This window comes from Sciurus vulgaris (genome assembly GCF_902686455.1).
Source record: "Sciurus vulgaris genome assembly, chromosome: 8".
Taxonomy (NCBI): domain Eukaryota; kingdom Metazoa; phylum Chordata; class Mammalia; order Rodentia; family Sciuridae; genus Sciurus; species Sciurus vulgaris.
The window spans coordinates 13,071,463-13,215,641 of record NC_136468.1 but is presented as its reverse complement, the minus strand read 5'-3'; the positions used below and the strand labels follow the sequence as shown (position 1 = coordinate 13,215,641).

Here is a 144,179-nt window from a genome sequence, read left to right as displayed (position 1 = left end):
CATTTCTTTTATTACTAGAGGTATTGAACATTTTTTCATATACCTGTTGATTGCTTGTAGATCTTCTTCTGTGAAGTGTCTGCTCATTTCCTTAGTCCATTTATTGATTGGGTTATTTGTATTTCTGGTGTAAGGTTTTTTGAGTACTTTATAGATTCTAGGGATTGGTGCTCTATCTGAAGTGTGTGTGGCAAAGGTTTTCTCCCACTCCGTAGGCTCTCTATTCACATTGTTGATTGTTTCCTTTGCTGAGAAAATGCTTTTTGGATTGAATCTATCCCAATCATTGATTCCTGCTTTCATTTCTTGTGTTTTTGGAGTCATGTTAAGGAAGTCTCCTCCTAAGCAGACATGATGAAGATTTGAACCTACATTTTCTTCCATTAAGGGCAGAGTCTCTGGTCTACTTTCTAAGTCCTTGATCCAATTTGAGTTGAGTTTTGTGCAGGAGGAGGGATAGGGGTTTAGCTTCATTTTGCTGCATATGAATTTCCAGTTTTCCCAGCTCCATTTGTTGGAAGAGGCTTTCTTTTCTTCATTGTATGCTTTTGGCATCTTTATCTAGTATGATATAACTGCATTTATGTGAGTTTTTCTATGTGTCCTCTATTCTATACCATTGGTCTACCTGTCTATTTTAGTGCCAGTACCATGCCATTTTTGTTACTATTGCTGTTAGGTATAGTTGAACACCTAGTATTGTGATATCACCTGCTTCACTCTTCCTACTAAAGATTGCTTTAGCTATTCTGGGACTCTAATTCTTCTAAATGAATTTCATGATTGCTTTCTCTATTTCTATGAGTTACATCATTGGGATTTTAACTGTACTTTCATTGAATTTGTATAGCACTTTTGGTAGTATGACCATTTTGACGATATTAATTAAGCCTATCCAAGAGATTTTTCCATCTTCTAAGGTTTTCTTAATTTCTCTCTTTACTTTTCTATAGTTCTCATTGTAGATGTCTTTCATCTCTTTTGTTAGATTGATTCCCAAGAATTTATTTTTGAGACTATTGTGCGTGGGGTAGTTTTCCTGATTTTTCTTTCAGAGGATTCATCACTTATGAATAAAACACATTAGATATGTGAGTGTTGATTTTATACCTGCTACTTTATTGAATTCATCTCTGAATTCTAGAAATTTTCTGGTGGAATTATTCAGATCCTCTGAATGTAGAATCATGTCATCAGCAAATAGTGATAGTTTGAGTTCCTCTTTTCCTATTCACATCCCTTTAATTTCTTTTATTTTTAATTCTTTTTTATTGTAAACAAATGGGATACATCTTGTTTCTCTGTTTGTACATGAAGTAGAGGCATACCATTTGTGTAATCATACATTTACCTAGGGTAATATTTTTGATTCATTCTGCTATTTTTTCTCCCCCCATCCTTCCCACCCCTCTTATCCCTCTATAGAGTCCCTCTTTCCTCCATTCTTGCCCCCTTCCCACCCCCTATATGTGTATCATCAGCTTATCAGTGAGATCATTCGTCCTTTGGTTTTTTGAGGTCCATAATTTTATTATTCTTTATGGCTGAATAATATTCCATTGTATATATATACCACAGTTTCTTTATCCATTCATCAATAGAGGGGCATCTAGGTTTGTTCCACAATCTGGCTATTGTGAATTGAGCACCTATGAACATTGTTGTGGCCATGTCTCTGTAGTATGCTGATTTTAAGTCCTTTAGGTATAGGCCGAGGAATGGAATAGCTGAGTCATATGGTAGGTCCATTCCAAGTTTTCTAAGGAATCTCCACACTGCTTTCCAGAGTGGCTGCACTAATTTCTAGCCCCACCAGCAATGTATGAGTGTACCTTTTTCCCCACATCCTCGCCAACACCTATTGTTGCTTGTATTCTTGATAATCGCCATTCTAATTGGGGTGAGATGGAATCTTGAGGTAGTTTTGATTTGCATTTCTCTTATTACTAAAGATGTTGAACATTTTTTCATATGTTTGTTGATTGCTTGTAGATCTTCTTCTGTAAAGTGTCTGTTCATATCCTTAGCCCATTTGTTGGTTGGGTTATTTGTATTCTTGGTGTAGAGTTTTTTGAGTTCTTTATATATTCTGGAAGTTAGTGCTCTATCTGAAGTATGAGTGGCAAAGATTTTCTCCCACTCTGTAGGCTCTCTCTTCGCATTGCTGATAGTTTCCTTTGCTGAGAGAAATCTTTTTAGTTTGAATCTATCCCAGTTATTGATTCTTGCTTTTATTTCTTGAGCTATGGGAGCCTATTAAGGAAGTCTGATCCTAAGCCAACAAGTTGAAGATTTGGACCTACTTTTTACTCTATAAGATGCAGGGTCTCTGGTCTGATTTCAAGGTCCTTGATCCATTGTGAGTTGATTTTTGTGCAGGGTGAGAGATAGAGGATTAGGTTCATTCTGTTGCATATGGATTTCCAGTTTTCCCTGCACCATTTGTTGAAAAGGCTATCTTTTCACCTTTGCATATTTTTGGCACCTTTGTCTAGTATGAGAAAATTGTATTTATTTGAGTTTGTGTCCGTGTCCTCTATTCTGTACCATTGAACTACCTGTCTCTTTTGGTGCCAATACCATGCCGTTTTTGTTACTATTGCTTTGTAGTACAGTTGAAGGTCTGTTATTGTGATACCCGCTGCTTCACTCTTCCTGCTAAGGATTGCTTTAGCTATTCTGGGTTTCTTGTTTTTCCAGATGAATTTCATGATTGTTTGCTCTATTTCTATAAGGTACATCATTGGGATTTCAATTGGAATTGCATTGAATCTGTATAGAACTTTTGGTAGTATGACCATTTTGACAATATTAATTCTGCCTCTCCAAGAACATGGGAGATCTTTCCATCTTCTAAGATTTTCTTTAACTTCTTTCTTTAGTGTTCTGTAGTTCTCATTGTAGAGTTCTTTCACCGCTTTTATTAGATTGATTCCCATGTATTTTATTTTTTTTGAAGCTGTTGTGAATGGGGTTGTTTTCCTAAATTTTCTTTCTGAAGATTCATCACTTATGTATAAAAATGCATTGGATTTATGAGCATTGTTCTTATGTCCTGCTACTTTACTGAGTTCACTAATGAGTTCTAAAAGTTTTCTGATGGAATTTTCTGGTTCCTCTAAATATATAATCATGTCATCAGCAAATAGTGATAGTTTGAGTTCTTCTTTTCCTAATCGTATCCCTTTAATTTCTTTGGTCTGTCTAATTGCTCTGACTAGAGTTTCAAGGACGATGTTGAATAGAAGTGGTGAAAGAGGACATCCCTGTCTTGTTCCAGTTTTTAGGGGAAATGCTTTTAGTTTTTTTCTCCATTTGGAGTGATGTTGGCCATGGGCTTAGCAAAGATAGTCTTTACAATGTTCAGGTATGTTCCTACCATCCCTATTTTTTCTCTAGTGTTTGAGCATGAAGGGGTGCCATATTTTATCAGATGCATTCTCTAAATCTATTGGGATAATCATATGATTCTTAACTTTAAGTCTGTTGATGTGGTGAATTACTTTTATTGATTTCCAGATGTTGAACCAACCTTGTATCCCTGGGATAAAACCCACTTGATCATGGTGCACTATCTTTATAATATGTGTTTGTATGTGATTTGCTAAAATTGTGTTAAGAATTTTTGCATCTGTATTCATCAGGGATATTGGTCTGAAGTTTTCTTTCTTCAATGTGTCTTTGTCTGGTTTTGGTATCAGGGTAATATTAGCTTCTTATAATGAGTTTGGAAGGGTTTCCTCTTCTTGTATTCAGTGGAAAACTTTGAGGAGTATTAGAATGAGTTCTTATTTGAAGGTCTTGTAGAACTCAGCTGTGAATCCATCTGGTTGCAGACTTCTCTTCATTGATAGGCTTTTGATAACTTCTTCTACTTCATTGCTTGAAATTGATCTATTTAAATTGTGTATGTCCTACTGATTTAATTTGGGTGGATCATAGACCTTTAGAAACCTGTCAATGTTCAAGATTTTCTGTTTTGTTGGAGTACAGATTTTCAAAATAGCTTCTAAGTATGTTCTGTATTTCAATAGTGTCTGTCATGATATTTTTTCCTCATCACAAATTTTAGCAATTTGAGTTCTCTCTCTCCACTTTGTTAGTGTGGTTAAGGGTTTGTCAATTTTGTTTATTTTTTCACAGAACCAGCTTTTTGTTTTGTCAGTTTTTTGAATTGTTTCTTTTCTTTCAATTTCATTGATTTCAGCTCTGATTTTAATAATTTCCTGTCTTCTATTACTTTTGGTATTGATCTGTTCTTCTTTTTCTAAGACTTTGAGCTGCTGTAATGTCATGTCATTTATTTGTTGACTTTTTCTTCCATTACTGAATGTGTTCCATGCAATGAATTTCCCTTTTAGTGCTGCTTTTCTGCATCCCAGAGATTCTGATATGTTGTATCATTGTTCTCATTTACCTCTAAGTATTTTTAATCTCCCATCTGATGCCTTCTGTTATCCATGCATCATTCAACAATGTATTATTTAGTCTCCAGATGTTGGAGTAATTTCTGGTTTATATTTTATCATTGATTTCTAATTTCATTCCATTATGATATAATAGAATGAAAGGTAGTATCTCTATTTTTTTTTGTATTTACTAAGGGTTGCTTTGTGGCATAACATATGCTCTATTTTAGAGAAGGATTCAAGTGCTGCTGAGAAGAAGGTGTATTTATTCATGATGGATGGAATGTTCTCTGTATGTTTGTTAAGTCTAAGTTATTGATTGTTACTGAGTTTTATGGTTTCTTTGTTCAATTTTTGTTGGAATATATGTCCATTGTGAGAGAGATGTGCTAAAGTCACCTATTATTATTGTGTTGTGGTCTATTTGGTTCCAGGAATTGATAAGGATTTGTTTAACATACATGGATGCACTCTTGTTTGGGGCATAAATATTTACAATTGTTATGTCTTCCTAATTTATACTTCACTTAAGCAGTATGAAATGTCCTTCTTTATCCCTTCTGACTAACTTTGGCTTGAAGTTCACTTTTTCAGATATGAGGATTGAAACCCCCACTTTTTTACCGAGTCCCTGTGTTTGGTATGTTTTTTCCCATCCTTTCACCTTTCCTCTGTGGGTTCCTTTTTCCATGAGATGAGTCTCTTGATGGCAGCATATTGTTGGGTCTTTCTTTTTAATCCAATCTTCCTTTTGCATCTTTTGATTAATGAGTTTAGGCCATTAACATTCAGGGTTGTTGTTGAGATATGATTGTATTCTTGGTCATTTTTGCTTATTTTTGGCATTTAACTTGATTTGGTTTCTCCTTTACTTGGCTGTTCCTTTATGGTAATTCCTCCCTTTGCTGACCTACATTGTTGTTTTTATTTCTTCCTAATGGAATATTTTGCTAAGAATTTTCCATAGGGCAGATTTTCTACTTGTACATTATTTTAGCTTTTGTTTATCATGGAAGGACTTCATATCATCATCAAATCTGTGAGTTTTCCTGGGTATAAGATTCTTGGTTGGTATTCATTTTCTTTCAGAGCTTAAAATATGTTCTTCCAGACCCTTCTTGCTTTTAGGGTCCGGGCTGAGAAATCTGCTCATATCAGTATTGGTTTCCCACTATATGTAATCTGATACTTGTCCCTCCCACCCTTTAAAATTCTATCTTTATTTTGTATGTAAGAAATTTTCATTATAATGTGCCTTGTAGTGGATCTGTGGTAATTTTGTACCTTTTTGTGTCCTGTAAGTCTCTCGTATTTGGTTTTCCCTTTCATTTTCAGATTTGTAAAATTTCCTTATATTATTTCATTGAATAAATTATTCATTCCCTTGGTTTGTATCTCTGTACCTTCCTCAATCCCAATCCTTTTAAATTTGATGTTTTCATGACATCCCATAATTCTTGGAGGTTCCATTTTTTATTTCTCACCATCCTCTCTGTTTGGTCAACTTTATTTTCAAGATTAAATAATTTGTCTTCATTGCCTGAGGTTCTCTCTTCCAAGTGATCTAGCCTATTGGTGATGTTTTCTATTGAGTTTTTAATTTGGTTTATTCTTTCCTTCATTTCAAGGATTTCTGTTTGAGTTTTTTCAGAATCTCTATTTCTTTATTGAAATAATCTTTTGCTTGCTGCATTTTCTCTTTTAACTGTTTATTGGTGCAATCATTCACTGGTGGCATTTGCTTTCTTATCTCAATGTTTCCTTCTTGGATCATTTAAATTATGTACGTTCTGAACTCCCTTTCTTACATTTCTTCTGCCATGCTGACATTGTATTCTACATCTGGCATCTAGGTTTGTTTGGAAAACATTCTTTCCTTGTTTTCTCATTTTTTTTTTTTTTTTATCTTTACCTCTAGCAATGAGACTCTGTGGTATTGATGTTTCCCCCTATAGACTTATAAAGTCCCTATAGGTTTCCAATACCTCACATTGAAGTGAGATATCAATATTACCAGCAAACCATACAAACAGTATGCTTCCTTAGCCCAAATGTTCCCTATTAGGATATTAACCCTACGGTCTTAATGAACAGAGATGAGGAGTTCAATTATTATCTACAGTATAACCAATGGGTTTGCAAGAAGGACCAAAATTTCTAATGGTGAACGAAGAGGATGGGGAAGGGTGTAGGATATAATGTTAATGAGATAAGAAGCGTGTATATAGAGGTACTATGTCATAGGAATAGTGAAAGCAAGATTAAAAGAAATACGTTGTTCATGTAGGAAAAGAGAGCAAGAGTCTCCCAAGGCAACCGATAGATAAAAGGAAAATTGACAGAGTGAGAAAACTATTAATAAAAGAAAACTGTAAAAAAAATTAGTAGATATAATAGGAATAATGGTAATAATACTACTAATTTAAAAATTCTAAAATAAACTGTACTATTCTCTTCGAACCTCCTAGTCTTCAGTACCTGATGCCTGAGAAGAACTTGATAACGTGGTGTTCCATTAAGGGAGCTTCCTGACTAGGGATGGTGGCATGCAGGTTGGGAATAAGCCATCCTGGTGGGTAGAGGTGCCCCAAGTGTTCATAGAGGGTCAGCTGCAGAATAGGTGCTGGACTGCCCATGGCAAGCGTGCACTGGAGACAGAAGGCCAAGGCTGGTGACAGATGGCTGGGGCTAGTCAATATTTCTTTAGAATCAGGTCCACTAACAATGTGAAGAGAATTGTCATGAGATGGTCATGAGAGGAAGAGCAATTAGAAGGGAAGAAGTGACTTCAACTGGGTTATGAAGAAGTAGCAAGCCACCAGCCCTAGTATTGCCCTGGGCACTTTAGATTCACAAGGCAGTGTCAGCCTGCAGTCCAGTGATTAACAGCCCTGAGGTGTCCAGGGACAATGACTTTGAACATGGGACAAAGAAGCTAAGGACCGAGTAAAATGCATTTACTACCCGAATGTATGTCCTTAGCCACATAAGAAACTCATTATTCACCACAGTGTTCAGGTCTCAGAGCACCTTCTATACATGTGATGGGAGGCATCCTGGATCACTGGCAAGGACCACCAGCAGGGGGCAGATGAGAGAACCCCAGGATCCTGTGTTCAGGCACCCATCCTCCAGGGCTGGGAAAGGAAGGAGGGGACACATGGTCAGACCTTTCCAGAGAAGGTGGTGTGAGGCCAATGCTGAAGATGCTGCTGCTTCTGCTGCTTCTGGGGCCCAGTAAGAGCCTTCTCCTCCCTGGGAGTGTGGGCCTGTGTGTGTGTGTGTGCTGGTGTGAGTGAAGTGGTGGCCAGACATCGTGGAATGTTTGTGCTGATAAAAGTGAGAGGGTGTGTCCAGGCTGTCTGAAGTGCACAGGGTGAGGCAGCAGGTAGGGGAGGCAGGGGAGGATGGTCCCAGGGAGTCTGAGAGGATGCCTAGGAGAGGAAAGGATTTCCCTGGGGCTGGGAGAAAGGTGGTGGGAGAGTTGAGTATTCTGGGTCCTGCCTGACTCTGGTCCTGCTGGCCTCCTCTGTCCCTGTGTTTCAGCAGGCTCTGGGCTTGGTGCTCATGTCTCTCAACATCCAAGCAGGGCCATCTGTAAGAGTGGGACCTCTGTGAAGATCGAGTGTTACTCTGTGGGCATCCAGACCACAACTGTGTTTTGGTACCGCAAGTTCGGGAAAGAGAGCTTCGTGCTCATGGCAACTTCTAACACAGGCTCTGATGTCACCTGGGAGAAAGGTTTTGCCCAGGACAAGTTTCCCATCACTCACCCAAACCTCACCTTTGCATCTCTGATGGTGACCAATACAGATTCTGCAGATAGCGGCTTCTACTTCTGTGGTGCAGAGACACAGTGCTGGGTGGAAGTCAGAGACCTAGGCAAGAAGGCTTGAGCAGCCTGCCCCTCCCACCCTCAGACCCAGGAGCCCATGGGAGGAGCCTGGGGAGAGAAAACCACAGCTTCTCTCAATGAGACATCGGAAATATTCATGTGTGTGTGTAGACAGAGAGTTTGGGTGTGGAAGTTCGTGGGATGAGGGATGGTAATTTTTTTGAGACCCAGAAAAATGGGAATGAATTTCCCCAAATATTTGAAGACCTGAATTATTGCCTACCTCTGCCATGTTTCCATATGTTCTTGATAAATCTACATATAATTCCACAGCTACATCTGTAGACCATCTAACATTGCTGTACATTTCTGTGTTTCCTTTGGTAGCTGGCTCTCTATATCTGTTCAAAACTGTCTTTTCGCCTTGCTGAACCTTCAAGATGAAGAGTAATAATGAGTTAAGAAGGCAGGGAGAGTTATCAAAGGATCCACTGCTGAAGTATCCACTTTATTGATGATGATGCAGCAGAAGAGACAGAGAACACAGGAAGGAACCCTCTCTGCTTGGTGTAACTGAAACACACCTAGAGATGGTTTTGCTGATCTGTTTATGACATAGGTGTCAAGAGTGAGAGAAGGCAGAGGAAGCCTGTAGGGAAGTCTTCAGATGACATGGTTGACAGATCTAGAAAGTTCTCTCAGAAGGTAGAAGATAAGTGGAACACTGAAGGCAGCACCTTGGAAATATCATTTCCTAAGGGATGATTTCTCCATTGACAACAAATCTGCATGATGCAGTAGAAAAAAGAGCAAAATACACTAGCTTCCTCATATTAGAGAAGAAAGTGTGTCTGGTAACCTGTGAAGAGATGGGGCAAGGGAACCACATAACATCTTTCTTGCATTTCATTATTTGTGGAGGGGGAGTTATTTCAAAAGCCCCTAGTTTGGTTTTAGATAAATAACAAGCATTGATAAGCAATGTCTGCATGTTATGATTCACAGGTTGAGATTGATTAAGTTCTATGCATTAAGAGGAGAACGATAACCCATTACATGAAAGGGTTATAGGGTATCTGAGGTCTTGAAAATGGAGGATGAAGAGCACTTCCTAGTGAGAACCAGGACAGAAACACAGTGGCTCAGCCTCCACCGTCCCACAGGGGATGCTTACCATCATGGTCATGTCTCCCATGTTTGCCACCATTGGCTCTGGCCATTTTCCTCAAGCAATCTTTAGCATGCACCAGCTTAGAGCAGAAAGACAGTATATGACCCTTCACCTCTGCCCTGTGGAACACTGTTCCTGGCTGCATGCCCTTTGGTTCCTGGCAGCAGATATGTCCTGTGCAAAGATGCGGAAGCTGTTGGGTGCTATGAGACCCCAGAACCAGGGCTTCTCTTGTGCCACAGCCCTGTGATCCCAAGCTCTGACTCTAACTTCTGGCTGCTTGCCCAGTGGTTCTCAAGAACACTGAGGACCCCGGAGATCAAGAAATATTATCACAAGTTTAAAAGAGGAAAGCATTATGAAACACAGTGACATTGAAATAATCTAAGATTATGGACTAGTAATATAGTGTCTGTTGAGAACATGTTTGGCTTGGGCTGTGGTTAATCCATACTATGCATGGCAGTGTCAGTCATACAATAAAAATTAACCAGTATGGGTATGAAGGCATAAAAGATTTATGATAGGAATTAGTCCTGACACAACTTGGGGAGAAACTAGAGTAGAAAAGATCCAAAATAATTACAGTAAAAATCTCTACTAGCTCTGGCGATGGCACAAACTGGAGCTTGGGGTAAGTGATTTTCACAGAAGCCCTGGATGGACCCTGAAAGAGGCCTGTGCTGGAGCCCATGAAGTGGCTGCTCTTTGTTTTCACTGCTCCATGAGTTCTCAGGGAAGCCTGGTGTGGCTGGGTATCCACTGATCAGCAGGACAGGTAGCCAACATGGACAGCAGGATGAGAAGTAGTAGAGAAAGGTCAGCACACACATGAACCACTGGCATGCTCTATTCTCTCTCTCTCTCTGCACCCACCTCTAGGACTTCCAGATGACCATGTCCACACCCTGAGCTGCAGCTCCCCATTTGCCAACACATTTGGAAGCCAGAGAGGCCATCTTGGATAATCCTGGGAGCCGGAGCTCCGATCTTTAGGTGGCACAAATCCCATCCTGAGATGCCTGCTGGAGACTTGAAGCTCATTGTCATGTACTCTCATGCATCAGGCTCTTGAACACTGGGAGGTTTGAATACTATATGACTGTTATACTGCAGATTTTCTATTTTCTCCTTGTTGAAAAATTTTAAGTTTTTATTTCTTTACTTTTCTTGCTCTGTTTTCCTTTTGTTTACCTGTTCCCTCAGAGCCTCTTTCTCCCTTTTTTGCATGCTAACATCCGATTTCTTTTGATTACATTCTCACCCTTTCTATTATCTAGAACTTCTATATATTCTTTTCTTATCCCATTAACAGCTACATTCTTCATCACTCTGCATCCTCTTTGTCCTCCATTAGAAACTACAGACCTTACTGCAAATCTGTTTGTTATACTGAAGATAATATTTGAAGTCATTCTGTTTATTATGACAATATTGTTAACATCCTCATAGGGGCTATTTGGTCTAGGATTGCATAGTGTCTGAATTGGGCACTGCTAATATTGATCTCTCCTTAAAGGGGGAAATCTGCAATACCCCAGATCTGCACTTCTAGTGGGGAAGATACATGAACAACATGAAAAAACAAGGGAAGAAAATGATCCAAACAAATCTAGATTCTATATTAATAGAATCCAATGACAGTATGTCAGAAGAAATGTCAGAAAAGGACATCAGATTATACATGATTAAAATGATTCATGAAGCAAAGGATGATATAAGAGAGCAAATTCAGGCAATGAATGATAATACCAATAAGCTGAAAGAGCAACTGCAGGAAGCAAAAGATAATTTCAACAAAGAAATACAGATTCTCAAAAAAAAAAAAAAAAAATACCAAATGGAAATCCTTGAAATGAGGGAAAAAATAAACAAAATAAAAAACTCAATGGAAAGCATTACCAAAAGACTCAACCACTTGGAAGACAGAACCTCAGACAATGAAGACAAAATATTTAATCTTGAAAATAAAGTTGCCCAAACAGAGAAGATGGTAAGAAATCATGAACAGAATCTCCAAGAACTACAGGACATCATGAAAAGACCAAATTTAAGAATTATTGGGATTGAGGAAGGCACAGAGACACAAATAAAGGAATAAACAATCTATTCAATGAAATAATATCAGAAAATTTCCCAAACCTGAAGAATGAAATAGAAAATCAAGTACAAGAGGCTTATAGGACCCCAAATGTACAAAATCACAACAGATCCACACCAAGGCACACTATAATGAAAATGCCTAACATTCAAAATAAAGATAGGATTTTGAAAGCTGCAGAGAAAAACATCAGATTATATATAGGGGAAACCAATACAGATAGCAGCCAACTTTTCAACCCAAACTCTAAAAGCTAGAAGGGTCTGGAACAACATATTTCAAGCTCTGAAAGAGCATGATTGCCCACCAAGAATCCTATACCCAGCAAAACTAACCCTCAGATTTGAAGATGAAATAAAATCCTTCCATGATAAACAAAAGTTAAAAGAATTTACAAATAGAAAGCCTGCACTACAGAATGTTCTCAAAAAAAATATTCCATGAGGAGGAAATGAAAAACAACAATGGAGGTCAGCAAAGGGAGGTAGTACCTTAGAGAAAACCACTCAAAGGAGAAACTAAGCCAAATAAAAAACCGAAAATAAGACCCAATGACTGGGAATACAAATCATACCTCAATAATAACCCTGAATGTTAATGGCCAAAACTCATCAATCAAAACACATAGATTGGTAGAATGGATTAAAAAGAAAGACCCAACAATATGCTGCCTGCAAGAGACTCATCTCATAGAAAAAGACATCCACAGACTAAAGGGGAAAGGATGGGAAAAAACCTACCATGCAAATGGACTCAGTAAAAAAGTGGGGGTTTCCATCCTTATGTCAGATAAAGTGGACTTCAAGCCAAAGTTAGTCAGAAGGGATAAAGAAGGACATTTCATACTGCTTAAGGGAACCATAAATCAGGAAGACATAACAATAGTAAATATTTATGCCCCAAACAATAGTGCATCACTGTACATCAAACAATCCTTCTCAATTTCAGGAATCAAATAGACCACAACACAATAATTCTGGGTGACTTTAATACACTGCTGTCACCACTAGATAGATCTTCCAAACAAAAACCAACCAAAGAAACCATAGAACTCAATAACACAATCAATAACCTAGACTTAATAGACATATATAGAATATTCCATCCATATATGAGCAGATTCACTTTCTTCTCAGCAGCACATGGAACCTTCTCGAAAATAGACCATATGTTGTGCCACAAAGCAGCCCTTAGGAAATGCAAAAAAATAGAGATACTGCCTTGTGTTCTATCAGATCATAATGGTCTGAGAGTAGAAATCAATGACAAAATAAAAAAGAGAAATTACTCCAACACCTGGAGACTAAATAATATGCTATTAAATGAAGCATGGATAAAAGAAAACATCAGGGAGGAGATAACAAAATTCTCAGAGGTCAATGAGAACGATGATAACAACATATCAAAATCTCTGGGACACTATGAAAGCAGTACTAAGAGGAAAATTCATTGCATGGAGCGCATTCAAGAAAAGAATGAAAAGTCAACAACTAAATGGGACCTAGCATTACAGCTCAAAGACCTAGAAAAAGAACAGAATAACAGCAAAAGTAGTAGAAGACAATAAATAATTAAAATCAGAGCTGAAATCAATGAAATTGAAACAAAAGAAACAATTCAAAAAATTGACAAAACAAAAAGTTGGGTTCTTTGAAAAAGTAAACAAAATAGATAAACCCTTAGCCACACTAACAAAGGGAAGGTGAGAGAAATATCAAATTACTAAAATTCATGATGAAAAAGGAAGTATCACAACAGACACCACTGAGATACAGAACATAAAGAGAAACTACTTTGAAAATCGGTATTCCAACAAAATAGAAACTACTGAAGACATTGACAAATTTCTAGAGACATATGCTCCTCCCAAACTGAACCAAGAGGACATACACAATTTAAACAGATCAATACCAAGCAATGAAATAGAAGAAGCCATTAAAAACCTACCATCCAAGAAAAGCCCAGGACCAGATGGATTCTCAGCCACGTTCTACAAGACCTTCAAAGAAGAACTCATTCCAATACTTCTCGAAGTATTCCAGAAAATAGAAAAGGAGGGTACCCTACCAAACTCATTCCATGAAGCTAATATCACCCTCATACCCAAACCAGGCAAAGACACATAAAGGAAAGAAAATTTTAGACCAATATCCTTGATGAATATAGATGCAAAGATCCTTAACAAAATATTACCAAACCATATCCAAAAACATATTAAGAAAATAGTGCACCATGATCAAGTGGGGTTCATCCCTGGAATGCAAGGATGGTTTAACATCTGTAAATCAATAAACGTAATCCATCATGCCACTAGACTTAAGGATAAGAATCATTTGGTTATTTCAATTGACGCAGAAAAAGTGTTCAACAAAATACAACACCCCTTCATGCTCAAAACACTAGAAAAAATAGGTATAGTAGGAACATACCTGAACATTGTAAAGGCTATTTATGCTAAGCCCAAGGCCAACATCATTCTTAATGGAGAAAAACTGAAACCATTTCCTTTAAATTGGGAACAAGACAGGGATGTCCTCTTTTACCACTTCTATTCAACATGTCCTTGAAACTCTAGCCAGAGTAATTAGACTAAAGAAATTAAAGGGATACAAATAGGAAAAGAGGAAATTAAGCTGTCACTATTTGCTGATGACATTATTATATATTTAGAGAATCCAAAAAACTCCTCCAGAAAACTTCTAGACCTCATCAATGAATTCAGCAAAATAGCAGGCTATAAAATCAACATGCATATCTAAAGCATTTTTATATGCAAGCGATGAAACATCTGAAAGGGAAATGAGGAAAACAACTCCATTTGCAATAGCCTCAAAAAAAAAAAAACAAAACTTGGGAATCAATCTAACCAAAGAGGTAAAAGATCTCAACATTGAAAACTACAAAACATTGAAGAAAGAAATTGAGGAAGACCTTAGAAGATGGAAAGATCTCCCATGTTCTTGGATAGGCAGAATTAATATTGACAAAATGGCCATACTACCAAAAGTTCTATAAAGATTCAATGCAATTCCAATTAAAATCCCAATGACGTACCTCACAGAAATAGAGCAAGCAATAAGGAAACTCATCTGGAAGAATAAGAAACCCAGAAAATTAATGCAATCCTTAGCAAGAAGAATGAAACAGGGGGTATCGCAATACCAGACCTTCAACTATAATAGAGGACACACACACAAACCCAAATAAATACAATTTTCTCATACTAGACAAAGGTGCCAAAAATATGCAATGGAGAAAATGTAGCCTCTTCAATAAATGGTGCTGGGAAAACTGGAAATCCATATGCAACAGAATGAAATTAAACCCCTATCTCTCACCCTGCACAAAAATCAACTCACAATGGATCAAGGACCTTGAAATCAGACCAGAGACCCTGCATCTTATAGAGTAAAAAGTAGGTCCAAATCTTCACCTTGTTGGCTTAGGATCAGACTTCCTTAACAGGACTCCCATAGCACAAGAAATAAAAGCAAGAATCAACAACCGGGATAGATTCAAACTAAATAGCTTTCTCTCAGCAAAGGAAACTATCAGCAATGTGAAGAGAGATTCTACAGAGTGGGAGAATATCTTTGCCACTCATACCTCAGATAGAGCACTAATTTCCAGAATATATAAAGAACTCAAAAAACTCTACACCAAGAATACAAATAACCCAATCAACAAATGGGCTAAGGATATGAACAGACACTTCACAGAAGAAGATCTACAAGCAATCAACAAACATATGAAAAAATGTTCAACATCTCTAGTAATAAGAGAAATGCAAATCAAAACTACACTAAGATTCCATCTCACCCCAATTAGAATGGCGATTATCAAGAATACAAGCAACAGCAGGTGTTGTCGAGGATGTGGGGAAAAAGGTACACTCTCATACATTGCTGATGAGGCTGCAAATTAGTGCAGCCACTCTGGAAAGCAGTGTGGAGATTCCTTAGAAAACTTGGAATGGACCTACCATTTGACCCAGCTATCCCACTCATCGGCCTATACCCAAAGGACTTAAAATCAGCATACTACAGAGATACAGCCACATCAATGTTCATAGCTGCTCAATTCACAATAGCCAGACTGTGGAACCAACCTAGATGCCGTTCAATTGATGAATGCATAAAGAAACTATGGTGTATATATATATATATATATATATATATATATATATATATATACACACAATGGAATATTACTCAGCTATAAAGAATAATAAAATTATGGCATTTGCAGGCAAATGGATGAAATTGGAGAATATCATGCTAAGTGAGATAAGCCAATCTCAAAAGACCAAAGGAGGAATGATCTCACTGATAAGCGGATGATGACACATAATGGGGGGTGGGAGGGGGGCGAGAATGGAGGAAGGAGGGACTGTGTAGAGGGAAAAGAGGGGTGGGAGGGGTGGGGGGAGGAAAAAATAACAGAATGAATCAAACATCATTACCCTATGTAAATGTATGATTACACAAACGGTATGCTGTTACTCAATGTACAAACAGAAACAACATGTATCCCATTTGTTTACAATAAAAATAAATTAAAATAAAAAAAGAAAATTTGCATCTATATTCATCATGGATATTGGTCTGAAGTTATCTTTCCTCAATGTGTCTTTGTCTGGTTTTGGTATCAGGGTAATATTAGCTTCTTATAATGAGTTTGGAAGGGTTTCCTCCTCTTGTATTTTCTGGAAAATTTGAGGAGTATTAGAATGAGTTCTTCAATGAAGGTCTTGTAGAACTCAGCTGTGAATCCATTTGGTCCCAGACTTTTCTTCGTTGGTAGACTTTTGATAACTTCTTCGATTTCATTGCTTGAAATTGATCTATTTAAATTGTGTATGTCCAACTAACTCAGTTTGGGTAGATCATAGACCTCTAGAAACCTGTTGATGTCTTTGAGATTTTTCCACTTTGTTACACTATAGATTTTCAAAATAGCATCTAATTATGTTTTGTATTTCAATAGTGTCTGTTGTGATATTTCTTTTTCAAAATGAACTTGAGTAACTTGAGTTATAACTTTCCTTCTCCTTGATAGTATGGATAAGGGTTTATCAATTTTGTTTATATTTTCAAAGAACCATTTTTTTGTCAATTTTTTTAATTGTTTCTTTTCTTTCAAATTTCATTGATTTCAGCTCTGATTTTAATTATTTCCTCTCTTCTATTATTTTTGGTGTTGATCTGTTCTTCTTTTTCTAGGACTTTGAGCTGTAATGTTAGGTCATTTATTTGTTGACTTTTGTTCTTTTATTGAATGTGCTCCATGCAATGAATTTTCCTCATTCGTAGCGTCCCAGAGATTTTAATATGTTGTATCATTGTTCTCCTTTACCTCTTGAATTTTTTTATATCCCCTCCCATGTCTTCTGTTATCTGTGCATCATTCAGTAGTGTATTATTTAGGCTCCAGATGTTGGAGTAATTTGTTTTTATTTTATCATTGATTTCTAATTTTATTCCATTATGATCTGATAGAATGAAAGGTAGTATCTCTATTTTTTGTATTTACTAAGGGCTGCTTTGTAGCATAACATATGGTCTATTTTAGAGAAGGTTCCATGTGCTGCTGAGAAGAAGGTATATTAGCTCATTGATGGATGGGATATTCTATATATGTCTGTTAAGTCTAAGTTACTGATTGTTATTGAGTTTTATGGTTCTTTGTTCAATTTTTGTTTGGAAGATCTTTCCACTTGTGAGAGAGGTGAGTTACAAGTCACGAATTATTATTGTGTTGTGGTCCATTTGGTTCCTGGAGTTGAGAGTGTTTGTTTAAGATACGTGGATGCACTCTTGTTTGGGGAATATATATTTATGATTGTTATATCTTCCTGATTCATGCTTCACTTAAGCAGTATGAAATGTCCTTCTTTATCCCTTCTGACTAACTTTGGCTTGAAGTTCGCTTTATCAGATATGAGGATGGAAACCCCTACTTTTTTAACTGAGTCTGTGTGTGGTAGGTTTTTTCCCATCCTTTCACCTTTAGTCTGTGAATGCCTTTTTCTATGAGATGAGTCTCTTGAAGTCAGCATATTGGTGGGTCTGTCTTTTTAACCCAATCAACCATTTTTTATCATTTGATTAATGACTTTAGGCCATTAAAATTCAGGGTAATTTTTGAAATATGACTTGTATTCTTGGTCATTTTCATTATTTTTAGCATTTAAGTTGACTCGGTTTCTCCTTTAATTAGCTATTCCTTTAGAGTAGTTCTTCCCTTTGCTGACTTACATTGTTGTTTTTCATTTCTTCCTAATGGAATATTCTGCTGAGAATGTTCTGCAGTGCAGACTTTCTATTTGTAAATTCTTTTGGCTTTTGTTCATCATGGAAGGATTTTATTTTGTCATCAGTCTGAAGGTACTTTTTGCTGGGTATAAGATTCTTGGTTGGCATCCATTTTCTTTCAGAGCTTGAGATATGTTTTTCCAGGTCCTTCTTGCTTTTAGGGTCTGGGCTGAGAAATCTGCTCATATCCATATTTGTTTTCCCCTACAAGTAATCTGATGTTTTCCTCTCACAGCCTTTAAAATTATATCTTTATTTTTTATGTTAGGTATTTTCATTATAATGTGCCTTGGTGTGAGTCTGTTGTAATTTTGTACATTTGGTGCCCTGTAAGCCTCTTGTATTAGATTTTCCATTTCATTCTTCAGATTTGGGAAACTTTCTGATATTATTTCATTGAATAGATTATTCATTCCTTTGGTTTGTTCTGTGCCTTCCTCAATCCCAATAATTCTTAAATCGGTCTTTTCATGATATCCCATAATTCTTGGCAGTTCCATTTTTGATTTCTTACCATCTTCTCTGTTTGGCCAACTTTGTTTCAAGATTAAATATTTTGTCTTCATTGTCAGAGGTTCTCTCTTCCATGTGATCTAGCCTATTGGTTATGCTTTCTATTGAGTTGTTAATTTGACTTGTTCTTCCCTTCATTTCAAGTATTTCTGTTTGTTTGTTTTTCAGAAAACCTATCTCATTATTGAAATGATCTTTTGCTTCCTGCAGTTGCTCTTTAAACTGTTTATCTGTGCAAGCATTCATTGCCGGCATTTGCTTTCTTATCTCATTGTTTTCTTCTCGGATCATTTTAGTTAATACATTGTGAACTACCTTTCTGACATTTCATCTGTCATGCTCTCATTGTATTCTACTGATATAGCATCTAGGTTTATTTGGGACACTTTCTTCCCTTGTTTTCTCATATTGTTTTTGTATCTTGCCCTCTATCAGCGGAAATTTGAAGTACTGCAGATTCCGCCTATAAACTTATAATGTCCCTTCAGGTTTCCAATACCTCACATGAAGTGAGAGATCAATATTAGCAGCACACCATACAAACAGTTTGCATCCTTACCCCAATGATCCCTATTAAGATATTAACTGTACCATCTTAAAAACAGAAATGATGAGTTCAGTTATTATCTACAACATAACCAATGGGTTTGCAATAAGGACCAAAATTTCTAATGGTGGATAAAGAGCATGGGGAGGGGTGTAGGATATAACTTTAATGAGATAAGAAATGAGTCTGTGGAGGTACTATGTCATAGGAATAGTGAATGCAGAACTAAAAGAAATAGGTTGTTAGCATGAGGAAAGGGAGAAAGAGTCTCTAAAGCAACAGATAGAAATGAAGAACATAGAGAGAGTGAAAAGATATTAATAAAAGAAAAAAGAATGATTAATAGCAGGTTTAATAGAATAATGGTAACAATACTATGAATTTTTTAAAAATTCTACAAACTGTGGTATACACACACACACACACACACACACAATGGAATATTACTCAGCCATAAAGAATGATAAAATTATGACATTTTCATGCAAATGGTTGAAATTGAAGAATATCAACCAAGTGAGATAAGCCAATCTATAAAACCAAAGGAAAAATTATCTCCATGATAAGTGGATGATGATACATAATGGGGTGTGGGAGAGAGGCAAGAATGGAGGAAGGAGGGACTGTATAGAGGGAAAAGAGGGGTGGCAGGGACAGGAGGAAAGGAAAAAATAACAGAATGAATCAAACAACATTACCCTATGTAAACGTATGATTACACAAATGGTATGCCTCTACTTCATGTAAGAGAAAAAAGATGTATCCCATTTGTTTACAGTAGAATAATTCTACAATAAAACTATGTAGTACTGTTCAAACCTCCTAGCCCTCAGTAGCCCGACGATTGTGAAGAACTTGATAATGTGGGGTCCCAGGAAGGGTGCTGTCCCACCACGGATGATGGTCTCCAGGATGTAAATAATCAATGTAAGTGGGTAGAAGTGCCCCCATGTGTTAATAGATGGTCAGCAGCAGCGTGGACACTGGACCATGTAGGATGAGCATACTCTGGAGACAACTGGCCAAGGCTGGTGCCTTGAGCAGCCAATAATTTTTTTACAATAAAGTAAAGTGACATGTGAGGGGAATTGCCAAGAGACGGTCATGAGGGGAGAAGCTCTTGGAGGGTACTAACTGCATTCAACTTTGTTGTGAAGAAGCAGCCAGCCTCCAGACCAGGTGCTGCACTGGGCACTGTGGATTCACAAGGCAGTGTCAGCCTGCAGTGCATTGATTAACAGCCCTGAGGTGTCCAGGGACAATGATCTTGAAGATATGACAAAGAAGCTCAGGATTGGGTAAAAATCATTTACTTCCTGAATGTATGTCCTTTGCCACATAAGAAACCCATTAATCACCCCAGTGTTCAGGCCTCAGAGCACCTTCTATACATGTGATGGGGAGGCATCCTGGATCACTGGCAAGGACCACCAGCAGGGGGCAGATGAGAGCATCCCAGGATCCTGTGTTCAGGCACCCATCCTCCAGGGCTGGGGAAAGGAAGGAGGGGACACATGGTCAGACCTCTCCAGAGAAGGTGGTGTGAGGCCAATGCTGAAGATGCTGCTGCTTCTGCTGCTTCTGGGGCCCAGTAAGAGCCTTCTCCTCCCTGGGAGTGTGAGCTTGTGTGTGTGTGTGCTGGTGTGAGTGAAGTGGTGGCCAGGCATTGTGGAATGTTTGTGCTGATAAAAGTGAGAGGGTGTGTCCAGGTGAGGCAGCAGGTAGGGGAGGCAGGGGAGGACGGTCCCAGGGAGTCTGAGAGGATGCCTGGGAGAGGAAAGGATTTCCCTGGGGCTGGGAGAAAGGTGGTGGGAGAGCTGAGTGTTCTGGGTCCTGCCTGACTCTGGTCCTGCTGGCCTCCTCTGTCCCTGTGTTTCAGCAGGCTCTGGGCTTGGTGCTCATGTCTCTCAACATCCAAGCAGGGCCATCTGTAAGAGTGGAACCTCTGTGGAGATCGAGTGTCGCTCTGTGGGCATCCAGGCCTCAACTGTGTTTTGGTACCGCCAGTTTCCAAAAGAGAGCTTCGTGCTCATGGCAACTTCTGACACAGGCTCTGATGTCACCTGGGAGAAAGGTTTTGCCCAGGACAAGTTTCCCATCACTCACCCAAACCTCACCTTTGCATCTCTGATGGTGACCAGTACAGATTCTGCAGATAGCGGCTTCTACTTCTGTGGTGCAAAGACACAGTGCTGGGTGGAAGTCAGAGACTTAGGCAAGAAGGCTTGAGCAGCCTGCCCCGCCCACCCTCAGACCTTGGAGCCCTGTGGGAGGAGCCTGGGGAGAGAAAACCACAGCTTCTCTCAATGAGACCTCTGCAAACATTGTTGTGGGGGGCAGATTGATTTAGAAAGGGAATCTGGGTGTAGAGGATTGTGGTGGTGGATATTTTACCCAGATCTTGAAATATGGGAATAAAGTCAAGCCAATAATGTGACCAACTGACATGGAAAGTTCCCCAAGTATTTGAAGACCTTGGTCATTGCCTGACCACCACGTTGTCCCTGTGTTCTTGATATATCTACATGATATCCCACAGCTACATCAGTAGACATCTACACATCACTTTATATTTCTATGATTTTTTGTTTGGCAGCTGACTCTCTATGAAGTTCAGCAATGTCCTGTCACCTTGCTGGACCCTCAAGATCACGAGAAGTCATGAGGCAACCAGGAAGAGAGAGTTACTCATAGAAGGATCCACAGCTTTGGTAAAACCCCTGCTGCAAGTTCCAAGCATATCCAAAACTTACCTTGAGAGGGTTTTGCTGAGCTGTTCTGGAGATTTGGGTCAATAATAAGATAAGTCAGAGAAGCCCTGTAAGGAGGACTTCAGATCACACAGATCACATGCCTGAGAGGTCTAGAAAGTTCTGTCAGAAGGTAGAAGATCACAAGTGGAGCACTGAAGGTAGAACCTAGGAGAAATCATTTTCTAAGAGAAAACAAAAAATGACCTTGACCAACAAATCTACACGATCCCATAGAAACTGAGCAAAATACGTTAGTGGTATTTGTTACAAGAAGGAATTGTGTACATAAACACATGAAGATATGGTACAAGGAAACCACATAGCATCTGTCTGACACATTGTTGTTTTGGTGGGAGATGTTTTAAAAGCCCATGGTTTAGTTTTAAATAAATGACCATGCACCGTCAGGCAATGTATGCATATTTTAATAAGAACTGAAGATGGATTAAGTTCTATATAGAAAAAGAGCAAAAAACAAATCAGGGGATTTGAGGTCTTGAAAATGGAGAATGAAGAGCATGTCCGAGTGAGAACTAGGGAGTAGAATTGAGTTGGCTCGGCCACCACTAAGTGGACTGTCCATAGGGGACACTTACTCTCATCCACCATTACTATTTCCCTCAAACAGATCTGTGGCATGTACCAGATCAGAGCAGAAAGATGATGCATCACCCTTTACCTCTGCCCTGTGGAACACGATTCTTGGCTGCATGGCCTTAGGTTCCTGGCAGCAGATATGTCCTGTGCAAAGTCGTAGAACCTGTTAGGGGCGATCAGACCCCAGTATCAGGATCCACCCTCAGTGATCCCAGAGCTCTGACTCTTACCCAATAGTTCCTGTGGACACTAAGGATGCCCTGACTTCAAGAAATCTCTTCACAAGGATAGAAAGAACAAAAAAGTGCAAAACAAAGTGACATTGAAATCCTCTAAAAATAAGTACTGATGACAAACTGGCTATTGACAAGATGTTTGGTTTGGACTGTGGCTAATCTGTACTGTGCATGGCAGTGTCAGCAATGACAAAAATGAACCAGTATGAGCATGAAGGAATCAAAATTTATGATAGGAGTCAGACCAGACAGAACCTGGGGAGAAACTACGTAACTAAAGTTCAAAAAAATTAATTAAAAAAAAAAAAAAAACCTCTACTAGCTCTGTTGATGGGGGAAGAGCTGAAGCTTGGGATCAGTTATCTTCACTCATGCCATAGATGGGCTTTGAAGGCTGTGGGTACTGGAATCCATGGAAGGTGGTTGGATCTCTGTGTCCACTGCCCTGTGAATTCTCCAGGAGGCTGGTGGGGCTGTGGGTCCAGTTGTTCAACCCAGCTGGTGATCAGAATGTGAAGTAGGGAAAGGGCAGCACACACAGGAACCACAGGTCTTCTCTCTCTCTCTCTCTCTCTCTCTCTCTCTCTCTCTCTCTCTCTCTCTCTCTCTCTCTCTCTCTTTCTTTCTCTCCTTTTCTTGGGTATAAGAATCAAACTCAGGATGTCATGTGTACTAGGCAAGGACCATAACACCAAGTCTAGCACCTCTGATCTTCTTTTGCACAGCTTCGTATCAATGATGATTTCAGAAAAATGGCAGACATTTTATTTTCCCTTGACACTTTTATGCATTTCTTCTCCCTGTGATCAACTCTAAGCCAACCCAGAACCATACATATCAAAAAGGAAATTCTCAGAAAAGTATTTCCTGCTTAGTTAGGTTGACATGGTAACAGAACCCCACAAAGAGTGCTCCTCAAAATGAACAGGAGGATTTTGCTCTGATCCAGGGGGTTTCCAGCATCTTCCCAGACAAAGCACAAAGCTGGGCCCCCGGCCATCCATAGCAAGGAGTCCTTAGCTACACATTGCAGGAGTTACATTGTGAGGTGGTCACATTCCAAGAGACCCAACCAACCAGGAGAAGAAAATGCAGTTACAAAATCATGCAGATGCCCTTTCACATACAGGAACACTGATGCTATACTATAGTTGTATTTTTATGAAGAAATCTTTTTCACTGTGTCCACGATGTCACAAATATAGCTTGAAGTTTCAAATCTTAATTCACCCTTTTACGCTCCCTGCTCCAGGAAACTATGACTAAATGTTAAGTGGAAGTATAACAAGTAGCCTGCTATCAAAATGAAAAAGGGGTACTTGAGAAAAATCTTTAAACTGTTTTTTTAACATGTTTTCTTTTGATTATTTGTAATTGCTAGACTTCTTTAAAACTGGTCCATTAAAACAACTAGCCCAGCATGTTCACAAATAGTTTCTTAAAACTCTTGAATCCATTTCCATTCACCAGCACCTAGTGTAACCACCATTTCAACAAAATGATGATGAATAAATAACCATCATAACGGTCCATATGTGAAGACATACAATGTAAACCAGTATTAGTTTAGAATCAAGTGCAATACAGGTGAGGGGATAAGTCGTGAGATGGTCGGGAAAGGACGAGCTGTTGGAAGGTAAGAAGAGCCTCAGCCTGATTATGAAGAAGCAGCGAGTCTCCAGTCCAGGTGATGCCCTGGGCACTATGGATTCACAAGGCAGTGTCAGCCTGCAGGCCAGTGAAAACAGCGTTGAGGTGTCAGGGACAATGACTTTGAACATACGACAAAGAAGCTCAGGATTGGGTAAAACGCATTTACTTCCTGAATGTATGTCCTTTGCCACATAAGAAACTCATTAATCACCTCAGTGTTCAGGCCTCAGAGCACCTTCTATACATGTGATGGGAGGCATCCTGGATCACTGGCAAGGACCACCAGCAGGGGGCAGATGACAGCACCCCAGGATCCTGTGTTCAGGCACCCATCCTCCAGGGCTGGGGAAAGGAAGGAGGGGACACATGGTCAGACCTCTCCAGAGAAGGTGGTCTGAGGCCAATACTGAAGATGCTGCTGCTTCTGCTGCTTTTGGGGCCCAGTAAGAGCCTTCTCCTCCCTGGGAGTGTGGGCTTGTGTGTGTGTGTGTGTGTGTGCTGGTGTGAGTGAAGTGGTGGCCAGGCATTGTGGAATGTTTGTGCTGATAAAAGCGAGAGGGTGTGTCCAGGCTGTCTGAAGTGCACAGGGTGAGGCAGCAGGTAAGGGAGGCAGGGGAGTATGGTCCCAGGGAGTCTGAGAGGATGCCTGGGAGAGGAAAGGATTTCCCTGGGGCTGGGAGAAAGGTGGTGGGAGAGCTGAGTGTTCTGGATCCTGCCTGACTCTGGTCCTGCTGGCCTCCTCTGTCCCTGTGTTTCAGCAGGCTCTGGGCTTGGTGCTCATGTCTCTCAACATCCAAGCAGGGCCATCTGTAAGAGTGGGACCTCTGTGAAGATTGAATGTCACTCAGTGGATTTCCAGTATACAACTGTGTATTGGTACCGCCAGTTACGAAAGACAGCTTCATGCTCATGGCAACTTCTAATACAGGCTCTGATGTCACCTGGGAACAAGGTTTTACCCAGGACAAGTTTCCCATCAGTCACCCAAACCTCACCTTTGCATCTCTGATGGTGACGGGTGCACTTTCTGAAGACAGTGGCTTCTACTTCTGTGGTGCAGAGACACAGTGCTGGATGGAAGCCAGAGACCTAGGCAAGAAGGCTTGAGCAGCCTGCCCCGCCCACCCTCATAAGCAGGAGCCCAGTGGGAGGAGCCTGGGGAGAGAAAACCACAGCTTCTCTCAATGAGACCTTTGGGAGTATGCCTGTGGGGGACAGAGTGTTGTATATGGAGAATCTTGGTGTAGAGAATGTGGGGTGCTCTCTGACATGTCCCGCATGGAGCAGAGAAGAGTTGACTGCAGGAGGAGGATGCTTTACACAACATACTTATCTACTCAATACACACCCGAGAACCAATACTCTTTTTCTGAGAGAGTGGGTAGGATGTGTCTGGCCATATGAGCTCTGACCTCTATAAAAACAGAGTCGCCAAACTCTCCTTTTTATATATATGCAGGTAAAAGGGGGCAAGACCCATGAGGAGCTTCTGTGATGGGCAGGATAGGGTATAGTTACGGGAGCCATCATCCTAGGGGAAGATTCCAGAAGGAGACAGGAAAACACTCCCACACACACCACATACTTCCTGACAGTACCTAGAAGCCAGGCCTCTGTGTCACATGTCTCAACCTAGTCTGATTCTGCTATATAAGGATGGCTTCCCACAGAGGATTGTGTGTGGGAGGGTAATTTTTTCGAGACCTTGAAAAATGGGAATAAAGTTCAGCCTATAAATGAACCACCTGACAAAGAAAGTTCTCCAAATATTTGAAGACCTGGATCATTGCCTGACTCTGCCATGTTGCCCATATGTCTTGATAAATCTACATGTAATCCCACAGCTACATCTAGAGACATCTACACATCACTGTACATTTCTATGTTTCCTTTGGTAGCTGGGTATCTATGACTGTTCAGCTCTGTCTTGTCACCATGCTGGACCCTCAAGATTGCGAGAAGTCATGAGGCAACCAGGCAAAGAGAGTTACTTATAGAAGGATCCACTGCTGAGGTACCCAGTTTATTGTTGATGATGGAGCAGAAGAGACAGAGAACACAGAAGGAAACCCTCTCCGCAGGTACAGAGTGTAACTGAAACACACCTAGAGAAGGTTTTGCTGAACTGTTTATGACATAAGTGTCAAGAGTGAGAGAAGACAGTAGAAGCCTGTAGGGAATTCTTCAGATGACATGGTTGACAGATCTAGAAAGTTCTGTCAGAATGTAGAAAATAAGTGGAACACTGAAGGCAGGACCTTGGAAAAATCATTTCCTAAGAGATGATTTCTCCATTGACAACAAATCTGCATGATGCAGTAGAAAAAAGAGCAAAATACACTAGCTTCCTCATATTAGAGAAGAAAGTGTGTCTGGTAACCTGTGAAGAGATGGGGCAAGGGAACCACATAACATCTTTCTTGCATTTCATTATTTGTGGAGGGGGAGTTATTCCAAAAGCCCATAGTTTAGTTTTAGATAAATAACATGCATTGATAAGCAATGCCTGCATGTTATGATTCACAGGTTGAGATTTATTCAGTTCTATGCATAAAGAGAACGATAACCCATTATATGAAAGGTATGCAGGGTATTCGAGGTCTTGAAAATGGAGGATGAGGAGCACTTCCTAGTGAGAACCAGGAGCAGAACCTCAGTGTCTCAACCACCACAAAGAGGTTCTCCACAGGGGACGCTTACCATCATGTTCACGTCTATCATGTTTACCACCATTGGCACTGGCCATTTTCCTCAAGCATATCTTTAGCATGTACCAGCTTAGAGCAGAAAGACAATATATGACCCTTTACCTCTGCCCTGTGGAACACGGTTCTTGGCTGCATGCCCTTTTGCTCCTGGCAGCAGATATGTCCTGGCAAAGATGTAGAACCTGTTGGGTGCCATCAGACCCCAGAACCAGGGCTCCTCTCGTGCCACAGCCCTGTGATCCAAGCTCTGACTCTAACTTCTGGCTGCTTACCCAGTGGTTCTTAAGGACACTGAAGACCCTGGACATCAAGAAAACTTATCATGTAGATAAAAAGTGGAAAGAACTACGAAATGAAGAGACATTCAAATAACCTTAAAATAAGGACTAGTGATATACTGTCTGTTGAGGATATGTTTGGCTTGGGCTGTGGTGAATCCATACTCTGTCTGGCAATGTCAATCATGACACAAAATTAACCAGTATGAGCATGAAGAAATAAAACATTTATGAGAGGAATCAGTCCTGACACAACGTGGGGAGAAACTTCATTAGGAAAAGTCCAAAAGAGTTACAATAAAAATCTCTACTAGCTCTGGTGAAGGGACAAACTGGAGCTTAGGATAAATGATGTTCACCCAAGCCCTGGATGGACTGTGAAAGAGTCCTGTGCTGGATCCCATGAAGTGGCTGCTCTTTGTTTTCACTGCTCCATGAGTTCTCAGGAAGGCTGGTGTGGCTGGGCACCCACTGGTCAGCAGGGCAGGTAGCCAACATGGATAGCAGGATGTGAAGTACTAGAGAAAGGTCAGCACACACATGAACCACTGGCACACTTTAGTCTCTCTCTCTCTCTTTTTTTTTTTTTTCTTTTCAGTGCTGGTAATCAAACCCAGGGCTTCATGTGTACTAGGCAAGGACTTAACACTGAGTCCAGCACCTCTGAGCTTCTTTTTCTCAGCTTCATAGAATGATGATTTCAGAACAATGGCAGACGTTTTTTTCCCTTGATACTTTTATGCATTTCTTCTCCCTGTGATCAACTCTAAGCCAACTCAGGACCACACATGTCACAAAGGAAATTCTTAGAAATATATTCTGCTTAGCTAATTTGACACGGTAACAAAACATACAGGAAGTGCTTCTCAGAATGAACAGGAGGATTTTGCTCTGATCCAGGGGGCTTCCAGCCTCTTCTGTCCAAAAAAAGAACAAAGCTGGGCCCCAGGCCATCCATAGCAAGTATCACTTGCTGCACATTGTAGAAGAAGTTACACTGTGAGGTGGCCCCATTCAGAGGCCCAGCCAACCAGGGAAGGAAAATGGAGTTACAGAAACAGGCAGATGCCCTTCCACATACATGAGCACTGATGAATGCACTAGTTGCATTTTATGACAAAAATCTTTCTCATTGTGTCACAAATACAATTAGATGGTTCAAGTCCTAATTCCACCTTTTGAAGCTCCCTGCTCCAGGGAACTGTGACTAAACATCAAGTGGAACTCTAACGAGTAGGCTGCTATCAAAATGAAAGTGTGGTGCTTGGAAAAAACCTTTCAGCTGTTACTGTGTTTAGTTTTCTTTTCTTTTTTACTACTTCATTTTGATTTTTTAGTAATGGCTAGATTTTTTCATTACTGCTCAACTGATACACCTGGCCTAGCTTGTTATACCAGAATGCGTGCCTTAAATCACCTAGAATTCATTTGCAATCACCAGTACCTAGTGTGACTGCCATTACAGTAAAATGATGATAAAAAATTACTGTCATAACTGTCTTTACATGAATGCATACAAGGCAAACCAGTATTTTTAAAATTTAGATTCATTGTACACAAATTGGGTACAACTATCATTTCTCTGGTTGTACATGAAGTATTCATTCCATTTGTGTAATCATAACATGTACATAGGGTAATGATGTGAGTCTCATTCTATTATCATTCTTCCCCCCAAGCCCTCCCCACCCCTCATTTCCCTCTACACAATCCATCCTTCCTCCATTCTTCCCTTACTTTCTCCCCCCACCCAATTATGTATCATCATCCACTTATTAGTGAAATCATTTGGCCTTTGGTTTTTTGAGATTGGCTTATTTAAGGTAGCATGATATTCTCCAACTCTGTCCATTTACCTGCAAAAGCCATAAATTTATTCTTCTTTATACCTGAATAATATTCCATTGTGTACATATACCACAATTTCTTTGTCATTTCACCTATTGAAGGGCATCTAAATTGGTTCCACCATCTAGCTATTGTGAATTGAGCTGCTATAAACATTGATGTAGCTGCATCACTGTAGTATGCTGATTTTAAGTCCTTTGGGTATAGGCCAAGGAGTGGGATAGCTGGGTCAAATGGTAGTTTCATCCTACTTTTCTATGTAATATCCATACTGCTTTCCGGAGTGACTGCAACTATTTGCAACCCCACTAGCAGTATATGAGTGTATATTTTCCCCCACATCCTCACCAACACTTATTCTTGCTCGTGTTCTTTTTTTTTTTTTTTTTTTTTTTTTTTTTTTTTTTTTTTTTTTTTTCAGTGCTGGAGATTGAACCCAGGGTCTTGTGCTTGCAAAAACTGGGCTATATCCTTGGGTCTGGAGCTTGTATTCTTGATACTAGACATTCTAATTGGGGTAACATGAAATTTTAGAGTAGTTTTGATTTTCATTTATCTTATAACTACCTATGTTGAACATTTTTTCATATATCTATTGATTGATTGTTGATCTTCTTCTGTGAAGTGTCTGCTCATTCCCTTAGCCCATTTATTGATTGGGTTATTTGTATTCCTGGTGTAAAGTTTCTTGAGTACTTTATAGATTCTGGAGATTGGTGCTCTATCTGAAGTGTGTGTGGCAAAGTTTTTCTCCCACTCTATAGGCTCTCTCTTCACATTGTTGATTGTTTCCTTTGCTGAGTAAAAGTGTTTTAGGTTGAATTTATCCCTATTATTGATTCCTGCTTTTATATCTTGTGCTTTTACAGTCATGTTAAAGAAGTTTTGTCCTAAGTCGACATGATGAAGGTCTGGACCTATGTTTTCTTTGATTTGATGCAGGCTGTCTGGTCTAATTTCTAGGTCCTTGATCCATTTTAAGTTTGGATTTTCCAGGGTGAGAGATAGGATTTAGTTTCATGTTGCTGCATATGGATTTCCAGTTTTCCCAGCACCATTTGTTGAAGAGGCTGTCTTTTCTCCACTGTATGTTTCTCACACTGTATGTTTCCTCCACTGTAGGTTTTGTCTAATTTGAGATAATTGTATTTATGTGGGTTTTTCTCTGTGTCCTCTATTCTGTACCATTGGTCTACCTATCTATTTTGGTGTCAATACCATGCTGTTTTTGTTACTACTGCTCTTGGGTATGGTTGAAGGTCTGGTATTCTGATACCACCTACTTCACTCTTCTTGCTAAGGATTGCTTTATCTATTCTGGGTCTCTTATTCTTCTAAATGAATTTCTGATTGCTTTCTCTATTTCTATGAGTTACATCATTGGGATTTTAACTGGAATTGCATTGACTTTGTATAGCACTTTTGGTAGTATGACCATTTTGACAATGCTAATTCAGCCTATCCAAGAATATGGGAGATTTTTCCAACTTCTAAGGTTTTCCTTAATTTCTCTCTTTAGTGTTCTGTAGTTCTCATTGTAGATGTCTTTCATCTCTTTTGTTAGATTGATTCCCAAGAATTTATTTTTGAGACTATTGTGCATGGGGTAGTTTTCCTGATTTTTCTTTCAGAGGATTCATCACTTATGAATAAAAATGCACTAGATATATGAGTGTTGATTTTATATCCTGCTACATAATTGAATTCATCTCTGAATTCTAAAAGTTTCCTGGTGGAATTATTCAGATCCTCTAAATGTAGAATCATGTCATCAGCAAATAGAGATAGTTTGAGTTCATATTTTCCTATTCATATCCCTTTACTTCCTTTGATCTCTGTAATTGATTTGGCTAGAGGTTCAAGGATGTTGTTGAATAGAAATGGTGAAAGAGAACATCCCTGTATTGTTTGGGTTTTTAGGGAGAATGCTTTCAGTTTTTCTCTGTTTAGAATGATACTGGCCATGGGGTTAGCATAGATAGCCTTTCAATGTTGATATATGTTCTTACTATTCCTATTTTCTCTAGTGTTTTGAGCATGAAGCGGTGCCATACTTTATCAAATGCATTCTCTACATCTATTGGAATAATCATATGATTCTTAACTTTAAGTCTGTTGATGTGGCGAATTACTTTTATTGATTTCCAGATGTTGATCCAGCCTTGCATCCCTAGGATAAAACCCACTTGATCATGGTGCACTATCTTTATAATATGTGTTTGCATGTGATTTGCTAAAATTGTGTTAAGAAAATTTACATCTATATTCATTAGGGATATTGGTCTGAAGTTCTCTTTCCTCAATGTGTCTTTGTCTGGTTTTAGTATCAGGGTAATATTAGCTTCTTATAATGAGTTTGGAAGGGTTTCCTCTTCTTGTACTCAGTGGAAAACTTTGAGGAGTATTAGAATGAGTTCTTCTTTGAAGGTCTTGTAGAACTCAGCTGTGAATCCATCTGTCCCAGACTTCTCTTCATTGGTAGGCTTTTGATAACTTCTTCTACTTCATTGCTTGAAATTGATCTATTTAAATTGTGTATGTCCTACTGACTTAGTTTGGGTGGATCATAGATCTCTAGAAATATGATGATGTCTGTGGTATTTTTCCATTTTGTTACATTATAGATTTTCAAAATAGCTTCTAATTATGTTTTGTATTTCAATAGTGTCTGTTGTGATATTTCTTTTTCATGATAAATTTTAGTAACTTGAATTTTCTCTTTCCTTCTCCTTCTGTGGATAAGGGTTTATCAATTTTGTTTATTTTTTCAAAGAACCAACTTTTACTTTTGTCAATTTTTGAATTGTTTCTTTTCTTTCAATTTCATTGATTTCCAGCTCTGATTTTAAATATTTCCTATCTTCTATTACTTTTGGTGTCGATCTGTTCTTCATTTTCTAGGACTTTGAGCTCTAATGTTAGGTCATTTATTTGTCAACATTTTCTTCTTTTATTGAATGTGCTCCATGCAATGAATTATCCTCTTAGTCCTGCTTTCATAGCATCCCAGAGATTTTGATATATTGTATCATTATTCTCCTTTACCACAAAGAAATTTTTAACTCTCCCCACGTCTTCTGTTATCTGTGCATCATTCAGTAGTGTATTACTTAGGCTCCAGATGTTGGAGTAATTTCTGTTTTTATTTTATCATTGATTTCCAATTTCATTCCATTATGATCTGATAGAAGGCAAGGTAGAATCTCTATTTTTTGTATTTACTAAGGGCTGCTTGTGGCACAACATATGGTCTGTTTTAGAGAAGGATCCATGTACTGCTGAGAAGAAGGTATATTAGCTCATTGATGAATGAAATATTCTACATATGTCTGTTAAGTCCAAGTTACTGATTGTTATTGAGTTTTATGGTTTCTTTGTTCAATTTTTGTTTGGAAAATCTGTCCAATTGTGAGAGAGGTGTGTTAAAGTCACTGATTATTATTGTGTTGTAGTCTATTTGATACCTGGAATTGAGAAGGGTTTGTTTAACATACATGGATGCACTCTTGTTTGGGGAATATATTTATGATTGTTATATCTTCCTGATTTATGCCTCACTTAAGCAGTATGAAATGTCCTTCTTTATCCATTCTGACTAACTTTGGCTTGAAGTTTGCTTTATCAGATATGAGGATGGAAAACCCTGCTTTTTGAACTGACTCTGTGTGTGGTATATTTTTCCCCCTCCTTTCACCTTTAGTTTGTGAATGTCTTTTTCTATGAGTTGAGTGTCTTGAAGTCAGCATATTGTTGGGTCTTTCTTTTTAATCTAATCAGCCAGTTGATATCATTTGATTAATGACCTTAGGCCATTAACATTCAGGGTTATTTTTGTAATATGACTTGTGTTCCTGATCATTTTCATTATTTTTAGCATTTAATTGACTTGGTTTCTCCTTTAATTAGCTATTCCTTTAGGGTAGTTCTTCCTTTTGCTGACTTACATTGTTGTTTATCATTTATTCCTAATGGAATATTCTGCTGAGAATGTTCTGCATGCAGACTTTCTATTTGTAAATTCTTTTAGCTTTTGTCCATCATAGAAGGATTTTATTTTGTCATCAAATCTGAAGGTACTTTTTGCTGGGTATAAGATTCTTTGTTGGCATTCATTTTCTTTCAGAGCCTGAAATATGTTGTTCCAGGCCCTTCTTGCTTTTAGGGTCTGGGCTGAGAAATCTGCTCATATCCGTATTTGTTTCCCTTACATGTAATCTGATGTTTTACTCTCACAGCCTTTAAAATTGTATCTTTATTTTTCATGTTAGGTATTTTCATTATAATGTGCCTTGGTGTGGGTCTGTTGTAATTTTGTACATTTGGTGCCCTGTAAGCACTTGTATTTGATTTTCCATTTCGTTCTTCAGATTTGGGAAATTTCCTGATATTATTTCATTGAATAGATTATTCATTCCTTTGGTTTGTATCTCTGTGCCTTCCTCAATCCCAATAATTCTTAAATTTGGCCTTTTCATGATATTCCATAATTCTTGGAGTTTCCGTTTTTTGATTTCTTACCTTCTCTGTTTGGTCAACTTTGTTTCAAGATTAAATATTTTGTCTTCATTGTCAGAGGTTCTGTCTTCCAAGTGATCTAGCCTGTTGGTTATACTTTCTATTGAGTTTTTAATTTGATTTATTCTTCCCTTCATTTCAAGGATTTCTGTTTGTTCTTTTTTTTTTTCCTTCAGAAATTCTATCTTATTATTGAAATGATTTTTTGTTTCCTGCATTGCTCTTTTAAATGTTTATTGCTGTGATCATTCATTGTCTGCATTTGCTTTCTTATCTCACCATTTTCTTCTCCGATCATTTTAATTATTTGTGTTCTGAACTACATTTTTGACAATTTCTCTGCCTGATGTCATTGTATTCTACTTATATGGCATGTAGGTTTGTTTGGGACACTTTCTTCCCTTGTTTTCTCATATTGTTTTTGTATCTTCCCCTCTAGCAGTGGAAATTTAGGTACTGCAGAGTTCACCTATAGACTTATAATTTCCCTGCAGGTTTCCAATCACTCACATTGAATGAGAGATCAATATTAGCAGCACACCATACAAAGAGTATGCATTCTTAACCCAAATGATCCCTATTAAGATTTAACCATACTGTCTTAATAAACAGAGATGATGAGTTCAATTATTATCTACAGCATAAACAATGGGTTTGCAATAAGGACCAAAATTTCCAATGGTGAACAAAGAGCTTGGGGAAGGGTGTAGGATAGAACTTTAATGAGATACGAAATGAGTCTATACAGGTAATATGTCATAGGAAGAGTGAATGCATAACTAAAAGAAATAGGTTGTAAGCATGAGAAAAGGGAGAGTCTCCAAAACAACAGATAGAAATGAAGAACATAGAGTGAGAAAGATATTAATAAAAGAAAAAAGAATGATTAATAGGAATAACTTTAATAATACTACTAATTTTAAAAAATTCTGCAATAAAACTATGCTGTACTGTTCAAACCTCCTTGTCTTCAGTAGCCCAAAGTCTGTGAAGATCTTGATAACATGGGATCCCAGAAATGGTGCTGTCCCACTTGGATGGTGGTCTCCAGGTCAAGAATAATCAATGTTGGTGGGTAGAGGTGCCCCCTGTGTTGATAGATGGTCAGCTGCAGCGTGGACACTAGACCATTCTGGTGAGGGTATGCTGGCGACAGCTGACCTGGGCTGGTGGCTCAGAGAGCCAATATCTTTTTAGAATGAAGTCAAGTGACAGGTGAGGGGAATTGTCATGAGATGGTCATGAGGGGAAGAGTTCTTGGAAGGTAGGAAGTGCATTCGACTCAGTTATGAAGGTGCTGCACTGGGCACTGGATTTGCGAGGCAGTGTCAGACCCCAGTCCACTAAGTAAAGCCCTGAGGATTCCAGGGACAATGACTTTGAAGATAGGACAGAGAAGCTCAGAATTGGGTAAAAAGTCTTTAATTCACAAATGTATGTCCTTTGCCACATAAGAATCTCATTAATCACCCAGTGTTCAGGTCTCAGAGCACCTTCTATACATGTGATGGGAGGCATCCTGGATCACTGGCAAGGACCACCAGCAGGGGGCAGATGAGCGCACCCCAGGATCCTGTGTTCAGGCACCCATCCTCCAGGGCTGGGAAAAGGAAGGAGGGGACATATGGTCAGACCTCTCCAGAGAAGGTGGTGTGAGGCCAATGCTGAAGATGCTGCTGCTTCTGCTGCTTCTGGGGCCCAGTAAGGACGTACTCCTCCCTGGGAGTGTGGGCTTGTGTGTGTGTGTGTGTGTGCTGGTGTGAGTGAAGTGGTGGCCAGGCATTGTGGAATGTTTGTGCCTATAAAAGTGAGAGGGTATGTCCAGGCTGTCCGAAGTGCACAGGGTGAGGCAGCAGGTAGGGGAGGCAGGGGAGTATGGTCCCAGGGAATCTGAGAGGATGCCTGGGGAGAGGAAAGGATTTCCCTGGGGCTGGGAGAAAGGTGGTGGGAGAGCTGAGTGTTCTGGGTCCTGCCTGACTCTGGTCCTGCTGGCCTCCTCTGTCCCTGTGTTTCAGCAGGCTCTGGGCTTGGTGCTCATGTCTCTCAACATCCAAGCAGGGCCATCTGTAAGAGTGGGACCTCTGTGAAGATCAAGTGTCATGCTGTGGGCATCCAGTTCCAAACTGTGTATTGGTACCGCCAGTTCCCGAAAGACAGCTTCGTGCTCATGGCAGTTTCTAATGTGGGCTCTGATGTCACCTGGGAAAAAGATTTTTCCGAGGACAAGTTTCCCATCACTCACCCAAACTTCACCTTTGCATCTCTGATGGTGATGGGTGTACTTTCTGAAGACAGCGGCTTCTACTTCTGTGGTGCCAGTGACACAGTGCTAGGTGGAAGTCAGAGACCTAGGCAAGAAGGCTTGAGCAGCCTGCCCCGCCCACCCTCAGACCCAGGAGCCCATGGGAGGAGCCTGGGCAGAGAAAACCGCAGCTTCTCTCAAGGAGACCTCTGCAAACATTGTTGTTGGGGGCAGAGTGATGTAGAAAGATAATCTGGATGTAGAGGGTTGTCGTGGTGGATAATTTTGCCCAGATTTTGAAAAGGGGGAATAAAGTGGAGCCAATAATATGACCAACTGACATGGAAAGTTCCCCATGTATTTGACGACCTGGGTCATTGCCTGACTCTGCCATGTTGTCCCTGTTTTCTTGATAAGTCTACATGTTATCCCACAGCTACATTTGTAGACATCTACAAATTGCTGTAAATTTCTGTAATTTTTTGTTTGGTAGCTGCCTTTCTAAGAAGTTCAGCACTGTCTTGTCACCTAGCTGGATCCTCAAGATCAACAGAAGTCATGAGGCAACCAGGCAGATAGAGTTACTCATAGAAGGATCACTGCTGTGGTAAAACCCCCTCTGCAGGTTCCGAGTATATCTGAAACTTTCCTTGAGAGGGTTATGGTGAGCTGTTCGGCAGATTTGGATTAATAGTGAGAGAAGTCAGAGGAACCCTATAGAAAGACTTTAGATCACATGGCTGAGAGGTCTAGAAAGTTCTGTCAGAAGGTAGAAGATCACAAGTGGAGTACAGAAGGTAGAACCTTGGAGAAATCATTTTCTAAGAGAAAACAAAAAATGACCTTGACCAACAAATCTACATGATCCCATAGAAAATGAGCAGAACACATTAGTGCCATTTATTACAAAAAGGAAATATGTACATAAACATGTGAAGCTATGTTACAAGATCCGTATTGCTTCTGTCTCACATATCATTGTTTTTGGAGGGGGAGATGTTTTAAAAGCCCATGATTTAGTTTTAAACAAATGACCATACACTGACAGGCAATGCCTGCATGTTTTAATTACAGGTTAAGACTGGTTAAGTTCTATACAGAAAAAGAGAGCAAAAAACAAATATATGAAAGTGTTACAGGGGATTTGAGGTCTTGAAAATGGAGAATGAAGAGCATGTCCGAGTGAGAACTAGGGAGTAGAATGAGTTGGCTCGGCCACCACTAAGTGGACTGTCCATAGGGGACACTTACTCTCATCCACCATTACTATTTCCTTCAAACAGATCTGTGGCATGTACCAGATCAGAGCAGAAAGATGATGCATCACCCTTTACCTCTGCCCTGTGGAACACGATTCTTGGCTGTATGGCCTTAGGTTCCTGGCAGCAGATATGTCCTGTGCAACGATGTAGAACCTGTTAGGGGCGATCAGACCCCAGTATCAGGATCCACCCTCAGTGTTCCCAGAGCTCTGACTCTTACCCAATAGTTCCTGTGGACACTAAGGATGCCCTGACTTCAGGAAATCTCTTCACAAGGATAGAAAGAACAAAAAAGTGCAAAACAAAGTGACACTGAAATCCTCTAAAAATAAGTACTGATGACAAACTGGCTATTGACAAGATGTTTGGTTTGGACTGTGGCTAATCTGTACTGTGCATGGCAGTGTCAGCAATGACAAAAATGAACCAGTATGAGCACGAAGGAATCAAAATTTATGATAGGAGTCAGACCAGACAGAACCTGGGGAGAAACTACATAACTAAAGTTCAAAAAAATTAATTAAAATTAAAATCTCTAACTAGCTCTAGTGATGGAGAAAAACTGAAGCTTGAGATAAATTAGCTTCACTCAAGTTATAGATTTGAAGGACGTGAAGGCTAGAATCCATGGAAGGTGGTTGGATATCTATCTCCACTGCCATGTGAGTTCTCCAGGAGGCTGGTGGGGCTGGGGGGTCCAGTTGATCAACCCAGTTGGTGATCACAAAGTGGAGCAGGGAAAGATCAGCACAGCACACACAGGATCTACAGGTATTCTGTTTCTCTCTCTCTCTCTCTCTCTCTCTCTCTCTCTCTCTCTCTCTCTCTCTCTCTCTCTTTCTCAGTGCTGGGAATCAATCCCAGGGCTTCATGTGTACTAGGCAAGGGCTATAACACCTAGTGCAGCACCTCTCACTTTCTTTTGCACAGATTCATATCAATGATAATTTTAGAAAAATGGCAGACATTTTATTTTCCCTTGACACTTTTATGCATTTCTTCTCCCTGTGATCAACTCTAAGCCAACCCAGAACCACACCAACCACAAAGAAAATTCTCAGAAATGTATTTCCTGCTTAGTTAGGTTGACATGGTAACAAAACCCCACAGAGTGCTTCTCAAAATGAACCGGAGGTTTTTGCTCTGATCCAGGGGCCTTCTAGTCTTTTCTATCCAGACAAAGCACAAAGCTGAGCCCCCAGCCATCCACAGCAAGGACTCCTTAGCTACACATTGCAGAAGCAGATACATTGTGCAGTGGCCACATTCCAAGAGGCTCAGGCAACCAGGAAGGGAAAAAGAAGTTACAGGATCATGCAGATGCCCTTTCACATACAGGAACACTGATGCAATGTTATAGTTGTGTTCTTATGACAAAAATCTTTTTCACTATGTCCACGATGTCACAAATATAGCTTGAAGTTTCAAAGCTTGATTCCACCTTTTTAAGCTCCCTGCTCCAGGGAACTATGACTAAATGTTAAATGAAGTATAACGAGTAGCCTCCTATCAAAATGAAAGTGTGGTGCTTGAGAAAAACCTTTAAATTGTTTTTTTCTACTTGTTCTCTTTTGATTTTTTAGTAGTTGCTAGACTTTTTCAAAACTAGTAAAATATGTAGCCCAGCATGTTCACACAGAAAGAGTTCCGTAAGTCCTAGAATCCATGTCCGCTCACCAGTACCTAGTGTGACCACAATTCCAGTAAAATGATGATCAATAAATCAATGTTAAAACTGTCCATACAGGAAGACATACAAGGTAAATCAGTAATATTTTAGATTCAATTCCATGGAAATGTGAGAGGAATTGTCATGAGATGGTCATGGGGGAGGAGGTCTTGGGGGTAAGAAGTGCCTTCAGCTTGGTTATGAAAAAGCAGCGAGTCTCCAGCCCAGGTGATGCCCTGGGCACTGTGGATCCTCAAGGCAGCGTAAGCCTGCAGTCCAGTGATTAACAGCTCTGAGGTGTCCAGGGACAATGACTTTGAAAATAGGAGAAAGAAGTTAAGAACTGAGTAAAATGAATTTACTACCCGAATGCATGTCCTTAGCCACATAAGAAACTCATTAATCACCCAGTGTTCAGGCCTCAGAGCACCTTCTATACATGTGATGGGAGGCATCCTGGATCACTGGCAAGGACCACCAGCAGGGGGCAGATGAGAGCACCCCAGGATCCTGTGTTCAGGCACCCATCCTCCAGGGCTGGGGAAAGGAGACACAAAGTCAGACCTCTCCAGAGAAGGTGGTGTGAGGCCAATGCTGAAGATGCTGCTGCTTCTGCTGCTTCTGGGGCCCAGTAAGAGTCTACTCCTCCCTGGGAGTGTGGGCTTGTGTGTGTGTGTGTGTGTGTGCTGGTGTGAGTGAAGTGGTAGCCAGGCATTGTGGAATGTTTGTGCTCATAAAAGTGAGAGGGTGTGTCCAGGCTGTCTGAAGTGCACAGGGTGAGGCAGCAGGTAGGGGAGGCAGGGGAGTATGGTCCCAGGGAGTCTGAGAGGATGCCTAGGAGAGGAAAGGATTTCCCTGGGGCTGGGAGAAAGGTGGTGGGAGAGCTGAGTGTTCTGGGTCCTGCCTGACTCTGGTCCTGCTGGCCTCCTCTGTCCCTGTGTTTCAGCAGGCTCTGGGCTTGGTGCTCATGTCTCTCAACATCCAAGCAGGGCCATCTGTAAGAGTGGGACCTCTGTGGAGATCGAGTGTCGCTCTGTGGGCATCCAGGCCATAACTGTGTTTTGGTACCGCCAGTTCCCGCAAGAGAGCTTTGTGCTCATGGCAACTTCTAATCAAGGCTCCGATGTCACCTGGGAACAAGATATTGCCCAGGACAAGTTTTCTGTCGGTCACCCAAACAGCACCTTTGCATCTCTGAGGGTGACCAGTGCACATTCTGAAGACAGTGGCTTCTACTTCTGTGGTGCCAGTGACACAGTGCTGTGTGTAAGCCAGAGACCTAGGCAAGAAGGCTTGAGCAGCCTGCCCCACCCACCCTCAGACCCAGGAGCCCTGTGGTAAGTGCCTGGGGCGAGAAAACCACAGCTTCTCTCAATGAGACCTCTGGGAGTACTCATGTGTGTGTGAGTACACAGAGAATTTGGGTGTGGACGATTGTGGGATGTGGGTGGAGGGGTGACTTTTTGCAGACCTAGAAAAATGGGAATAAAGTAGAGCCAATAAAGTTCCAACTGATGTGGAATGTTTCCCACATATTTGAAGACCTTGGTCACTGCCTGACTATGCTGTTTTGTCCATATGTTCTTGACAAATCTGCATCCCACAACTGCATCTGTAGTCATCTACACATGTGTATGATGCTTCCTTTGGTAGCTGGCTCTCAATGACTATTCAACACTGTCTTGTCATCATGCTGGACCCTCAAGATCAAGAGGAATCATGAGGCAACCAGACAGAGGAGTTACTCATAGAAGGAACCACTGCTGAGGTGTCTAGTGTATTGTTAATGATGGAGCAGAAGAGACAGAGCACACAGGAGGGAAACCCCCTCTGCAGGTACAGAGTGTAACTGAAACACACCTAGAGCGTTGGGGGCTGTGCCATGTTGGCGGCGCCGGGATGGCGCCTGATCACATCAGCAGTGAGGAGGTTGATTGACATAAGCACACTCAGGTGATTTTCTCGTCCACGCACACAATGTATGCACATGTGTTCTCGAGCACTAATTGCCTGCTCGGAGTGTCTGGCCTAATCTTTGCGTGGGAGGCGTGGCCCTGCTCTCCGCTTCCTGGAGGTGATATAAGCTTAGGTGGAGTGAGACAGAGACACAGCAGCCATTAGAAGCAGTCAGAGGGAAAAACACGCGGCAGTAGCTAGTAGGGACATACGCAACAGCAGCCATTAGCAGAAAAGCATGAGAGGAAAGACACACCGCGGCAGTAGCCAGAAGAAAGGAAAAACACGCGTGGCAGCAGCGAGTAGGGGCAACGGCAGAAGGCAGATCACGGAACAGAGAACTGAGACGCATCACTAGGGCACCTTAGGTAGACGTACCCTTAGTTCACAGGATGCAGGACTTTAAGGTGTAGCAAGCCTCTTCTTCTAAGCTCTAAGAAAAGCCTGTCCTTCTTTCAAAATCTCTCTTAAGCAAAGTCTCTTTCTCTCTGATAAGCAAAGTCTCTCTCTCTCTCCTCTCAAAGCAAGTAAACCTCATTTCCTCTATCCTCTATAAACAAGCAAGAAAGCAGTGCACTAAAGAGAAAGATAGAAGTGCCTCAGTTTCCACTCCACCACCCATAAGACCCATGCAAGTTGTTGCTGCAGGCGGTGACAAATATCCATGGATTTTGGAACTGCAAAGAGCCAGTGACACTAGAGAAGGTTTTGCTGAGCTGTTCTTGAGAATGAGTTCAATAGTGTAAGAAGGCAGAAGGAAACCTGTAATCAAGACTTCAGATTACATGGCTGACAGATCTAGAATGTTCTGTCAGAAGGTAGAAAAATGATAAGTAGATCATTGAAGGTAGAAATCATTTCCTAAGAGAAAACAAACAAAAAAAAAAAGACACTGACCAACAAATGTGTATGATCCAATAAAAAATGAGCAAAAATACATCAGTACCATTTATTAGAAGAAAATGTTTCCAGTAAATCTGTGAAGAGATGGGACAAGGAACACACATGACTACTGTCTTGTATATCATTGTTTGGTGAGGGGGAGATGTTTCAAAAGCCCATGGTTTAGTTTTAAATAAATAACCATGTGTTGAGAAGCAATGGCTGCATATTTTCATCACAGGTTAAAAATCAAGTTCTATGCATAAAATAGAAAAAAGCAAATATGTGAAAGTGTGACAAGGGATTTGATGCCTTGAAAATGGCGGGCGAAGATCATGACCTAGTGAGAAGCAGGGAGCAGAACCATGGCGACTCAGCCACCACGGAGTGGATGGTCCTTAGGGGATGCTCCGCCAACCTGCAGACTCAGGCCTTCAAGTACCGTTAGAGCAGAGAGCTGGAGCCCAGTGTGAAAATGAAGGCATGCAGAGAAGACCGTGCCCTTGACCAAAGCGGGACTTAACAGAATAGGATGTGGACTGCATCAGAATAAGAGCACAGAGAGATTCTGAAGAGTCGTTTCACCAGACAACAGTTCACAAATTGGGCAGTGCTAGATCACAGGTAGCTTGGGACTCATGAAGAGCCAGCAGGGAGCTTCCATAATTTGTTCTTAGAATCAAAAGAAAATCCATGATTGGTCAAAGTGGAAAGACCCTCATTAGAGTCTAACTGGCAATTTCTGGTCGGTTGGGCTGAAGATTTGTTTTCGTAGGTGACAACCTTTCACACTGACTTGGGTTTTGGTTTGCTAACCTCAGAACTCAGGAATTCAGAGCTGCTAACCACTAATGGCCTCCCAGTTAATTATTTTTACAAAGCCAGTTCAGCAATGGATCACATATCTACATGATGACAATGTCCATTTTGCTATTGCCAATTAAATACCCCACCTGGGTTCAGTCCCCTCACACTGTGTTCATTGTCATGGAAACCAAGAACCCATAATTGCAGCCTCCGACTCTGCCAGTGTTTTCAGCTTTAAGAAGAGAGCTAGTAAAATAGCTCTAAATATTCTGCTGCCTCCTTCACTACGGGCACAGGAAAGACATGAGCTTAAGGCTCTGGCCTGAAATACAGTGAGAAAGTGGTGACATGCCTGCCACACGTAGTTACTCCCCACTCTACGCTAAGCTTAAGGGTATTGCCATGTCTGTTAGCACAGATGAGTGCCCCACCCAGCCTGCCTCCTGTACCAGCCGACTGCTAGAGACCCAGCTGGCTGTCCACATGCATCAGTGTAGGGGGATGGGACAATAGCCTCAAATATAATCCAATCAAACTGGGTTCTGTCCTCCTTGGACGACAGCCATCAAAATAAAATCCTACAACATTTCTTCCAAATATTTGATGACATAAGTAAGCGATTCTTTTTACGTGTGGCCCTTTCTTTCCATTCTCTAATTCTATTTTCTGTCTCTGGGCTGTGTTATATTTAAATCCAAGTTCATCTATAAGATAGATGCTTATCTCCACCTTCCCAACACACACACACACACACACACACACACACACACACACACACACTCAAGGAAGGCACCCAGATTTCCAGTAATGGACATGTCATGGGGAGAATTTCAGAGTCTTAGAGGGAGACAGGGTTCCTTAGGTCCTCCATATCCTTGAAATCATACCTCTGTTCTGAGCATACACTTCTTTCTCAATACCTTATCTTACACATGATATGTGTGGGAAAACTGGCATTGCAATTTAATAGCTGAAAAAGAATAATTTCTGGGACAGACTGACAGAAGTCTTAACACAATTGCAATAGTGCATAAAGCTCAGGTGTCTAGAGGGGATAGATTGATTAATTACTTGATGATTTCAAACCACTGCTGCCATTTTTTCCACCGGAATATGAAAAGCAATCAGACTGCTTTTGATTGCCTATAGTCAATTTCAAATACCATGAATATGTGTCTTTTATCTGAAACCTACTCTCAAATACCATTTTAAAAACCATCAAATTCACTTTTTGCCTAAGATAAATGGACTGTGGTTAATTTACTGTGGGTGACTCTTGATCAAACATTCCCTAATACTGTATATTTAGTGGTTATCCTCTTTTTAAGGAAAAAAAAAATAGGGAAAAACATTCAGTATTATTCACAAACACTTTACATCAAGATGACCTAGAGTTAATTACGTGAGACTGTGGATAATGGAAGGAAGGGAATTTAAGGAAGATGGAGGAGCCAGTGCAAACTGTTCCAGGCAGGAAGGAAAGTAGAGATTTGAACGGATGGAAAGGAGTTACCAATGTTGTGGGAGTAGAGTAAGGAAAGGTGAGGATGATGTGGGAAGACTTCAGACCACTCCCGGCCTTACGAGTCAAGGTAATTGGCAAGGAATTTAACATTAAGTGTAAGGAGTCACTCGGGCATTACCCTGGACCTCTGTTGTAATCAGATCTCTGGGCGTGTTCAGCCTGAAGAAGCATACTGTATAGAGAAGGCAGAATTTTGCCTCTACTCTCTTAAGGTTTTTCTACCCGGCCTGAGAATTGAACTGGCATAAGACAGATCAACAGGAGAAAAGCAAACAAACGAACTGAATAGAAATTTTATACGACATGGGATCCTTCAAAGGAAACAAGACCCAGGTATGCAATTGGAGTTGGACAGTTATGTACGGAATCAGACCAACACATCATAGAACTATGATAGGAGGTAGCCTAGGGCCAGGCAGTTAATCCCACGAAGAAATGGCAAGGAAACTGGGAAGAGTCTAACAAGGGTTGTTTGGGCAGATTTCCCTGCACTTTGACTTCCTGTCCTTGAGGATAAGAAAGGTACTTTCCTTCTGGGACAGAGAGGGCATTTTCCATATGGGGGTTTTACTTTCTGCCTTCAAGAAGAAAAAGATGCAGGCCAGAGTGCCCATCTTGAACCTGCTCTTTCTATTTAAGTGATTTTAGCTCAAATAATCTATGGCAAAGTGGCATATTTTGGAATGACATATTCTGACCCCCAGCAGTGTGGAGAGAGTTGATGACAGAGAAAAGAGTTAACCTTTGCAACAGCCCAAGCAAAGGAGAGGTGGCTCAGATGGTGACAGTCATGATGGAAATATGGGGAAACGAGGGGTTTGAAAGGTCTTTAGGACCTAAGACCTGGTAAGTGCTGAGATATGAGCAGCAACAGATGGGGACGGGCTCGAAGATGACTCCTGCAGCAGACGGATTGGGAGGACCAAGCAAAGGGGATCATGGTCACTCTCAATTGGGGGAAACTCTGAGGCGGAAATTCACCTGGAAAAGTGCAGAAAGCCATTGGACATCCTGAACTCAGAAAACGGATGTGCAGGAGAAGAAAACATTCATTCAAGACATTTGGCACAATGTGGGTCTTTCTGAAGAAAAAACCCTTGGCACCTAAAGCCCAGACACAGGCGCTCACCTGGAGAGAGGAGAGAGTCGGTAACTGCCAAGGACACTTCAGATGAGGTGCCTGGGACCTGTTGGAAGTGTGAGGGTGCCTAAGATCCCTTGTTGATGGAGCATGCAAAGCAAAGAGCAGAAAATTTAGGGCAGAGACTCAAGTAGCCCAGTCACCTTAAATGGTGGCTACAGAAGGTTGAGAAGAGAAAGTGTTCCTATAAACCTCAGCCAGTGTTAAACAAATCACTGTGCGACCGGGTAACTCATCACTAGGACCAGTTCTGTGGAGTATAGGCACGTCCCGGTACACAGGCTGCTGGCTTCCTTACGCTTTTGAGATGTTGCTACATCCAGGTGTGGAGCTGGTACCAACTCATCTCAGGTGGGGCAGAGGCCTCAGGAGCAAGCATCAGATGAGTTTGAGTTTGTCCCTTTCGCCACTAGGTGGCAATGTAGGTTTTTCTGTGTTAAAAAAAAAAAAAGACCTTTGTAGCTTAACGCCCAGACACAGGCGCTCACCACCTGGAAAGAGTTGTTAAATGCCAAGAACACTTCAGGTGAGATGCTTAGGACCAGTTGGAAGAATGATTTGTGGATACCCAGAGAGGCCAGTTGGTCCCGTAAGAAGCAGGATTTAATCTTACATTTTGTAATCCCATCACCTAGAATTGTTCCATTCATAAATGAGTGAAACCATCGTTTCTACTGTACATTTGCAGCCAGTAGGATAGGGAAAAAAAGTGTGCTTGAGAATTAAAAGGAAGTAATTATTATTAGAAGTAATTATTATTAGTAATTATTATTAGTAATTATTATCTTATCAGTTTGTTTCCAAAGACCCAGAGACTACAAAGAAACAGTGCATTATTATTAGTTAAATTTAGAAAGTTTACTGAATTCAAAATAAATTTAAAAGGTCAGTTTTCTTTCTACATCCTAACAAGGAACTGCTAAAAGACATATTATTTAAACATATGAGAGAGACCATTTACAAGTAGTAACTTCAAGAATAAAACGCCAGGAAAAAAAAATCTATCAAAAGGTAAGCAAGACCTTAGTGCAGACAATTATTTAAATTTTAAAGGAATGCATTTTATGGAATATTACTTAGCCATAATAAAGAATGACTTTATGACCTTTGCTGGTAAATGGATGGATCTGGAGACTATCATGCCAATTGAAATAAGCCAATCCCAGAAAACCAAAGGCTGATGTTCTCTCTAATATGTGGATGGTAATGCACAATAAGGGATGAAGGACAGAAGTTCAGTGATTTGAGTGGAGTAGACAAGGGGGGATGAAGGGAAGGGAAGAGGATGGGAAAAGGAAAAAGTAGAAGAATTTGTCATAATTCTCCTATATTCGTATATGAATACACCACCACATCATGTACAACCACGAGAATGGGATCCTAATAAGAATAAGTTATACTCCATGTATTAAGATGTCAAAATATACTCTACTACCATGTATATCTAAACACAAAGAAAATTTTAAAAAAATAAAATAAAATAAATGCACTCAGTGGCCATTGTTGTTATAGTTGTTCATAATTTGAATTGGTTATTTATAAGTCTCGAATTTGACCTTAATCTCTTCATCAAGTTACTTTGAATTCTAAAATTATTTTCAGATTCATAACCAGTTAAAATTATTTCAGACCTAAATATTACATTGCATCTTTGGATTCTGAAAGACTATTCTGAAAAGAATTCCTTATATCTTAAAGACCTTGTATGCGTTGGACTTGGTAACATCTAGTCTTTCTCCAGCTGATATTTTGTTTCTGGGGACATTTCATTTATCCTTAAACATGAAAATTCACTCTCTCCACTTTTCTCTACCTGGAAATAGTACCTTTCAAGCAACTCCTATTCATTGTTAGTGGATTCCAAAATGACTGATACTTTTTACACCTTTATCAATTCCTTATAACTCAAATATTTTTGTCCACTATTCAAAAAGTATTATTTTCTTCTTTTAGGACTCAGTCTATTTTAAGACATCTTCCCTGATGATGGCTATCATTCCTGAGTTTTATTGGTGTTTTTTCCTTGGGGTTTCCTTTGGGCTTAAGCAATTTTTCTACTAGATCTTTGTGAATTAAATTAATAATTATTAATTTAATAAATTAATGAATTATTCCTTCAGTCTAAAAAAAGGAATGCATTTTAAAACCTTGAAATAGGGGATATATTCAATGTGATCATGAGCAAATGAACCCAACAGAGAAGTGTTTCAATTTCTGCAATATCATTTATGTATTCAAAACAACACAAATCAAAACCATAAGACACTTTTCATAAAATCTGACAAAAATAATCTAAAATATAAGTGAGCAAGAGCCAAGAATAGTAAAATTATACTGATAAAGTACAAATCGAAGTGATTTGCTCTATCAATTATCAAATTAGTTTATAATTTAAGATAATAAAATTGCATAAGTAAATAGACAAGCGGAAAATAATAGTAAGATGAAAAATAGTCCCATGCATATTTAGGAATTTGACGTATGACAGTTGTCATTGCAGACATACGAGGGAATGATTAATATACAACAAGTTATCCTGTGACAAATGGTTATTTGCACAAGAGAAATGTACTAAAGGCTTCCTCACAGCATGAGATAAGATAAGTTACAAATGGATTAAATGCTCAAGTGCAAAATTTAAACTGTTAAGAGTTTTGGTAAATAATACAGGAGTATCTTCATGAACTTGGGTTATGGGTGAAATCCTTATAAAGAATAAGAAAAAATGCACCCAAAGGGAAAGAATAATACATTCAGCTAAATTCAGAAATTGAACAAAAATCATCATGAAGGGAGTGAAAATAAGCCACAAATTGAAAAGCAATACATGGAGCTGACAAAGATTTGGTACCAGAACATATAAAGAACAGTTACAAATAAATAATAGCTAATCGGCCAAAATGAATAGCCAATCAGGCAAAAGACAGTTTACAGAAAATACTGGCAATGCTCCTTAGCGACCAGAAGAGTGAAAACTGAAACTATATTGTACAGTAAGATACAACTTTAACCCAAATGACAAGCAAAAATAAAAGACTAAATCGTCTTTGTGGCCCTATATAGAGAGCATTTGAAAACACTGAGGAACTGTTGGTGGGATTTTTTACTTGACTTAATCAGTTGGGAAGCTTTTTGTCAGGTCATGTAAAGTTGACATGTTAAATAAGACACAGTCTTTATATTCCCAGGGATAGAGAAAATCTAGGATCTCGGCATGCAGAGACATGTACAATGACACAATACCATTGCAGTAGCACAAAAAAAATAGGGCGGTGGGGAAGTGGGCATTTCAAGAATGGATAAGGAATTCCAGAAAGTTGATATCATGGAATACTAAATAGTGGTGAAAACGAATTGTCTAGAATTGTATGTCAACATGAGTTAGAATGACAAACTAATGTCACGTGAAACTACGAACAGAATGATTCCCCTGAGATTTAAAAGAATACATAATTTGCACATAAATGCTAAGAACTATAATGAAAACCAAGTAAGTTACAGCTACCAGGACACGGCTGGAAAATTCTCCGCCGAAATCTGTCTCTTAAGCTGCCTGGTTCCAGCAAGGGTATTGGTTTTATTATCTCTCAATGTGTATTGCATATTTGTCATAGGCAGTTAACTCCTTAAAGTAGCTGCTTCAAGATAAATGTGGCAGAAACTGCTTGCTGTAAGAGAGTAGTGACTCTACCCAGGATGGAAGAGAACAGGGCAGAGGGAAATTGACAAGTTTAAAAAGCAAACAAATAAATGGTATGAAACATTTTATTGAAAGAATAGAATAGTAGTCAGTCACAGAAGAAGAAAATACCAACTGCCTGAAACTCACACTGACGAGGGACAACCAAGCCCGCCCTCCCACATCCTATGAAATGTCTCATCCCAAGTGCTGAGTGACTTGAAGCTGTGGAAATGGTCACATTACAAAGAGGTTGCTGAAGGGAGGTGAAGTAGCCTTGCAGAAAAGGTCACCTGCCACTTCTGTCTCTCTGATCCAACCATGTGGCTTAGACTTCTCTGCTGTGTGGCTTTGTTTTTCTGGGGAGCAGGTAAGTCCCTGTTCCCAACTGGTTGGATTCCACTTTCAGAACTTTCTCTTGTGGCTGAAATATCAGGCTCCCTTCTGAGCTTTTTTCTCCAGCTTCTGCTCTTTCCTCCACAGGGACCATGGACACTGAGGTCATCCAAAGGCCGAGACATCTGGTCAAAGGAAAGGAACAGAAAGCAAAGATGGATTGCGTCCCTAAAAAAGGGCACAGTTATGTTTATTGGTATCATAAGAAGCTGGGAGAAGAGCTCAAGTTTTTGGTTTACTTTCAGAATGAAGAAATCATGGAGAAAACAGAAATGATCAATGAGCGATTTTCAGCCAAATGCCCCAAAAACTTGCCCTGTAGCATAGACATCCAGTCCACGGAGCTCACCGACTCTGCACTGTACTTGTGTGCCAGCAGCCAGTCCACAGTGCTGAACGGTGGCTTTTCTTAGAACACAAACCCCTTAGGGACCTGCTCAAGAAACAAGTGGTGCATTAGGCTGTTGAGAACCAACAGAAACTAGGCTGTAAAAAGCATGAGGCAGAAGGAACTCATCGTAAGTGTGACTCGAGATGAGCCAAAGTGGCGCTTCACAGAGCTGTGGGAACAGAAACCCAGGAAAGGGCCAGGGAAGCATGAAGGACCCGGGTTCTCCAGTGTGGGTTATGTGACTGCTCCCCACAGCTGCCCTGCCAGAGGAACCTCCCAGAAACTCTCGGCAACTCATGTCCTCTGAAAAACTAAATGTGCAATTTTAAAAAACAACTTTATAGAGGTGTAAGTACATGCAATATTTCAATAAATTCTGATAAATTTTTGCACCCATGTAAACACTGACAATCAAGATGCAGAGCCTCTTCACCTGCCCCCAAATACCCAAAGTCTCTTTGTTAATGCCTTTGTTAGTCTCTTTCAGCTTTGTTTTACAGTTTTTATTACATAGGTCTTCTACCCCAAACTTTGTTAATTTTTTTCTGAACTTATTCTAATAAAATAGCTATGAATGTATTTCAACACTCATAAGGAATTTATTAAAATATTTTCCACCAAGAGTTCACATCAGCATACTTCATGTTAATTTTTACATTTCTACTTCAGTAACTATTCCTCAGCATATTATGTAAAACTATCTTTTCCAGAAATTGCTAACTAACAGCAACCATATGTGAGCCCATGTGAACCTGGACTGCAAACAGAATTTGAGATATAATGCCATGTACTGGTACCCATAGGATTCAGGGCAAGGTCTGAGACTGGTTTATTTATATTTTTTAATAGTTGAAAAACATGTATAATCAGAAAAATGAGATTACACTCCATTTATGTATTATCTATCAAAATGTATAAATGCATTCTACTGTCATGTGTGACGGGCCCCGCCCATCGGCCATTAAGTCTGAGAGCTAAGATGGCGCTGAGCGGAAGTTCCTCGGAGCACTTAGGTGGTAAACAACTTTCAGGAGGTCTGACAGCGAGAGCATGAGATGCACGGGAACACCGCATGCCACGGGGCAACTGCCAATGGACTGGCTGAGTCCATGTGATGTGCACGTGGACAGGCTGCTGATTGGCTGATGGGCTCTATAAGGGAATGGTTTCTGGGGTAGGGGGAGGAAGAAGATCTACGGGAACTCTGTAAGAACCTGGGGTAATAAAACTGCTTGAGGAAGATCGTGTAAGAGTCGTCATTGCGAGCGCCAAGTGGTGGCCCGCACGGGGAAGCTCTAATCAGAACCTCGGCAGTCCAGGGCAGCCGGCTGGTAAGTACTCCTTTGACTCCAAAAAGGGAGGAGGAGGCTCCGTTTACGGAGGATAACTTTCCCCAATCTCCTTGGAGAAGAACGGGGGGCTCCATTAAGGAGGATACCTTTTCAGTATATATAAGCTAGAGAAATCGGGCTGGTCCTGATTTGTCAAGATGGGGAATAGTCCATCCCACCCATTGCATAAAGCATTAAAAGCTTTATTAAAAAGTAGAGGTCTAAAGCTCAGGGATAAGACAATACAAGATTTTCTTGAACAGATAGATAGGGTGGCACCATGGTTTGCAGTATCGGGGAATCTCTCCTTAGCAAGTTGGGATAAACTGGGAAAGGACGCAGAACGCATCGAAGAACAAGGTACTGTCTCAGGAGGGATTTGACCGCTCTGTCGGCTGATTCGTGCCTGTTTGGAAGAAAGGCGCTTTAGAAAAATTGTGCAGGAGGGTCAGGAAGCTTTAGACAGTGTAAAAGAGGAACGTTCAACTTCCTCTAAAGCGGCCAGTGAAGAGGATTCATAGTCAGAGGGAGAAAATGATTCTGAAGAGGAACTAGAGGCCATCTGCAAGCAAATGAAAGACCTAGAGTTAAACAAAGAGGAAGTTTCACCTCCTCCGTATAACCCTTCCGCGCCCAGCGCAGGAGAAGTTGCCTCCTTTAGTTGTCAAATGTGGAGGGAAGCGGGGACTTTCTTAGCAAGTCAGGCTTTTCCAGTTTTCCAACCGCAAGGAGGGGGGAATCGATACCATGAACCTTTGATGGATTTTAAAACGGTTAAACATCTTGCGGAATCAGTCCGCACATATGGGTCATCAGCTGCTTTCACTGTAGCGATAATAGAAAGTTTACATCGTTTTGCCATGACCCCAGGAGATTGGCAAAATTTAGTTAGGGCCACTTTAAATCCTGGTCAATACTTGGATTGGAAAGCTTACTATATAGAATATGCCACTGAACAAGCTGCACGTAATCGAGCAGCAGGGAATCCAGCCTGGGATATTGACATGTTAATGGGCCAGGGAAGATTTGCCAACCAACAGCTTGGATATCCTCAACAGGTGTATGAACAAATTAACAGACTCGCTACCCAGGCCTGGAAGGCCCTCCCTAACAAAGGAGAGATATCTGGTAATCTTACTAAAATTACTCAGGGATTGACTGAACCCTTTTCAGACTTCGTGGCCCGTCTAGTGGAGGCTGCGGGTAGAATTTTTGGGGATCCTGACGCGGCCATGCCGCTTATTAAGCAACTGGTCTATGAACAATGCACTAAAGAATGCAGACAGGCCATTACCCCTTACAAGCACGCCCTGGGCCATACTAGTATAGTGTGGAATATTTCTGAAGTGTTTGAAAGTCATGCTTTTTTCAATCGCTCAGGACAAAATGTTACATTTGGTCCCACTCCAGTGTGTCTTGTTTCACCTTTTTTGTTTCTTGTGTCTAATAGTACGTTACAAAATGATACCCTGTCTTGTTCCAATACTACTTGTTTCTATTCTCTGTGCTGGAATGCTACCAGTTTCCATATTGCTGTTGTACTTAGAATTCCTGAACATCTTCCTCTCCCTGTGGATGGACCGACTCCCCTGACTCTTTTCCGCCCTAAACGAGATTTTGGGATTACAGCAGCCATTGTCGCCGCGATTGCTGCTGCTGCCACTGCGGCGGCGACTGCCGCAGTCGCCTTGGCCACCTCTATCAGTACTGCTGAGACATTAAATCCATTGTCTACTAAGACGGCTGAAGCATTGACTACACAGAGTAGTACCAATGCACACCTGCGTGGCGGTATCATGATATTAAACCAAAGAGTGGATTTGTTACAAGATCAAATTGATGTGCTGTGGCGGCTGGCACAGCTTGGCTGTGAGTGGCATTCCACAGCTTTGTGTTTGACTGGAATCCCCTATAACAATATGTCTACTGCTGCTAATCTTTCCCGTGAGCTTTCTCTATGTCTTACAGGAAACTGGTCATCAAAATTTGACGATTTGACAGAAAAGTTGCAATTGGAGATCATCAAAATCAATACTACCCGAGTTGACCCTGTGGTAGCCCGCACCTTGATGTCCTGGATCCAACAAGCAGCTCGTCATCTGAAAGAGTGGGCTGGACTGGGAGCCCTTGGTCTTTGTCTGGTCTTGCTGTGTATCTTGTGTCTCTGCTGTCTTAGAAAAATATTCCGTCAGCGAGCTACAGATCAAGTGCTCATAGCTCAGGCATTTGCAGCCATAGAGTTGGGACAATCCCCTCAAATATGGCTTGCGGCGATGGGAAAATCCTAATGACAGGATGCCAGCTAGGACTGCACTCGGGACCCCGGGAGGGTGCATCCCGAGGAGGGCATGCTCAACTGCATACGGGTTGCCACTGGCTCTTGTCCCGTCCCTGGCAAAAGGTGGTGGGCAATGAAGGCCCTTTTCAAGCTTACGGGGGTTGAGTCCTCTGTCCTCTCCTGTCTGAATAAAACAAAAAGGGGGAACTGTGACGGGCCCCGCCCATCGGCCATTAAGTCTGAGAGCTAAGATGGCGCTGAGCGGAAGTTCCTCGGAGCACTTAGGTGGTAAACAACTTTCAGGAGGTCTGACAGTGGGAGCATGAGATGCACGGGAACACCGCATGCCACGGGGCAACTGCCAATGGACTGGCTGAGTCCATGTGATGTGCACGTGGACAGGCTGCTGATTGGCTGATGGGCTCTATAAGGGAATGGTTTCTGGGGTAGGGGGCGGAAGAAGATCTACGGGAACTCTGTAAGAACTTGGGGTAATAAAACTGCTTGAGGAAGATCGTGTAAGAGTCGTCATTGCGAGCGACAGTCATGTACAACAAACTAGAACAAATAAAAAGTTAATTAAAAAGGTATTCAAAGAGGAGACATAATTGAAGGCTCTGGTGTCTCTTGAAAGGAGAGGGGCTGTTATCTTATATGGTGAGATTGGCCCACACCAACCAACAGATCTATATCTGATCTGGTAGTGCCCCACAGTACTGTGCCCCCTTGGGCCTCTGAGCACAAACCTGTGCTTCTACCCCTAACGTATTTTTTAAATTTTGTTCTCACAAGTATTATTCCCTGCACCCTTGAATTCTTTTGTTATTATTAATTTTATTGGTGCATTATAATTATAAAACATAATAAATATATAATGGTGGTATCAATTGGGACATATTCATATATGCATGCAAAATAATTTGGTCACTTTCTTTCCCCAGTACTTCCCCTTACCCTCTTGTCCTTCCCCCTGACTTCCTTCCTCTACTCTCTTGGTCTCCCTTCTATAGGAGATCTCCCACCCCTTTTTCTCTTTTTTTTCCCTTCAGCTTCCATACAGGAGGGGAAAAAAATATGACCCTTGATTTTTTTTTTTTTAGTCTGGTTTATTTTGCTTAACATATGCTCTCAAGTTATACCCATTTTTCTGCAAATGACATAACTTCATTCTTCTTTATGGCTGAATAAATCTCCATTGTGTATATATACACCATTATTTTCATCCATTCATCTGTTGTTGGACACCTGGGCTGGTTCTACAACTTAGCTATTGTGAATTGTGCTACTGTAAACATGAATATCCACATACCTCTACATGCTACTAATCTAGCGCTCATGAGATCAGTCCTGGAGAATATACTTCGCACCTTGTGCCTTAAGTTTTTCAACTTTTCCTTTGGATTTATCTATGCTTTCTCTTAATATTTTACTATGTTCTGCTACTTTCCCAACATCAAAGATACAAAATTGAATAGAAAACCAATCCTTTCTCCAAGGGATTAGCAATCTACTAAAAAAAAGTAAATAGTTATAATGGAATGGAATAGAATATGTGGGGGCGCCTGCCTGTCCTTGCAGTGCTTGACAGAGTTCCACTGAAGGATGATTACAAAGGCTCATCCTAAAAGGATTGCATGCCAGATGTATGCCTCCCTAGCTTGGATGTTATTCTGTGGAGTTTTCCTAATAATATATTACTCACTTCAGTCTGGGGATCTTGCTAGAGGTGATGGGAATAATTCTACAAATTTCCAGAAAAACATCATGGAGACAAAACACATGTTGAAACCCTGTGATGATTAACCTCACAACAACAGAATGTTTTTATTATGTTAAAAACCAAACATTGCATTTACTGGCACAGCCAGAACCTGTTGGGGCACAGAAACTTATAGATAACAATGTTTCCCCAAGTTCTAAGCACAAAGCACCTCCCACAGTAGCTACTAGATATGGACTAGCTTATTTTATCAATGGCAAGCCCTGGTGATTAAGTAAGGATAATCTGTAAGGTTACTGTTTTCACATAATCTTTCGGTAAAAACAGTTTCTGCCTATGCTTTGGAAACTTCTTTGATTTTATTAGTCACAAGCCTGTCATCAAAGCCTGAAGAAAAATGTATATAAACCCAGCCTTCCCCAGAATAAAGTGGGAATGATTGCACCAGAACTAGAGTTTGTGTCTTCCATTCTCCATCCATCGCCGACGCTGTCTCCCTGCGCCCCCTTACCAGTGTGGAACCCATGGATCCCTGCTGGGGCTGGACCCTGGCAAGAATAGAATGTAATATAATATGAAATAGCACTGTAATCAGAAATTCTTTGGGAACCCAGTGGAGGACACGCTCAGTTCTGTCTCAATGGATCAGAGGAAGCTGAGAGGAGGGAGGCCACATATGAGCTTCACCAGATGTATCTGGTTGTGAGCAGGACATGCTGGGCAGAGAACAATTTCTGCAAAAGCATATTAAAGAAAGCAACACTTGGAAGAACAATCAGGAAAGAGGAGGAAAGTGATCAATGATATGAGTTAAATGGAACAAATTTGAGAAGATAGAATGGAGTTTTTGAACAAGTTGAGTTTCTGGTTTCATTGCTACAAGTGTGGAAGTGTCTTGTGGGCTATTGCTTTAAAAGAGAAGAAGCTTGAGAGAAATATTGGATTGTCATCAGCAGACAGGGAATCCATGCAATTTTTGAATTGTCTTCATATAACATTGGTCCTTTACAAAAGCCACAAGTTCAGATAATACTGGATCCTGTGGACATTGGCAATTCCCATCTGAGACAAAAAGGTTTCAGTGGTCTTTGGGACAATCAGATGAAAATTGGGAGCAGGATGTTGTTTATACAAATGTGAAATTGAGATGGGATGGAGCTAGAGGAGAAGTTTGGAGTCCACAGAATTCAGCATATATGGAATTCCAATATGGTGCCCCAAAATTCCACCTAGAACATAGACTTAGATAGCAGAGAGAAAGTGGTTGAAACTACAGACTGTAGTATTCTGGTTCTTTGGGAGATTAAAGAAGGCTGAGAGTGGGGAGAAGTCAAGGTTGGAGAGGTAAAGACAGTAAGGAGAAGAGGGAGACTTCAGGTTGGTCTACTACTTAATACTTGTAAGTAAATGAAAAACAAGGTAAAGGCAACTCCAGAAGAAATCACAGACACATCTTGTGCAGTGGGTAGGTGTGGGTGAAATGCTTCTTAGTTCACACTAATGAATGCACTTGTTCAGCTGCAGTTGCTTTACGAGGTCTTTAGAAAGACGTGAGACCTGGATATGATTCCAAAAAATCCACCAAGGCCGGCAATGCACAGCTTCCATAAGTGAAGGTGTGTGAGTCTGCCCTCTGCCCTCCAATGGCTGGTGGCAGAGGAAGAACACAGGAGTAGGGGGCGGGGCGTGCATTGAAAGGTGTGGGGAAGGGAGTGAGCCGACCACTAAGTCCTGCCAACTAGGCGAGCTTCATGGGATGGGGTTGCGCAGCTCTTATATTCAAGACTGAAACACCTACACCCCAGCAGCAGACATAGAACATCAAGGTAAACAAAGATACAAATGAGCTCGACCTGGGAATACAGTGAGTAAAATAAGAAAATGAACTCAAAGTTTCCTATGGGAAAAACAAGTATGAAGCCATGTGGATCGCTATTAAAAATGATTTAAATCGATGAAAAGATCCCCTTTCTTCAAAGGTGAATACAGCCAATGTTTTTAAAATGCCGGCTTTAGAAATTGATTTATACGTTAAATATAATCCAATCAAAATTCCCATAGGTTTTGGGTACAACTCGATAAACTGAATTTAAGATTTACATGAAGCTGCCAGGGATGGAGAATGGCTAAGGCACTCTTGAAGTGAAAGAAGCAGGTGGGCAGAACCTATTTACCCAAAGTCAAGAATTAGTATAAGATCACAATAATGCAGGGACAGTGACCCACAAACAGACCTGTGGGGAAGACGTGTGAGTGTGCACGTGCAGAGGTGGAACTGCAGAGGTGGAACCACAGAGTCTTCAGCAAATGATCGTGGGGAAATCGAGAGTCTGGGTAAAGAAAAATGCAACTGGACACTTGTCACAATATATCACAAATCAGTGTCAGCATAAAGAATAAATAAATTAATGTAATAAAGTTACAAAGCTTCTAAAATATACTATAGGAAAATATCTTCAAGTTCTCGAATCAGGCAAGGATTTCTTAAAGCTCTTGACCATCAAGGAACAGATTGATTAAAATGACTATATCAGAATTAACACACAATTTATTAAAGTTGATCATAAAATAGTGAAAAGACCTGTTATCTAGCAAGACATGAATATATATAGCAATACCAAATCACTATCCCTATCTATATTTATATATCCAAAAAAGGCAACAGAATTTATAAAAAGTACGTACAAATTAGTTTCTATGCCAATCAACCAGAAAAAGATAATTCAATAGAAAAATGGGTGAAAAAAATGAATAAACACTTCACAAAAGAGAAAATCTATTTTGCCATTAAATGTGAAAATATTGCTAAACTTCATAATTAGAGGAAATTCAAATTAAGAATCTAGTGAAATACATATCCACATGAGTAGGTAACATGGAAAAGTACGAAAAGTTTTGTCAAGGCAAGGCATCAACAAGAACCTCTTCAATCTCTATGGGACGGGATTGGTAGATCATTTCTGAAAAACAATTTGCTATTTTTTTAGTGAAGTTCAAGATGTGTGCACCCAGTGCCCATCCATTCCACACTTGAGAAATTCTCTCCTAGAGAAAATTCTTATACATGAAAACCAGGACAAAAAATTCAGTGTAATATTCCCAGTAACAGAAAAACACTATAAAGTATCCAAGTGGACCCTAACAGAAGAATGGATAAACCATGGTCTATTACTACAAGAATTTTACAGCAGTGAAAATGAATGAACTGAAATGAAACAAGTGTATATGATGGATTTCACAAATGTGAATGAAAATCTCATTTCAGAAATGTGCAGGATTGTCCCATCTTGTAAAGTTCAGAAGCATAAAAAAAAGTTTGTTTAGTTACACACCTATGTACATGGATGATTACATGAATGGTATGAATATCTACATTGTGTACAACCATAGAAATGAAATAATGTACCCCGCTTGTGTACAATGAATGAAAATGCAGTCTGTAAATAAAAAATCATCAAAAAAAAGAAATTGACTATTAAAAAATAAATAAAATGTCAAAGAGACTCAAAGAAAGATTAAACTGGAACGCTTCAAAAGAGCTGGAAAACGGCATGGATCTGAAGAACAAAGAAATATGAGACTTCAAAGACTCCGGTGACGTTTCTTTTCCTCAAGCAAGCTGTTTGTCACAGGGCTCATTCTGCTGGGGTGACATCAACTTCTTGTCTGTACATTCAATATCCTTTTTAATGTGGAGAAATTGAATAGTTCAACTATTCAGAGTAGGGAGAAATCCATGGAAATACTTGTGAACTTTTAACATTACTTACCTGGAATGGGGATAGGATGGAGGAAGAAGAAAATAAGAAAAAAATCACACACAAAAAGAAATGCACTATTTTCAAGAGACAGTGACAGAAGAAACATCAGGGGAGAGAAAATAAAATCATCTAAAATAAATGTTGTAAATGAACTAGCTAAAATGTATCAGAAACAGCTAGAAGGAAAAGTATTTCCAAAGCGGTGCCTAGTCTCAGAATCAAAACTACAATAACCGCGGGAATCTGTTATATTAAAAGATAAATAGATACTAAAAAATAATAGCCAGAAATGATGCCGACCTTGAGTTAGAAACTGAGTAAATTAGCTTTAAATGACATTCATAGACCACTGTGTAACTTTGAATAAAAACTGAGTTAGCGGAGAAGATAAAAATGCATGGACAGGGAAGGATGATCATTTAATGGAATAAAAGTCCATAAAATAACATTTAAATTTTTTAACCAAAAATGTATCCAAATATCACACACACAGAGGGAAAAATAAATATTTTGAAAAATTTTCACTAAGGCATTCACAGCGTAATCATTATTCAGCAGTAGTATGGTGTTTTTATTTTCTTATTTTACTTATTTTAAAACTTTCTGGAATATGTATGTCTTTGTTTATATTAGTGAAAATTGATACTCCTACATGAATAAAATATAAACCAGTTGTATTTGCTGCATCAGGATGAAAGTGTTCCTTCCAGTATCATGGAGGGGTTTTGCCAGTAACACCTCGATTATGAGCCACAAAGGGATCACGTGACAAGAGAGTTTTTGATGGGGAATAACAAAGCCTTATTCTTTTGCTACTTCAACGTGACCATGGGCACACGTGTCCTCTGCTGTCTGGTGCTTTGTCTCCTGGGATCCGGTGAGTCCTGAGCACAGAAGACAACTCCTTGTCCTGGGCTTGAATATCCCTGGGTCCAAACCTTTTTCCTTGCCAGGGTCCCTCCTCTGCTAATCATAACTTCTGCCTTCTTCTCTTGCAGGCTCTTTTGCTGACAGAATCATCCAGACTCCAGGACATCTGGTCAAAAAGAAAGGACAGAAAGCAAAGATGAACTGTATCCCCCCAACAAGACATACTGCTGTTTACTGGTATCAGCAGAACCAGAACAAAGAGTTTCAGTTCTTGATTTACTTTCAGAACCAACAAGCTGTTGATCAAATAGAGATGGTCAAGCAGCGATTCTCAGTTGAATACCCTCCAAACTCACCCTGCAGCCTGGAAATCCGGTCCTCTGAACCAGGGGACTCAGCACTCTACTTCTGTGCCAGCAGTCCGTCCACAGCGCTGAAGTGATGCTTCCTCTTGGTGCACAAACCCATCACCGCCCCAACTCAGGAAGCAGGTGACGCATTATGTTGGAGGGAAGTAACAGAAGTCAACTGGAGCTCCTGTAAAGCCACAGCAGGATTTAGCACCAGGCCAAAGAGTTGTAAGAAGCCAAGGATGATGGGCTGAGCATGCAGAAGAACACCACCTGGGTGAGGGTCTGGGACGCTGCCTGTCAGCTCTTCTTTTTCTTCTTTTCTTTGCTTCATGCTTTTCTCTCCCTGCACACTGTCTTTCACCTTTTGCCCAGTCCTCACAGTGAGAATAAGATGGTCAACAAAGATCATAAATCCAGTTGCACCGTTCCACCACCCTGATAAAGCCAGTCCCCCTTTTACTAAGCCTGTTCTTAAACATCTCAAGAGAGAGAAAGGATTAGTAGGACCCAGCCATGGCCTTCTCATGGAGCAACCGACTCAGTCATGGATGTGTGTATTTAAAATCATGCAAATGTTATTTTATTATGGATGCTATTTTTCCTCTTAGATTTTTTTTCACTCAACTCTCAGTGAAACAGTGCATTTTAGTCTGTCCCTAAATAATGCACAGTACCTCATTCTCACTCCTGCGAGAAAAGATACCTGATCGTCCTCCAATTTACTGCCAGCATTGTAAATACCCGAATATATTCCTTCATGACCCTGTAGAGTCACTTTAAAGGATTATATACCTAGAATCATGATTGTTGAAACATGGACTAGTGCATGTATATTTTATTCTATGTGGTCAAATTTCTCCAGACAGTTTTTCAAAATTACTGTATTTGTCTACAACCCCACAAACAGGGGCATAATGTTTCCTACACCCTCCAATCTCCCTAAGACATTATGCAGCAAACTAGATGACTGCTGGTCTAGCAGTGTGAGTAGGTTCAGGGGATCCCAATTTCTCTTGCTTTCTCCCAAAATAGCATCAGTATTTATCATTGAGCTTCAGATGATTATTTAGGGAAAAATAAATAAAAGTAAGAATTTAACAAGAGAGAGAGAGATTATACCACTATTCTTAATAATCGGCAGCAACCTGAAAAACTGAATGATGCTCTCAACCTAGAATGCTAGATGATTCTCTCACTTTCTTCCTTTCTTAATTACATTTTTTCTGGTTGCTTTTGAGTTTGGGCACTTTTCCATGTGATATTGATCTTGCATTTCTGTTCTCAGAATGGCTTGTTCATCTTTAGACCATTTTTATTGGGAGTCCTAAATCTATGTGATTTCGAGGAGTTCCTGAAATACACTAGTTATTAAATAGTCCCTTTTTTATTTTAGACATTCGAAATGCCACCTCCCAATATGGCGCCACCCTGACTCAGACTTCAAAGAGCCAGTGGGTGTGGGGGAAGCACATGATCTCTTCTTGAGTGGGTGCATATTAATTACCCTGAATCAGACCTCTCTCTCTCCCATATCCCTGGGCATCCAGAGCAGTCTCCTCCATTACAACTCACATCTTTGAGCACCACAGAAATTTCCAGTCAGTGCTTCCCCCCAAACTACTTTCACCCGTAAAACAACAGAACTTCTCATTTGGAAATGCTGGGAGAAGAAATTACTCCCTTTAGTTGTGCTTTTGGTCAACTTGATTCAAATTAAACTTTTTCCTTTGCTTTTTTCTAATTGGATTCTGCTGCCTGGTACAGCAACGGGACAGTGACACTTCACATATTTTTCTTGAAGACTTAATATTTGCCCAAACATTATCATTTTTATGGCTAGAGTCCATCCACTGAAATCACCAATCTCATTAATCTCTTGGTATAATCCATTTTCATTCCACAGATACTTGAAATTTGTGCTCATTCACTGAAACACAAGGTGACTGAGAAACTTCCAGTTATGTTACATAGAATTTCAACGCTCTCTAGAGTCACCATTTTTCAAAGTTTGTTACTTCAAACAGGTAGAAAAGGTTATTGTGACAGAATGCAGCAACCAAAATCAACCTGCAGTGCAGGTGCTGGAGTAATGTGAAAAAAACACACCCTTAAGAAAAATTTGAGTACCGAAAACACTTGAAATGATACACATAACCATTCTTTGTGAAATTCTCATTCGGGACATCCTCTAAATCCTGGAGACCTGGTATTGGAGATTTAATTTGCCCCACTGTCACTCAAATGATTAGCATGTCAACAAAATAAACTTACATAGCATTCCAAATGTGGTATTAATTAACAAGAGCTTAGCCATACCAAATATCACCATCACAGAAACCAGGAACTGAAAGTGCTTACAACAGAAAGAAACAACTGGATACTGATGACGAAAGGCAATACCAAGATTTCCTTGAAGAACTTGAAGATGATGAGGCTGTTGGAAAAAAAAAAAAATGTCAACATGTTCAGAAATAAAACCATCCCTGTGTAAACTAACACAGACAATGAGAGAGCATCTCAAATGGGTCTGACTGAGATGCTTCAAGACCTTCACATTCCCAAGATGCACTGGTGAAGAAGAGGCATCAGTGGTGACAGCGTGAGACATGGCTATAGATGGTTTCCACCTCCGTGGGCTCAGGCAGTCAGAAAAAATACCATTTACTGTCCACTCCACCTGTGCCTCAAAGTTTCAAGAACAGAATAAATAGGACTGAATAAGAATGAATATTACTACTTCGATTTTTTATAAAAAGTATTAGGTGTGGGAAGAAACAGGAAAATATAACACATACATGGAAAAAATGGACAGTAGAAATTAACCATGAAATAACAGATGCTGGAAATTTCTGATGGGAACTTTTAAGCAGTTATTGCAAAAATATGTTTGAGGACATAGAGGAGAATATGGTCATAATCTCTTCCGTTGATAAAGTTGATTAGCCGTTAGCAATAAAAGGGGTGGAATTGAATTACCATATGATGAGGAATGAAGAACATAGCTGCAAAAGACATTAATATGTTGAAAAAGTATCATAAACTGGTATATGCCAATAAATTCTATGTGAATGAAATGGAAATGGAATTATTTGAAAAACGCAGTTTACCAAACTCATTCAGGAAAGGTGAAGAACCTTATATAGTAACAAATTAAAACTCATCCTCACAGCAGAGGAGATGTGAAGAGAGTCTACAGAATTGGAGAAAGCTTTGCCAGTTGCTCCTCCAACAGGGGATTAATATCCAGAATATATAAAGAACCCCAAAACTTAACACCATAAAAACAAATAACACAATCAAAAATGGGCAAAAAAATGAAATACAATTAGCCAACAGATATATGAAAAAAGTGTTCAACTTTTTTAGCAGTTGGGCAAATGAAAATCAAACTACATTGATTTCATCTCACTTCACGTAGAATGGCCATCATCAAGAATACAAAAAATAATATTTAGGAAATATGTTTATATTTAGGTTTTTCATTTCCTTTTACATGCCACTGTTTTTAAGTTGATGTATTAAGTTTTTAAGTGTCTTTTTTTAATTCTATATTTCCAATGAATTATCTTAGATTGTAAGCAGAACAGTATCTGAACGATTTGAGAAAGAAAAATGTGGAGGAGGTAATGAGGACATTTCAAAGTAAATAAAATCCTTTCTGATGAAAAGTTCCATTGACTTTATTACATTTCTTTTGCTTTACTATATATATATATATTTATATATATTTATTTATATAGTTATATATATGTATATATATATAACTGCATTTTGTGATAGACAATTAACTTCCTTCCTCCTTGAAGTTTATGTATCAATACAAAAGGCCAGAGATATAAAACACTCTAATTCTCTAATTGCTTTTCTTGGCTTTGCTGAGGATTGAGTGTGATTTTAATAAACAAATTGGTTCTTGTTTTTTCCTTAGTATATTTTTCTTTTCTTTTCTTGCAATGGTGACAGTGCGTGTTCTCAAAAATATAGGAAGGTACAGATATAAATAGTAAATTCAAATTCCTACTGTACTTTCAAAACAAATCTTGTAGCCCTTTCAATATTTGAACTGCTAGGCAAGGTATCTGTGGTATTCATCCTTATTTTAATATCATAGAAATAAATGAGACTTTAATATGTAAATATAATACATTAGGAAATGCTTTATATCTGTCTTAGTACAATTTAAGTTGTAACTAGGTCAGTATAAATACTTTAAAGCACTCTATATTCACATTGCTTGTTTGAATGTTCTTGAAGTTTATATATATTTGATGTACATATTCTGTTTGGCATAAGCTACTATTGTAATTTTTCTTGGCTTTTTGTTCATAAAGAACTTTCTGAAGGAATGGTATCTTCTCAAGGATTGCAGATAATCACATTTTTACATTTAAAAAATGCAAATAAGAATAAATACAGGCAAAGATGTAGGGAAAAAGGTACCCTCATACTTTGTTGATGGAACTGCAAATTAGTATAACCGTTTTGGAAAGCAATATAAAGATTCCTTACAAGATTAGGAATGGAACCACCATATGACCAGCTTTCCTACTCCTTGATATTTATCCTAAAGTACTAAAATCAGCATCCTATAGTAAGTGATACATACCTACCAACATTTATAGCAGTACAATTCACAATAGCCAAGTTATGGAACCAAGTGGATACATAAAATATGATATATGTGCACAGTGGTATATAGCTCAGACATAAAGAAGAATGAGATTATGACATTTGCTGGTAAATGGATGGAACTGGAGATCATAATGCTGAATGAAATAAGCCAGATTCAGAAAAATCAAGGGTCTCATGTTTTCTCTCATATGTGGAAGCCAGAGCAAAATTAGAGAAAAAGGGGAATGAAAATCCCATGAAAACAGAAGGGAGAAACATGAAGCAGAGAAAGCAGATAGAGGGAGAGGGAGGAAGGACAGGAGAAGGGAGGAAAGGTGGACTGAAATTCACCAAACCATGCTTCATATGTGCATGAACGTACTACAGTGAATTCACCTGTATGTCTGTCTACAAAGCACCAATTTAAACACTAAATAAATAGAAGGAAGATCGGTAGAGTAGAAAACAGGGAATGAGAAAGGCAGGAGGGGAGGGAAATAGGAAGCATGTGGAACTAAAGTAGAACAAATTATATTCCATTTTTAAGTGATTATGTCAAAATGAACCCTAATATTATATATAACTTTAATGCACAGATGAAAACATTAAAAATAGATTTTCTCAAAGGGAACTACAAACCCAGATTCTTTTTTTGATGAATTCTATAAAATCTTAAGGAAAAAAAAAAACAGCAATTGCACATAAACTTTCTCAGAATGTAGGAGATACACTTCACAATATATTATATGGAGCCAGCAAAACCCTAATGCAAAAATCTGACCAAAGTACTCCAGAACAACTTTATGATCAATGATGAAAAATCCTTCACAACACATTAACAGATCAATCTCAAATATGTATGTGTATATGTGTGGGTTTGCATGTGTGTATATTCATACATAAATGTGTGTATAATAATAAAGAAAAATGAGCAGAAGTACAGAAGAATCAATAACCATGCAGAAATCAATGTAGAACAAAGAAGAACCACCATCTGACCATTTCAATAGACTCAGAAAAGACATTTTACAAAATCTAGTACTTACTCAAAAACACTCTTGGCAAAATGGTAGTACAGCTTTTCCAACCTGATGGAAGTTACTGACAACAGTTTTATAGCTAATGTCCTGTTTAATAATGAACATGGAGCACTTTCCTCCAATAATAGGAAATGAGCCGTGATATTTTCTCATTGCTGTTATTCAACATTGTATTGCAGGTCTCAACCAGCATGCTAAGGTGCAGGAATGGGAGAAAAAAAATTAAATATTGGAAAGGAAGAAGCATACTATTTGTAGGTTATATGAGTGTTATACAGAAAAATAAGAAATGAATGAACAGCAATTGTAAAGAGTGAATTCAGCAAGATCACAGGACACAGGGTCAACATTTTTTAAAAACATGCTTTGTTTACTAGTTACAAAGAATTTTAAAATAAACTTCATAAAATAATAATATTTACACTAGTATCAATAACAAATTAAGAACAAAGTCAGCAAAAGATGTTTAATGAAAAACTGCAAAACTTTGCTAGGGAAAATAAAGAAAACATTTAAAAATGAAGAAACATTTTGTTCATGGATGGAATGTTTCAGTTCATTGAAGTGGTACCTCTCAACAAATGATGTTGGAACAACTGAGTTTAAAAAAAAAAAAAAAAAAAAGAACCTAGACTGTTAACATTCTAAATAAAAATAGATTGTCATAGAACTAATTGTAAAAACTAAAACTAGCTACAACTGAAACTATACATATTTTGGAAGAAAACAAAAACTTCTTTGTGAGCTGAGAGTAGGAAAAATTTTCTTAGGACACAAGAAATCAGCCACCAGGGGTAAAATGAGCATTTCTCCTTTGGCATCCGGCATGCCAGCAAGTGTGTTACAAAGAATAGTCACTCATGAGTGGGAAGGGGGTGTCCAGCGTCCTTAGGACCTCAGCCACACACAGCACACGGCGGTGGAGAACGTGGTGTTAGATAAGCCAGAGTAGTGTGCCCTCTGCCTGTGGTGGAGGACAGGTCAGGGGAACAAGGACCATAAGTGTGTCTTGAGGGCTGTAGGAACCCAGAGTAGGAGAAATACTGGCCCTAGCTGTTTAAAACTCTCAGTTGTCCAGAAACTGAGGTCTTTTTCAATTCCATGCCTACCTGTTCCTACCCAATGACTCCTCCACCCATCTCTCTCTCCTCCTTGGCCATTGATCCTGCTCCCAGAAATGATTTCTGCTTCTCCCTGCCGTGCATCCATAAACTTCTGTCCAGAGTGGCTGAACAGTGGCCTCTCACCCAGGAGACCTGACTCTTCTGTGACCTCCCAGAAGAGTTCATACTCAGTCCCCCAATCTCACTTCCACCCACACCACTCCCTACAGCAGGGGGCAGCAACCCCGCACCTCTAGTTTACGAACTGCACGGTAGGGACAAAGTTATTTTTCATACCCAGGGCAAACCGAATATGATAGTCCTCATTATCATTATCCTGTGTTAATCAAACCCCTGGAAAAGCAATTCACTGGAATAAACCCATGTTTCTCTTGGTGTTATTAATAGAAGACACTAGGAGGATAGAAGGGAGATGTCATATGCAATGCGTGCAGAGGCTGTGAAGTGTGCTTGGCACTCCTAAATAAAGCAGCAACATAACACATAACACAGGAGAGGGAGAAATAGGTGGAGTAGATCGACAAGTGGGGTCAGGAGGGACTGATTATGGAGTCCGGGTAACGTAGGCATGTGGTGGCCCATTAGCTTCTTGTGTCCGCTCTGTATATGTTTGAAATTTTTAGAATAGCACATAAAAATATTTAAAAAGAAGAGCAAGAGAAATGAGGAGAGGTTGGTCAATGGGGACAAAGTTGCAGTTAGAAAGGAAGAATAAATTCCTCTTGTTCTATGGCACAGTCAGGTGAATATAGTTAACATTGTTAACACATTGTGTATTTCAAAGCAGAGAGGATCTGGAATGTGTGCACAATGAAGAAATGAGGAACACTTAAGGTGCTGTATGTGCTAACTACCCTGAGTTGAGAACAGGTAAAATTTTCTTAGGACTCAGGTAGCTTAGGTTGACCACCACCCAATATCTACGTAGGTGTCCTGTATAAATATTGTCTGTCAATCGAAAATAAAATTAATTAATTAAAAACATAAAAATGGATAAATAAAAAGAAGACTGTTCTATAATCCTAGTGACTCAGGAGGCTGAGGCAAGAAGATCACCAACTCAAGGCCAACCTCAGCAGAGACTCTGTCTCAAAAATAAAACATTAAAAGGGGGGTGCTGGGGATGTGGCTCAGTGGATAGGAGACCCTGGGTTCAATCTCCCCCCCACAATAAAAAAGACTGTTAAGTTGATGTGCAGGAGGACTGACTAGTGTAGTCTGCCACCCCAAGAATCAAGACACACCAACCTGAAGCAGCAAGGAGCCACCCGTTTCTTAAGTGGGACAAGATTTCATACTATCTCTGCAGCTGTGATGTACTAGCAATTTATTTTATTGAAATGTGGAACATTTTCCTCCTAAAAATAAGAACATTTTATGTTGTCATAAAATTATCTTTTTATTAGCCTATTTTCAGTTACTTCAAATCATGAATGAAGGTGAATTTCTTTGAAACCCACATTAAACAAACACCTGCTTACAATAGGCCAACATTTCCCGTAAAGATCTGCACCTAGGAAACATTGACCAGAGAAGCAGGAATCATTAAAAAACAAGAGGAATTTGGGGTGTAATCTTAAATTATTTATTGGGTTTTCTTCTATTCTTTTAATGTATGAGCTCAATGCTATGAACCTTCCTCTTAGAATCACCTTTATTTGAAAAAGAGTTAGTAACTCTGCCCTTCTTAAACAAATAAAAAAAAGGCTTGAATGTTAGAGAACATATTTAAATTTCATAGTTTACCTACAACTGAGAGTAAATAAATAATGGAGAGAGAGGTAATGTCATAACATTCCAGCAAGACCAGAGTCCCTTCATCTTCATCTCAAAGGGTTCTGAGTTGTCCCCACAGCCCATGAGATCAGGAAGAGTCTGCTTCCTTGAATAACTGAAATATCTACACCATGGAGACAGGGAGAAAGAACTCTGGAATCCTCAGTGAAGAGCCAGAAAAAGAGGAAGGAGTAGAAGAGTTTCAGCACCCACCGAGATCGACAGTACTTAAGCCAAAGCACCCTCTGCCTGAGCCAGAAAGGAGGGAAGAAGTTGTACTGCTCGGTAGAGGTGTGGCTGCACCTTGCTCTGAGGTTAGTCACCAACACTCAGAACTGGACACACCTCCTTCCCGCCTCCCCCTGCCATGGGCTCCACTTTGCTCTCCTGTGTGTTTTTATGTTTCCTGGGAACAGGTAAGTTTGGGAAATAGATGGGGAAATTCCTTCACTGAATTGTTCAGGTCCTGGTTGAAGCTTACTGCAGCAAGATGGGCTTCCTCAGCTGTCTCCAGTTTCTGCCTTTCTTCCCTCACAGGGTCCATGGATTCTGGTGTAACTCAGATCCCAAGGAACAAGATCATTAAGACGGGAAAGAGCACTGTGCTGGAATGTTCTCAGACTAAGGGTCATGACCAAATGTACTGGTATCGACAAGATCCAGGACAGGGACTACGGCTGATCTACTTCTCCATTGATGTCAATGACATTAGCCAAGGAGAGGTCTCCAAAGGGTACAGAGCCTCTCGGAAGGAGAAGGCTAAATTCTCCCTGTCTGTAGAGACTGCCACCCACAACCAGACAGCTCTTTACTTCTGTGCCAGCTCTCTTTTGCACAGTGCCTCTGGGCCACCTGTTCTCTGCACATAAAGTCAGGCACATGGGTGAGTTATTTGCTTAGAAGAGCACAGAAGCCTTCCTGAATGTGGGATGTAGGATATCTGAGCTTGAATGGTCCTACTGAATGTGAACCTCCATCTGAGCTCAGAGCCACTTTGGGTCAATGTCACCAGGTGGGATCATGACCCTGAAGCCACAGGCTGCATGGATCTGTCTTCAGGCCTACTCTGTCTACTCTAGAGGGGTTATTCACTAGTGACCTTCTAGGAGAAGGAACCCAGGCATCTGATGGTGGCTTACGACTTCCAACAAGAGCGTTTCTTCCGAGCACATACACAATGTGGTTTCTCGGCTCCTTTTTGTTTCCATCCACCCTGCAATGCCCTCCAATCCATTTTGTTCCTACTGACAGACAGCCCTTTATCCCATGTGCCCTTTCTCAGTCCCAGGTCCCCTGAGCTCACCTCCACCATCCAGACTTATACTGAGAACTATTTGCTTTCTAAACTTCACTCCACGTTTAATTTTCGTTAAATCTGATTCAGAAGTTTAAGTGGCAGAGATCATGATCAATTAAAGTAATTCTTCATCTACTGCCCCACAGCATAATCTCTGTGAGGTTAATTTCAGTCTGCAAGATCAGATAGACTTTTATTGTTACCTGTATGATTTTCTGGATATATTGAATTTCAAAACAATTCCCTTTGCCTACATGGGGCCAAAGTCCTCTCTGTCGCAACACTGGAATGAACCTCTGCCTCTCCCACAGTGGGGTTCCTCCTGGAGGCTAGTGAGCCCAGGCACTGAAGCATGTGATCAAGGCCTGCCAGAGCATGCTGTGAATGTCCGCTGAGAGTCACATTAAACTTTTCTCGTGCATTTTCTCTTCTTGCCCTTGAACCTGAACTATTTCAGCAAAAGAACCTCAGGACTTGGTAACTGCAAAAAATAGAAAACAACTTTCTACCTATTCTCATCTAAAATAATGTCACTCTTTTTATTTTTATCAGTCTCTAATGGGATCTTTCTCATCTAATTTCTCCCTTAAAATAAGTTTTCTGCTGAATTTCCTTCCTGCTCTCCATACACTCTCCTTCAATATTCTCACCTATGGTAGAGATTCTTCTCTCATAAACTATTAACTGTTCCTTTTCATTATCTCCTGAATGTTTCTAGATTTCCTAGGATTCCATCTGTCCTCTTTTTATTTGCAGTATAAATATTTCCCCCAAACTTTCCCATCCATCATCATGACATTCTCTTTTGTAAGTCCTTAACTGACGGAATCAGCTGTCCACTGGGTTCTTAGGGCTGATGCTCCACAGGTGACTAAACTCAAAGAATTCCTGACTGAATTTGCTGTCTCTCCAACCCTGTCTGCTCCCATTCTGGTCACATGGTTTTTCTGTCTCAGTGAATGGAACAATCATTCTGGGCTCTTCTTTTCTGTTAGCTCTTACATTAAGTCAGTTTCCAAAACTATCATTTTTATAGCATACCTTGTCATAGGTTGGGTTCTCACAAAACTGACTTTACAGAGTGTATCATCCCTGAAGCAAAGGACACAGTAAAGGCCATGCCCTTGAATGCCCCTTTCTGTGCCCAAAATCCCAGTCAAACGAGGGGAACAATGAGAGCAAGCCTGAGCTGGAAAGACCAGATACGTGTCATCTTGAAGGACACTGGATTTGTCTTATGCACACTGGGAACTACGGCAAGGTAGTGTCATCTCTAGAAGCCACTCCCTTGCATGCACACCAGCATTGTTGCTCCTTGGGATTGTGGTCAAACAACCAAGTGGGCACTGATGACATCACTGCTTTTATAGCCTGATGTATAAAACCCCTCTCTGAGTGGGGACGGCGGGGAATGGAGAGCACTGTGTGGAAAGGATATAAGTCACTCATCCAGCACCTGCCACTGGACAAAACACTATGAGGAAGAAGAAGCACTGCTGCGTGAAACCCGTGAGGGACAGAGGGATGTCAGCCTGTTGCCACTGAACTCTTGGGGAAGTCTCTGACCTCCTGTACGCTTTCTTTCCTAAACCATATGTCTTTCATGTGGTCTCTGGATACTTTCTGTGGCCTGCTGTAACCTACTCCACTGCCCTGATACAACTGGTCTGTGGGGGAGAGAGTGGGAGATCAGCATGGAAAATGCCCTTGCAGTCAACGCACTTGGCTGTGAAGGAGCAGAAGTAGAACTGGGCACAGGGAGAAGTTGAGCCTCCACAGAAGCCTTTGCTGGCCCCACGGGGAGCTCCAAAGCCTGCCAGCCCCAGAATCGTCCAAAGTTGTGGCAAGGGGACAAGTCTTGTGCCCACTTTCTTTGCAGCTATGTCATTGGACAACTGTGTCTTTCCACTGAGAAGAGGTCATGCGCTTGACAAGGAGAAGCAGTCCCTTTAACCAAAGCAATTCACCAAGGGGGCTGTCAGCATCTGGTTCCCAATGCTCATGCTGCTTCTCTCCTCACTGTGCTTTGGTGCAGGTCCTCATCATCTGTTACCTAGGAAACGAGGTGAGGCCTTGTCATCGGAGTGCTGGCGTCTTGCCTTGCTGCTTCCACGTGGCCCCCAGGGTGACTGTGGCCATGATGCTTCACCTAGTACAGGAAGCCCTTTGTGAACCTTTTTGTCCACATTCGCTCCAACTCTTCAGGTTCCCGTGCAGCTGAGCTTCTTCTATTTCCCTGAACAGGCCACACTAAATTGCTCACTGGCACCCTTGCAAACACTCTTTCTGTGTCTGAACGGGGCTCCTTCTTGATGCCTGGGTAGCTTGCACACATCCTTCAGTTTTCAGCTCAGAGAGAAGTGGATCCATAAAGTTTTTCTGATTCCTACAGACAGAAAAGATTCAGCTCTTCACTTTTGCAGAATAATTTATGTACTCCTGAGCTACTGTGGTTATGTTTTTTATAATTCTTTTTAATACTGGCTCTTTAAAAGACTGTGCATTCTTTATATTAAGAGAGATCTCCTTCTAATTTTACATTCCTAGAACGGTACAATATCTACTCAGCGAAGGAATAATAGAATAAAGTGTAGAGCGGGGGAGCAGTCCCCGAAGAGTTCTTCAGGACGTCATTCCAAGTGACATATTTTCTAACTTCTGGTACATGGTATTTAAATCCCTCACACCTCCCACTTACAAGATCTTTAAAACAAAACATGTTTGGTTAGGAGAAGAGTGGGAAGTGAGAGAGGGTATTTTACTAAACCAAAAATACCTAGAGATACATGTAACAATTATTATCTGATAGTACCTCATGGTAATTTATAATTGACTGAGAACAAAGGGAAAATGAACCATAATCCCAAACATACATGGGAGCAATGCTGCAGGAGAAATAAATCCTGTCCTCCTTAGCAGAGTCTGGATTTTAAGGCAGAGGACATGTAAAAATGTGCATGTGTGTACCTATTTGTTGTTTTTATTTTTCAATTTTGAACATAAACTTCTATGTTCATATATTGGGATGGATTTTAAAATACATTTAGTTGAAATGTTTCATAATTTGAGTTCACGCCCAGAGTTCTGGTTTGTTACAATGGACAAAAAGTAGAGTGTGGAGCAGGGATAATGATTGTGCTCTAAGAATCTTGGAACTTGCCATAGTTGGAAACAAGGTATTGGAGCTCATAAAAGTCACTTAGTGGGGATCCAGACATGCAAGTCCTTGCATAAAAGCTGAACTCCCAAGCTCTATAGGCAACGTCTGAGAATCCCTGGAGTCCAATGTCACCCTGCAAAAAAAAGGAAGTGTAAGGTCGCAGACTGTTAGTGGTGTTGTAATGGGTAACTAACCCAGGCCTGGACACCAAATAAGCTAAGGACACTCACTGTCTGTGAAAATTAGTACCTGGGAACCCAGAGTTCCTCCCCTCCCCTTACCAGCCAGTTCCTTTTCAGGGAACCTAATTAGCACCATTCATTCCTACCTTTTGAATTGTAAAGCACTTTCCCTAGGATCTAAATACTTTCCTTTGAAGCGTAAACACCCCTGTGAAGGCTCTGGCCCAAGGGTCGATATTTATAGGAAGGCCCTGTGAAAGAAGCCCCTTAGGGGGAAGATCTTATAAAAGGAGTCAGATTCCCCTTATCTCACTCTGCTTCTGTAAACACACTTCATACTTGAAAACTCTTAACACACAATTGTGTATCGCTTTTTTTGAAACCCTGTGCACAACCATGTATCATTTTGGACTAGAAAATTTATAACCCTAGATAGCCTCTAAATGTTGTGGAAAACTGGTAAGTGGCGCTCAGAATTCGGAGTGCTGATCTCCTCTGGGCCTGCCTACGTGAAACCAAGTTTGATTTCATTTGTTTCTCCCAGTCCCCGAGTGCTGGTTGCTGCTTCTTGCCTGAGATATAATAGTCAAAATCCAAACCCAATGTTAGTATGATGCAAACAAAAATTTTACTGAATGTCAGCTGTGGATCTTAAGTGAAACAGGGCAAAGGGGGGCCAACAAAGGTGGAAGAAATGATTATGATTCATAATAAAGACTAATAATGTTCCTATGGGGTGAAAATCTGGAGAAGGATGAGAGAGAGTAGCATTTGGTTTGGACATTGTTTACTGCAGCAACACTCAAAATTTTTTAGGTAATATTACAAAAGTATGTATTTTTAAAAAATCGTGGGTCAGAATTCTCTGTTCTGTCACCATTGATGGTGCAGTTAAAGGAAGACCAACCTAACATCATCTTAGGCGAAGCCCAAGTTGATAAAGTCCAAACTAGTCAATATAAAAATGGGATTGAAGACCCACACAGTTATCACACAATAACACACTGTTTTCTGCAAAGCCAATGGATGCCAGGTGCTGCTCCAAGCTCTTCACATGTGATGTCTAAGTGGTTGCCTCTCAATGCTCACAAACTCTCCTGCTCCTTATCTCATGGAGCCACTCTGTCCACTGGCCCTTTATTTCCACTGTTCTTCCCTCTCAGCTTTGCAGAGTGCATTCCTGTTTGTCCTTCAAAACTCAGTTCAAGCATCACTTCCTTTCAAACCTTAGAAATGAGTCACATCCTGCTCTGATCTGCTTTCGGTGCTCTGTGGTCCTCATCTCCATAACTTGTGAAACAGTTGCGATTTAATGTTTTGTAAGAACAATAAAGCTTTAAGGTACATAGGCAGAGCATAAAACCTACTTTGGATCAGAGAAGTGAAAAAAAAAAAAAAAAAAACGAGTCCTTTGATGGGTAAAAGGTATAGAAGAAACTGTGCTTGAACAGATTGGCCACAGGACCCAAAGTGGTGGAAAGGACTGTGTCCTCACACGGTGACTTTACCAAGAGCCCATCTGCTGCCCCAGAACTGGGAGACACCTGCTTTAGCCCTGTTCCTTTGCAATCTGGCCTTTCACCTTCCTGGGGCAGGTAGGTCATAGACATTGATTTTTCCAAAATCAGGAAGGACAATTCCTCTGTGTTGGGTTTGCTCCTTCCTCAACATTAAGGCCCATCCTGGACTCTGTTTTGTCTTCTGCTGCAGGCTTGTGGATGCTGATGTCTCAGCATCTTACAGGGATGAGAAAGATTACTCTGGAATCTTCTCAAACCATGGGCCATAACAAAGCACACTGGTATCAACAAGATCAAAGACTGGGATGGCAAATGATCCATGATTCATATGGTGTTAATACCACAGAGGAAAACTCTGAAGTGATCATCTCCTGAATAAACAAGGAGCATCTTCACCTGACCTTGTAGTTGGCCTGCCCCTCACACACATCTCAGGTTATGTGGGCACCAATGCACTGCACAGAGAGGATCCTCACTAAGGTGAGGATGTCCCACCTTCAGAATCCTCACCTCAAACGGTAGATGTCACTGTTCCTCTTCCTGAAGGACCTAAATGGCCTGAGGAGCAGTCCAGACTAAAGACTATCCCTGGCTCAGTCTCTACCCAGGTGGTAAATGACCTGCTGCACAGTCACGGTCAGGGCTGACTTCCCTGCTGTCACTTCAGCTCTTCACCTGAGGCTTACTCACATTCTGTCCTTCAAATAAGAGATGATATTTGAAAGTTGCCTTGTAGCTGCCTGTAGGAAAGTCTCTGTCAACTAACAAACAGGACAAGGTTCCACTGTCTGTCTCTTGCTGGGATCCTTATTCATGTTAAACTAACACCTCATATACACCCTTTCAACGTCCCTACCCTTCCTCAGCCCCAATCCTTCTCCTCACAACCTCGGATTCTCATCCTGTGACTCTGAACTTGGAATAATAGAAGGACTGTACTGCTCATTTTCAGTACTCAACTCACCCTTTAAGTTAATATAATTTTAACGAAGTCTGCTTGAGGCTTAAGGAACAGACTGTGGATATACAGAAAATCCTTCACACACTTTTCTGGATTAAACCCTGAATCCTTGGAGACTACCCTGACCATTGGAAGGCTAGTTCAAAGATGGCTGCTGCTTCTGACTTGGATGTATGAAATTTCAGAGATGTGTTCCCAATTTGCACGTGTAAGCACACACACACACACACACACACACACACACACAATCCTAAGACCTTGAGTAGAACCATTTTGCACTGATAATGGACAAAACTGTGGGCTGTATGCCAGGGGGGCCCTAGTGCTAGGTTTAGGTGTGAAGTTTATTTGAGGCTACCAAATAAAAAAGTAAAGTCACAGAGGCTTTCTCCTGATTTTGCCTCTTTAACAAAGTGGCCTAATAATGTTAGTATAAGAACCACAAAACATGGTACATATTTGATAGTAAAAGTCATTGCTTGTCTGGTTTTCTTTTTTACTTATATTCTATAATATCATCTATTCCTCAGTCTCTGTCATGGACTCTACTGTCATTTTCTATATATATTTTTATGATTTATGGACTTTTTATTCTGTTCTCCTTACTGAACACATACATCTTGGACAATATCATCCAATCTGCTACTTGAATTACATCTCCCAAACTGCCTACTGGGTATTTCCACCTCCATATTTCCTAGACTGCTCTGTTCAACTGTCGCCAGAAGGAACCATCATCCTTCCCATATCAGGTCCTTCTTTGGAGGTTCAACCCCCTGTGAAGATTTGTTTCCCATGTCCCTGTGTCATTACCAGATATAAGGAAGATTAAAAATCCTCTTTATCTGACTCTGCCTCCAGCATTACCCTTCCGATCTTTTCTTCCAAAACTGATCTGTATAATTCACAAAAGTCATCTGGACCCCTCAGGCTTTCTCTATGCTTCTCTTTCATATCCATGATATTTCAATTTCATAACCTGGCACAGAGGTATTTTATGATCTGTACTCCAGAAATCTAGTTCATCTTCAAACCTATCATTCAAATCACTGTTCATCACAGCTGTGGTGAAATCTGGACCATTTTTTGAAGAGTCCATACCTTCCTACCCATCTGTGCCTTTGCATCACTGTCCCTACTCAGCAGTCTAACTTGCTGTCTGCAGGATTAACTTCTATTTTAAAATCTCATTAACCCCTGTCTTAACATAAGAAGTCTTAATCTGTTCCTTCTTGTTCTACAAATAGTGGTATAAGAAGCACCCCACATTACCATCCCTCTTATTTTCAAGCGGCTCCTGGTTTTCCTGGGGCATTTTGATTAAGGATGGTCTCGTTGTATAAATCAGAGAGAGACAGAATGAATCCAAGCCCTGGGCATGGATGGATGTCACCCTGCTGGCTGTCAGTGAATGTTATGCTGGATGCTAGGCAGTGAAATTTCTCCATCTTTTGATGGGGGAAAGATCAGTTTGGGGGTAATACAGACACTGATGAAAGTTTTCTGGACAGATGCTGGGTGAATTGAAGGGTTCAGGACAAAGACAGAAGTTACATGTCAAATTTAACTGCTACCACTTATAAATGACCAAATACAAATATGCTTTATTATAAACACAGCAGTTATTTATTATGTTTTGTAATTGGAATGGAATGTTACTTACCTGCTCTGAAATTCACCTTTTTTAAGGGTACTGTTCAATGATTTACACTAAATTTATTAAGTGGTACAACTATAACCATAACCCATTTTAAAAATAACTCCATTGCCCCCAAGAGAATCCTCCCATCCTTTAGTGATCATTCCTTGGGCTGGTCAAGCTCCCAATACAGGAAAACATTTACTTACTCTTTGTAGATTTTACTTTTTCTGGAAAATTCATATAAAGAGAATATTATAAGATTCAATTTTCTGGGGCCTGGCTTCTCATTGTGCTGATTTTGGGGGTTATTTGTGTTCTAGATGATTTCAGAGATCCATTAAATTTTTATTGCACAGATGATAGATAAGGTGTGGATATATCATATTTTGTTTATCCATCTAACAGTTGTTAGGTATTTAGATTGTTCCAGTTTCGAAGCTATTATGAATAACCCAACTACTAACATTTACATTTAAGTTTTTTGGAGGTTATAGGTTTTCCAGGGGTGAAATTGCTGAGTCATGTGATCAGTATATGATAAATTTTAAAGCCAAACAGAAACTTCGCAATATGTTTTACAGGGTGGCTATCTCATTTTACTTTCCTGCTATCAGTGTACAAAGGTTCCAGCATTTTCACATCCTCTCCACCCGTTGGTATTTTTTTGGTAATTGTATAGTGTTACCTCACTGTGATTTTTAATTTACATTTCCCCAATGAGGGAGGATGTTGAGTGTCTTGCTTATTAGCCATTCCTGTGAAATCCTTGGTGGAATTTCTATTCAAAACTTTTACCAATTTTAATGGGTTCTTTTTATTTGTTGAGTTTTAATCCAAGATATGACTTTCAAGTATTTTCTCATTTTATAGCTTATCTTTCCATTTTCTTATTTTTTAAAAAAAATTCTTAATTTCTTAAACTTCTTTAATTTTTTATGAAGAGCAAACATTTTAAATTTTGCTATATCCAGTTTTATAATTTTTTCTTTTATGAATCTTTTCAAATTATATCTAATATTGCCTAAGCCAGAGTCCATAAATTTTATTACTATGTTTTCTTCTAGAAGTTCTATAAGTCTTAGCTCTTATACTTAGGTATATGACACTTGTTTAAGTTAATTTTTGTGTATGGTGTGAACAAACAAACCACATTCATTATTAGTAGCAATATTTTTGCATAGGATTATCCTTGTACCATTTATTGAAAAAAGTATTCTTTCCTCACTTAATTGAATTTTTATATTTCTCAAAAATGAATTAACCATAAGTGGGCTGGAGTATTTTTGGATTTTGCGTACCATCCCCTCAATCCATTTGCCTATCCTATGTTAACCTTATACTTTCTTTAATTCTGTAGTTTTACACTATGTTTTGAAATTAACTAGCATAAATCTTTCAAATGTGCCTTCTTTTTTCCAGAATATCTCTATTACAGTCCTTTACATTCAATATAAGTTCAGTATTAACTTGCCAATCTCTACAAAAGGTCCTGATAAGATTTTGAGAGGAATTGCCTTGTATGCCTTGGGAAAGCTGGGGATAATTTATTTCTTAACAATGCTAAGCCTTTTGTGATCAGAGACTGCACCCCTCTAATTTTTCTTTTCTTTTTTCTTTTTAGGTCTTATTTAGCACAATATTTTACATTTTTTTTATGTATGGCTCTTACATTTCTTTTGTTTAATAAACTAAAAAGTGTCTCTATAATGCAATTGTAAAATTTTTTACCATTTCATTTTTGAATTATTTATTACTAGCATATAAAAACATTTGAATTTTGTATATAGATATGGTATCCTGCAACTTTGCTAAAATTGTTTATTAGTTATAAAAATTTCCTTACATATTGTATAGGATTTTTTACATATAGAATGATATAGTCTAATATTAAAGACAGTTTTACTTCTTTTTTTCCAAACTGGATTAGTTCAATTTCTTACCTGATTGCACAGGCTAGTATCTCCACTGCAATATTGAAAGTAGGCATTTTATTTGAACTATCATTATGAAACAGCTCCTTTATCTAATAGTAACTTTGCTGTAAAGTTTATTTCTTCTGATATGCATATAGCTATCCTGGCTCTCATTGTTCCTACTTGCATGATGTATTTTTCCCATACTTTACTTTCAATATATTTGTCTTTAATTCTAAAGTAAGTGTTTTTCATCACACAGTTGGATCTCATGTTTTCTATTTTTTTAATGTGAATCAAAATGGATTACAAATTTAAACATAAGACCTGAAACTATAAAACTACTCACAGAAAATACAGGAGAAAGGCTATTGACATTAGTCTCCCCAAAGATTTTTTTATATGACCCCAAAAACATAACCAACAAAAGCAAAAATCAACCAATGAAAGTGCATCAAACTAAAACACTGCAAAGAGAAGAATTAGCATGATGAAACAAAAAAAATGTGGAATGGAAGAAAATATTTGCAAATCATATATCTCATAAGGAGCTAAGAGGAGAGGTGTAAATTTTTTTTAAAAACTCAATACAAGAAAATCACCCATTTAACAAATGGGCAAACGGTTCAAAGAGACATTTTTCAGAACACCTGCAAATGAAGAAATGTTCATCATCACTAATCAACAGATGAATGCAGATTATAGCCACAATGATAGGTCACCACACAATTTCAAGAATATCTATTAAAAAGACAAGTGTAGGTAAGGATGTGGAGAAAAGAGAATACCCCTATATTCTGTGTGAAAAGGTAAATTAGTATAACCATTATGGAAAACATTGTTGAAATTCCTCAAAAAAACTAAAAATATAACAATTGTGTGGCACAGCAATTTCACATCTGATTGTACACTCAAAGGGACTGAAATCAGTATGTCAGAGGAACAGCTGCACTGCCAAGCTCACTGCAGCTCTGCTCACAGAACAGTAGCCAAGACACGGAACCAGCCTGAGGCTCCATCAGGGAACCAGTGGATAAAGTAAATGTGATGTACATACACAGTAGAATGCGATTCAGCAACAAAATGTATGGACTTAGACAATGTTATGCTAAATGAAATAAATCAAGCACAGAAAGATAGATGAAGTGTGATTTCACATATAGGCAAAATCCAAAAAGTCATGTTTATAGAAACAGAGCAAAAGAATGGGGGTTACAAGAATGGGGGTTCCAAGGGCTGGAATGGGCCTGGTGACGTGGGGAATAGGAAGATGTTGGCCAAATAGTGCAAAATTTCAATTAGAAGAAACATGTTCTAGGAATCTATTGTATAGCATGGTTGACTATAGTTAATAATAATTTTTGTACTCTTCAGAATTGTTGGGACTGGGGCTGGGGCTCAGTGGTAGAGCACTTGCCTAGCACATGTGAAGCACTGTGTTTGATCCTCAGCACCACATAAAAATAAATAAATAAAATAAAGGCATTGTGTCCACCTACAATTAAAAACATTTAAAACAGAATTGTTTAATGTGTGTTTGTCGCAACACAAAAGACAAGATAAATGTGTAAGGTGATATATTTGTGTGTATATATATATATATATATATAAAACACAACATGATGTGACATTTTGATATATGTATATATATGTATGTATTTTTATTTGATTTAATAATTCCACAATGTATACATATATCAAAATATCACATCATGTTGTTCACTCCCCATAAATGTACACAATCATTTGTCAATTTAAATAAGTAAATGAAAAAGAAATGGGATAGCTTTCAGCTAAGATAGCTTAAATAGCAGCATAATGTAAAATTCATTTTTATGACTAAATTTAAACAAGTGTTTGCATAAAATTCAGATTCAAATGACTGCTTATAGCCCACAGAGAGCCAGGAAGACATGTGTGCCTTATTCTGGATACAGAAACAGATCTCTGCCTCTTAAAAAATTAAAAAAACAAAGCAAAACAAAAAATATCTTCCTTCTACTTAGAATTTTTTGAGTTTTACTCTCCTTCTAAGGGAGGATTTGCTGACCTCTTCATTCTCACGTAGTTGGATGTCTCTCCTTGTGTGTTCCTTTGTCTCCTGGGAGCAGGTGAGTCTTAGCAACATTTAGGGAGTCTTGATTACAACTTGCCAGGCCACAGCTCAGGTTCCAAACACTGCAGCATCAGGCTCTCCCCTGGACTTTGTCTCTATCTGGTCTCCTCACCTCCAGGTGCCATGGAAGTGAAGTCCCTAGACCCCAAGACCCCTGACTGTAGAGCTAGAAAAGGAGTTCTCAGAACGTGTGCCAGGAAAGTTTATATCGGTATCCATAAGAATCAGGCTCAGATTTGATTCAGACATTGTTATCGGGACACATCCCTGTTGCAAACCATATTTCCTGACAAAAGCTGAAAATCTACCAGACTCAGGTCTGAAATCTGCAGAGCCTTCCAGACATCTCTGTAACTGTGCTCTCCATAGCACAGCAAGGGCCTTGTGTTCACTGCACAAAGATGGTGGTCTCAAGAGAAAGGAGCTTCCCATCTCAGGAGATGCCACCCCATCCAGAGGAAGAGCCTCATCTACAGGAGTAGAGAGCAGCCCTTTCCAGAATCTCCAAGAGATTTTCCTCTGCAGTCTGACCTGAGCTTTATCCTTGCGTCTGATTTCAAAGGCCAAGAGGCAACATTTCCTTACTTTCCTTATGTTGTCCCAGTGGGTACAGAGGCTGGAAGACTTTTCCCAGTTTGTGTCCCATTTGAATGGAACCATTTTCTATTTCTGAGACTAAATTAAGAGACATATTAAGACGATCTATATGCCCTTCCAACTTCACTGCTCCTCAGGGAGAACAGTCCCCTCCCAAAACCCACTCATGTGCACGTACCACCTCTCCCCATCCAGGTCCTGATCCTGGCTCTTCAGCTGCTTGAGACCATAAATCTACTCTGAGGCACATTGTAACACATTCCTGTTTCACCTGGATCCCTAAATGGCACAACCGTTCACACAAGTTCTCTTACTTGAGACCCAGGGATGTCTTCCCTGCCCTTGGGACGCTGTCCTTCCACATCTAATGCATAGCCACACCTTTATATTTTCTATTTATTAAAACCTCCCACTTTCCACCATGATTTTCCAACCCTCATCTGATGTCTCATTTGAATTACTCCGACATCTTTCAAATAGTCCACATATCTGGGGTCTCACTCAAGTTTCAATCCATTCCATTCTCTCAGTTTGAAAGCACTTCAGTAGGCCCCATGGATTTGAGGCATACAACCAAACGTATTTATCTCCAAATGCTAAACTATAAATGCTTCTTAACCAACATCTCCCAATCTACAGATTCTTAAAATTCTCCATGTTCTGGTCTTTGTACACCTCTCCACTGTGAAACTCACCTACTCTTAATTCCTGAACATTTACGCTCTAATCATTACCAAATCTCTCAGTTCTCCCTGAATTCCATTCTGCTTTCTCCTTCACTCCTAAGCCTCTGCACACGCTGTTCACAGGACCTAGAGTTATCCTTCTGTCTCTATTTATCTGTACATCCAACTAGCTGGTCCTTCATGTTAAGGCCATATGCTTGGCTAAACTCTAATTATGGTAAATGCCCCCACAGAACCCAGAACTTCTATCAGATTTCATTGTTTTATTTGTTAATAGATTTTTGTGCTATATCCCTAGCCCCCAATAGCTTTTTGTTAATAAATTTAATATAAAATATGCTTAATGAGGTCAGGGATCGTGTCTAAGGTTTTGGATGTTTGCATTTCTAACATTAGTGTAGTTCCCAACAGAGTCAGTGCCTGCTGTTCATTGACTAAGTGAGTAAATCAGCTTTCTATCAGTTCTTGCATCTCCAACTAAAATATGATCTCTGTTTATTACTTTTCCAAAAGTATTGCTGCAATTACCTGGGGCTTTTTACATTGTGGAAGAATAAATAATGATCCCTCCCAGATGTTCCTATTCTAATCCCTGGAATATGTGAATATATTGTTTTCTGTAGCTTAGAGGATTTTGCAGATATGATTCAAGTTAAGGATCCTGATATGGAGACATTATCCTGGATTATCTGGGTGTGCCCAACATAATCACAAGACTGCTTAAAGAGGCAGGCAGGAGGATCAGGTTCAGAGCCAGGAGATGTGACAATGGAGGCAGAGGCTGGAGGGATGCTCCTGGAGGTGAAGCAGGACACGGAGGAAGTGGTGCAGGGCATTGAGGAGCCAGCAAAGGCAAGGGATGAACCAGATCCTCCTCCTGGGAAGCCTCCTGAAGGAACACTGGCCCCCCATGGAAGCGGCAGCTCCTCCCTAGGATGTTTCTTTTTATCTCTGTTGATAACTGCCACCTACTAGCTTCTGCTTCTGTAATCATGCTTGCTCAGCAGCTGTGACAGGAACCAGCGCTGTCTGAAGAAAGAGGGAGGGATCAAGACTACTGGCATGAGAAAGTCTTGAAACCCGGAAGTCTGTACTGTATAAAAGTACTGAGAACAAAGGGCTGTGCTCAGCTTTGGAGAAGACTGCTGAGCCCACACCCGGGCTGAATAAGCCTCACTCTTCTGCATCTCCAAGTGACATTGAGACACTGACGCCTGTCTCTTTCCTGTGCCATATTTTTCTGTGACAATGCCACCTCTATCACAGTCCCAGGAGGTTCATTTCAGACTCCTACCCTGAACAGAAAAAAGAAAAAAAAAAAAAAAAAAAATAGAGAGATAAAATTCCCAAACATAAAAACAGAAGTTAATGAGGTAGAAAACATGTAAGTGGTAAAACTAAGAGACACAAATAAACTACTTGGGGAAAAACAGAAAACCAGTTGCCAACTAAAAGAGAACAAATATAATAAATAAGAAATGACCAGAGGAAACAAATTTCATGATAAAGTCTGTTTTTAAAAAGAAACAATATTTTGTATAATTCTCTGCAAATAAACTAACAGCCAAAATGAAATAGTTCAAAATTTAGGAAGATATAATTTTACAAAATTGACATTAATGTGAATAGAAAGAGTAAATAGAACAGTGGCTACAATATAAAACAGATAAAATTGTCATAGAATTTCCTCACAGAAAAGCACCTTCCACTTGGTTTCTCACAGAGATCTTATTGAACATTTTATAGATCAGAGACTCCCAAAATACTGGAAATCTTCATGTTCTCTTTGACTTGGCATAGGCTGGTCCCTCTGCCTAGTCTACCAAAACCTTATTTTTCCTACGAATCTTACTTAAAACAATACTACCTCTATGAAGCCTGCCTCCCCAGAGCAGTACGGAAGTCCCTTTCTCCTTGTGCCTACAACAATTTAGGCACACTTTAATTTGTGTCATGATAGTGTGGCTCTATTGGACATTTCTTACTGCCTGTTGGCAAAGTTAATCCTTGAAAGATTAAACATCCTCTTCTCCTAACAGTTCTGGATCTTAGGTCTGTACATGATACACAAAATCATAAGCAATGGGAGCAAAGACTTTGACGCTCTATTCACATTCAGATCCCAGAAGAGTACTATGCATGACACACACAGAATTTGCTCAACATACTTCTCAGAAGTATAAAGATAAAAGAAGTATAAAGAATAAAGATAGAGAAGTATAAAGAATAAAGATGCCAACGTGCCCTTGGAGAACTGATCCTGAAGTTGTCCCCTGCCATTCTCAGTCATCAAAAAATTATTTATTAAGCCTCTCAAGTCTCAGGTTTCAGCCATTTTCCCTAGTCAAGGGCAGGTCCTATTGCTTAAAATAGGAGGCTGGTGAAGACACCTCTGTGTGAAGAGCTGAAGGGGTGGCAAAGGAATAAGAATGATTTTACTTTTCTGATGTTAGTTGTGAGGGCAGTGGGTTTAGCCTGCCCATTTCTATAAATGCCTCACTTTCACAGGTGCAGAGGTGAAAACTTCCAGCAGAGGGAACACAGTGACCTCTGGGTTGAGGAACCCAAAGCTCACTGTCCCTAACGGCCAGTAGTATGGACAGTGGCCCCTGAGGAGCAGCAGGAATCCACCACATCCTGCTCTCGAGAGGAAGACCAGGGAAGGACAAGGGACACAGACAGAGACCTCTTGGGGGACTTTCAATTTGGAATTTATTCTTCTTATAATAAGTAGGAAGCACATCCATTCCCCATTCTGTATCCTCCACGCAGGTGAACCTACAGACACGCACAAGTAAATATCTGTACTTTCCCCATCCAATAACAATATGGCAACCACACAAAGAAGGACTGGTAGGACACTGTGTAATATATTTAACTGCATGTCCATCCTAAAAGTATTTCCCTGGAAGCAAGCTAGTAGCCAATAGGAAGAGAAACTGATAAAAAAAATTAAAAAAAAAATCATGTTCAGGTGGATGAAATTTTTACTCTGAAACAGAAATGTTTGTATGAAGACACAGGCCTCAGAATTTCATCACAGTCTTCATGACAAGACCCCAACCTAGTTTTGAGGGTGACTCAGCATTGTGGTTAACTGTTAAGGACCATTGAGGGTGTACCAAAGGCTGAAGAGGATCAGTTTAGAACTAGGACAACCAAGGATTCAACTAGAAAGATACAAAGGCTGCACTTCACAGAAACCACTCTCAGAAAGGAGATCTGCCCGGAACTCAGGCTTAAAGGACGTAGCCATCAGAAAGCCACTTGTTATAAGAGTACTTGAGGTTTTCAGAAAAAAATAAACAGAACTGGTTCAGCACACCTGGCAATAAAGAATATTTTGAATTTCAGGAAGTCTGGGAATAGTATAAAAGTACAGCTTTAGTTTATAGAGCAAAATGAAAAATAATTTCTGCAGGAAGATGTCTCCAGTCAAACTCTCTAAAATAAAAAAAAAAAAAAGCAAAAAGGAAAAAGGAAAAGATGCAAGATAGAGAATCTTTGGAAAATTCATTATTAATAGCTGAAAATACAGATTTTGAAAATTGATTAGTCAAGTCACTCTCCAGTTTTGCCAAGTCACTTAACCTGTCTAAAAGTAGTTTCCTAGCAAAACTAAAGTCAGTAATATTTGGTTCCAAGAAGTTTTATTTAGCTGAGAAACTGCATGTAAATTGTCTAAAATAATCTCCATACAAAAATAAGACTCAGTAATAAATGAAGATGTTCAGAGCTGAAATAGTTCTCCTGTCCTACCTTCCATATCAGGCTCATTTCTGTCTCCTGGGAGATGGTGAGATCGGAAATTACAGGACTTGGGATTTCTAGGCTCCAACAGAAGCACTTTTAAAAATCCGGGTCAACACATTGGACCTGCTTATACTGCTTCCTACCCTGTAAGCCACCTGGGTGTTAGGGAAGCCAGGACCTATGTATCTGGAGAAGGATGGCAAAAGAACTTTTCTGGAATGTCTTGAAGATTTTGTCCTGATGGAGTATACTCGGTCTGGTATGACCGAGACCAGGGCTAGGGTGACAACGAAACCACTACTCCCTTGTTACTAGTAGCACTGAAGAAGGAGATGTCCCTAATGAGTACAGTACCTCCAGGAAGTTTTAGAGGGTTTCTTCCTACACCCAGAGGCATCTAGGGACCCCTCCTCCAATGGGTCATTCAAGGCAATTCACAGCCACATCCTCAGTTGGCCTAGTATTTTAGAAACCATCTTCCTAGAAATACTGTTAAATAACAGAAAGCCACAGCAGTGACCCCTGACCCTCAGCGTCTATGATGAGTAGCATTCCTCAACTTCCTCTAATGCTTTTTTCTCCAAAGTGAAGATTTTTATGAATAGTTAGTGGAACAGTCACTCAAGAGGGAAGACAGATCACCAGCAATTCTCAATCCTCAACTCCATGTGGAGCAACCACTGGGGAGAAGAGCTACTATACCAGCCCCAAATTCTCTCTGAACCTGTTCAGGCACCTCCTAGCTTGTCCTACCTTGGAATCTATTTGGCTGCTCCATACATTCCCACTCCCTCAAGAGCTTCAAGAGAGACCAGGAAAAGGACACAAGTCTTAGATTCAAAGTATGCAGAAATTGCACAATGTTCATGGAAACAAGTAACATTAGACTGGTCAAAGAGATCAGAGGACTTTGGGAGAGCAAATTGACAATTAGATATAGTGGTAAGATGGATAAGAGTTCCCAGAGAAGTGCTTGGAGAAAACACTCCAGGTCTCATGAAATATTAGTAAATCTACCATCAGACTTTAGTAAATATTCAAAAGGCACAAAATCATCATATCCAAAAGGACATGTAAGGGGAATAAGAATGTTCACAGAGGCAAAAAGAAAAAAGAAAGAAAACTGCCGTGCTGATTCTTCAGAGGAACAACACAAACAGTTACGTGACCTGAATAAATGAACAATGGCATCCTGCTCTCTGAGAGCCCTTTGATTCTCTTCTGAAGCAGTGAAGGAGGGTGTGTTCTCTGGACAGGAAGCAGATGAAAAGCATTGGTAACAGAGCCTAAATTCATCCCTGTACCAGGCGGCTCTTTGCTTCCGATGCTGCCATGAGCACCAGGCTCCTCTGCTGTGTGGCCCTTTGTCTCCTGAAAGCAGGTGAGCCCTGGCTTAGGTGGTGAGGCTGGCTCCCAGGCTCTCCCTACAAAACGCTTCATGACAAGAGCATCATCCTCCCCTCCCCCAGCCTCTGTCTTTATTTGATCTTTTTTTTTTTTTTTTTTTTCCTTCCACACAGGCCTCAAGGATGCTGTAGTCACACAGTTCCCAAGACACAAGATCTCTAGGACAGAAAGAGAAGTAACTCTACAGTGTTCCCAGAATATGAACCACCTTGCAATGTACTGGTATCGACAAGACTCAGGATTGGGGCTGCAGCTGGTCTATTACTCACCCAATACTGACATCATTGAAAAAGGAGATGCCCCTGAGGGGTACCGTGTCTCCCGACGTGAGAAAGGGCGTTTCCCCCTTACCCTGGAGTCTGCCAGTGCCAACCAGACATCTGTGTACCTCTGTGCTAGCAGTGAATCCACAGCACCACACAGCCACTTCCTCTCTGCACAAAAAGGGGCAAACCAAGGAGGGGTTGCCCTGCCCTCCACATCCCTCCTCCCAACTTGGAGAGGTTTCCCTGGGACTGCACCAAGCCCCACCCTGCACTTGATGTTCCCAGCTCCCCTTTCCCTGTTCTTGTCCTTCCGGGACAACTTTCCTATTGAAATCAGTCTTTGCCCCTCCTCGATATCCCACTAAACTAGAGGACATAATGTGAACACATTCTAGAACAAACTTCTCTTATCAGATACAAATGTAGGGAAATTTTGATGAAACTGAACTCTCTTCCATCAAGTAAAGGAAAAAAGCTCCCTCCAGTTGGCCAAGATTGTTTAGGGTCTTCATGGGGGTCTCTGCATGGTCAATCATGGTATGTGGGAAAATGGTAAGATCCGCAGCAGGACGTGCTCAGACGTGCAATGACTGAGCAGCAGAAGAGGACAAAGAGGGAAGAGAAAATGCTGCAGGTTAGATGTGGGCATTAGATTTAGATTCAGATTTAGATGTATTTAGATTTATTTAGATGTATTTAGATTTAGATGTAGGAATGCATTGAAGAGAAAGGAAGTGGGTTTTGTCTATAGGGATCATTGAGCAGCAGAAACACAGTTGGGCAGAAACAGGTGCAGTTTTTAAAATCACTGCCTGCGGCCCTAGGTAAGTAGATCAGAGAGGTCCACCAACGGTGTCGAGTGATAACCACCTGTGTTAGTTTTCTCTTGCTGTGTGACAATCGCTGCAAATTGGGCAGGTCAGAGCAACAAGAAGTCATTGTCTCACAGTGCTGTATGTCAAAGGTCCAGGATGGTTCTGCTGGGTCTTTCTCAGAGTCTTCCTTGGTGAAACCGAGGTGTCACCTGACTGCGTGCTCATCTGGAGCTCTGCTAGCTCCTCCTCCAAGCTCACTGCCACCATTGACAGGAGTCAGTTCCCTGTGGTCAGAGGCCTGAAGAGCCCATTTCCTAGTTTCCAATCAGGGAGAGGTTGCTCTCAGCACCTGCGGCTCCGCTCGTGCCCTCCATCTCCAAACCCAGACGCGCACATCACATCTTCCTCCCCTTCGAGCTGTGACCTTTCTTTCCACCACAGGCTCTGTGTTTCGAGTGCTCCTGTGATTAGGCCAGGTTAGGCCCATCTGGATAAAATCCCTTTTGCCAAATAATGTAACATAATCACAGGAGCACTATTTCTTCAAATTCTTGGTTTCCACCTGCATTCCAAAGGGTCATTGGGTCATTCTTAGAATTCTGCCAACCAGACCACTGGAGACCAAATGCCAAGAAAATAAGGAATACAAATGCGGATCACGTACAATCAAAGCCACTGAATTAGAATTCAAACCATCTCAAGTGGTATTTCAGTCTTGGTCATGCCAGGGGCCACGTTGTGGTCCTACTGCCTCAACAAGAGTCACAATACAAAGGTAGAATGGAGCAGCCTTCACTAAGATGGCGCCATGAGCAGTTCTAGAAAGGAAAGACCAAGAGGTAGAATGGATGCTGCTCCTTCTGGAAGGACATGAGAGACTCAGAACAAGAAGCATCTTAGTCCCTGGGTTGGCCAAAGGGAAGAAAATGGAAACCAGGACAGTTGGTAATGGAAGGGCAGAATGGGATGAAGGTTAGGAAAAATGTCCTAAAGAGAATAAATTTAGTTGACAGAAGGAAAGAAGTATACAATTAGGTTTTTCCTTTGGAATTTTGAGGTAACCTAACATGGAAGTAGATTTCCTTATGGGTTGATTATTTAGAAAGGTAGCACAATACTTTTGTGTTAGTCAACTTTTTGTTGCTGTGACAAAGTACCTGAGATAAACAACTGAAAAGGAAGAAAGATTTATTTTAGCTTATGGCTTCAGAGGTTCCAGTCATTTTCAGTCCCTGTCATTTGGGGCCTGTGGTGAGGCAGAACCTAATGGTGGGAAAGAAACAAAAGGTGCTCATCCTACAATAGCTGGAAAGCAGAGAGAAAGAGAGAGGAGAATGAAAATTGTTTTTCTTCTTGTGAATTGGCCCACCCTCCCATGATTAAACAACAGAGGTAACTGAGTGTGATTCAAACACTGATGTGTGACTGGGTATGGTGTCACATGCCCAACAACTCAGGAGGCTGAGGCCAGAGGAAGTTGAAGGCCAGCCTCAGCAACTTAGCAAGACCCTCAGCACTTTTGCAAGATCCTATCTCAAAATAAAAAATAAAAAGGCTGGGGATGAAGCTCAGTGGTAAAGTACCTTTGGGTTCAATCCCTGGTACCACCCCCCAAAATACTGATTAGTTGCACAGAAATGAATTCCATGAATGGAGAAAGACTCATAACAAGATGAAAAAGGAAAATCATTCATTTTTATTGCCTATATTTCCTGATGATTTTCTATTCCTCCTTTGCCCTGGACATCCAATCCATATGTTAAGTGCTTTCCTTTTTAACTCTTAAATAACCTTGCTTTTCATCTACTACATCAATCACTGTTAACTACTGTCATGGTTAGTTGCTTTTTACCAGTTTCCAGATAAATAAAATCTCTCTTATTAAACTCTCTGGTTCCTTATTATCCATCACTCTATTTAATCCAGTGTCATCCCTGCACCCAAATTTAATCTACACTGAGAAGGGTTGCTGCTACCCCTTCCTTCCATGACTTTCCATGTTTACAATACACAAGATCAAAGTTTATTGGCATGGAAAATGACTGTGGCTATATCTTTAATAATTTGAAAGGGAGAGAAATTACTAGAAAATATACTTTGTATGATGATGTTACATCCTCACTAGAGTCCAGAATGTTATCATATAGTCCTGTGATTTTCCTCTTGAATCCCTTTGATAACTTTCCATATTAAGATCATCAGACTTGAGCCCTGAAAAGGACATAATCACTATATTTATTAATCATGCCTCTTTGTTTTCTGTATTTTCTGATACTTTGTTATCAGGAGCCTTGCTGATCTCGAGGACATGTCCTTCCCAGAGTTAACCAATTTCTAGAGAGTGAGCACCTTTCTTTGGAGCATACTGACCCATGCTCCAAGTCAACTTTCCTGGGCTCTCATGCTCTGGGTCCCTATTCTACTGCGCTGATCACCCAAGGGTTAGGTACCAGACCCACTGAGACAACCCCTAGACCCTAGAGACCACTGAAATTCCAGACCTGATTGGTCTGCTTACTCTGCCGTACCCACTAATTCCAATGAAAACCACAGGAAAGGCTCCTGCCAATGTTACCAGTGTGGGATTTCTATTGTTATGGTTTCTTTCTAATTTGGTCTTGAGGTCTCCTCTTTTATCATGGCCCTAGTACAACATCCATTCACACCGTCTACCCCTCACATACAACACTGCACTCTGTCTCCAAAACATGAAGCGTACCTATTTCCATTACATGACTCATCTGCACACTGCACATTCAAATTTTATTTTAAAAATACACTATGTAGCTGAGTGTGGTGGTGCATACCTGTAATCCCAGCAGCTTGGGAGGCTGAGGCCGGAGGATCACAGGTTCAAAGCCAGCCTCAACAACTTAGTGAGGCTCTAGGTAATTCAGTGAGACCCTGTCTCTAAATAAAACACAAAAAAGGGTTGGGAATGTGACTTAGTGGTTAAGCACCCCTGGATTCACTCCCCAGTACCAAATAAATAAATAAATAAAAGTCAAATGATACTGTGTGAAGCATGCTCCATTCTCTTAAGTTTGTAGGCTCCTGCCTCTGAGTTCCTTCACCTTCTACAATCCTCCCTGCATGAAAATGCCAGAGTATGATGTTTGTTGGTACAGCAATCTTCCTGATGGCTTATCAAATCTTCAAAGTCAGAAGATAGGACTTGCCATAATAAATAATCATAATAAATATGGGGGCAAAAAAGTTGACTTTTGTGTCTCTGTTTCTGACACAGAGTCTTAGAGAGCACCCAGCACACAATGTATGTTCATTATATGTCTGTTAACAGAATAAGCAAAAAAGTCAACAGTGTCTACGTTGATTTGACCCTGGGCTTGCCTCTTCTCCCCACCTCCCTCCAAACTGTATTTCTTGATGTAACCCCTTCCCAGCCTTACCTTACTTTTCTGTCTAAGGGCAGAAATGATGGGCAGGATGATGTCTCCCAAAGGTGTCCACTACCCAATCCTCAGAACCTGTAAGCATGTCACCTCACGTGGCAAGAGAGAATTGAGCATGTGGATGCAACCAAGTGTGTCAAACAGCTCATCTTGAGATGAGGAGGTGATCCTGGACTGTCTAGCTGGGCCCAATATAGACAAATGGGTCCTCAGAAGTGGCTATGATCAGAGTGCTGCTTCTGGCTTTGGTGATGGAGGAAGGAGACCAAGGAACAAGGCGGGGCTCTAGGACCTGGGAAAGGCAAAGGAACAGATCTCCCCGTAAAGGCTCCAAAATGAACACAGCCCCTCATTGCTCTTGGTTTAAGCCCACTGAAACCCGTGCTTAACTTCTAATCCATGGTTTAAGACATTTACAGACTCTTCTTAAGACACATTAAGACACTTCTAGAACCATAGCATAAGTCATTTGTGCTGTTTTAAGCCCCTAGGTTTATAGCAATTTAATACAGCAGCCATAGAAAACTTTTAAAAGGCTCTGGTTCCAACCCCTCAAAGAAGGTGGCTGAAAAGAGCTATTGGGGTAATAACTAAGTAAAGGTGAGGAGATAAAGACAGGAGCTTGCCACTTTTAAGGGCAGATACCCCAGTTTCTGCTCTTGCAGAAAAGATTCTTGAATCTTGAAGATTTTTGCAAATCTTCATAGGTTTAGAATTGGAATGTTCTAGCAGGGAGCTCCAGTCATCTCTACCTCAGAGAGCAGGTAGAGATTCTCTGGGAAGAATTCCTCCCTTGCATCCTGTAGTCAGTGGCCAGTACAGTATGCATGGCCTCCGTTAAATAGCGCAAAGCTGCAAAAGTGCTGCTTGCTGCCAAGAGAGGCAAGAAGGCACTGGATATCACCCTCTGGATAGCAGATTAGAATCCATTCTCATGGTTGCAAATGAAAGAGAAGACTCTGGAACATGAGCTGGCTTCTTCCTGACATTCACAATAAGCAGCCCACCCACACAACATCAGCACACAGAGAGGCATTTGCACAAGAAACTAGCAAATCGCCCCTCAGAAGAATTCTATCCTGTGGTGTTTGAAAAGAAACAGTGCAAAACACGTGCAGTTCCCAAAATGTATGAAATAAGGGTGGATGTTTAAAAATGATACATGGTAACTGGTATTTATTTCAATTAAGATGCCAACCTGTATAAAAATATATGTTCAGTTTGACAAAAATTGCTATAATCATGTAAAAGCAAGACAAAGGATAGTAGGTGGAGAGAGAGCAGACACCTCCTGTGCGCTCTCCTGCTGTTGACATTGCAGTCACACCTTTAGCCTGTCCACAGAGCCAGTCCTGCTTGGCAGTGCCACCAGGATTAGCAGGAAACTAGGCCAGAGATAGCACAGGACACATGAGAAAGAAGGAAGGCACAAAGTCTGGAAAGGGTGTTGCAGTAAGCCCGTTCTGGGTGCAAGCATTGCAGTAGATTGGAAAAGGAATCCAACGGGAAGAGGGTGAGATATGGCTGTGACTGCAGCAGGAGACAGGACACTTTGTTCTGGGTCTGCAAGGTTTTACCTCTTTACTCAGTTATTCAATGTCATGACAAACCTGTCAGGGAAGTAGATTCCAGATTCCCGTTGTCATAGGCTAATTTATATCCTTCCCCCAAATTAATATATTGACACCCTAAACTCCAGTCCCCAGGATGTGACTGTACCTGAGATAGAATCTTCAAAGAGGTAATTAAGTTAAAATGAGGTCATTTGGGCGAGGCCGTAGTGCTTAGAAGAGGAGCTTAGGACTCACACACACACACACACACACACACACACACGAAAGGCCTTGTGGAGACTCACGAAGATGCTGTCCACAAGACAAAGAGAGAGACTCCAGAAGAAACCTGTCCTGCTGCACCTTGATCTCAGATTGTTAGCTTCTGGAACTCTAAGGAAATAGAATTCTGTTGCTCAAGCCAGTCTGTGGCACTTTGCTATGGAAAATGCCCTAGGAAACTAACACACCCACTTACTTATGAAGAAATTGAGCCGCATATGGGTTGAGTAAATTGCTCAAGCCCACAGAACTGATCATTTCCACAACGGGATTCAAGTTCAAACCTGCTTTAGAATCTGCCTCCCTAACCATCATAAGGGTGGTACTCTTTTTAAAGAACACATGGTTCGATAAATAAAACTGTGTTAGAAATCATGTAGAAATAAGAAGGGAAAAGTGGAAAAGAAGCGTTTTAATCTGGATCTGAGTTGGTCTCTAAAATACTCACCTTGCTGAAGGATTTTGAAGAAAAGAGCTGGCCTAGAGAAAAGCCTGAGGGACCCTCATTGGTGTGGCCCAAGAGGGGCAGGTGTGCTCAGAGAGAACAGGAAACAAAGGGCCTGGCGTCCCAGGCTCTGTGGATGTGCTGTTTCTTGCAGCTTTCCCACTGGTCTCCTGGAGGACTCTCTGGTCAGTTTCTGCATCCTTCTCACACAAGCCTTGTGAATATCAAGAGACACCTGCTGGGAGAAGCAGGGAAGAAAGTTGTATTGGAAGGTTTTCAGAGTCTCAGCTAGAAGAATGTTCTGGAATCCATAAGACCCAGCACTAAGGATAGAGTTTATCATTGGTTCCCCTGACATTGGCAGTTTTGAGAAAGATACACTGACATAATCTTTCTAACGATGAAATGGGGTGAGGTGGTGGTGTAGTTCGGTAGCAGAGTATTTGCCTAGCTCGAATGAGGTGCTGCGTTCAATTCCCAGAACTACAAAAGAAAAATAAAAGGAAAAGAGGATTATCTTCCCTGACCCACTGACCATTGGACCATCCAGCACTAACCACATAGCCAAATCCCAGCATTTTGTCAACACGCAGACAGCCTCTCTACACAAATTATGGCAAACCTGAGGCCTGTGATGACTCTGGCCTCTGAGCCACCCAGTGGAGGGAAGCCGCTCAGGCCCTTCCCTGTCCCGGTCACTCCCCTTCCTTGCCTGTCCTCATCACTCTGGTACCCCACCTGACCGCATGTTTTTGGTATTTTTTATCGTACTCACCTTTTGTTGCTACCACACACATTATCACATGTCTTGTGGCTTAGAACAATGCAAAGTTGTTACCTTATGGTTCTGAGGTGAGAAGTCCCACCCAGGTTCCCCTCACTGAAATCAAGGTCAGCAGGGTGTGTCCCTTGCTGAAGGATCTGGAAGAGAACCCATTGCTTTGTCTTCCTGCTCCTTTCCGCTCCCTTCAAAGCCAGTGATGTCCCCTCTCTTCCCTCTGAGCCTGCTTGCCGATCATGTGTCTCTCTCTGAACGTGGCCAGGAAAGGTTCTCTGCCTTTAAGGACCTGTGTGATTAGATTTGGCCAAGATAAACGCGATATTCTCTCGACATCAGGATGAGATGATTAGCAGCTTCGATTCCATTTGCATCTTTAAGTCCCATTTACCATCTAAATAAAGGTATTCACAGGCTCTGGGGATTGGGACATAGTCCGTCCATTACAGAAATATTCCACTAGAGGGCACTAACACATTTCTTAATGTAATCACCCAATTCAGTAAGAGGAGTTTGATCAAATTAAATACTGTATCATCAATTAAAAAGAAACATACCAATATGCCTCATCGGGGTCTTTCAAAGGTCAACCACAGAGCACAGGACAATAAAGGGTAAAGTGAATTCCTCAGAACCAAAAGAGACTGAGCTTAAAGCAAACTAGGATTTGAAAGGTGGCGAGAGTTCTGTCTGCACTCAAATCACACCAGTGTATTTAAATTAAATCTAAATTAAAGGGCAGAACATGTGCTCTGTCACATGGGTTTTAAGCAACGGTCCCTCAGTGGGGTAGATGCAGGGATGATCATATTCCTTAAGATACCATTGCCCAGGGTGGGTGAGTGAAGGATGCGGGGAATTTCCTGAGTGGTGCCAGGAAGAGAGCAGAGACCTGGGCGTTCAGGAAGGGGGCGGGGACAGCTAGAAGGAACGTGTTACAAGAAAATGAAAAGGCAGATGGAGCTGCTTCTGTGCTCCCCACCAGCTAGAGGACTCTGTTTTCTTCCCAGTCCCCTTGTTAGGGACATAGGAGCCTGCTCTGCCTAGGGGAAATAGAGTAAGTTCTCAAAACTCATGCAGGCCCTGGCCTTGGGCGGAGGAAATCAAAGGGAAGAGGGTAGGAAGGAAGAGTGGCTCCTGATGTCCGGATGGGACGTGGTTGGCAGGCGCCTTTTAGTTCCTTGGTTGATGCAGAGAAGGAGAGAAGCCTCCTAGTCAAAGGGAAGAGGTGGGGAGTCACGTGTCTGATGAGACTGAATTAGCTGGGAGGGGGACGGGAAGGTAAAAGCAGCAACCTCCTAAATCTTGACTTACACTGTATGAAAAGTACGTTGAAAAAATGACATACCTCCACAACACCAGAGGCCCTAAGGAAAGGGAGAAAATCCAAAGCCCAGTAGAGAGAGGGCTTAGTTTTTCGGATGTGGGTAAACTGAAAGAGTTCTGGAGAAATTTGGGGAGGGGGAGTTGACTTCAGTGGGATTTTGAGGATGAAAGCTGTTTTCCTTCCCTCAAGGCCCACAGCTAGGATATGGCGGATTTTCCAGGACAACACAAACACCTAGGGGTGAAGCAGAGTCAAGCCTGCATCCCACACCCTTTTCCAGAAGGGGATGGTGCCAGAGCACACAGAGAGAGACAGCCCGTCTCCTTGGGTAAGAGTCAATCCAGGAGAGCGCCCTCCTCCCTTGCTCACCAGGAATGGGAACAGATAGAGCCGCACCTCCCACCTTGAAGGGGGCTGGGGACAAAGGTCATCTCTGAGGTGGAGGGTGGATTTGAAGCTGGGATGAGGACTGATTCTTCCCTGGAGATGAAAACGATTTGACAAAGTCCTAAAGACCTCAGGGAAGCTCTAGCTGTGGATGAAAACATTTAGGAGGGGTCAGGGGCAGGCCCCTGCCCTCCTAGGAATACCGTGGTCCCAGGAGAGAAGCTGCTGGCTCCAGCACCCTCAGCCCAGTCTCATCTGCCAAAGAGCAACCAGGCCACATGTCTAGGATTCTGAACAGGACACACAGTGGTAAAATCATCCAGGATGTGACTTTGACTGTTTTTCCACCTGAGCTTCTTTTCTAAGGTATCGACTAAAAAATATACCAGGAACTCAACAGTCAGGAAAATACTGGGAATGCTTTCTGCGGAGTAGAAATGACGTTCTAAAAATAGCAGAAGGCAGTTTTGATAACAGTGTAAGCTTCATGTTCTCACATTTCTAAGTGATAACAAACATGTTATGCCAGCCTGTACCATCGAGATCCACAATACATAAATATTTGGCAATTTTACCAGAGTGCATTAATAACAAAACATGATGCATCTATGAAGACGAGCAGCCTCGAGGAGATTAAGGGAAATGACTGATCACAGGTGTCCCCAGGCTGAATTGGCCCTGTGACCAGAGGAAAGGGGAGTGGCTTCTATCCAGGAAATGTCTCTGAGACCCGAGTCACTAAAGAAGTAGAAATACTCCAAAAAACACCCAGCGCCACCAGCAGCCACCTGTCTGATGCAGGTGTTGTGTTATGATGCTGCCCTGGGCCCCTGGCTCCTGGGTGGTGTGGTCCTTTGTCTTCTGGGAGCAGGTGAGTTCCAGACCAGGTGGGCGATCCTAGGCCTTAGCTTTCAGGCCTCTGCTCTAGTCCTTTCCTGAGGCTGCAGCATCAGATGGCCCTTCCGCTGTCTCTAGCTCTGTCCCCTTCTTCCACAGGTCCCCTGGAAGCCCAGGTGACCCAGAGCCCCAGATTCCTCATCACCAAGACTGGAAAGAAGTTGACAGTGACTTGTTCTCAGAATATGAACCATGACTGTATGTACTGGTATCGACAAGACCCAGGGCTGGGTCTCAAGCTGATCTATTTTTCAATTAACGTTCAGATGGTTGATACGGGAGATGTCTCTGATGGGTACGCTGTCTCTCGGAAAGAAAAGAAGAACTTTCCTCTGACGCTAGAGTCAGCCAACATCAACCAGACCTCCCTGTACCTCTGTGCCAGCAGTTTCTCACAGCACAGCACAGACAGCTGCTCTCTGCACAAAAAGGGGCAGCCACAAAAACGAGGAGCCTCCTCCTGGGAAACCAAGAGGAAAATTGCCCCCGCCACCAGTGACCACGGAAGCCCTCGCCACACCCCAGCTTCCAGGACCCTCTGCCATTGTTAACGCCCATGGGCCATTTCTCCCCCACCCCCCCACCCCCGTACAAAAGAGCTTATCAAAGTTCAGGAAGGACAAGTCACCGTGAGAGGCCTGAGGTCTAGGGTGACTCTCTGCCATGGAGTTTCAATCTTCAAATACAATTGAACAATTGCCCAAACTGCCATTGCAATTTGATCCCATGCTCTAGGTCCTCTTCCTGGTGTCCCCACACTTGGAGAGAACACCATGTTCTGAAGTGCTTACTGAATCCAATGTCCCCAGCTTCCCCTTCTCAGCAGATGATTCTGGCATCACTGAAATCAAACAAGCCAGAGACGCAGGAGTGACCTTCATTGTCTCTCCCACGTTCTCCCCTGTACTTGATCCACGGCCACGTCCTGCACCTCGTAGGTGCCCCACATTCTTACTGACTTTTCTAACCTCACTGATATGCTGTGGTCCTGTGAATGTCGTCTCTCACCTGGATTCTTCTAACCACACTCACCTGCCAGCCCAGCTGTGCTACCTGCTCCTACCCACAAACACCTCTCTGGAGCCTACCTCCTCTGGGGCCTTTCTATTCACTTAAGGGTCAGGTTTCTGCGAATTTGCAAGTCTCTTCACAACTGTATGCTGTGACTCTCCACCTGTCCACCTTCCCAACTTGGGCTTCCCCTTGCCTTCAGTCAATACTCTATCCAGAAATGTTCTGCTTCTCTCAGGCCCATAGATGTGTCTTTTGCTGTCTCCCCTCTGGGCCTTCGTCTATGAGGCCCTACCTACAGCCCCTTCCTCTCCCTGGATGTGCACCTGGATACCTAACCAATGATTCCTTTATATACCACTTTAGAAGTCATTTCCTCCAAGATGTCCTTAAATCCCTGAAGGATCAGTTCCTCTCATGTGCTCTTATTACAGACTGAACAGAGCTAACCCTAACAGAACCCACCACAAACTCACCTGCCATGGGGACCAGGATTCTCAGCTGCGTAGGCCTTCGTCTCCTTGGAAGACGCAAGTCAGATGTCCAGGTATGATATTCTTTTACTTGGTGTGCCAGACCCTATATTAAGCCTTTTTCTTTGGTTATACTTCAGTATCCTTCCTAAATTCTCTCCCTTTTTATCCACAATGTCCATGAATCAGGGACCTATGAGGTTTCAAGGTCATAAAAGGTACAACCACAATGTGTACCAAGACCTCTATGTGTGGGTCAAGACAAGAGCCAGGGGTAAGGCTACAATTAAACTCTTGTTCATTTGGTGCCTGGAGTACCCCAAAATGGGACAGCACTGAGATATGTCTTGTCTTGAGACTAGATTGAAGACCTCCCCAAGCTTCAGACAGGCAGCCCCCTCAGATACTCTGCCAGCAGTTAGCCCACCACTCTGCACAGTCACTTCCTCTCTGCACAGAAAGGGTGTCACAGGGGAGAGGTGGCCTACCTTCCTGAGCCCTGTCCTAACCAAAGGAGGCCCAGGGAGAAGCACTGGGCAGCCCTTCCTGTCTTCCCGTACTGGAGACAGTGGGGCTCCCGGGGTCCATCCCCAGCACAGCCTCTGTGATGGAGTTGACTTCCTCTTTCCCCTCCTGCTCTTTTCTGTTTCACTATGGCTTCCCAAGCTAGCCCCTTTCACAGAATCAGCCTGAATCAACCCAGTTTCTCATGCCCCTTCCTGCAGAGCTGGCCCTCAGGACTGTCTTGGGGATGCATAGGCCCTTCCTTTTATTTACCTCTGTGTGCCAGGGAACAAGTTAATCTTAGTCTAATGCCTTTCATTGAAGCATGTCACACTACCTTGTACATTTATAGATTTTGCTTAAAGTAGGAATATTCAGATTTTACATGTCTTGTGCAAAAAATAAAAATAAATCCCATTCTATAGAGATAAGAATGACTTTTTCTGTTATTATTTCTTTTAAGCATAATTTATTGATTTGAAATATTTTGTGTAAGCAAATGGTCCAGTGAAGTTTGTTGAGCTGTGTCAGCAGGTTGATCCATGGTAAGGGTACATTTTGGATTAGAGATCAGTGTTTATGGTAAGGTCAAAATTAAGAATCTGGGTCATGATGACTTTATATTATTTCAAACAGTTAGAAACTGTTCCATACTATGATTGATTTGTGTACATAGCCATATTTTCAAAAATCGATATACCACATGAAAGTCTAAACAGATGGTATAAGTATAATAACTACAAGAGAAACTTGGTTGAAACATATAAGCATCACAGTGAAATCTGCGCCTGATCCTTTTGTTTTGATTGTTCTTTATGTGCCACAAAATCACCTGGTGAGATGTTTTTGTTTGCATTGTGGCAAGAACGTTTAGCATGAGATCCAGTTAGCAAATTAATGCAATTTTACACGTACAATGCAGTACTGTAAACTAAGGTACAATGTGGTACAGCAGATCTCTAGAGCCTTATCCCCTGTCATGGCCTTTCTATCAGTTGAATGACAGCTCCCCATTCCCCCTACTACCCTCCTCCCCTGGAAAGCAGCATTCAACGCTCTGCTTCAACTGGTTGACATTTTACTAAGGAAAATAAACCAACCATGGAAAGAAAATGCCACATGGAAAAAGCCTTTCACCACCAAAATCATTAGAATTTCTGACACATAATGATAAACACAGAGTCATTTAATTGGGTTTTGTTATTATTCTTAAATTAATGTGCCCTCTTTGCTTGCACCCACTATTGGTATACCTCTGTCCCCAGCACCTGCCAGGTGAACCTGCATGTGTGGGTGTTTGCACCACAGCTATCACCAATGCAGCAGCATGGAAAGACAGGTGTCCAGCGAAAGGACTTTCCCTCATACCCATGAGAAAAATCACACTTAAGTGCCAGCTTCTATAGAAACAAAGAGCAGCAATTGGAACAGAAGTACCCCTGAATAAATTGTGTAGTACACCAAATCCATACTTAAGGACACACACACACACACACACATCCACCGTACCCCCTTCACTCTCTAGCATGTCCAGACTCTCCAGTCTAGTGACGGAGGATGGATGGTAAGCGTGGGCAGGAAGATGACATCACAGTCAGCCTGTAGCTGGGAGAAGACCATTCTGCCCTCAAGACTGTGATGGCATTGCAGCTGCTCCGTGGGGTGGCCCTCTGTTTCCTGGTCATGGGTGAGTTCTGGGAGTGGCGGCTGAGGTGTGGGTGGAAAACCCTGTCTTATAATTTCTAGGACTTGGGTACAGGATTTTCCCTCGTCGCCCTTCCTATTGGTCTCTCTTTTCACCTCCTCTAATTCCTTGCAGGCCTTGTGGACACAAAAGTAACCCAGACCCCAAGATTCCTTGTCAAAAGGATGGGGGAGAAAGTGGTGCTGGAATGTTTACAGGATAATGACCATGAAAGAATGTTCTGGTATCGACAAGACCCCGGCCTGGGGCTACGGCTGATCTATTTTTCATATGATGCTGACAATAATGACAAAGGAGATATCCCTGAGGGGTATAGTGTCTCTCGGAAGAAGAGGGAGAAATTCTCCCTGATCCTGGAGTCTGCCAGCGTCTCTCAGACGTCACTGTACCTCTGTGCCAGCAGTGCATCCACAGTACTGCACAGCCACATCCTCCCTGCACAAAAAAGAAAGTGACTCTGCCTCCGCCTCATGCTGGCTCCTGGGGTAGGTTGGTGGCAATTAGAAAAAGGTGGCCACTAAGGAGGAACCTCAGCAGGCACTATCTCAGCAAGGGGATCAGGAGATCTATTTCACCCCCGCCAAGTCAGGGAACACTCTGAGGTTAACCTGCCAAACACATGCTGTCCCCAACCTGAATGTGTGGGACTCTACCCAACAAGAAGCCCTCTCACATTCACACTGAGCCCTGTTCTATCATTTTCTGTTAGTTTTCCTTCCCTTTTCTCTCCAAGTCCTTCTCCCTTGACATTTTCTAACTTGTTCAGCGTCTGGGCTATTGGTGGTGCCATGAGAGGGCTCTAACACATTCTCAACCTTTGGGATAAATTCTACTGCTAAGGTGCTGATTCAAGAGGAAGCCTGTAGAATTGGAATCCTGTTCATTCAATTGAAAAAGAGAAATACTCTGATTTACAAAAAGAATTCTCCAGTTTCTTTGATAAATCCTGTTTGTTGAGAGAATTCTTGTCAGGAAGGGAATAAACTATGATGCAGCAAGAATTGGTCAGGCTATAACCGTGCTCAAAGCACCTGGAGAAAATGTGTGTTTGTTTTAGAGAATGATCAGACTATCCAGCCAGAAAATATTAAGTGAGGCTTTCCTACTTTTGGAATATGAAAGAAATGTTAAGGATATTAGAAATCCTGAATTATAAGAACTTTGGAAAGCTATCAATGAGACAAAATTGACATATGAAAACACATTTGGATTCAGTGTTACATTTTTAAGTAAAAGAAGAAAGAGAAAAAAGTAAATCAAGATGTATTACAATGTCCAGGATTGAGTTTATATGAGAGATCAGACAAGAATTGATTTCGGAGAATTTCAAAGAAGAACTATTGAGAGGAAGAAATACCTGCCATGTTCTGTGAGCAATCCCAGTGGAATGAAGGGAAAGATTCTTTCCCTAACATAACATTCACAGGATTCCTGGCTGAAGTCAACACACAGAACAGAGGAAATACATCATCATGATGTATCATTAAACCACAGAGACAGGTCTACAAAATGTATATGCAGTGGGTGGATCTTCTGTGTGCCTGAGAATCTGACATTTACCTGCAAATTCCCTATTTCCCACAGCAAGCATTGCCCAGACTCAGATAATCAATCGCAAGAAAGAGGGCCAGGTACAAGGACTGTATGTCTGTTTCAAGGGCCCATAGTCCTCATCACCTCCCTTGCGTCCCTGGTAGAAAGGGCAATGCCCCAGACCCAGGTCCTCCCCCCAGCCTGTGGTCAGTCACTTCTCCACACACCCTCACCTTGCAGCCTGAGAAGAGAGGAAAGACAGGTGAGTTGAATGGAAAATGTGCAGAGATGGAACGTCATACATCAACATAAATAACAGAAGAAACCTAGTGAGGTTAAAAGGATGGTATGTTGGGTTCGAAGGTCTGAGTTTAGGAATAAATTGGAAAAAAAGTCCTAAGAGGAGTTCATAGAATCAGCTGTTAAAGGCACATAAAACGTCACTAATATTTACCAAAAGGCACAGGGCAGTATTCAGAAAATGTAAACCATTATTTCAATATAGATGCATCGAGACTGAAATTTTCCATAAAAGAAAATATTTCCGATTCAAATCTCTAAGAAAATGGGTTTTTAATTATATAATTTTAAGCAAATCTAGTAAAATAAATTCTTTCATGTTTCTGAGACATATGAAGCAGAGGGTACCACCTCTTCCTACAGAAATGAGCATAGGAATAGAGGAAACATTCTTTTTTCTCTAGAGGTCACTGGAATATGTCAGGTAGTTTCTTTTAAAATACAACAACTTGACATGCAAGCAACATTTTCTCCTAATGAAAAATAAAGACACTAAGCCAGTTTTGGTGGCACATGTCTGTAAACGCAGCAACTTAGGAGGTTGAGGCAGTAGGATCACAAGTTCAAGGTCATCCTCAACAACTTAGCAAATCCTGTCTCAAAAAATAAAAAGAACTGGAGGTATGTCTTAGTGGTAAGGTGTCCATGGGTTCAATTCCTAATACAGAAAGAAAAGGAAAGAAAAGAAAAGACTGTTATACAGTAGATTTTCTTTTTTCTCCTTTTTAAAAAAATTTAAGTTTTTATTTCTTTACTTTTCTTGCTTTCTTTTCCTTTTGTTTACCTGTTCCCTCAGAGTCTCTTTCTCCCTTTTTTGCATGCTAACATCTGATTTCTTTTGATTACACTTTCACCCTTTCTATTTTCTAGAACTTCTGTATATTCTTTTCTTATCCCATTAACAGCCACATTCTAAATGTCTCTGCATCCTCTTTGTCCTCCATTAAAAACTGCAGACCTGTTTGTTTTACCAAAGATAACATTTGAACTCATTTTGTTTACTATGACAATTTTGTTATTGTCCCCATAGGGGCTATTTGGTCTAGGATTGCATAGTGTCTGATTTGGGCACTGCTAATATAGATCTCCCCTTAAAGAAAGGGTTTTGGAAACCTATAGGGCCACTATAAACCTACAGGGGGAAATCTGCAATACCCCAGATCTGCACTGGAGAGGGGAAGATACATGAACAACATGAAAAAACAAGGGAAGAAAATGATCCAAACAAATCTAGATTCTATAGTAATAGAATCCAGTGACAGTATGTTAGAAGAAATGTCAGAAAAGGACTTCATATTATACATGATTAAGATGATTCATGAAGCAAAGCATGAGATAATAGAGTGAATGCAGGCAATGAATGATAATACCAATAAGCTGAAAGAGCACCTGAAGGAAGCAAAAGATCATTTCAACAAAGAGATAGAGATTCTCAAAATAAACCAAACAGAAATCCTTGAAATGAAGGAGACAATAAACCAAATAAAAAACCCAATGGAAAGCATCACTAACAGACTAGACCATTTGGAAGACAGAACCTCAGACAATGAAGACAAAATATTTAATCTTGAAAATAAAGTCACCCAAACAGAGAAGATGGTAAGAAATCATGAAGAGAATCTCCAAGAACTATGGGACATCATGAAAAGACCAAATTTAAGAGTTATTAGGATTGAGGAAGGCACAGAGATACAAACAAAAGGAATGAACAACCTATTCAATGAAATAATATCAGAAAATTTCCCAAACCTGAAGAATGAAATGGAAAATCAAATACAAGGGGCTTACAGAACACCAAATGCACAGAATCACAACAGATCCACACCAAGTCACATTATAATGAAAATGCCTAACATTCAAAATAAGGATAGGATTTTGAAGGCTACGAGAGAAAAGCATCAGATTACATATAGCGGGAGACCAATACCGATAGCAGCCGAATTCTCAACCCAGACTCTAAAAGCTAGAAGGGCCTGGAACAACATATTTCAAGCTCTGAAAGAACATGGTTGCTAAACAAGAATCCTATACCCAGCAAAACCAACCTTCACATTTGAAGATGAAATAAAATCCTTCCATGATAAAAAAAAAAGTTAAAAGAATTTACAAATGGAAAGCCTACACTACAGAATGTTCTCAACAAAATATTCCATGAGGAGGAAATGAAAAACAACAATGGAGGTCAGCAAAGGGAGGAACTACCTTAGAGAAAAAACACTCAAAGGAGAAACCAAGCCAAATTAAAAACCAAAAATAAGCCAAATGACTTGGGAATACAAATCATTTCTCAATAATAACCCTGAACATTAATGGCCTAAACTCCTCAATCATAAGACATAGACTGGCAGAATGGATTAAAAAGAAAGACCCAACAATATGCTGCCTGCAAGAGACTCATCTCATAGAAAAAGACATCCACAGACTAAAGGTGAAAGGATGGGAAAAAACCTACCACGCATATGGACTCAGTAAAAAAGCGGGGGTTTCCATCCTTATATCAGATAAAGTGGACTTCAAGCCAAAGTTAGTCAGAAGGGATAAAGAAGGACATTTCATACTGCTTAAGGGAACCATAAATCAGGAAGACATAATGATAGTAAATATTTATGCCCCAAACAATGGTGCATCACTGTACATCAAACAAATCCTTCTCAATTTCAAGAATCACATAGACCACAACACAATAATTCTGGGCAACTTTAACGCACCACTGTCACCACTAGATAGATCTTCCAAACAAAATCCAACCAAAGAAACCATAGAACTCAATAACACAATCAATAACCTAGACTTAATAGACATATATAGAATATTCTATCCATCAACGAGCAGATACACTTTCTTCTCAGCAGCACATGGAACCTTCTCAAAAATAGACCATGTGTTATGCCACGAAGCAGCCCTTAGGAAATGCAAAAAAATAGAGATATTGCCTTGTGTTCTATCAGATCATAATGGACTGAGAGTAGAAATCAATGACAGAATAAAAAAAGGATATTACTCCAACACTTGGAGACTAAATAATATGCTATTGATGAAACATGGATAACAAAAAACATCAGGGAGGAGATTAAAAAATTCTTAGATGTCAATGAGAACAATGATACAACATATCAAAATCTCTGGGACACTATGAAAGTGGTACTAAGAGGAAAATTCATTGCATGGAGCGCATTCCAGAAAAGAATGAAAAGTCAACAATTAAATGACCTAACATTACAGCTGAAAGCCCTAGAAAAAGAAGAACAAAATAACAGCAAAAGTAGTAGAAGACAGGAAATAATTAAAATCGGAGCTGAAATCAATGAAATTGAAACAAAAGAAACTATTCAAAAAATTGACAAAACAAAAAGTTGGTTCTTTGAGAAAGTAAACAAAATAGATAAACCCTTAGCCACACTAACAAAGGGAAGGTGAGAGAAATATCAAATTACTAAAATTCATGATGAAAAAGGAAGTATCACAACAGACACCACTGAGATACAGAACATAAAGAGAAACTACTTTGAAAATTGGTATTCCAACAAAATAGAAACTACTGAAGACATTGACAAATTTCTAGAGACATATGCTCCTCCCAAACTGAACCAGGAGGACATGCATGATTTAAACAGATCAATATCAAGCAATGAAATAGAAGAAGCCATTACAAATCTACCATCCAAGAAAAGCCCAGACAGATTCTCAGCCGAGTTCTACAAGACCTTCAAAGAAGAACTCATTCCAATACTTCTCAAAGTATTCCAGGAAATAGAAAAAGAGGGTACCCTACTGAACTCATTCTATGAGGCTAATATCACCCTCATACCCAAAGCAGGAAAAGACACGTCAAGGAAAGAAAATTTTAGACCAATATCCTTGATGAATATAGATGCAAAGATCCTTAACAAAATATTGGCAAACCGTATCCAAAAACATATTAAGAAAATTGTGCACCACGATCAAGTGGGGTTCATTCCTGGAATGCAAGGATGGTTCAACATTCGTAAATCAATAAACGTAATCCATCATGTCACTAGACTTAAGGATAAGAATCATATGGTTATTTCAATTGACGCAGAAAAAGCATTTGACAAAATACAACACCTCTTCATGCTCAAAACACTAGAAAAAACAGGGATAGTAGGAACATGCCTGAACATTGTAAAGGTTATTTATGCTAAGCCCATGGCCAACATCATTCTTAATGGAGAAAAACTGAAACCATTCCCTTTAAAAACGGGAACAAGACAGGGATGTCCTCTTTCACCACTTCTCTTCAACATTGTCCTCGAAACTCTAGCCAGAGCAATTAGGCAGACTAAAGAAATGAATGGGATACGAATAGGAAAAGAGGAACTTAAGCTGTCACTATTTGCGGATGACAGGATTCTATATTTAGAGGATCCAAAAACCTCCTCCAGAAAACTTCTAGACCTCATCAATGAATTCAGCAAAATAGCAGGCTATAAAATCAACACACATAAATCTACAGCATTTTTATACACAAGCGACGAAACAGCTGAAAGGGAAATGAGGAAAACAACCAAAATAGACAAGTAGTATTGGCACCAAAATAGACAAGTAGATCAATGGTACAGAATAGAGGACACGGTCACAAACCCAAATAAATACAATTTTCTAATACTAGGCAAAAGTGCCAAAAATATGCAATGGAGAAAAGATAGCCTCTTCAACAAATGGTGCTGGGAAAACTGGAAATCATATGCAACAGAATGAAACTAAACCCCTATCTCTCACCCTGCACAAAACTCAACTCAAAATGGATCAAGGACCTTGAAATCAGACCCTGCATCTTATAGAAGAAAAAGTAGGTCCAAATCTTCACCTTGTTGGCTTAGGATCAGACTTCCTTAACAGGACTCCTGTAGCCCAAGAATAAAAGCAAGAATCAATAACTGGGATAGATTCAAACTAAATAGCTTTCTCTCAGCAAAGGAAACTATCAGCAATGTGAAGAGAGAGCCTACAGAGTGGGAGAATATCTTTGCCACTCATACCTCAGATAGAGCACTAATTTCCAGAATATATGAAGAACTCAAAAAACTCTACACCAAGAATACAAATAACCCAATCAACAAATGGGCTAAGGATATGAACAGACACTTCACAGAAGAAGATATACAAGCAATCAACAGATATATGAAAAAATGTTCAACATCTTTAGTAATAAGAGAAATGCAAATCAAAACTACACTAAGATTTCATCTCACCCCAATTAGAATGGCGATTATCAAGAATACAAGCAACAATAGGTGTTGGAGAGGATGTGGGGAAAAAGGTACACTCATACATTGCTGGTGAGGCTGCAAATTAGTGCAGCCACTCTGGAAAGCAGTGTGGAGATTCCTTAGAAAACTTGGAACGGACCTACCATTTGACCCAGCTATCCCACTCATCAGCCTATACCCAAAAGACTTAAAATCAACATACTACAGAGACACAGCCACATCAATGTTCATAGCTGCTCAATTCACAATAGCCAGATTGTGGAACCAACCTAGATGCCCTTCAATTGATGAATGGATAAAGAAACAGTGGTATATATATACAATGGAATATTACTCAGCTGTAAAGAATAATAAAATTATGGCATTTGCAGGCAAATGGATGAAATTGGAGAATATCATGTTAAGTGAGATAAGCCAATCTCAAAAATCTAAAAGAGGAATGATCTCACTGATAAGCCGATGATGACACTTAATGGGGGCATGGGAGGGGAGCATGGGAGGGGGGCAAGAATAGAGCAAGGAGGGACTGTATAGAGGGAAAAGAGAAGTGGGAGGGGTGGGGGAAAGGAAAAAAATAACAGAATGAATCAAACTTCATTACTCTATGTAAATATATGAATATGCAAATGGTATGCTGTTACTACATGTACAAACTGAAACAACATGTATCCCATTTGTTTACAATAAAAATAAATTTTAAAAAAATTGGGGGTTTGTACAATTCTGGTTAAACAGCAACTGCTATTTTAGAGTATTGTAGTGCATTACAATGTCTAAATTTTCTTTAAAAGTTAAACATGGTTAATAAAAATAATCAATGTAAAAAAAAAAAAAAGAAGAGAAAGACCCTAGATTTAAATGCCTTGCTCATAGCCACACATAGCCTGAGGGACAGAGTACCCAAGGCCAGAGTCACACTTGACTCTCAGACAAAGCATTCTCCTCTAATAAGAAGAGAGCAGATTTTCAGAAGGTCTTTCCCTTAATGCATTCATGTTACTTCCTAATTATTGTCACTCTTCTTTGCAAATGTTCACCAGTCTGCACCTTTTAACATTCAGTTGTGAATATATTTTATGAATGAGTGTGGAAGTGGCATGAGAAGAATTTACCAGCTTACAGTTTCCAGATCCAGATTGATTGCATGTCCATATCTGAACATTGAAGCTATATTTGACCTTCTTCAAATTTTGATTATACCCTGTTCCATTTTACTTACCAGAGAGTGTGTGAATGAGATCCAAGGCCTGCGGTAGTGTTATAAATGAATCATTTTAAGGATTGAACAGAAATCCCTTGACTCCCACTTCACATGCATAAAATGGAACTGTCAGGTGTGCCCCTCAATGATGGGAAATGAAAAGCATATTCTAAGAAAGCAAAATGGAATTCATGTATATTCTCGACCCATCAATTACCCAGTTCTTTTCAAGAACTGTTAATAGCTTAAGACCTTACCAGATTCACAAGCTAAGAAGTCAGTCTGCCACCATTCCATGGGTGCTAGGAGAAGACAGGGACTTTGGGGACAAAGTCCTTTGTTGCTCTCAGCCCTCGAGTGAGCTTCATATTTGTCTAAGCCCCTTGCTGCCCTCTGCCCAAGCCCCACACAGTGATATGTGCGAGCAGCGGGGTGTTGCTCTCATGGTGGGCTTGAGTCCCTACTGAGGACCCAAAAGCTCAGAGAATTCAGTCCTTAGAAGAGGCACGTTCCAAGCCTGATAGACCTTTGTCCCAGAGGGAGTCATGATCCTTATTATCCTGGACAAGAAACAAACCTTTTCTCTAACCCAAAGGGAGACATAGGCTCACCTTCCAGGCCTGATGGCCTTGTAAACATCCTTGACGGAAGAGTCCTGATGGAGGATGTGGAGAAAGGCCAGACATCAAAGAGGGTCTCCCAACACCTCTCCACTGCCCCGGCAGAGCACAACCAGGCAGCAGCCCCACAGAGAACAATGAAATATTCTTATTTGAAGAAACTGCGCATCCCTGGGAAGGAGTTACCCACACTAACATCTGAGTGTCACTTATAAAATGGCTGGTTCCCAGCCTGGTCTCTCTCCAAGTGACATCTAGTAAGCAAGTGCACCATGTTACCAGACTTCCAGCCAGGATTTACTGCCCACTCTTAAAATGAACAGGCAATCAGAGATGGTCAGTATCTTGTGTGTGTTTGTGGGAATTGAACCCAGGTGCTCTTCCACTGATATACATCCCCAGCCCTTTTTATTTTTTTATTTTGAGACAGTGTTCCACTAAATTGCTGAGTTTGGTTTTGAACTGGCAGTCCTCCTGCCTCAGTCCCCTAAGTCACTAGGATTACTGGCATGCACCACGGCAACTAGTGGCATTTCTAACATTTAAAAAAAAGAAGGCAAGAGACAGAGAGGGAGACAAAAGGAAGAGAAAAACAAAAAAGAAATAATGAGAACAAAGGAAACCGAAGCAAGCGGATGTAAGGAACAAAAGGGAAATTCCAAATAGTAGTCATATAAATGCTTATTTCCATCCTTGGATAAAAGAAATATTTCATTCTTAAAATGGCACAAAAGAAATATATTTCAGGGAGGACACACATAAACTTTAAGAAAGGCAAAACAAATTGTTTAAAATAAGTGTCAAAAGAAAAGTAGATGCAGCATCCCAGAAAATAGAACAAAAAGATGACAGAAAAGGAGAAAGGGAATGAGGTGGCTTGTGGGATCAGCACAGGTAATCCAATAGCTGCTCAAGAGGAGTTCCTGAAAAAGGAAATACGGACAGAGAAGCTTCAAAGCTGTCAAAGAAATAATCCCACGAAACTTACTTCCCAGAAATGGAAAACATGAGCCTCCAGCTGAAAAGGTCAACAGGTTTTTTTTTTTAAATGAATTTTCAACTAAAACTAAGGCATATCCTCATAAATTTTAAAACACTGGGTATTAAATGATCCTAACGCTACCTAGGACAAAGAAAACTGTTATAAAATAAAGTTATACATAAAAAAGCTATAAGAAAATTAGAAAGTTGAATGACATTAGCTTTCTCAGAAACACTGAATTCTACAAAATAATGATGCCAGAAATATCTATAAAATTCTGATGGAAAGTGATTTCAATATGTATTTCTCTAGGAACTCAAGATATCAGTAAACTATAAAAAAAAAAAACACAATTTCATTTATGTTAGAATCCAAAACTTCTACTTCTATTATTCTTTCTTAGGAAATTACTGAATAGTGTGCCCAAAACAAACAGAGAGAAAAACAAAATGAGAAGAATTCATGGGATTTAGGAAACAGAAAATTTAATTCAGAATAACAGAAGAGCTGGACAGTAGAACTAATTAGCAACCAGTCCAGACAGAAACAGGGGACTCTAGAAGTACATTTTCAAATACGACCAAAATATAGACTGTGGATCCACCCGACCACCCTGTTTCCGTAATTCATCTACCATCAGTTTGCACGGATTATCAAATACCCAGATCCATAATGGAGAAGGTGATTCCATTCAGTGCACCTAGATTTTTCAGGAGCTTTACATACACAGAGGAACCAGAAAGCAAGAATCTTCTGAACATTAAGTAGCATTAAAAAGAATGAGGCCATTGTGGATTGTCACTAATGGCCCTGGGACTCCTGTAAGCCACATCTCCCAGCAAATAACAACTATAAACTCTGCACACAAATTTTGAAAGCCTAGTTTAAACTGGGCACAGCAAAGCAACCATAAGCAGGCAGAAGCTACAAGGAAGATCACACTTGGGTGAAAGGAAAGCTTTCTGTTTGCATAGCTTTTTGCTGGAAAATAGGTCCCAGCCAAATAGAAAGCCATGAAGAACCCAGCTGTGGAGTCAGGGAGGACGTCCAAGAAAGAAGAAGGCCACAAAGGGACAAGCCAATGTTCTGCTTACAAACCCTGTCCAAATTTCTGGTTGAGGCCTGAAGTGGCACACAAGAATAACAACCCAGCCAGCCATGCTGAGGCTGAGAGAATTAAACAGAATTCAGAGATACCTTTGACAATATCCAAGGTAACAACATAAAAGTAGCTAGGCCTGTCATTCTTAGTTATGCACCAGTCACTAAGGCACAAAAAACTGCAAAAAATAAGGCATTCCTCCATAGTATTGATGTTAAGCCTGGGCATGGATCAGAGTCTTTGTTTCATTAACTAATTCTTGGATTATGTGAACCTGGGTAAGTTAAGATCTCTAGTTCTCACCTGTAAGATTTCCTAATTTATAAAAATAGATGATTGACAATGGTAGTCTAAATAGCATAGCCTGTAAATAGACTGAAGTAATACATGCAAAGCAGAGTAAGTGCTCAAAAAAAAAAAAAAAAAAAAAACTAATACTGTTTTTATGCAAAACTAAACTACGTTAAGTGGTTACATGATATGGGAAACTGGCTGGATAATGCCAAAGGATCATGGCATTATGGTCAAATTTACAGGACTTTTACATAACCCATATTGAGCTGAATTAGAATACAAAGAATCTTATTACAAATACCCAGGGATTAAGCACAGAGAAACAAAATCATTATTACTGTGATAACAGAAATGAGAGAGGAAATAAGGGGATGAATACAGACGTATAATGCATTTAATATGTGAATTGATAAATGAAGGTGAGGGGAAAAGAGGTTTATTGAATTCTTGATCCTAAAGGTAAAGAAGTGTGTAAATGGCATTCATTGGGAGAGTAGAGTTTATTTTTAAAAAGTCAGTTTATTAGTGTCTGTATGTTAGAAAAAGAATAATGAATTTCATTTGAGACAGCGGTAGTGAAGTCAGTGAACGGTTGAAATGTTGCTATAAGATTCCTTCATATTCTCAACTTTTACCTTTAGTTCTTTGAAGTCAGTATTGCATCATTTTTTTGCTTGTGCGCCCAAAGAGTGGCACAAACCTGCTGCTCAATAATAATGGAGGAGAACATGGATAGATGGAGGGCTGTGGCAGGTGCATGCTGGGATGCCTTGTGAATAAACACCCATCCCAAGTGAGAGCCACACACTGCCACTAGGGGGCAGACTGATTTTTCCATATTCCGGAGGAACAACCTCCTTCTAGAGAAGAGGAACAGACCAGGTGGGAAAGCAACTACACTCTCAGAAAGAAAGATAATTTCCTTAGACATTTAGTGCCTTTTCTCAGGGCAAAGGTCAATGCTTAAAGATGTGGGCTGTCCTGCTCCTTCTCATGGGACGAGGTAAGATCTTAGTCCCATGTTAATGCTGTGAAGAGGTGTGGAATATTTTCTCTCCAGAGGGTCTGAAGCTACTAGTCAGGGGATGAGGGGAGAGGAGATAATAGATTAAAGGATCCTGACAGGGTAACAATTGGGAAAGACAAAACGGAGACAATGCTGGGGGTCCTTTGGGAGCTAAAGTGATATTGGAGTAAATGAAGCAGAGAATTTCCTGTCTGGGGATGTGTCTGATCCTAAGCTTGTCAGCCTTCACGGGTCTCTGTCTTTCTGGAACTAGGCTTTGTGTTCAGTGCTCTCCTCTATCAAAAGCCAAGCAGGGATATCTGCCAACATGGGACCTCTGTGACCATCCAGTGTCAAGTGGATAGCCAACTGGCCCTCATGTTCTGGTATCGCCAGCTCCCAGGACAGAGCTTGATGCTGATTGCCACTGCAAACCAAGGCTCTGAGGCTACATATGAGAGTGGATTTGCCAAAGACAAGTTTCCCATCAGCCGCCCAAACCTAACATTCTCAACTCTGACTGTCAACAACGTGAGCCCCGAAGACAGCAGCTTATATCTCTGCAGTGCTGGAGACACAGTGCTGGGCATAGATCAAAGATCTGAGCAAGAACCTCAGCTTCCTCCTACGCAGCTTCCCACAAATGATCCTGAAGACCCTGCAAGGATGGAGCAGGGGAAACCACCACTCCTGGGCAGAGACTGCTGCTTGTGTGTTTGTGGGCAGGCATGGACAAGAATGGTAGACTGGGGGTGGACAGAGACTCTGTTGGACCAGCCAGATGATTCCATCAGAAAGGAAGAGAAGCTCCTGGGAGGCTGAGGGCAAAACTCCATCCAGAGGGTGCTTATAAATACTCAGTAAGAACAATCAGGTAACAGTTTGCTCAGAATGACAGGATCAGAAATACCTTTTAATTGTTCTATCTTAAGGAAATGCTTAGCCTATTTTCTATCATTTTATCTCAAGGCTTTAAGATAGCCTGTTCTCTATCGACATAGGCTTGGGAAGGACCTTGGTCATCTTGATACCAGGCTGGTCTACAGCACTGATGACATGCTGACTGTTCACAGTGAATGTGACCAGAAAACACCATAGAGGGCTCAATATGACATATGTGTGCCAGATCAATGTACAATCTGCAAAAGTTTAAGGACCTGCCACAGTACTCCAGAGGTCTGCAGCTTGATGGAATATCTTCTTTAAAGGAAGTGCAAGGTTTGGTCTTCTTTGTACATTAAATCAGACTTGGGACATACTGCATTTGATTGTGCTCCTCTGGTCTGTCTGTAGTGTTATCTATAAATTTGAGGCCAGTGCAAGAGAGATTCAATAGCAGAACAGCTTTCTGGTGCTTCAGCATAGACCAAGCTGATCCAGTAGTTCTTGAAGAGCCCTATGACTGATAGGGAAGCTCTATGGAAGTCCCTATCTCTTATTCTCAATAAGGGACTCACACAGCAGTGTGAAGCAAGTTCACTCTCTGCCCTAGTTACACAGTTCTGCATTTGGATTGAAGTTAACTGCATCCTGTGAGACAGAATACTCACATATTATAAGTGACATAAAGAGGGTTTATTACATACAGACAGGCAGCAATGGTTCAGGAATGTTGCCCAGGGTAGATGATATCTCCTATGCATGTATTTCACTTGCACCACAGCTGAAGAATCCCAGAAAGCAGCCCGGTCTGGGTTTTATACCCCAAAATTGACCCAACATGTTGGGCTAACATTGAGGAACATTCATTTCCAGGAGTAGTCAAATGGAGCCCAGGCTGCTTTGACCACTTCCTTCTTATCCTAGTTGGTTGAATTTTTAGCACATCCTACAGATATTCTTGAGAACTACAAGTGACAAGGCAGGAGGTGGGGGCTGGGTTGGTCCAAGGCCAACCGAAGAACTGTTCTCGAGGCAGATGCAGAATTCTAGTGTAAAGTCATATCTTCTTCTGCCTGCCAATATCTGTCCTTTCCTTGAAAGGTGATTCTGGCTCTTTACTGAATGCCTCATCATAGCATTCAAATCTGGGAGTTATTTAATCTGCAAAACTAACTATGAAGTTAGACATGCACAAATCATTCCATTATTAAATAGAAAATGCCAGAAGCAGCAATTTAATTTCAAGGGCACTCACCCTAGTCTTTCCCCACTTACCCTTAATCCACATCCAATTTTATGGATGTGGAAATTACCCATTTCCAGGTGGAAAACACCTGGAACAGGGCCTGTTTTCTGGATGGGTTTGCACATTGTTCTGGAATGAACGTTAAAGTCTAACACACATAGGATTCTGAAAGGTAGTGGTGAAGACAAACTCCTCAGGGACAGAACACCACCCCATCAACCTGGCCTTTCACGCTTATAGAAGGGGAATGACCTGCAGAGTAGCTCTCTCCTATGTCCGACTTTCTTTCTCATCATCCTCTAGTAGCTTTACCATTTCAGTCCTACTTTTCCTCCTTTTGGCTTCTTCCTGCTGCATTCTGGGTAATTTCTTCAGCACTATTGTTCGGTTTCTTAATTCACACTTCTGCTCCAATAAGCCACTTAGCCTTTAAACTGACTTTATTTAAATTAATTTTAATTTCTAGGAAATATCCTTGAGTCTCCTATGAATACAAATGATCATTTAAACCATTATTTGCTTCTTGTGCATTTCTAGATTATTTTATTTCTTTAAGAATATCAAACATTTGTTTGGAACTTTGATCTGATAATGCCAACATCTGATGCCTTTTTTTATCTGTTTTTTTTTTTTTTTGGTTTGGAGTGTCCTCTGACTCTCCCTCAGAGTGACTTATTTCCATGTGCAATATGTGTTTTGATGTTACGAATTCTTCTCTGAGAATTCCTCAAAGCCTGAACTAACAGTGGGTTTTCTGGGAAGTATATTTGCCTCTGTCAGACAATTGGGGTACTATAAGCTCAATGCTATGTTATTTTATGATTTGTAGTACGTATCTTCACAATAAAAACGTCTGTCTAAAACCCGAATGAGCTAACTACTCAGTAACAATGATTAGTCAGAAGAAAAAGTTTTTAATCATTTGCCCAAAGCCAAGAACAATAAATAGCATTGTTTATTAATATGCCTTGCTTCTGGGTTATTTTTCTAGTTTGTCCTTTGCCGAGCGTGTAGCTCTTCCTACATCACAGCCTTCCTGTATCCTACCTGCAGGGCCTGTACTGGTCTTCCCTAGACCTGGTCCAGTGGGTCTTCAGCTTCCACACATGCTGATTCTCTAGATCACAGGGAGCCATACCATACCCAATTTATCTACTGGGTCTAGTGGCAGCTTAACCTCCTACACCACATCCCCAAGAAGTAAGAGTGCCCTGCAGGTAAGGTTTGAATTGTGGAGCAGCTTCCTGTGTTACAGCAAAGTCACCTTCTTAGAAGGCATAAAATGATGCATTTAGGAACTTAAACTCTGTCAAATGACATGCCTGAGTTTACAACTTCGTTCTGCTTTATGATTAGGAGTGACCCTGAACAAGTTGTACTGTTTCTCTACATCTTAGTTTCTCATAAATAAAATGAAGATAATAAGATTTTTAAAATAAGGGTTTGTTATAAGAATGAGATGAAATTGTCCACATAAAGCACATAACATCAAACCTTCTAGAGACAACAATGTAGTTAGTACCTAAATGTGTTGTTCACTGTTATACTTGACATTTTATTGTTGGGAATTCCTTACTTGAGATTAGGTATTACCCTATTAAAATGTTTTATTTAATATTAGAATTGTTTCATTGTGCTACTTTAGTTACCTAAAATGCTTGTGTTACCATAATGTATACAGATTATTAAAATAAGGAATAGTAAAAAACCACTCAGCTTTAATAACATTAAATCATATAATGCATACTGTTTCAGAATTGATTCTCAACACAATAAAATCCCATAAATATCATTTAATATCAAAATATGATTATTGATATTAACTTTTATAAAACTATATCCATGTATAGATGACCATCCTTCATGTTATCAATTTTTACTCAATCAAAAACAATAGCAAGGTCAATAACCATATGGTAAATGATAGGGTTATCTAACTTAAAAAAGCAATAGGTCATGTGTGTTGATTTATCTTTGTTATAAACTCAGAAGGACCCTTCTGGTCTCATCTTTGCATGGTTCTTTCTTATTCAGGTCTTAGCTCAAATATCATCTCCTCAAAGAGAGCATTCCTGACCACCCAACCTTCATATCACATTACCACTTTACCCTGTTTCAATATCAAATCACTATTTTATGAAATAAAGTGTGTATGTGTGTGTGTGTGTGTTACTTTCTATCTTCCATCTCAACCTCTTCACTTTTGAATGGATGCACACAAAAATGCTATGAAAGCAAGGTATGTTTCCATCTTCTTGACAGCTATTACCTTAGAGTTTAGCACTTCTGCAATACCACAGAAATTCAGTAATATTTATTAAATATATAAATATGACTCAAAAAAAGGAACCCTTGTTAAGCAATGGTGTACCTCCCTTGGAGGAAAAGTCTGCAAAGTCTTAGAGCTTAGGCAATCTAATCCGATAAGAAAGAGGAAACAGAAACCTCCAACTTTATATTTGAACAAATTTTTATATTTGAAGAGAAAGGCACAGAACCATGTGTGCCAAACCCCCTCTGCTGCCTTCCCCAAGCCTGGGAGCTGGAACAGATGTCATCAGTTCTACGGATGCCCAGCCAAGAACCTGCTCCAGCACAGTGATCCTGAGGTGGGAGGGCTTCGGACCAGAACTGTTCTGGTGCCTGTGTAGACACAGCACTTGGTTCTAAGCCTTGGAATCCTTTTGAAGAACCTTTTGGCCAAGTTGACCTAGAGGATATGGGTTTACTACTTAGCTGCTTTCCAAATGGTTGACACAGTCTAGACTTTTCTGAACCAAATGAGTGGATACATCCAGCTGATCTGTCACCAAACTTGGTTTGTGGGGTTCAATTCAGACCTAATATGATTTACCAAACTAGATACGCACATCATGTAAGTCATAGGTATTACAATAACAATAGCCCACATGGTTATTTCTCCAGGACAATACACAGCCTCTCTTCTGCTTATTCTCTGATAAACTGGGATCACCTGAGCATCTCCAAGAGGCCCAAGGGAGTGGACAAAGAGTGGTTACAGTGTGAACAGAAACACTTACTGTTATACTACAGGAATTGACTTGAACAACCTTAAAGCTTCCATTGCTAGAGACTTTCCCACTTACTCTTCATGGAGAATAAGACTTAAAGAATAAATAAAATACAAAAATGGAAGTTTCTGGGTATTAAGTTTACATATTTTCATGACTCTAAGTTGAGCAAGAAACAGGGCAGGAGGAGGAGGGGGCTATTAATTTTCTGATTAGCCACCACCAGTCTGTGCCTGTATGCCTCTGTCTCACTCTTCAGATTTTTCTGGATCACACAGAGCACCCCCTTCACAAGCCAGATTCAGTTATTTTGAATATTTTTAATATTTTGAAGTATTTTCAAATATTTTGAATATTTCAGAAGAAATATTCAAAAGAAATATTCAGAAGAAATATTCAAAAGCACAATTTCTCGTTGAATAAAGATAAATGGTGCTGTGGGAGAGGTATATAGCTTGGGGATAAGTAATGGAGGTGAGGAAAGGCACTTAGAGTTTAGGGAGAAGACAGTGTAGAATTTAACCATCCGGTTCTAGAGTGATAGAGGATATTAGGGACCAAGCAGTAGTGGGCCAGGTGAGGAGAAAAACCTGACGCAGGTGGATCTGGATAGAAAGATATTATAAAAAGATTTGGATAAAAATGTGTTATAAAAAGAAAACAGTCTACCTTTCAGACTACTGGGAAGTCAGAAAGCTCCACTATGTAGTGACACATTGGGAACTAAACCTGGTTTAAAGAGGGTGAGATTCTGGTATCATTCCCTTCCCAAACAACTCTGGAGAAGTGACTTAACCTTCAAGTTTTAAATTCTTCATCTGAAAAGAGGAGAAAGCAGTATCTGTTCCCTACCACCTTGGTGAGGCTGCATGGAGGATGAGATAAGAGGAAGGGAAATACAATGTTCTAGGGTGGAGCGTGCAGGCCTGGGTTGGGGCTACAGTGTTTAAATCTCATCTTTTCAGCATACTGGCTGCGGGAACTTGAGCAAATTACTTTGCCTTTAGGAAGCTCATTTGATTATCTGCAAAATGGGGGACCCATAGGTGGTCGTAATGATAAAACGAAAAAGTCCATAAAAGACTTGGACAATAATGAGCACACAGAAAGTCTTCACTGCTCTCTTAACTGAAGGACAGTGGTTTGATAAGGGGAAGCACCAAATGCAAGCCAGGAGAATGTCTTGGAGTAGACAAAGGAACTCATAGGTACGCTGAACAGTACCAAGAACTGCGTAGACATCCAAATTGAGTTTAAGCAGTTGGATTCTGAACCCAGTCTACTGATCTGAACTTAGAGTATGAGATAATATAGTCTCTACTCTGACTGTGACTGCCTTCTCCACCTCTGAAGCATTTCCCACTACCTTGAGGAAAGCTAATCTCAGGCTATAAGTAGGAGCACAATATATCAGGAGAAAGCTAATCTTAAGGTTTAAATAAAAATCTTCACGTCCTTGGAAGTCCTGCTTTCGACAGAGTCAGTGCCACAGAACCACTCCAAAAAGCCCTTTTCCCAAATCAATTTCCTATCTTCTGCCAAGGATGGCTTCCCTGTGGGCCACCTATCCAGGGCAAACTGATATCTACAGATGCTAGAAGAAAAGTCTACCATATCATCTAAAGTAGTAGTCCTGTGAAGCCCCTGTGGCCAGGAGACAAAACAGCAGCATGCTAGGTGACACCACAGAAAAATCACCTGTGATCCAGGCTGCACAATCTGGCTTCCTCAGACTTGAGCTGCTTGTGAGCCCAGAAAACTCTGTCCTTGCATTGGAAATGGGTCCAAGGGGTTGGAGGTCACATCACGGTAAGGCCCTGAGACAAGGTGCCTGGTGAAATATTAATTAAACCGTCTATTTGTGCCAGAAGACAAGTGCTAGAAGGGAACCTGGCATATAATTTCTCCTCTGCGGATCTCTGGCTTAAGCCCCAATAAAACATTAAGATGCCACCTGCAGCAAATCCCACACTTCACAACCCTTTCCATGTCTTTTTGTAACCTAGAGGCAACTCTGCCTTTATTAGATGTATTCTCAGGCAAGACAGAATCCTTCTGAGTCTCTGTCTCCACCTCTGTTAATAGAAATAACTTCATTCTGCATACCTCATGATTAAAACTTTTGTAAGTTAAACTGTGAAGTTCAACACAAAGAAGAAATAATGTCCCACTGTTGTTGGTGCAGGAGTTCTTGAAAAGCTGTCAGGTACTGAACAAATAAGTCAGTATTTTCACTTAGGTGTGAGTCCATGAGGTATCCAGGGTGCAGAGTGGAGGAGAGAGTTCTGAGCAGTTGGACTAGTGTGGAGAGGCCCACCCAGCCAGGCAGGGATGGGTCCCAAAGGTGCCCTATGAACCCCACACTGGCATTTCCTTCCATTCAGTTTCCATTTTCTCCATGCTCCATCCTGCTTCTCTCCTCTGATTCAAGCACCAGATGCGGAGCTGAGTTTTCCTCCCTTTGTTCATCATCTCCAAAACATTCACGCCTTTTCTACTTTTTAGAAGAGTCCAACATGAACTCTGCTCAGTCCTGTCCCCCACCAACCCTGAGCTGAGAGAAGCACTGCCCCTCCAACTGGCTCATGTTAGACACAAGCACACACATCATCTCCCTCTACACTCCTGGCTAAGTTGTGCCTTAATAAATTGAGGGGCCGGGTCCTGGTGGCCATGGTGGGTCTCAAATTTGGATCCTCTCTAGGAAGGTACATTCTGAACTGAACCTAGCATAACAGTCTCGCTGCACGTAGAATGGTAATTCCAGAAACACACCCCCCTCCATGTCTTTGTTACTGAATCCAGTGCCTAGCATCTTTACAATGAGCTAACCTCTCTACCCACTGCTAATTCTCTGATCAGAACTCAGATCCACCTTTCCCCAAACCCTTTCTCACCTGGGCATACCACTGCAGCTCCAACAGTCTTTTCCTAGTAGGTGGGCACTTTTACTCATCGTTAGTGCAGATTGGCAGGACAACTTTGAGGCTCCTTAAAGAACCCACCACAGTGTGAGCAGTCAAAGGCCCTGGCTCTGAGGGAGAGGAAAGTCGTGGAATTGGTCTTCCATCCCCCTAATACATTCGCCCCTCCTTTGAAACACTTCCCACCCAAAGATATGCTGGAAAGAAGAGCCAGCTGAAAGCCAGCCTCCTAAGGACCTCTGTCATCACTGCTTGATGGTATGATCCTGGTTCCCAAAGGCCTTGCGCTAGACCTTCCGAGCCCAAGTGGATTCAATTTTAGAAAAGCATCTTCATGCTTAAGCCTCACACAAGACTTCTTTCCTCTCATGGGGGCTCCAGGATCCTGAAGAGCCAAGCTTTCTACCAAGGCCAGACCTTTCTCCAAATAAGTTAAGTAAACCCCCACAAGGTCAGAGGATTTCCAGGAACCCAGGTCACTCTGCACCTCCTAATTCTTAGCTCCTCAGCCTAAGAAAGCCCAGCTGTGCAGGTGGGGCTTGGCTTTCCCAACTTCCCCATCCCAGTATCCTTCCAGGAATTGGCTGCTCTCCTTCTCTGCTCTCAGAAGGTACAAGTTTCTTATCACCTACAGGTCACCTATTCACAGGGTGGCCAAAAATAGCCAAGCCGATAGGAGACAGGGAAGGGGAAAGTTGCAGGTGTGTTTGTGTAGGGACGTCGGTCACCATTCAACTCCAGTGCCCTCTTCTCCCTCACTGGGGAGGTATAAAGGTACCTCTCCACCGCCTGATGACATACCCTTCTGCCACCATGAATGCACTCCTGATCCTGGCCCTCGTGGGAGCCACCGGTGAGTTCCATGTCTCGCTCTGCCTCAGGCCCTGCCCACCTCTCTCCTGGAAGACATCTGCCCTCCATCATGGTGGACTATCCTATTTTACCTACACTTTGATGTTCTCTCCCCTGTCTGCACCTCTCCTTACCCCTTCCTTGTCTGTAAGACTCACCTCTCTCATGACTTCCCTAATTCTACTCCCACCACCACTCTCCCTCCATGTCAGGGAGGCTGGCAAGGGAGGCCAGATGGAGATGGTCCATGAGATGAACCAGCCGTCCTATGGTGTGTTCCGGCAGCTCTGGGATAGCTGCTCAAATGCATTACTCTTAGAAATTCTGACTTCATGTGTTTGTGCTCTGGCCTCTGTATTGAACTTCTATGTTTCCTAGGTGATTTAAGATTCTCAGATATGCATCCAAAGTTAAGAATCAATGTCCTATTGGTCAATAATAGTGCCTCCCTTTGTTCTGCTTATGGGACCCAAGGTTGCTCTCTAATCTCACCTCACTGTACAGTTCTGAGCTATGGGAGAAGCTGGGTATGACCAGAGCTACTCAGCTAGCTGGGCCAACCCATCCTGATAACCCAGGGCTCAAATGGCCATGGGAGGTGGACAAGTGAGGACAATGACAGAGAAGCTCTCAGTGGGTGAGACAATGCAATTCTGATTGTATCCCACTGAGTCCATTTCTGTGTCCTCACCCCAGTGCCCGCAAAAGAAATGTGAGCTCCTGCAGGGTATCTGTCCTGCAGATGCAGGCACTTGGGTCAACTATAACCTGTGATGCCTTCTGGGATGGCAGCTCCCTGCTTGTCCATAATCACTATGCCCATTAGGAAATCCTAATTTGCAGGAGGCAGTCACAGGGCTACAGGCTCTGCCCTCCACATCCTTCTAAAGTGGCTTCTCCCTTCCTATCTCCACTCTAGTCGCTCTCCCCACTGATGACGATGACAAGATCGTCGGGGGCTACACCTGTCAGGAGAATTCCGTCCCCTACCAGGTGTCCCTGAATTCAGGCTACCACTTCTGTGGAGGCTCCCTCATCAATGACCAGTGGGTGGTGTCTGCCGCTCACTGCTACAAGTCGTAAGTGGTGGGACCTGGCTGGCTGCAGGTCCACAGCCTCAGCCCTCTTGGAAGGCCTGGTCAGTCCAGGGAAGTGCTGAGGTTGTAACATGGGTGGGAAAGGTGAAGGAGAAGAGCAGCCACTGGGAGCTGCAAACTTGCAGGAGCCGAGTGTGAAGAGGGCCCAGGATAGGAGGCCTCTTACCCCCAAAGACCTCCATAACACTGATAGGCTAGTGTCTTAACAGCAGGGAGGGATATTTTGGGGTGGTAAGGACCACTGAGGAAGGCAGCAAGGACCTTGCACGAGCACTTTCTGCCACTTGACTACATATTAAAACCACCTAAAAACCAGTTAAAAATAAATAAATAAAACTTTAATGCCTGGGTCCTATAGCAGAGCAGTCAACTTGGCCTTTTCAGGAAGAGGGTTGTGAATACTGGTGAGTTTTAAATGCTTCTCACTTCTGTTCCTGGAACTGAGAACTAATGTCTCCACCATGTTTTCTCAAACCTGAGTGTGCATTGGAATCTCCTGGAGGGCTCGTGAAAACCCAGATCACCAGGCCCATCCCCCAGGTTCTGGTTCAGTGGTCTGGGATGGGCACTGAGTATTTCTGACAGGTTCCCAGGTGATGCTGCTGCTGTGGGTCCCAGAGCCACACGCTGATTAGTTCCTGCAGAATGGTGCTTGCCAGAGGGAGAGGGAGAGCAATGGTCCCTGCATGTAGTTCACAAAGGTGCAGAGAATGGAGGAACTTCAGGTCCCTCTTTTGAGTCTATAGCTCTGGATGCATGAGGGGGCTGTGGGACAGCAGGTTGAAGATGGTCCCCAATCACAGCCCTTCACCTCATTCCCTTCCACACCACCACCTTGGAAGCAGAAGGAGCCCAGGTCTCACTCCAGGACTCATTCACCACCCCTCTGCTGCTCCTGTGACATCACCACACACCCCAGGCCAAGCCTCCAGAGTCACCCATGAGCAGGAAGCTTGAGATCCCTGGGTTGTTCTGGGCTATGGTGAGAAAGCCCTCACCAGGCCTCTTCCCAACAGCCGCATCCAGGTGAGACTGGGAGAGCACAACATCGAAGTCATTGAGGGGAATGAGCAATTCATCAACTCAGCCAAGGTCATTCGCCACCCCAACTACAACAGCTGGACCCTGAACAATGACATCATGCTTATCAAGCTCGCCTCTCCTGCGACCATCAACACCCGGGTGGCCACTGTGTCCCTGCCCACATCCTGTGCACCTGCAGGCACCCAGTGCCTCATCTCTGGCTGGGGCAACACCCTGAGCTCTGGTTGTGAGTGGGACCCCTTCACCTCCTACTTCCATCCCCACACTTGCCACACCCAAACATGTCCCTGAGCGTGATACCCTTGGCTTCCATCCTGCAAATACCCCACAAGTACCCACTACACCCAGGACTCTTTAGTGGGTACTAAGAGATGCAAAGTTCCAAGGGGTTGATCCTGGAATCAAAAGAACGCAGGTAGAGAATATGCCAGTATTACTTCTAAGAAGGGAATCCGCAGTGATGGAAACTGAAAGCCATTGTTCCTTTCTGATCTTGCATTTGTGGGATTCCCTCCGGTGGCTGCCCATGGTGTTCAGCACTGGGTTATTGTTCCCCAACCTGGCCGGACTCACATTGCTTCTTTCCTTGATCATTTTCTGCCTCTCCTAGCCAACTACCCAGATCTGCTGCAATGCCTGCAAGCCCCTCTGCTGAGCCAGGCTCAGTGTGAAGCTGCCTACCCGGGACAGATCACCAACAACATGGTCTGCGCGGGCTTCCTGGAGGGAGGCAAGGATTCCTGCCAGGTGATTTGAGCCCGCCACATATCAAGACCTCTGCCAGCACCCAGGCCCCACCTGGGAGCAGAATCTTAATACGCAGGGTGGTGAGGCTGGGGCCCCACACAGTGACCCATGGAGAGGTGGGGGAGACTCATTGGGGCTGCATGCTGGCTCCTTAGAAAGAACAGAGAATGGGTCCCCTTGAGAAAGATATGGAGCCACACAGCTGGCTGGGTCTTTAAGGTTCAGAGTAAGCGTAGCTATATTTCTCTACACTTCCTCTTTATTTCTCTACACTTCCCTCCTCCCCAGGGTGACTCCGGTGGCCCTGTGGTCTGCAATGGTCAACTCCAGGGAATTGTCTCCTGGGGCTACGGCTGTGCCCTAAAAGACAATCCTGGAGTCTACACCAGGGTGTGCAACTATGTGGACTGGATCCAGCAGACCATCGCTGCCAATTGAAGTCCCCCACCCCGATCCCCTGAAGTCACCATACTAATAAAGTGGCTCCATCCTCACTGCCTGTGTCTGAGTCTGTTCCTCCAGAACCTGTGGTCTCAGAAGCACCCTCCGATCTGAGGTCTAAGGTCAGACAGAGCTCTCCCCTGAGAGATGAGCAGGATCCTAGTTCCCAAAATAGACTCCAGGGAATACTAGATTAAAAACATATGAAGACATGAAATAATAATAAAAAAGACACAGCGGGCAGGATGATCTGTTTTCTCAAGAAAAATGCATTTCCCAGAGGTGTGTTAAAAGAGCTTCATTGGCCTTGGTGCTTGGTTGGATCTTGATTGTGCTGACACGGGCACAGTTGGTTGGTTGGTAAGACCACTGCCTTCTTTGACTCACCAGGAACTTCTTTATACCCAGAGCAAACCTCAGCCCTGTTCACCTTGGCTTCCAATCGCCTCGCCCATGTTCTTGCTGACTCAGTGCCGCACTCCCTCACACCTGCAGGTGTCCAGCTTACAGAAGACCCCATCAGCCAATTCCCAACCACCTGCCCCTGTGTCCAGAGGGAGGGCAGAGCTCCTCGGTCTCCACCAGTCACGCTGAGAGGTCATCCACATATGTATACACTGTTCTGAGGGCTTTAGAGAGCTTTTCACACTTGGTTCTCTCCCTTCTGGAGTGGTTTTTATTCCATTGGTGCAGATGGAAAGCAGAGGCTCAGAAAAGGTTATTAACTTGCCCAGGCCCAACACCCCGCAGATGGCAGACCCGGGCACACTATGCCACCTCCCATTCTCTCCTGCTGCAGCTCCTGTCTGAAGTGATGAGACCATCAGAGCTGGTCTTCTGTGTCCCTCCAGCCCCTTCCCTGCCTCTCTGTACCCCCTGAGGGGCTCCCCCATTGCTCCCTTTCGTGCAGTTTGCTGGTCCCAGAGCTCCTGCTCATTGTGTGGCTTCCCACAGTGTTCAGAATAAGACTCCTGTGATGGGAATGCAAGGTTCCTGGTTCTGCCCTGCCTCTGCAGCTCTCCTCCAATGCTCAGAAGTCCCGGTGGCCCTTCCAACGAGCCATGCACCTCTAGTCTCTATCTCTGGACTCCATCAGCAGGGATGTACCTCCTCACACTCTCCAACTTCTTCAGAAAAGTCTCACCTGATCCTTCCTCCTCTTTCCATCCTGGTACTGGACCCAGTGGCCTCACGGCTGAGTCAGGCATCCTCCTTCTGTCCTGTGCCCACTTCTGCCATGCTCCTGCCCATGGCACCCAGACAGTGGCTCAACTGATCCTGCCATTGAACTTTGACAAGAGATCTGACCCTACCCATGCAGGTATCTCCAGTGATCAAACAAAGCCCAGAATAGAATAAGTACCTCGTGATTGGTGGAGAAAGAGTAAAGGGAAAAGAAAGAACCTTTCAGAACTGTTCTCAAAGAACACAGCACCAGAGTCACCAGGGACCTTGGGAGAAGTGCAAATGCTGGGGCCACCCCACTCCAGACCCACTGAGTCAGAAGTTCTGGATTGGAGCCCAAGAACTTGCATTTTATCAAGTCTTCTGGGTCATTCCGATCACATGAAAGTTTGAGATCCACTGTGGTAGAGAAATTCCTAGGCCAGTATTTTCTATGAAAAGAATAGTAGCTCATGTTTTTATTGACTGTATTCAGGCACCACAGTAAATTCTTGGATATATTATCTCATTTAGTGCCCACAACAATCCTGTGGGGTGGGTATTAATATTGTTGTTGTCATTTCCATTTTGATAAAGAGACTGAAGTTTATAGCAGTGTGGCAACTTTTTCAAGGTCTCCTAGTCATAAGTGGGGCCAGCGGGTGCCCAGTCAGATTAGGCAGCAGGGAGCGGGCTTCCCTGGCTGGAGGCTCCTCAGCAGGGAACTCAAGTCTGGAGTAGGGCTGTCATCTCTGCCTCATCACTGGGCAGCTTATTTTAGCTTCTTCAGGTTTCAGCTCCTCAATTGAGAAAATTGGGAAAGAGGTTGAAACAAGCCTACGGACATGTTTGAACTTCTCAGGAATTATGGACGGGTAAAATGTTATTTGTATGTGTCGGGGCCTCTCCCCCTTGCCTCACAGCTTACAACTTGAGAAGCAGAAATCCTGCTTCCCTCTCCTGTCCCTGTAAGCACAAAAAGAGGGGACGCAGACCTCAACGGATTCAGAGAAGCCTGCACTCATTCGTGGACTCAGGCACTATTGGGGCTCATATTCTGGATGCAAAAATGGCCATCAGTTACAGAGGGGATTTTGGTTTTATAGGGTAGGTCTAATTTGCCATGGGGGAAGGTCAAGGTTTAGGGCCCAATATTCAGTTTCCGCTCCTTCCCCCCAGGGCCCATTGTTATCAGGAAAGGATCTGCGGGAGGTTAATCCTTGGCTAGTTCCCCCTCCCCACTCCTGAGCCTCATCTCTCTCCCTTTTTCTTCTGGGACTATCGTGCAGGAATACTAGTTTGCATAACCCTTAAGTCCCTACTAGTGCTCTGCACATTCTTCTCGCCCCCTCAAGTGGCCAAGCCCAGATTGCAAGTACTGAGCTCTAAAAAGTAAGGAAAGACTGTCCCCTGCTGTTGAAATAGATGAATGACCTCATACCTGCCTAACAGGTCTATGCTGCTCTTACCTGGAAGGAAAAAAAGCTGTGCGTGCCTTGGGACACAATGTCCAGAGAAGCAAAACTAGGAAAAGTTCCATCAGATACTATGATACCATAGGACCATTTGGGATTAAGGTCTGCAGATGACTGAAAGGGTAAATTATTGATAGGTGAAAGGGGTGAATAAAACAGAAAAACATATCTACTTGAAAATAGATCAACGAAGAAGAAAATACATAAGAGAGCTTTCCACTTTGCAATCAATGAAAGCAGTGGACCTTTTATTCCGGCTTCTATTGTAGTGAGAGCTGTCACTACTAATGAGGCAAAGAAGCCTATGTCTCCCACTTCCTTTACCCACCTCTAAGAACCAGGCCTTGCACCCTGTTTAGGGCTACCCTAGGTAGCACTCTGATGTCCTCCAGGGCTTATACCTGTCCAATTTCCATCAGGGAACAAAGTATGGGTCCCATGCCTGGCACTGTGACAAAAATACCCAGGAGAATTTTCTCCCTGTTTGTTTATTTAAATATATTAGTAAACCTAATGGTAGAGACTTGAACTCAAGCTTATAAGGATTAGTTAGAAATCTAAATTTTCCACAAGCTTCCTAAGGCCCCACTGAGCCCTAAATTCATGACCATGAATTTGCTCCTTATATAAAATGATCCTCTTTGGAAAAAAACAATGACTTTGTAAATTAAGCAAGTATTTCTTTTTAAGTAGGCTATGTTAATATACTATTTAAAGCAATGTTTTATTGTTTCCTTTCCTTTTTAAATTTTATTAAGTTTGATTTAAACTAGTATAGTTATCTAGCCTCAAAATGGAAATGACACAATGAAGTTAATACTGAGAGAGGTAACCTGTACTTTCAGTGTCTATGCCTCTGCTGTTCATCCTTAATAAGTATTCACTCTTATCAGTTTCTTTTGTATCCTTACGGTGTTTCTTTATAAAACAAAACTCAACTAAACAAATGTATTATCCTCGTTTCCCCCTTTGTTGGGCAAAAAGGTAGAATATATCTATACAGTTCTGCAGCTTGCTCTTTTCTCATTAATGAAGTATCTTAGAGATCTTTCCAAGCATTTTATTCATTTTTTAGCATCAAATACTATTCCATTGTGGGAACCTATCACAGTGTGTTGATCCCATCCTGTTCTGAGTTTTTCCCAATATTTTGCTGTTCTAAATGATACAAATCCTCTCTCTCTCTCTCTCTCTCTCTCTCTCTCTCTCTCTCATGCAATGGTGCTTACAATATAAATTCCCCTAATTGGACTTTTGGATGAAAAGGCAAATGCTTTCGCTTCCAAATTTCTTCCCATGAGGTTGTGTCATGTGCACTCCTATCAGCAAAACAGAGCATTAAATTGCTTATTTCACCAGACACTACCCCAGGAGAATGGCTTTCAGAATTCCATTTTGTCAGCCAAATTGGTAAAAAGTATTATTTCAAGGGATTTTTACATTATTGTCATGGTAGTTTTTCCCTATAGTTAAGTACCATTTCTGTTTCTTTGTCTCTGAACCATCTGCTGTTTGTCCTCTTTCATCGAGCTGTTAAATTATTTTCTTGATTTCTAGGAGTTTATCATGTATTGGGGAAAATAGCACTTAAGGTGAGAATTGCAAATATCTCCCCCACATCCTTCTTTTGATTTTGTTTCTATTTTTCCATGCAAATGTGTCATTATTATTTAGTCAAGTTTGCCTTTTTCCTTCACCTGGATTTTAAGTTATAGCCAAAAGGAAGTACCATCTGGGGAGAGGTATCGAGGTCACCCAAATGCAGGTTAAATTTCAGAGTCATCTTGCTCATGGGGAAAATAAAATATCTGCCATGACCTTAAAACGTGTCTCTCCTTCAGGGAAGAGAGTGCAAAGGCTGTAACCCTGGCGTGGCCGTGAAGACGCTCCATCCAACCTCCACAGGAACGTCCCCTGCTCCCTGTACCTAACTGCTTCTGAGGCCAACAATGGAGGCCAGAATGGCTGACACTGCCTACAGTCTCTTCTCATTCCAAACCGGTCCCTGAAAATACAGCACTACACTTTTGGCTATCCTTTCATCTGTATCTAGAATAGTCCTTGCTCTCTGCAGCTCATGGTCAATTTTCCAGAGAACTCAAGACCCCAGCTGACCCTCCGAGAGTCTTAGAATGGGTTCCAGGGACAGTCTGTGTACGAAGGGGTCTCCTTCTTGGATGCAGGCAGCACAGCCTGGGGCAGGGGAGGGGACCTATGACTTCTTGACAGGGTGGCTCCCTGCTGTGACGACAGCTTGGCAAGGGGCGGATACCAGGGAAACCAGCCTCTTCAGCAAACATATCTGAGATGTCACAGCTCCAAGCAGGGTGAGCAGGGAGCCCCCAGTGGAGTCTGTGCCCCACCACCTCCCCGTACAACGGGATGATGTCCCCTGCCCCTCCTTCCTCTACCTCCTCAAAAGAGCAGCTGCTCTGGAGGTTCCTTCACCCTCTGAGGGGTGGGGCCATGGGAGGGGCCGTTTTTGTATAAAGCTGTAACATTGTGGGGACAGGGGGGGCCACAGTGATTCAATTCTATGGGACGCCTTTACAAAAACCTTTCTGCCTGTCCCAACATCCTCAACCCTTCTGTTCATCTCCTGGGTCACAAGCCCACAAGTCTGGCTGGGTCCAAAATGCTTCTACCTCACCCCTGACCACCTGCCAGGCCAAGGTCATGGACAAAGACAAGCTCAGATCAGAACTGGAGCTTCCCAGGCAGAAAGAACCCCAAGGCAAGAATTCCTTAGTGACTCCACAGGTGAAAAATGCAGGGAGACCCCTTCCTGCCAAGCCCAGGTCAGTGGGAAGGTGAGTCAGAGGTGACCAGTTCTACAGAGGACTCAAGAAGATGCCAAGGATATCCATCCCTCAACGGATGCAGTCATAGGTTCTGGGACCTGGCCTGCTCTGCACACCTGCATCTCTTTAAAGGGCCCTCAGAGAGGGAGCATTTGTATGGGGTATCCTTCCAGAAAGGGGCAGAAAGTTCCACTGAATGGGCCCTGTCATGTTCTGTGGTCCCAAGAGTAAAACATTGAAAATGTCTTTCCACACAATATCTACAAAGCAGAAGAGGGCATTCCTCATCCAGGGTCCTTCAGACACTACCCAGACCTCCTCTCTCCATGCCTTGGATTCATTTTCCTCCTTGCCCCACGTCACTGTGCGAACACGGAAGTTTTCTTTGGAGAAGGCACGAGGCTCACAGTTGTAGGTAAGATATCTCCCGGGTAAATTTTCAGCTCCCTCATTGGGAAAAGTGGGTCCCAAGTGTCTGTTTTCGAGCAACTGTATTTGGATGTGCCAACTTTGACTATACCTTTGGCTCAGGGACCAGGCTCACCGTCGTAGGTAAGACTCCCTGGGCTTGTTTGATGAGGGTGTGGGAAATGTCACAATATGAAGGAGATGCCCACTTATGTCAGGGACTGAGTTCAGAGGAGGCTTCCTGTGAGGACAAATCCACCCAGATGGCCTGTAAACTCTTGATGGAGTCAGAGCTAAGCCTGGGATGGAGAGCAGCCAAGAAAAAGAAAATGGTGCTGCCCCTCCAAATAGCCCCCTGAGGTAGGGGAACCAAGCACCCCGCAGTAATGAGGAACCATCACACCTGTCCATCTTCCCTGTTGACAGAGTTTCTTTGGAGGAGCTTTGGTTTTTCCCTGGCTCTAGATTTGTAGGACCCATGCCGTGTCTCTGTTCCTCACCTGCAAGGGTCCCTGGCAAGCTCTAGAAGGGTATGGGAGCGTTTGAAGCAGGGCTGTACTGTGTGAGGAAAGAGATCCGTGAACATCCAGCCTCTCCTGAATCCCAGCTGAGCTCAAGCAGACAATGGGAGGTTTTGAAGTGAACCCAGGAGGCTGTGTTCTGGAAACACCGTCTATTTTGGGGAGGGAAGCCGGCTCACTGTTGTAGGTGAGTAAGTCAGGGTTGGAGGGCTGGGGACCAGATGGAGCCTCTATTTGGGGTGCCTAGGTTGAAATGTACTTTTATGGGGAAATGCTGAACTCTTGTCTGGATGTAGACAAGGAGGGAATCCATATTCACCATTTCATGGGCTCCCTACTGGAAGGCAGATGGACTTAGCTGGGAAGGAGCCACCTTCCCATCTCCTGTCCCTTCAAGCTGCCTGTCCTGGCCATGATAGATGCTCTTACCATCAAGATGGTCCTGCCCTTTGTCTCCCTCACACAGAAGGGAGACAGGCATAGGAGAGGATGGGGACCCCACAGTGCAAATTTGTTCCCTACCACAGCATTTGAGGTCATCTGCCCTGCCCTCCACTTCCAGAGGTAAAATTCTCCAAAGATGGGGAAAGGCAAGCAGATGGTAGCTTTGGGGGAAGGAATGGCAGGCAGCAGGAGGCAGATTTCCTGCCAGACTGTGGTGTTGTGCAACTAATGAAAAACTATTTTTCGGCAGCGGAACCAAGCTGTCTGTCTTGGGTATGTAAAAGGCTTATTTGGGGATAGTGTCTTGATAGGTTGGAGTTCAAGGAGGACCCCTTGGAGGGGACAGGGACTGAGAACACAGCCAGGGTCAGGTCTCAGAGAGGGCGGGAGGGTCCGCTCCAGCAGCTCCTCGGGGTTTGCCACCTCTGTGTTTTACTGTGGAGCAATCAGGCACAGCATTTTGGAGAGGGGACTCGACTCTCTGTCCTAGGTAAGCTGCAGGACTAGGGTGGTAGGGCCACTGTCCTTGGGTGTCAGTCTCCGCTTCTCCCAGCACTGGTGGACGGGGACTTGGTAAATCCTTTACTCCTTGGCTTGCCAGGGTTGGTGGGGCTGGGTGGCACCTCTGTTTCTCTCCTCTGAGTCTTCACTCTGTGCTCTGCCCCTCCTTTCTTTGCTTATCTTTCCTTCTCATGTGTGGATCTGCTCCTCCAAAGCCCCTTCCTCCTGTGCCTCTGGTCCCTCCTGTCCTGCTCATTCCATGGCATGCTTAGGTATTCTTCCTAGTGGGATTCTGCCATGAGTGCCGACAGAGAAAGGTGTCCCCTCTGCTCTGGCTGGCGTCCTCAGGAGGGTTTTGCCCAGGCCTCCTGAGGCTGTGCTCCAATGCTTCACCTCTCTTCTTTGGGACTGGCACCAGGCTCACCATGTCAGGTATGGGGCTCCATTCCTGACTAGGGTGCTTGTGTTTGACCACAGCGATCGGGAAGGGTGTTGGACGTAAGGTTAGATCTCAGAGCCGCCCCTTCCCACCGGTCACCCCGAGCCCTCTCCTACCTTCCCTGAAGCCAGTCTCCTTGCTGTTCCGCAGTGTCTGTCTCAACTCCCACCACAGCCTCTTCCTTAACCTTTAGGGCTTTGTGTTCTCTCTTTTTGTTTGTTCTCTAGGACTTTCCTAACCTCTACCTTCCTACTAGGGGTGTTGCTTTATTTTCTCTTTCGTATCCATTGATCCCATTCTTTCCTTCCTCTCGTTCTCCACTTCTGCATTTTGGATACTTAGCTCTGTCGCCTGGGCTAAAATCCTTCCCCACATCCACCTCCAGCACAGAGCTCTGGGCCTGCTTCACTCTCCTCCAGTCTGCCACTGCCAGTTCCTGAAGACCCACGTTCATCTCTCTAGGGTGAAGGAACAGCTGGGGAGGTGGCTGGGACCAGGCTGGTAAGGCCGGGGTGGCTGAAGGGCTGCTCCTGAGGCCTGAGGATAAGGTCTGTGTCACAGCATGGCAGGAGCTGAGGGGGGTCTCGGGGTGTGCTGTGCTTGGTGGGTATCAGGGAGAGAAGTCCGAATGAACTGGTTCATCTGGAAACTCACCCCATCTTAGCAACAGGTTAAGTCTAAAGGCAAAAAAATAGTTAGGAGACCCTCTTTTCTCAGACCTCAACATTTGTGCTGGGACGGTAGGTAAAGGGCCATCATGAAACGCTAACATAGCCATTTCCATGCTTGGGAAGAAGCAGGGGGTGAGGGTAGTGGCTGGATATAGACAGTGAGGAAGGCATGGGATGCCTAGGTCGTGCCATACAGGTCATTGCACAGTGTCCGCAGGTGAGGGCTCGGGCCAAGGAATTTAATGGAAAGTGCTCTCACTGGATTCCAAGGCCTGCATTCAAGGTGTTGAAGCCCGGGAGTAGGGTGGAATGGGGTTCCTTCAATTTGAAAGTGACTTAAAATCTTCTCCAGCTCCCTAAGACACATAAAATAGGTAAAAATCCCTTATAAAGGGTTCAACATATTGTGACAACTTGTATTTCTGTTAATTTTCATCCCTGTATCACAGTGTTTGTTTTTCTCCAAACCTGTGTCTCAAATTTCCCATCAGAAACATTTCTCAGATTTGGACAGAGTGGAGACACCTGGGCTTGGCACGTTTGTGCACCAAAAGCTCTCTGCTGGGGTCAGAGCAGAGCCAAAATGGGCAGCAGACTCTGGCAAAGGGCGGGTGTGCGATGAATATGGCCCCTTCCACCCCCTCACGAGGCATCACACGAGGTAGTAACTTCCAGTGATCCCAGAATTCTTCTTCCCATCTGCCAACCATGAGAAAGTGCCCAGGGTTTTTCCAGTGGGAGCTTTTTGCTGAAACGACCCTGGATCTGGAGATTTGTTCATAACAGCAATCAGGCTTTGACTACTTGTAAGAATCCACAAGATCTTTCACAGAATTACAGCCATCCTGGGCAAGCCACCACATCCTCTTGACAAACATAATGGGAAAAGTGTCTCTTCAGGGCAAAAAAGGCTAATTCCAACCTGTGGTATTGTCCAAACAAATACATACACCCTACAAAAAAGGAAAAATGATAATTAGAAAAAAAATGAATCTGATTCCTATGATCATGCTGCTAATGAGTCTTCTACCGCAAAATCTAGGCTCACCGAATGCTGTCATGACTGCTTCTAAATCTAAAAATCAGATACCCATGTTCTGAGCATGACTTTGAACTAGGAAAGAAATACACTGATAAACGCTTACGAAAGATCAGCAAAAAGGTCCCAAAGTAAAAGAAATCACAAAGCCAAGTAAATCAGGTCCTCAGGGAGACGGGGAGCTGGACGGTAAGCAGTATATACCCATGAGATAACTCAAAAAGAAGTGACACAAAGTTGAAGGAGAGCAACAGAGACTAGGACAGTGACCCCCAAGCAAACAGCACCTACCACAGCATAGTTTTGCTTTATTTTGAGGGTCAAACACATACACACACAGAGCCTCTCCCTGACCCAGGGGGATCTCAGAGCAGCCCTGTTCCCAACCCCTCTCTCACTTTCCAGAGGACCTGAGTAAGGTGACCCCACCCACGGTCACTCTGTTTGAGCCATCAGAAGCAGAGATCAGCAAGAAACGAAAGGCCACCCTCGTGTGCCTGGCCACAGACTTCTACCCAGACCACGTGGAGCTGAGCTGGTGGGTGAACGGGAAGGAGGTGCACAGTGGGGTCAGCACGGACTCTCAGCCCTCCAGGGAGCAGAGCACCCTCGAGGACTCCAAGTACTTCCTGAGCAGTCGCCTGAGGGTCTCTGCCACCTTCTGGCTCAACCCTCGCAACCACTTCCGCTGCCAAGTGCAGTTCTATGGGCTCTCGGAGGAAGACCAGTGGACCGAGGAGAGGGACAAACCCATCACCCAGAACATCAGTGCCGACACCTGGGGCAAAGCAGGTGAGCGGGGCAGGGGAGGCCGTGAGCACACTGGGCCAGACCAGCACCAGGGGAGGCACGAAGGTCAGGGAGGAGGCAGAAAGACCAGCTGAGGGACTGAAGGCCACCACGAAGGGGAGCTGGGCACCTGTGGCTAACTCCTCCCCCAGTCTCAGCCCAACAGCCCACGAGCTGGAGGCCCCTTTCTACACAGCATGGGCTGCTCAGCGCCTGGGTAGCCCCTCTGTCCCCTTGGTGCTGCCACTTGTTATGGGTTTCAAGATGAGGGGTGACATTGTCGCAGGAGAAGGAAGATGGTGCGGGCTGTCAGAGGGCTGGCCTGGGCCAGGCTGGAGGCTGACTTGGCTTCGACCTGCTTCAGGAGACGAGGTCTCCACCCATCCTCTCCCCTCTTTTCTTTCAGACTGTGGCATCACCTCGGGTGAGTGAGCTGCTTCCTTCTGTCCATTTCCCAAGGTCTTGTCTCTGGACCCAGGGCACAGAGAGCTGCTGGCAGTGGGGAGGGGGGCAGGCCAGGGGCATGTGCTCACAGGACTTGCTGCTCTCTCTTTGCACCAACAGCGTCCTATCAGCAAGGGGTGCTGTCCGCCACCCTCCTGTATGAGATCCTGCTGGGGAAGGCCACCGTGTATGCTGTGCTGGTCAGCACCCTGGTGCTGATAGCCAAGGTAAGGAGGGTGGGATGGGCAGACATGTTATAAGATACCCTACAACCCCATCTTGGGAGCACAGAGATAGAGACCCTTCCAGGATCAGGTATGGGCAGTAGGGAAGGAAGGAGCTTTTCTCATAGGCCTCAGAAGACAACCCACGACTCCAGTGGACGGCAGTGGAAGGACCCAACTAGGAAGAGAAGCCTGTGGTCACCCCAAAACCCAGTGGGTATTGTGAGGAGACCTAAGTTTGTCTGGTCAATGGCATGCCCACTTTCTCTCAATCCCCATCTCTGCTTCTGCAGGTCAAGAGAAAGGATTCCTAAAGCCATCTCCGGAGGCCCAGCTAGGAACTTTCAGCTCAATAAGGCACCGCGCGGATTCTTCTTTTACTAATGCTTCAAAGGACAGTTCCCATCGCTCTCCTCTCTTCAACATCTATCCTGAGCCTTTTTGCTTAAATCTCCCTATCCCAGAGGAATCCTAGAGTGCCTAGATGATTGAACCAATAAAAACGTCCTGTTCTGACCTGACTTGTGATATTTCTGCCTCTTTTCTGCCTCTGAATTCCCCACGACTCCTCCTGTTTAGTCAGGATAGAAGCAGCAGGTATTCAAGAAAAGGCAGTGCTCTCCAGTCAGAAAAGCGAGGGACCCACTTGTGATTGACAGGAGAGACTAATTAAATGTGAAAGGTGGTGATGGGAGCTGAAGAAGCTACACACAGAAGAGTCTAGAAAGATGGAGAGGCTGAGTACAGAAATTTTCTCTCCTTCCCCAGACAAAGGTGTTCTGAGGAACAGTAGACCCACACAAATGTGTCCATCTGCCAACTGGTCATGTAGCCATTTCTCTGTGCCACCCACCTTCCTTCCAGTCACCTCCCAGACTACACTAAGTTCTATTCATTTGCCAAGTAGGTTTGTCAGCTGAGAAGAAGTGGATGCACTGACTTGCAAATTTAGTGGTTTAAGTTACAAATTTTAAGTTTATAATTTAAGCTACAAGTCCCTTGATAAATTTCCCTTTAGTGAATTACACGGGTGTAATTCCTCTGATTGCCCATAAGGGTAGAAAATAAAGTTCTCTAAACCAAGCATCAGCCCTATTTTTAGGTCTATAAATCCCTGGGAAACTCTCTGTTGTCTCCTGGTCACCATGGTGATGTGGTCCAAGTCTTTTAGGTGGCATAAAGAAGGGAGTATGAACTCAATCTCACTGTTGCATGCTCATCCACCCGTTCTTCCCGTGTCTGGGCCCCTCTGGCTTAGGTCACTGTGCACAGGATACTCCTACCTGCCCCCACTGGAATGACAGCACTCTTTCTCGCTCATGACCCCTACTTGGCCTTCAAGATCTGGCTTCAATCTCTTTCTTTCCCAAAAGCCTTCTCTGGCCCTTCACTGCCCCGTCTTTCCCCTTACTCCCTTGAGACAGGATGAACTACACCATCCTATTGCCTGGTGCATACCCTCTTCCTGACTCATCGCCCTTAATGGAAACGACCTCTTGCCTGACACCCCCATTTGACTGGGAGGTTCTTTTGTTTTATGATAATATCCCTGGCATATGGCAAGGGCATAGTATCTGAATCAGTGAATAAATGAGTGAACCCAAAGTGAACCCAATTCAGGAGCATCATCACCAGCCCTTGCTGACATAGCCAGCTCCCTACACAACCCAGCTGTCCCTTTCTAGTGTAATGCATGCACGCTTTCAAAAGCTGTCTGTACATACATATACACATATGTACATGCATTTATACATTTACACACACGTGTACACACCCACTCATTGAACACATGTCATTGCAGTGTGTTGCTATTGACCTCCAAGAAAATAAAGATATCCCAATCACAGTCCCAGTTCATAAAAGGGCTAAGTCATGACCACAGAGAGCTGGAATACAAGGCTATGCTTTGAGGTGAGCTGTCCACTAACACACAGTCAGAGACTCGGATAGTCGGGGAAGGGTCTAAAGAGGTGGCAAACTCTTCAAAGAAAGAATTGGGCTCATCCATCCACTAGAGAGTAGTAATACCAAGTTAGAGGCATGAATAAAAGCCTAAACGATATGGTCAAGTACTTCTAGGTCCATCCATTTAGCTGGGTGCAAGGCTCAGAGGTAGGAGTAATTAAAATTACTCTTACCATTACAAACAGCGTGTGGCCTGAGGCAGAGCAGATGCTCACCACGGCCTGTGGAATAAATGAATAAGGAACGTGGATATCTTCCAGGATTATTCAGGAAGCAATAGGGAATTACTTGGTTTCTGAGATGTTTGTCCTTGTGCCACAAGTTGCCATCACCTGCTCTGTGGATTGCTCTGTTGAAGCCATCGCCCCTCCCCCACTGTCACCCACCTCACTATAAAAGCCAGTTTGAGCAGTTGGGCACAGTGAGCCCCAGAAGGGAGACCCAGTGACATAGATCTTCTCAGGGTGGTGCATGTTCCAGGGAGGGGATCTCTGCCCCCATCACCACCACCACCACTAGCACCCGACCCTCCCCAAACCCCTCCCCAGTTTAGATTTACCTATGTCTTTGGCCAGCCCCACTCAGTCAGACTAACCTCTGCCACCTGCACTTCCTGCCTTGCCTGGTGGCTGGGGGAGGGGCACCAGAGGGGAAGAAACATTTTTGTATCATAGTATAACATTGTGGGGAGTGGGGGGTGGGGGGGGCCACGGTGATTCAAGTAGAGGAGATGCTTTTACAAAAAGCCCTGCCCCAGAAACTATCCCCTCCAGCCAGGGGAAAGCAGCTCCCAGAGGGGCAGAGGTCTGTGCTGCTGGTCCCTACTGTGTCTTGCAGGGTCCTGGACTTGGTGAACACCTGTGCCTCTCTCTGCTCCAGACAGCTTTCCAGAAATTAGAAGAACAAGGCAACTCAGCAGGATTGCTATTCAGCATTTTTCATAAAACTTGCCCTTGGCAAAGAACTTGTAACTGCATCACATGTGTAACTCAGTGGTAGAGCGCTTGCCTTGCATGCGTGAGGCACTGGGTTTGATCCTCAACAGCACATAAATAAAATAAAGGTATTGTGTGCATCTACAATTAAAATTTTTTTGAATTTTTTTAAAAGACTCCTAAAAACCTTGTAGAAAAGATATTACCCCATCTTTCAGATGAAGAAACTGATGTCAGAGAGGTTACAGGTCACATAAGCAGTAAGAGGCAGGGTTTAGTCTGAAACCCTCCAGGCTACCCAACACTACCAACACACCATCAGATTTCACCTTCTCTTTATGACCCCCAAGCCAAGTGAATTCTCATCTACAAATTGGGGCTGACCTCTGCAATATCCTTTACTATGTCCAACTAAGTCTGGGGTAGGAAGTGGGAAACCTAGCAAGGAGAGGGAAGGTGAGCCCTTCCTCTGGGCTAAAAGAGGAAGGCGAGGAGGAGGAATTCTTGGCAGCTCCTTGCCACTGTGCTCCTATGCCGAGCAGATCTTTGGATCAGGGACCCGGCTCACCGTGCTAGGTAAGACAGGCGGCTCCCAGCAGAAGGGGGCTGCTCAGCCTGGATGGCCTGAACCCTGGCCTTAGGGGAGTGGGCTCTGGACCATCCAGTGCCCTTTGTGGGGAAGGCGAGGGTTTGTGCTGGGATCCCCAGGGCTGTGTGAACACCGGGCAGCTGTTCTTTGGGGACGGCTCCAAGCTGACCGTGCTGGGTAAGGAGGGAAGCTGGAGGGTGCGGTGGGGTGGGATGGAGACTGGGCTGAGAGCTGCGGCTCAGCCTGGGCCAAAAGACCCCTGGTCGGGTGCTGGAAGAGCGTTGGAGCACTCAGGGTTGGTGGGGACCTGGGCTGGGCTGGGACAGCAGGAGTGGGCAGCGCCGGTTTTTGTCCTGGGCCTGGACGCCGTGAGCACAGATACCCAGTATTTCGGCCCAGGAACTCGGCTGACGGTGCTGGGTAAGCGCGGGGCACACGGGGGACCGGGGAGCGGGAGTCGGGGTCGCTCCGGGACGCCGGAGGGGGCGTGGGATGGAGCCGCCAGTTTTTGTGCCGCTCGTGGGGGCCGTGAGCCAAGGCACTCAGTACTTCGGGGCCGGAACCCGACTGTCGGTGCTAGGTGAGCCGGGACCCCGCCAGGGACAGGGTGGGACTGCGGCGCGGGTTTTTGTGCCGGGCTCGGGGGCCGTGAACCAAGAGACCCAGTACTTCGGGCCCGGCACCCGGCTGCTGGTGCTAGGTGAGCGGCGGCGGGCGGGGACGGCGGCGGGAGCTGGTCGCTGGGGTCCGGTTTTTGCGGGGAGCCCCCGGGCTGTGCTCTGGAGCCAGTGCCCAGACTTTCGGGGCTGGCACCCGGCTGACCGTACTGGGTGAGTGTCCGGGAACCTGAGCCCGGGAGCGGGTCGGGATGATAAGGGCGCGACCCGGGGGCTGCTCCCGCTCCTCGGCACCTTTTCCCGGACCTGCGCTCCAGCCACCCGGCCCTGGAGCCGGGAGCGCTGGGCGGGAAGCGGCTCGGGCGCGGCCGGGGTTTGCGCGCGGGGCCGCGCCTCTGTGCTCCTATGAGCAGTACTTCGGTCCCGGCACCAGGCTCACGGTCCTAGGTGAGATTTGCGCGTCTCCCCCACCTTCCGATCTGAGCTCCGCGGTCTCCCGAAGGGTGTGGGGTGGACCGGAGCTGGGGACCCGCAGAGAGCTTGCAATCCGGGGTCCGCTCTGCAACCTCACCTCCCGGCTTCTCCCCAGCTTCGTGAAGAACTGGGTGGGGTGAGGACGTGGGATGCCCAGGGTCTAGGAATCTGGGCAGAGGACGTGGTGGCTCTCTCTCTCTCTCTTTCCGAGGTGTTTAGGGACAGGCTGAGCGACGGAGGCGATTTATTAGGACTCTTGAGAAGCCCTAGACTAGAGAGAAAGGCAGACGAGGTAGACGGAGGTAGAGCTGCTGAGAAGCAAAAGAATCGAAGGCGCAGAAACTGCAGGAACGAACCCAGGGGTAGTACCTGCCAAAGCGGGGCTCCGGGCACCTGTCAGGGGCAGAAATTACTTAGACCAGGGTCAATTGAAATGAGAAGAACAAGACTGACAGACTAGTGAAAGAGGGAAGCCAACACGATAGACAGGTACACATAAGTCAGTAAAGAATCAAAACAAGAAGACACACACCATGGTTCAGCAGTATAGAGTCAAAATTATATTAAAACCCCTCCATCTCTTTCCTCCTGAGTTTGGGACCCCTGAAGCAGGGGTGGAGACCTGGTGTGGGGCGGGAGTGTGGGGACCAGCGCAGCTCTGAGATGCATTTACCCCCCAAATGAACCCCCCATCCCTGCTAACCTGAAATCTGTCACTCACACTAAGCATCATTGTTAAACAGCTCAGATTTTCAGTTCATTTATCACAAACATAGGTTAAAAATGTAGATATTTTGCCTGAGAGGTGAGGAAAATTCTCTGGAAGATCTTAGGCTCTAGGGGTGAAAGGGACCTTGAACACCATCCGCTGATGAGAACCCTTAGGCCAGAGAAATAACTCACAATCTGGGTGTACTAACCCAGACTGTCCCATAACCTAAACTCCAGGCACCACCTGCAGTTGGACTGTCATTAAGTGGGATTCAATGGGGCTGGAGGAAATTCTGAGTTCCTGTGTCCAGCTAGGGTGGAGAAAGATAGACTTTGAGGCAGATGAAGCTGGGTCCCAATCCCTGGCGTTTTGGTCACTGGTTGACCTTAAGGAAGTGAATGTGAACCTCAATTTCCATGGAATGTAGAAGCAGGGTGGAGGGCTATGTATGTGTGAGAAGTGGGCTAGGAAAAGGAAAGAGGAAGCTCACACTTTGACTTGAGGCTAGTCCAGCCAGCAGCACACACAAACAGCAGTTCACTGGGGCACACCATGACATCCACACAGGCCAGTAGAGTCATAGACCATCTTCCAGGGGTAGTAAGGGTCTGCTTATGTCTGTTCTGCCAGTGGTATTGATAAATATCCTAGGGAACAGCTCACGTATCTTAAGGCACTTTAACTTTTACTCTAGGGGTTCAGTGAGGGGGTCAGAGAAGTTCGCTCCACAGCGCCCCGGAGGTTGGCAGGATCCCACTCTGAGCCTTTTAACCTAGAATACTTGGTGTGGACAGTGAAAGATCGATGGAGTCAAGAACTGCAGATATAAGTTATTACCTTTTTAGCAAATACAAGATATTACCTTTTTAGCCCAGGCTCTGCCAGTGTAGACCAAAAGCATAACTAATTAGCAAGGAAGGTGGTGGGGTGAGGGGAGGCTAAGCAGATGCAGACAGGACAGCTACAAATTTTGCAGGCCCAGTTTAAACTAAAAATGCCAGAGCTCCTATTAAAAAATTATTTGGAATTTGGAAATGGTGGCATCAGGCACTGGGTCCTTCTAAGCATGTGGTCCTGTGTTGCAAGTATGCATGTAGAACACCCATGAGGTGGCCCTGGAAGGAGGTCATAGCCATAGAACTGTAAGAAAGGGTCAGAATAAATTTTCTCCAGAGGCCAGAAAACGAAGCATGGGTTCTCAGGAGAAAGTTATTGCCTCTGTTTAATAGAATTGCTCACAAACAAAAAGGAATCAAGGAAAAGCAAAGAATGTGATAGAGACTTAAGTAGTACTTGGAGGCAAAAGGGATTGATAGAATGACTTCATGCATCACAAAATGCTCGAAAACCTCACATTTTCATAAACATACTACAAACCAGAGAAATGCCCTCCCATAGGTCATGTGTATATTGTCATCTGAAGAGCATCTCCTCCTCAGAGACCTCTCTGTCATCCCTGATTCCCTTTCACTTCTTAGTCCTTTAGGTCAGACAAGAATAACCTGGCTTGGGATGGTGTGCAGAATCCTTACACCATGACACCTGTTCTCTTAATCTTCACATCTGCTCTGGAAAGTCAGTGTGATTCTTGCTTCACAGCAGAAAAAAATAATGACACAGGGACATGAAAGAGACTGCCTCAAAGTTGCACTAATGGGAAGAATCAATTCCAGGACTCAGATACTGTTATTCTGATTTTTATTCAAGACTCCATTTTAATAGCTACTACATAAAATGGTCAGAAGCCGACAGATAAGCTTTTCCTTATGGAGGAGAAATAAATAATTCTCAGTGAAGGGACACAACCCCAAATGTTAGAAAGTGCCCTTTCAGAATGCCACTTTAGGGAGACAGAGTCAGTGAACAGTGCTGTTCATCAGGCGAATGCAAAGGAAAGGCAAGGAAGAGAGAGAACACCAAAGGGGAAAGGGGCAGTGACCCCCAAGCAAACAGCACCTACCGCAGCATAGTTTTGCTTTATTTTGAGGGTCAAACACATACACACACACAGAGTCTCTCCCTGACCCAGGGGGATCTCAGAGCAGCCCTGT

At 42.1% G+C, this 144,179-nt stretch overlaps 1 protein-coding gene and 3 gene segments (V, D, J or C); all 4 read left to right on the top strand.

The window, feature by feature from the left end:
* The first annotated feature begins 7,539 nt into the window (after positions 1–7,539).
* LOC306668842 (T cell receptor beta variable 20-1-like) lies at positions 7,540–8,305 on the top strand. The segment is given in 2 exons: positions 7,540–7,646; positions 7,956–8,305.
* Positions 8,306–35,111: 26,806 nt separating this feature from the next.
* On the top strand, positions 35,112–137,357 carry LOC306668780 (T cell receptor beta constant 1-like). The segment is given in 7 exons: positions 35,112–35,179; positions 35,494–35,796; positions 133,594–133,662; positions 135,785–136,171; positions 136,575–136,592; positions 136,733–136,839; positions 137,130–137,357.
* On the top strand, positions 97,548–99,026 carry LOC306668784 (T cell receptor beta variable 27-like). The segment is given in 2 exons: positions 97,548–97,663; positions 97,789–99,026.
* On the top strand, positions 122,549–125,913 carry LOC306668546 (trypsin-4; the record flags this gene model as incomplete). Its single annotated transcript, XM_079152039.1, has 5 exons — positions 122,549–122,588; positions 123,507–123,666; positions 124,701–124,954; positions 125,339–125,475; positions 125,764–125,913. 5 exons carry the CDS (start codon positions 122,549–122,551, stop codon positions 125,911–125,913), a joined length of 741 nt encoding a protein of 246 aa, XP_079008165.1.
* Positions 137,358–144,179: the final 6,822 nt, after the last annotated feature.